The 118,466-nt window shown below is 58.1% G+C and overlaps 1 protein-coding gene across 2 annotated transcripts; it reads left to right on the top strand.

Annotated features, from left to right (window-relative positions):
- The first annotated feature begins 8,333 nt into the window (after positions 1 to 8,333).
- On the top strand, positions 8,334 to 111,236 carry GRM4 (glutamate metabotropic receptor 4). 2 transcript variants are annotated; one of them, XM_068960478.1, is made up of 10 exons: positions 8,334 to 8,852; positions 49,009 to 49,225; positions 73,788 to 73,923; positions 76,825 to 76,979; positions 79,116 to 79,256; positions 93,592 to 93,792; positions 93,999 to 94,135; positions 97,432 to 98,367; positions 105,102 to 105,348; positions 111,187 to 111,236. In XM_068960478.1, exons 1-10 carry the CDS (start codon positions 8,334 to 8,336, stop codon positions 111,234 to 111,236), a joined length of 2,739 nt encoding a protein of 912 aa, XP_068816579.1. The 2 variants fall into 2 exon arrangements, with proteins under 2 accessions (XP_068816579.1, XP_068816580.1); XM_068960479.1 differs by lacking the exon at positions 79,116 to 79,256.
- The last annotated feature ends 7,230 nt before the right edge of the window (positions 111,237 to 118,466 follow it).

The raw sequence follows: 118,466 nt of genomic DNA, 5'->3' as shown, positions 1-118,466 counted from the left end.
TCCTTCCACCTGCCTCCACCCCTCGCCTTCCTCTGTGTGGCTTCCTCCTCTCTGAGGCTGGGTGCCTCCAGGAGGGAGCGCCTGGCACAGTGGCAGGCAGGCGGCTGAGGTCGGTGAGGGAGCCTTGGCAAGCAAGCCTGTGAGAGAGCAGTGTTCTGGCCGGGAGGGTCAGGGGGCAGCCCCCACCTGCTTCCTGAGGGGTCCTCTGCCCAGCTTCCGGTGTGCTCGGACACACCCAAACCCGCCCCGGTGCAGGGGGACAGCTGGCATGAGATGGTGGGACCAGGACCAGCCTTTATAAAGGCTTCTGAGCTTTATAATTACAGCCCCTAGACATATCCTCTCCCCCAGATCAGCGTGGAGCCAGCAGCCCCTAATTACCACCTGCCCCAAGACATCTGCCCACCCCGGCTGTCCTCCTCTGCTCAGCCTAGTACCCCATTTTCCAGTGGGCAGGCCCCGCTGAGAGCCTGGGCAGCTGGGCCCGCCGGCCGCCGGCTGGAAGGTTATCTCACTCCTGCAGAGTGCGGCTGCCTGTGCCACCCAGAGGAGGCGTGGGGGTGCTGGCATCTGGGCACTGGCCCGGCTCGCTGGGGCTGGCGGAGCTGCCAACAGCCCAGGCTGACCTGAGGGAGGAGGCTGGGGGGGCTTCCCCTGGTGGGCAGCGGGCCCGAGCAGAGGGCACCAGCTTCCGGTGCCTCCTGCCACTGCTCCCACCCCAACCCCCAGCCTGGTGCTGGCTCCTGGAAAGAGCAGGGAGGGCTTGTGTCTTGGTCCACTCTGCCCTAGTTAGCAGGGGACTATCAAAAATTAATTTCGGGATCTCACTGCCTTTGGCCCTTGCGGGCGTGTAGCCTGCCTTGGCTCCTGGGCGCTCTGGTTCTTTCCTTGCTGTGCAGCTTCTGGCTTCCCTCCGTCCTCTGCCCAACCCCAGGCTGCAGCTCTGCCTTCCCAATGCACTTCCTTCTCCCCACCAGGCCTGGAGTCAGGCTCCGGGCTTCTGCCTCATGCTCACCCTTCTCTTTTCCTGCCCGAGCCTGGCTCCTGAAAGGGAGGCTTAGGAACTTAGGGACTTGCTCAGGGAAGGATGCAGCCCACCCCCCCCAGCCTCCAGCCCGCAGGCCTGTCCGAGTTTCTGTTGGCTCCTTGGGAAAAACCGAGCTCCACAAGGATAGTGAAAATAACCCCTTAAATTAAAGCTGATGACTCCCATCGAAATGTTTTATTATCAGCCTCACCATTGAGCAATCTCTGGCAGCAGCGAGGCATAAATATATGTGTACACAAGTATATTAAATAAATTGGGGAATGTGGTGCATAATGACATTATCTGGACCCCATTCAATTAAGGCAGATATTATCTGTGGTAATTGGGAAATGCCAGCCTATGATGACAGTTGGGCCATTCTGGGCCGAGCCTGGCTGATGGGCAGGCTGCGGTGTCCCCTGAGCCTCCCTCTTCTCCTGGAGAAAGCCCCAGCCACGTGGGGGCTCTGACGACACCCCCAGAGAACTCAGCTGGCTGCTTGTCTGAGGCTGGGCCACCCCCGCGGGGATCAGGAGGTTTGGGTCCTGCCCCGCCCCCCACCCTCAACCCACCCAGCCACCACCCTGTCCTTCTGGGGGACAGAAACTAGCCCGTGGACCCGCGTCCTGGCTGGGCCGTGACTTCTAGTAAACACACCACATCACTACAGGGTTATTTTTAGATTTGGATATAGAAGTAAAGGCTGGGGACTTGACCTGGATTTTGAAGTTTCTGGTGGGTGATCACTGCTCAGATGTCACGTCCTCTTCTTCATGCTCGACCTCAGGGTGGCTTAGGGAGGGGAGTCTCCCCCACAACCGTGGTTCTGCTTGTGGCTATGCGAGGCGGGAGGAGTTGGACATGGACTCGCCAGCTCGTGGGCGCCGGCTTCCCAGCCCAGTGCCCCGGGGTTCGGGAGCGGGGACCGGAAGGAGGAGGAGAGAGGAAGAAACAGCATTAGCAGGAAGCCCTCAATAGCAACAGCTGCAAACAAAGATACTTGCCCCTTTGGGCACTGGGCTAGAAAGCTGAGTGGTCCTGGCAAGAGGAGGTGGGGTGGGTTAAGGTGGGAAGGAGAGGTCTGAGGGTTTGCTTGGAAGTGGGGGCTGCTGCAGTAGGAGACACCAAGCAAGCAGGAGCTGGTGGCTAGCCCCTCTGCCCTGGGAGAGGGGGACGGTCAAGGCTGGCCATTTTGTGGGGCTTCCCCTGGTGGTCCAGTGGTTAAGGCTCTGCATTTTTAAAGCAGGAGGTGCAGGTTTGATTCCTGGTCAGGAAACTAAGATCCCACATGCTGTGCAGCATGGCCAAAAATATTTTTTAAAAAAGGCTGGGCATTTTCTGGGCTGAACTGGTGGGCCCCAATGCCAATGAGATATGCTTGCTTAGCCTTCCAACTGATGCGAACTGCTGAGGCCTGAGCAGGTGGCTGGCGTGGAGCCTCTGGTTTCTCTTGTCCTGAGTCCCTGCCTGCTGTGCTCAAAGTGGGCCCTGCTTTCTGCATCCATACCATGGCCCACCAGGCCTTGCTTGGTTTGGTGCTTGGAGCCCCCCCGACCTCCTTTCCTGCTTCTCCGCATTCCTACTGCCGTCCAGTCATCCTGACCTCCTTGCTGTTCCTTGAACAATGATTGCTAATTGTGTGCTCACCACAGGGCCTTTGTACTTGCTGTACTCTACCTGGGATGCTTTTCTCTCAGATACATGATTCATGCCCTTCCTGTTTTTAGTCTCTGCTCAAATGCCACCTCCTCTGAGAAGCCTTCCCTGACTGTCGTTTCCTTCACAAAGCCCCTGCCCCGCCATTTCCTTTCTTCTCGCCTGCCTCATGTCTCTTCATAAGCCCTTGATCCCCGTCTGTGTGTAGATGTATCTGTTGTCTCCCCTGCACCACCACTGGATGTGGGCTTCACAGGGCAGGTGTCTGTATCTGTTTTCACTCCCAGCATTTCCCTAGTGCCAAGAGCAGAGTCTGGCACACAGCGGGAGCTCAGTACACACTTGGTACACACTCGGATGGCACGTTGCATAACTGAAGGGTCAGGGATTATGTTTCACACCTGATCATATAAGCGAGTTGCAAGAATTCAGTGCAAGGTCTGAGTTCCACTCTGTGGACCTGGAATGCTGCTGCCGACCCCCACCCCCTGCCCTGGGTCCCCACTGGTGAGGGTGATGCTACGCTGGCTCGGGGCAGGGACCTGCCTTTGGTTGTTGATGGAGAATTGCCTGTGTTCTGAGCCTTGAGCCAGGTCCTGGGGATGCAGAGATGAAGGTGATGCTGTTCATGTGGCCCCAGACGTGCTCCCAGGCTCATCAGTGCCAGATAACCACGTTCCGAGAGAGGCTTTACAGCATTAACCGTGGAGGAAAAGGGCCCCCGCCCCCACTGTGGCCTCCTTCTTGCTCTTAGAACATGGCTCAGGCTGGGCGAGTGCCTGCGAGCAGGGCTGCCCTTTCTGTTCATCTAGAAATAGATTACCTGGGAGAGGAGGGTGGGAAGGGCCCAGGGATCATCCGTTCACGTCCCCACACCCGGCTGGGGGACGCCAAGCGTGGTGCAGGCTGGGGTGCAGAGACATCAAGGTGAGGATGACATGGTCCCCCCAGATGTGGTCCAGGTGGGGAGAGGGTTGCGCTGCTGGGGTTTGAGGAAGCTAGCAGAGCATCCCCTCTCCCAGGGACTCAAAAAGGTGGAGGTTTGTTGCTGCTGCTGCTGGGGTGGAACGGACTTCTGATGACCTGCTCTCAGGGTCTAGGCCTTGCCCATTTGAGAGGAGACTGTCTAGCAAACCTCACCTCTGCCCAGACATTGCAGCTCCCCATGGGGACAGGAGATAGGGGGGCCTCAGAAGTGGCCTGCAGTGATTTGGGCCACTCCCGTGGAGGTGCGGCGGCAGGCGGTGGAGGAAGGAGGGGGAGGCCTCAGGTTCTCTCTCATGGTTCCCTGTGAGGAGTGGAGCCCCAGCCCCTCCTTCCGTGGAAACATAAGATGTGGGCCACAAGGCATCTAAACAGCTCAGGGGGTTCAATCCCAATCTCATGTATCCATTCACAGTCCCCAAGTTCTCCAAGCACCTGGGTTGGGCCAGGCACTGCAGAGGTCAAAGTGAATCCAGCCCAGGCAGGTGCTGGAGGGAATGGGGGCAAGCGGAGAGGGAGGGGCCGCTGCAGGTCCGGAGGCTCAGGAAGGTGGGGTGGGGGCGCTGGGGGCCCAGGGGAGCCTGCGGGACCCTCTCTGGGCCTGGCTCTCTACCCGCTCAACAATAGGGGCTGGTCTGCTGGCCTGCAGAGGAGCCGGAAGCCTGAGCACGTCGTCCGGGGGGAGGAGCGGGGAGGGAAGAAGATGCTCCCCACCCCTGGGAGCTAAGTGCAGGGTCCTTTCCTGTGCCGCTGTCCTTTATTTCATGTTTGAAAGAAGTCTGTTTCTTCTTTTGCTTCCGGAGAAGCAAAAGCAGCTCGGTGAAAACTAAATTGGAGTTTAGTAAATTGCAGCAGCTTTTCTGGTTGTTGGTTTGTGGTTTGTGGTTCTTTCTGGCCCAGGCCCTGGCTGGAGACGAAAGACTGAGGTTAGGCAGGAGAAAAGCCTGGAGTCCCTCTTGCTGAGGCCTGGAAGAGGTGGGGGTGGCCAGTTCCTCAGACGTCAGAGAGACCCTCGGGTTGTGGGGTGGCTGGGCTGGAGTGGGGTAGACTGCAACCATCTGCTGAGCACCCCACCTCCCACCCTTTTCGCTGAAGAGAATGTTCTGGAAAATGCCCACCGGCCAGTGAACTATTGCTTTACCCTGTGGCCCTCCTCCCTCCCTGAAGAATCTGGCAGGTGCCACAGAAGGAGGTGCCCCAGAGTCTGGGGAGTGGGGAGGGGGAGCGAGACTGAGCACCCAGAGGAGCCTCACCTGGGGGCGGGCGGGCGTACCTGCCGCCATCCTGGGGATTTCACCTGGGCACCTAAGGAGGGACCCTTCCAGCTGCCCCAGAGTTGAGCTTTCCTGGCTGTTTTGGACCTGGTGGTGGGGTGGTCTGAGGGCTGCCCTCTCCCCTGCAGAGGGAAGCGCCTAGCCCTGGCGGGGAGGGCGGATCAGCCTGGCTCCTCACCCCTCCCTGCCCTCCCCCAGCTTCTGTTCTGCTGGCTCCTTTCACTCACAGGTATTTTTACTTTTCCCTGGTGCCTGTTATGCAGGATCAAAGGAAGGAGGGGAGGCTGACAGAGGCGGTGGTTTGCCCGGGTTTTGGAGGAGCTCAGAAAAGGCAGGCCTGGTGGGACCGAGGGCTGCAGAGGGCCTGCTGCAGGCGGCCGGGGACCCAGTCGGTGGAGGGCGGCCTGGGGCTTCTGACTGGCCTGGGGCCTCAATTCTCATCCTGCAAGTACTTGCCTTTCTCCTCAGTGAGGCCTCCTTTCCACATATGCCTCCTTTCTCCTGCCTCTGTGTGTGTGTGTGTGTATCTGTGTGTGTGTGTGTGTCTGTGTGTGTGTCTGTGTGTGTGTCTATTTGCTTATGTTTGGGCTCCGCTCAGCCCGGAGGTGCTTGGGTTTCAAGAAGAAGCCAGTGCTGATCCCTCATGAAGGGTCTGGAAGCCTGAGAAGGCCCAGCCAGCAGGAGCTGTTGTGCACTGGGTCTTGCAGCCTGAACCTGCCCTGCTGCAGCCTCGCTCGCTGCCTGTCCCTATGCCCCAAATCCCCCTATTGAAATAAAAAAAAACCACCCCTGACCTCCCAGGATGCCAGAGCTGGGCACGGCCTGAGAGGCCCTCTGGCAGGCCAGCATGGTGGGGCGGTCAGGGGTGGGGTGCTATGCCAGCTCTGTGTTCCTGGGCTGTCTCACCATGTGAGGCTTGGTACCTCAGCTTCATCATCTGTGCAATGGGGCTAAAAATCCCACCTGGCTCATAGGGATGTGTTGCCTGCGACAGTGCAGGCAGAGTGCTTGTCCGGTGCCTGGTGCTCCGTGCTGTGTCGTCTTTTGCTGTTATTTCTCTATGGGGTACTGTTGACACTCGGACAAGGCCGTGTTTCATCGTGGACTGTCCTGCCCACATTCTTGACTGGATGCAGGCTAGTAGGTGACTCCCTCCCTTCATGGTGGTGACTGAAATGCCCCCACAGGGCCAGGATGGCCTCCGGACTGCATCTTACTCCAGCCCATCCATTTTACAGATGTTGAAACTGAGGACTCCCTGGGGGACAAGTGTGGCCTCCAGCAGGGCAGCAGTGGAACTGCAGGGTGGTCCGGGACTCCTGCTCTTTCTTGTCGGAATTGCCTAGAACCGGCCTTGGCAGCCAGCACCCCACAGCACCCCTCACTCCCCAGTGCCACTTGGGAGAGGCCTCAGATAACTCTCACGGAGGTGTGAGTGCTGTTGAGGGGTCCGCACAGGTGTAGCTGCCCCTCGCCTGTATTTTGACAGATCTTCAGCCCTCCCCAGAGCGCTGACCCCCAGCCCTAGGTCACTGGGTCCTGGCTTCCTGCCGGCCTCCCCAGGCGCTCTCGGCGTGACCGGTGCTGGATCTGAGCCCTCACCCGCCTTGAGTGGGGAGTCACCTGGTCCCTCTGGGAGACTGCTTCACCTGCAGAAGGCTGCTGAGGAGAATTACCAGCCCTCCTCTTGGCCTCTGAGGAGTTAATGGAGGGGGCAGCATTTGGATGAGGGGCGAGATGTGAGGTGAGCTTCCAGAAGGCGCTTGCTGGAGAAGCCCAGGAGCCAAGGCCACCTGGGGGGTGGTCTCCCATGCTTCCCTGCCCTTTCCAGAGCCCTGGAAGCCTCTGGTGGGGATGGTGGCTCTGAGCCCCAACTTGGTCTTCATGGAGGGACCAGGTCTCCAGAGAAGCCTCCCAACCCAAACACAGGCTCTTTCACATGGTTGGGGAGACCGAGGTACAGATCAGGTGAGCGGCTGCTGGTCTTCATTTGACGGATGCACAGGGAAGGGGGCCTTGAGGTCGCCCCCCACCCCGGACCCCGCCCTGACTCAGCTTTCAGCCTTTCTCCCCGAGGCCTCCCAAGTCGAGGGGAGGGAAGTTACTGGCACCGAGGGAAGGCTGGGCCCCGGGAAGGAAGCCCTGGGGAAATTAGCCCAGATTAGCAATGAGAATGAGGAAGAGCTGGTGTTCTCTCCTCTCCCCTCGCAGATAAATATTTAATCACAACAACAATAATAATGACGGTCATCATAGTAATGCGCAGAACCTGAGCCTGCTCTTAGAGAGAGGAAGTGGCAAAGAGAAATGGAGAGATATAAAGACCCCTGGGGTGGGCAGGGGGCCCAGCAAGAGAAAAAGAGCCTCCGCTGGGTTGACCCTCTGGCAGGGTAGCAGGGCGCCTGGGGCGGAAATGGAGGGTCCACCCTCCCCAGCTCCACCAGCCCCAGCTTCTCTTGGCCTACAGACTGAGTGGCTCTCAGCCTGACTTCTTCTGAGGCCCTGCTTTCTTTCCTCATCTCCGAGTCCTCAAGGAGCCTGTGTGTCTGGTTCCAGAACTGGGGGCCGGGCATTGGGTTTCAGGCGGTGTTCTGCTGTTCGCCCCCTGTGTAACTTGGGCCAAGTGCTCTCCTGCTTCGGGCCTCAGTGTTCCCATCTCTGAAATGGGTTGTGTCCAGCGGGGCCGGTTTTTGTGTGCTTGCTCCTTCCTGTGGGTGCCTGTTGAGAGGAGATCCCTCTTCTTCCTAGGTCTCCGGGGATCCCCTGGGGGTATGTTCTCTGAGGCCTCTGGTCTGGTGGCAGTGGGCACCAGAAACCTTCAGACATGACCCAGTTTCTGCCTTAAGTTCTCTCATCTGCACCAAAGTCGAGCAGCGGTGGAGAGGAAGCCAAGTTCAGGAGGTCTGTGGTGTCTTTGACCACAACCTCCAGCATCTCCTGCTCCCAGGCTCCTGATGAAAGATGCGAATAGCTAATGTCTTCTCCGGGTTCTCTGATTCTCTCTCTCTCTTTCTCAGGTTGGTAAGAGGAGAGCTCTGGAGCTGTTTTCTCCCTGATGCCAAGATCTGCCCAGCTAGGAGCACTCTCCACCGTTCATGGTCATCCACTGAGAACAGGCCTGCAGGACGTGGGGACCAAGACCAGAGCTTTGCTGCACCCCAGCTACTCCCTGCTGTCCGAGTGCAGCCTGTCCCACAACTGAGTGTCGCCAGGGGCCGAGGTACACCAGCACGGCTCTGCCCGTTGGCCGCCCTCAGCCACCCTGCTGCTGAAGCTGCCCTGGAGAGACCGGTGGGGGCCGCTGTGCCCATGCTCGTCCAGGCCGTGGGGCCTGGGGCCCGCCAAGGCTAGGAGCGAGGCCTGCCATTCATGGGCCTCTAGGGATTTCCGAGATGCCTGGGAAGAGGGGCTGGGGCTGGTGGTGGGCCCAGCTGCCCCTTTGCCTGCTCCTCAGCTTTGCCGGGCCCTGGGTGCCCTCCTCCCTGGGGAAGCCCAAAGGCCACCCTCACATGAATTCCATCCGCATAGACGGGGACATCACTCTGGGAGGCCTGTTCCCAGTGCACGGCCGGGGCTCGGAGGGCAAGGCCTGTGGAGAACTCAAGAAGGAGAAGGGCATCCACCGGCTGGAGGCCATGCTGTTTGCTCTGGACCGCATCAACAATGACCCGGACCTGCTGCCCAACATCACGCTGGGCGCCCGCATTCTGGACACCTGCTCCAGGGACACCCATGCCCTGGAGCAGTCGCTGACCTTTGTGCAGGCGCTCATCGAGAAGGACGGCACGGAGGTCCGCTGTGGCAGTGGTGGCCCGCCCATCATCACCAAACCTGAGCGCGTGGTGGGTGTCATTGGTGCTTCCGGGAGTTCCGTCTCCATCATGGTGGCCAACATCCTTCGCCTCTTCAAGGTTAGTGCCTGCCCAGCTCCTTTCTCCTCTTCTCCTCCTGAATCCCAGGGAGAGAGTGTGTTGCTCCCCAGTACCCACATTGGTGTGTGAGAATCTGGGGCTGACTTACGTGTGGTCTGAGAGAAGGTCCCAGCTCAGTGGAGCTGACCGTGGTGCTGAAACAGCACCTGCTGCAGGCAGCCTTTTGATCAACTCTGCTCCTCTGCGGGGAATTCTGAACCAGGAGGGAAAGGAAGTGCTGCTGAACAACAGGAGGGAGGAGGAGACAGGCGGACAGAGATATAAAAAAAGCCCCAGACAGATGGATGGACAGAAATATAGGTAGATAGAAAGGTACACAGGTTAAAAGATAGACACAGACTGGAAGTGTGAATGTTGGAGATTGCCAGGGAGAAGAAGCAAGACTTTTGTTTTGACATTGTTTTCCAATAATTGCAATTCCCAAGAAAGATCTGTTTTTTTCCTCTGGGTAGTTGAGAAAGCCCCGTGTGGCCCTCCCGCTCCACCTCAGGATTATAGTTAGAAAATGTGTCCTGGTTTTTTGGAGGAGGCATTAGCTCTCAGCCCACAGTGACTGGAGCTGTGGATGAGAAAGGCCTGGAGGAACGGGTGGTCCCATCTCTGGTGCCCTGGGTCCCCAACGGAGCTTCCCCGGCTCATTCCTTTCCTTCTGCCCCTCTTCCTTGCACACCTTTCTCCATTCTGGAGTCCCTCCCTGCCCCCTCTCTGCCGCCCCCCTTCCTCTCTTCCAGGGGCAGGAGCTGCTGATTTGCAATTCAATTGGAGCCAAGTGCTTCGCTAAGCTGCTAAAACAACTGAAAGCTACCGGGTAGAGAGAAAAACATTACAAGCATTTTACCAATAATTATATGCCCGCTCCTCTCTGGGAGCCTCCTCATTTGCTCTGTGTGTGTGTGTGTGTGTGAGAGAGAGAGAGAGAGACAGAGAGAGACAGAGACAGAGAGAGACAGAGACAGAGAGAGAGGGAAAGAGAGGGAAAGAGAACAGGATGAGGGGGGAGGAAGGGAGGCGCAAAAGGAGCCTCTATGTCCCTCCTTCACCCTCATGTTAGATTCTTGGCCTCTGGAGTTGGCTCCTTGTCTCCTCAAAGTCTCCAGAGTTAGGGAGTGGACAGAGAGCCTTCTTGGCCTCATGCAGGGTGGGAAGTGCTGAGGCTGGAGCCCTCTCTCCTGGGCCTTTTCTGGAACCCATTTGCCCAGTCCCATGATGCAGTAGTACTTGGGGGCATTTCTGGGGAGGCTGGGGTAGAGGTGGGGTCAGTGGTGTGAGTGTCCCATGTTGGCTATCCTGTCTAGCGGAGCAGGGTTGGAACTTTGCCACAGGCTGGTCTGGGCCATGGGTGCTGTGCAGCCCTTGACTTGAGGCCTTCTTCCTGGAGTGCTGGTTTTGCTTAATGATCTGGATGAAAACGCTGTTTTAATTTTAAAAACAAATGCATCATGAAGGATGCAAAATCACGATGCAGAAGGAGACTTGAAGGAAACTTTTGCCTTGGCAGTGGACAGTTTGAACAACCCCTGGGGAGCAGTGTTGCCTTTGGTCATTCATTGGTAGGGTGGGAACTGGGAACCTGGTCCAGCCCCTCTGCCCGATTCTATAGTGAGAAGGACAGACCCAGAGGGGAGAGGGAGCAGGGCTCAGTGGTCCCAGCCCTGGGCCTACTGAGGTTTGGGCCAGCTGAGTCATCGTTTCAGCCTGCCTGCCCCGGGGCTGGGAGGGACGGTGACCTGGGCCAGCAGGTGTCATGGAGCAGAGGCCTGCCTATCTGAGTGGGCATAGCCCCCCCACCTATGAGAAGGCCAGACCACAGGTGGGGCTGCTGCGGTGACTCTGGGTGTTTTGGAATGTGTTTTATAAGGACTTCCCTGGTGGTTCAGTGGCTAAGACTCTGACCTCCCTATGCAGGAGGCCCCAGTTCCATCCCTGGCCAGGGAACTAGATCCCGTATGCTACAACTAAGAGTTTGCAAGTTAAAACTAAAGATTTTGCATGCTGCAAAGACGATGGAAGGTTCCATGTGCCACAATCCAAACCTGGCACAACCAAATGAAATAAAACAGATACAAATAAATGTTAAAAAGCGTTTTGTAAAAATGTTAAAACAACGCGATCAGGCCCTTGGGGCTAGGACATTGGTGAGGGTCCCTCCCCACTGTCTCCCAGAGGAGAGCCAGTACCCACTTTATAGGGAGGTGGGAGAGATCAAAGGAGCTGAGGGGCGTCACTGGAGAAATGGTCTAAGAAGGGCTACCGTCAGCATCAGGCCTTGAAGCGGGTTCTGGGAGGTCCCGTGCGGGAGTGGACTGCGACTTCTGAGCTGATCCCCCCTAGGATGGAAAGGTCTCTGGTGAGGACACCTGGGGCCAAAGGGCCTCACCTGCTGGGGGACCCTGGGTGTTCCTTTTCCCCAGACCATCCGGTCACACGTGAGTGTGGCCGTGGCCTCTGTTTTGTCTGCACCTCCTGAGATCACAGGGAGATAAGCGGGTGGGAGTGGGAGTCAGGAGACCCCCCAGGCTCAGAGACTGAGACGGGACTGGGAGGGAGAGGCTTGGGGGAAGGAAGGGGGGAACAGAGGGGCTCTTGGGAAAGGAAAGTGGGGGAGAGGTGGAGGGGATGGGGAGAGAGCCAGAAAGAGACAGCTGGCTGTGGTCCGAAGTCCCTGGGTCCCTTTTAACAGTGTTAATGTTCCAGGCTGGCGACAAGAGGGCTCCTCAATAATTAAACTGATAGAAATGAGAGGCTGGGCGAGAAACTGAAAAGCCATTTACAGAGGCAAAAAGATTGAACTTTGGGGAGGGAGGTCAGGAGCAGAGCCTCGAGCAGGAGAGGGTGAGGGGGGGGCCTCTTGGGCCTGGGGAAGCTGCCGGGCCAGGGGTCTCTTTCAGAGGGCACCGCCATGCCCAGCCCACTCCACCAAGGCCATTAGTGGGGCCTGCTGGGAACTCCCCCAGAGGCTGTGCTTACAGCTCTCTCCTTCCTCCACAAGGTAGATTTCTGGTGCACAGCTCAGAGAGGGTGATTTCCGGCTGGGAGAATGCTCATAGGGTTCCATCAGGGCCAGGGTATGAACAAAACTCACGCCTGCCAGAGCTTGAAGGGGCAGCTTGCATCCGACAGCAGTGGACACTGAGCCCTGATTGAATGACAGGCCAGGGCTGGGGGCCGGGTCCCAGACTGCCTCTGCAGAGCCACAGGGCTGGACGTGGGCCTCGAACCCAGGCCTTCATTCGGGATCAGGAGCTCTGACTTTGGGGAGCTGTAGGTCTGACAGCTTGTATCCTTTGCCCTTCTATTCCCAACCCCACTTTCATCTTCATTTTGGCTCCATTCTCCTAGGACAGGAAATATTGATGGAGGTAAGGAGTACATTTTGGAGGAGAGCCTAACCCAGAGGAAGTGGCTTGTGTGGCATGTTGTGGGGACAGGTTCTGAAAGCAGTCAGGTCTGGGTTTGAACCTCTGTGCCACCAGAGTCACCTCACCATGTCCACCACATCCAATCTCTGTATCAGTCATTTACAGCATAGTATGAATGAGCCAATCCGATCTCTTCCTGAAAGCAATATTTCTGGGAGGAGAAAGAACATAGAAAGTGCCCTGGAAGAAAGCAGTTTTCGAATCCTTGACCCTATAAGAGCTCAGAAGGATCCAGAAATAATTGCATTGAGTTCCTCATTTTTGAAATGGAGGAAAAAACAACTGAGGCTTGAAGATGGGAATATGAGCTAGCATGGTGATTAAGAAATTGGACCCTGGAGGGACTTCCCCAGTGGTCCAGTGGCTAAGACTCTGCACCCCTCACGTGGGAGCCCAGGTTTGACCCCTGGCTGTGGCACTAGATCCCCAGCGCTGCAGCTAAGACCCAGCATAGCCGAATAAGTAAATAAATGAAAAAAAAAAGAATTTGGACACTGGGGCCAGACAACTTTTGCCATCTTGGCAAATCGTTTAGCCTATTTGTGCTTCAGTTTCCTCCTTTGTAAAATGAGGGTGATAGTGGTCTCCTCAGCCAGGTGTAGGAGTTAAGGGTTAATGTCCAGAAAAGACTTGCCTGGTTGGTGCCTGGCACACAGTCAGCCCGCAGGAAATGTCACTGCACAGCTTGTAGCCGGACTTTAAGTCAGCATGAGGAACTCCGTCGACGTGGAAGAGGCTGGACTGGGTGGGCAGGGACAGACGGTGACCTTTGAGGCTGATCCTGGAGGGGCCCCACCATCTGCCAGGCCCTGTGCAGTGTGGAGCCTGAGCGGCCAGCATAACTCGCCCATAATGAGGGTTTTCTGCTGTTGCCACAGCGGGGCCTGAGCACTAGGGAAGGGCTGGCGTCGAGGGAGGGCAGGAAGGGGCCGGCAGGAGAGAGGGTGGAGGGGATGCCTGCCAGCAGGCGGGGGCAAGTGCCCCGCTTCCTAGGAGAGGCCGGGCCAGGATCACGGATGCAAGACGTTGGTCCTCTGTGTGCCATGCCAGCCTGGACTGCGAGGGCTTGTCCTTCCTGGGGATGGAAGCTCTGTGAGGGTTTGGGGTGCTTGGGCGTCCCAGGTGGTGCAGTGGTAAAAAATCCGCTCACTGACGCAGAAGACATGGGTTCAACCCCTGAGTTGGGAAGATCCCTTGGAGGAGGAAATGGCAACCCACTCCAGTATTCTTGCCTGGAAAATCCCACGGACTGAGGAGCCTGGTGGGCTACGTGCATGGGGTCGCGAGAGAGTCAGACACGACTGAGACACACTAGGACAGTGTGTTAGGGAAAGCTGCCTGCCGGGTGCTTGGCTGACCCGGCCAGCCAAGGGGAGACATGGCTCAGCTGATACCGATGCTCTGTTGAGGACATGGCTTTTGTGTCTTCAAAATGTTGCGTTGCACAAGCAGGAGTAACTTTGGAGAGAGTCCGCCCTGTCTCCCGCGGCCTGCTTGTCTGCCGTGAAGACAGCTTCATCTTTCTAGGGCCCAGGCAGAAACCTTGATGGCGTTTTGACCTCCCTCTGTTTGCTGTCACACAGCCTGTGGGCTCTCCTTTTGAACGTGTCCTGGGGACTCCCCGCCACGGATGCTCTCTCACCTGGGCCCCGCTGAAACCTCTCTCTCCTCTCCCTGCTTCCAAACAGGTCTTTCCACAGCCAAATCTTTGCTCAGTGGCTAGAATGATCTTCCTCAAGGTCAAATCCAACAAGCTCACCCCCACTTAAACTTTTCCTTGGCTTTGTGTTGCTCTTTGATTAAAATGCAAGCCTCCACACTGCTGGCCAGTCTGAGAGACCCTGAGATACCTGGTGCCCTGACCGCATCTTTCAGCCTCTCCTGGGTGCACTCTGCACCCGTCCCACTGCTTTATGTTGCTTGAAAACACTGGCTGTTTTCCCATCACAGGGCCTTTGCACCTGCTTTCCCCTCTACAGCGGGACATTGTAATGGCCTCCTCCTACTCTGATGCTGATCCTTCTTATTCAACCTAAAGCTTAAATGGACTGTCTTCAGAGGAACACCCTCCACCCCCCAGTTATTCAATCTCATTTTCACATCTTCCCCTTCACGACCCTCACCACAGTTTATAGTCACGCCCGTGTTTCTTTGTTTCCCTGTTTCTCTTGGCTTCTCCTCTGGCCTGCTGCCTGTTTCTGTACGACCCATGAGCTGAGAATGGTTTCCGTGTTTCAGATGGTTGGAAAAAAAACAAAAGCAACAAGTCATGACACAGGAAAATTATGTGAAATTCAAATTTCAGCGTCCTTAAAGTTTTATGGACGCACAGCCCTGCCTGTTCACGTACACACTGTCTAGGACTGCTCTTGAGCTACGCCCTCGGAACTGAGGAGATGAGACAGACGCCATCAGCGGAGCCCTGCTGGCCTGTAAGCAGCACCTACAGGACCCCAGTGGAGGCCAGGCCCATGGGGGCCCTCGGGAAATCTTAGCTGGATGGACTCATGGAGAGCAGGGCACGTCCAGGTCTCCCCAGACTCTGCAATGACAGCAGGGTGGCCTGGTCTGCAGAGCCTGCGTGAGCCTCTGGCTGTGAGGGTGAGTGTGGCTGAGCTCGCCTTGCTGTGGGGTCCAGTCACTGCCCACCGTTGCCTCCCAGAGCCCAGCACTGTGGTGAGCCCTGGGCCACCTAGATGTGTTTGTTGTTGTTTAGGCACTAAGTCATGTTAGACTCCTCGCGACCCTATGGACTGTAGCGCACCAGGCTCCTCTGTCCATGGGATTCTGCAAGCAAGAATACTGGAGTGGGTTGCCATTTCCTTCTCCAGGGGATCTTTTTGACCTAGGAATCGAACCCGCGTCTCCTGCGCTGCAGGCAGATTCTTTAACCTGAGCAGCCGGGGACACTGCACAGGACACCTGGTTGGGTTTCGTTGTTACTGTTCAGTCACTAGGTCACGTCCAGCTCTGCAACCCCATGGACTGCAGCGCGCCAGGCCTCCCTGTCCTTCACCGTCTCCCGGAGCCTGCTCAAACTCATGTCCATTGAGTTGGTGATGCCATCCAACCATCCCATCCTCTGTCGTCCCTTTCTCCTCCTGCCTTCAGTCTTTTCCAGCATCAGGGGCTTCTCCACCCTCCAAATACCTCCAGCTCTTCTATGGAATCCCTTTCACTTAAGGTTTTGTTCCCTGTTAAAACGTACCTCCGTGTCCTGCTGTTGGCTGTTATTAGAGATTTGTCCTAAGAAATCTTGCTTCGCAAATGTGTGAGGAGTGAATGAGGGGTTCTCCTGAAGAGGTTGTTGGGGTACAGTAATCCCAGCATTCACACAGCACACTTCCTGCGTCAGGGTCTGCCCCAGTCCTCACAGCACCTACCCAGGGTAGGCGTGTGGTGTTTATCCTCGTTTTACAGATGCAGGACTGAGGCGCAGAGAAGCTAAGTGGCTTCCCCGAGGTCGCCGGCTAGTCAGTGGGGTGCTCGGGGAGGAGCCCCGGCGGCTGCATCTTTGTGCCGCTTGTCACCACTTCTACCTTCCTGCTACTCTGCTCCCCTTCCTCTTGGCCATCAGGTAGGCTTGGTGAGACCTGGCCCCACGCTCCCTGTGCAGCCCTTGCTGAGCCTCAGTTTCTGCATCTGTAAAGGAGTGTGCAGGTCCTCATCTGGCAGCAGGGATAATGTAGGCAGAGCCTTTAGCAGGTGCTTAGGCCGTGCTGGTGTTACCAGAGCAGGCTGGATGACACTGAGGGGTGAAGGGGGAGGAGGCGTGGGAAGTGGCCTGAGGGTCACTTGCTGAGGGTGACGTCAGGGGCTGTTCCCTGGGGGGAGGACCAGCCCTCCTTCTGCTGCTACAGAATCTCCTTCCCCCAAATCCTAGGTGTCCCTTTGTGGTGGGAGTCTGGAGAGGGGGCCTCAAGAGCCAGGGTCAGACCCAGGCCTGAAGTGAGCGGGGAGCTAGGTGAGGAGAGGGAACACAGCCCCGGCGGGGGAGGGCGGGAGGCGGCGCTGACGCCGGGCTGCCAGTTCTGTCTGCGCTGCCACTCCCTGTGGGTGGGGCGCTGCGGTATAGGGTGCATTGCCCCGTAGCTCTCAAGCCTGGCGGCTCATCATAGTCCCCTGGGAGCACTGGACTCCCGGGCCTCCAGCTGCTGAGGAGCCCTGGGGCCCGGTCTGCAGCTGCAAACCTGTAGGGAGGCTTGGCAGGCCGCTGGACAGACCTCTGAGCCCGCCTCCGTGTCTGGTGTTCCTGTGCCGTCTGGCTTCTCCAGGGAGCGCTCCTGCTCACCCTGCAGCCCTCTAGAGCCCACTTCCTCCCCGGTGCACCCTCAGGTTGCAAGACCTGTCTGAATATGGGAAGTTTGGGGGTAGAAGCAGGACGGTTTCAGCCCTGACCGCTGGACTGGCAAACAGGCTCATGAGGGATAGAAAGGAGTGAGCGGAGGCTTTTCAGGGCATCTGGGTCGACTTGCTGGAGATGTGCTGCAGGAGGTGAGTGACACTGTGGAGGGGCTGAACCTGGGGAAACTCAAGCTTGACTACTGGTTTCTGGCTCCCTGTCCCTGATCTGGACCTTGGTTGACCCATGTGGGAGAATCCATTCACTGCGGACTTCCCTCGTGGTCCAGTGTCTAAGACTCCTTGCTCCCAAGGCAGGGGGCCCGGGTCTGATCCCTGGGCAGGGAACTAGATCCCATCTATATGCCACAACTAAAGATTCCTCATGCCACAGCTGAAAAAAAAAAGATCCTGCCTGCTACAACGAAGAGTGAAGATCATGAGTGCTGCAGCTAGGACCTGGCGTGGCTAAATAAATAATAATATGTATTTAAAAAAAGAATCCATTCACTCACTCATTCGTTCATTGATGCACTCGCTGAATCTGTACTGAGCGTCTCCTCCGGGCCTCGCTCCGCTGGCACGGTGGTCTCCATCTGACTGCACATTGGCATCAGCTGGGGAGTGTAAAATACCCGGGGTATCCAAGCCTCATCGCAGGAATTCAGGTTTAAATGCTATGAGATGGGGCCTGGGCTGATACTCAGGTGCAACCCAGGTGGAGAACCGCCACGCTTAGCAACTTTATCCACCAGGAAACAAAGCAGATGGGGGCCTGGCCCTTGAGGGTTTCCGTGTTTGAAGGGAAGGCAGGCAGGGAACAGGTGAAACGCCTCGGTGTGTAATTGTCAGGGGAGCAGTTCCCTGCAGGACAAAGCCAGGAAGTGGCTGGAGAGCCGTGGTGGGCGGAGTGCCCATTGAGAAAGGGTGGCTGGAGGTGAACTTTTTTTTTTCTTTAAACTTTTTATTTTGTATTGGGGTATAGCTGGTTAACAATGTTGTGATAGTTTCAGATGAACAGCAAAGGGATTCAGCCATTCTCCCCAAACCCTCCCTCCCATCCAAGCGGCCATATATCATTAAGCAGAGTTCCATGTGCGATACAGTAGGCCCTTGGTGGTTATCCGTTTTAAATATAGCAGTGTGGACCTGAGGAGGTGGCCTTTTTGAAGAGGGGACATTTGTGCGTAAACTTGAGTGAAGAGGGTTGTCCTATGGCTATCTGGAGAGAGAGTGGTACAGAGAACAGCAAGTGCAAAGGCCCTGGGGCAAGACTGTGCTTTGTTGACCCAGGAGCTCAAGCAGGAGGATGCAGCGAGCTGGGGGGCAGGGAGGGGAGGACCAAGGGGGCTCTAAAACCCATGTCCTGTTCCTTCTGTCTATGAAGGGTATTGTGGGAGGGGGGGCACCAGGACTTTGGTGGTCTTGGCGAGTCACTGGTTCTCTCAGGAGTCCAGTTCCCTCACCTGTAAGACAGGAAGGTGCTTCCTGACCAGTCCCTGTGAAGCCGCAGAGGCGATGGGGAGCAGAGGTAAGGACAGAGCCCTCCCTGTGGGAGGCGTGTGCTTCCCCTCGGCTCTCCCTTGGGCTCTCCCTTGCTGCCATTCGCTGCCAAGCCCCCGGTACCTCTTCCAACTCCTCCCCCTGCATTTCCCTGCTCCCCTCACCCACCCCTTGCTGGCTTGAGGACTAACAGAGCTGGAGACTAGAGGGAGGCAGGTGGGGACCCTCAGGGGAAGTAGCAGTCAGTGGTTAAAGCCTGTACCTTGGGCCAGATGGCCGGGTTCACACTCCTGCCCTGCCATTCATTATGTGAGAGGCGCCTCTTTGTGCGTCAGTTTCCTCGTCTATAAGGCGGAGCCCCTTGTTGCCCCCACCTCATAGGGCCTCATGAGGGTTACGCGAGGAGTACACAGAAAGTGCCCAGGGCGGGACCTGGCATGGAGACTCTGGATACTAGCTGAGTCCCTGGTCATGAGGGTCAGCCCACAGCAATGGCCTTAGAGGCAGCCACACAGTGGGCCCCTCAGATCCTGGCCCCCGGATCACTCAGCCTCTCTGGACCTCACCGTCCATCTGTAAACTGGGCAGAGTCACTACCTTTCAGGGTGCAGATGTTGAGTGATAAGAACGGGCAGAGGAAAGCATGGTGGGCGCACAGTAGGGCCAATAGTTTTGTTCTCTTCTGCTGTCAGCATCCAAGGGGCCTCTGGGGGATGTGTGGGCTGAGCCATGGCAGGGTCAGGGCTCTGTGGGGTGGAGGGGCAGGTCACTGGCTTTTGTCTGAGAAATGACTGGTGAGTGCACCCAGCTCTCCCTGTGAGACGGCCCTGGGGTCCTCCCGACTCTCACACTGTTAGGTGAGGGGGATGGTAGGGTGTCATCAGCTCCCTCGGGGGAGGGCTGAGGGTCCCCTTACCAGAAGCCTTCCACACCTCAGGGGCCTGTGTCCTGGGCCTGGCTCTGCTGCTGACTCACTGTGTGACCTTAGGTGGTTGGCTGCCCTCTCTGTGAGCGAAGGGCCTGTGATTAAGTGGGCTCCGACCTGGTCCTTTACCTGGAGCCTTCTGTGCAGGAGCACTCAGCTCACTCCCCAGGGTCCAGGCTGCCACCCTGGGCCTTCCTGGATCCTGGGCCAGGCTTTCCAAAGCCTACTTCCGTGACTATGCCTTGACCAGGCCCTCCTCCTCGAATGCCCTTCTTGAGGTCTGATGGGCAAAGTCGGACTCCTCCAAGTCCTGACTCAATATCCAAAGGCTTTCCTGGCCCCCAAGGGCTGAAATCCTGGGGTACACTGGGGGTCTCCCCGAAGTTCACCAGCATGGCGAGGGCAGGATTAGGGTGGTTTTCTCCCGGTCATCCCCTCATCCCCAGTGCCTGGCCTGAAGACAGACAGACAAATCAGGGAGCCTGCCAGCCTTGGGACCAGGTGTTGGGGAACTGGCCCTGCCCGGGGCAGGGGCGGGGCTCTTGGGGCTGAGGGGTTGAATCCACCACACAGCCCCCTGCCCATCCTGGAATGAGCTGTGTGCTTTTCAGTTCCCCCCCAATTTATTAAACTAGCATTTTTATGACTGAGAAAATGAAAAGAAGGCACATTCTACTCTATATTCCCATTGACCTTTGCGCTCGCCCCTGGCTCGGAGGCCCTGGGCTGGGCGGATGAGATGCAGGCGCGGCCTTGGTTGCTGGGGGAGGGAGCAGGGACGCCCTTGGTCTGAGCCCTCTTTCTGTCCCTGTGTGCGGCTCTCTGCCTCACTGTGTCTGTTCTGCTTTCGTCCATGTCCTCCTCCTCTCCCTCCGGGTCCCCTCTGGACTCTCTCTGGCTCTCTCATCAGGTGACCTGGGGTGGTCTCCTTCCGGGCATGTGGTTCAGGCAGGAGCTGGAAGCGGCTGCCAAGCCCACCTGCTCCTGGCCACGCGCCCCCCAGCCTTGCGCCCACCCTGGACGCCCACCCACCTCATGCCCGACCCACGCAGGCTCCCCTCCCCTGACGCAGGGCGCCCCTGACAGAGCTGCAGAAATTTCCTTGGAAGTAGGCCTGGCCACGGTCAGGGCTCCACTTTGCCGGCCTGCGGGTGACTAGGGCTGCCTCTTCGTCCTTCCCAGGGGAGACCAGGCCAGGCATACGCGTGTGGGCCTGCTTCTGGAGGGGAATATCCCGGTTTGGCCACAGACTGCTTGGTGACCTTTGGCAGGGCACATAACCTCTCCGAGCCTAGTTTCTGGTCTCTGCGATGAGTTGGAAGGCTGTAGAGTGGCCAGCAGGAGAAGGCAATGGCAACCCACTCCAGTACTCTTGCCTGGAAAATCCCACTGATGGAGGAGCCTGGTAGGCTGCGGTCAGAGTCGGACACGACTGAGCGACTTCACTTTCACTTCTCACTTTCCTGCATTGGAGAAGGAAATGGCAACCCACTCCAGTGTTCTTGCCTGGAGAATCCCAGGGATGGGGGAGCCTGGTGGGCTGCAGTCCATGGGGTCGCTGAGGGTTGGACACGACTGAAGCGACTTCACTTTCACTTTTCACTTTCATGCCTTGGAGAAGGAAATGGCAACCCACTCCAGTGTTCTTGCCTGGAGAATCCCAGGGACGGGGGAGCCTGGAGGGCTGCCGTCTATGGGGTTGCACAGAGTCGGACACGACTGAAGTGACTTAGCAGCAGCAGAGCGGCCAGCACCGGGCCTTGTACCCAGAGGTGCTGGAGGGACTGTAGCCATGGTGGGGGGTGCCCTGTGCACATGCGTGAGGTGAGGCTGGTGGCTCTCCCTGCCCCTCCCCCTCCTTCCCTTCCCCCTTCCCCTCCTCTCCTCTCCCCCTCCCCCCTTCCTCCTCTCCCCTCCCACCTCCCTCCTCCCTGGGTCTCGCCTTCTCCCTGCAGTGCCAAGAAGGGCCCCAGGCTGCTCTGCTCAGCGCCAGGACAGTGATGGGGCCGCAGGGCCAGGACCCAGGGAGATGTAAGCCATCATAGCTGAGCTGTCTGGAGGGCCGGAGCCCTGTGAGCCCCACCCCTGCCCGGGGCAGAGCGGGGAGGGCCTGACGGCCCTCCATGCCCCCGTCAGGTCTGCACAGTCAAGAGAGGCAGCCTCGTCCTCGGTCCCCCTGGCCTGTGCCAGGACTGCTGGGCAGTAGGGGTGCCTGCGGTACCCCCCCCAACCCCCCGGGCTGAGCAGCGTCCCCCCACCAGGGTCAGGTCCTGGAAGCTGCCAGAGTATCCAGGGTGGCCCCCCTCAGAGGGGCAGGAAGACGGCGATGCTTAACCCTTAGGAGTGAATTCAAGGTGGGAGATTTGAGGTTTAGGCCTGGGTGGTGGGGCTCTGAGGGATGTGGCTTTCGGGGTTAGCTCAGTTCAGAGAGGAGACCAGTGGAAAGTGGGGTGCAGGGAAGTGGGATGCCCCCAGCTCGTACAAAGAGCCCTGTTTATTTCATTAAAGATGAATGGCACCCTTCATGTGGGTCTGACAAGAAGGGATTTCCCTCTCTCACCAGGCATCATATATTTTAATAATGTGCTCTTTCAAGCATACGGGAAATTATAGAGAATAAGATAATGAACTGCCCCTGGCTTGGTCAAATATTGATATTTTACTCTAATTGTGTCAAAACTTTTCCTTTTAAGAAAGAAAGAATTGCAAATATAATGCGAGGTCCCCGCTTACGCCTCCTCCCACTCCTCTTCCCTCCCCTCAGAGGCAGCCCCAGCCTTCTCCCGGCTGAGCTGCTTGCAATTCCTTTAGTTTCTGCGCACTTGAAAAAATATATATATGCATGCATGTGTGCTGAGTTGCTCAGCCGTGTCCGGCTCTTTGCGACCCGTGGACTGTAGCCCACCAGGCTCCTTTGTCCGTGGGGATTCTGCAGGCAAGAACACTGGAGTGGGTAGCCTTTCCCTTCCCCAGGGGATCTTCCCAACCCAGGGATTGAACCCAGGTCTTCCACATTGTGGGCAGATTCCTTACCATCTGAGCCACCAGGGCAGCCTAAGAATGCTGGAGTGGGTAGCCTAACCCTTCTCCAGCAGATCTTCCCACCCCAGAAACTGACCGTGGTCTCCTGCATTGCAGGCGGATTCTTGCCCAGTTGAGCTACCAGGGAAGCCCGCATATATGTATGTATCTCTCCATAAACGGTGCTTGGCTCTGTTTTGCATGCGGTAGGATGATGGATACAGGATCATACTGTGTGTGTTCTAGGGGCGAGTAATGTCACACTGCTCCACAGTTTTCCTGTTTTTAAAAATGTTTATTTATTTGGCCGTGTCGGGTCTCAGTTGTTACGCAGGGTCTTTTGTTGAGGCACACGGACTCTCTAGCTGTGGTTCAAGGGCTCTAGGGCACGCAGGCCCAGTTGCCCCATGACATTTAGGATCTTAGTTCTCTGACCAGGGATCGAACCTGCATCCCCTGCGTTGGAAGACAGATTCTTAACCACCGGGCCACCAGGGAGGTCCCTCTAAGGTTTGCTTTGTTCTTCGCCGCATAGCTCTCTGCTCTGACAGTGCCCGCTGTCTGTTCCGTGTGGCCACCTAGGCAAGTTCCTGATGGCCTCTCTGTGTGACTCTCTTTGCCAGTGTCTCCTTGTGCTCTCGGAGTTTCTCATGGGTCTCACCCAGAAGCGGAATTACAGACTCATGGGCAATATGCCGCTTTTACTCTTCCCAAGGCTGCCACATTGCTCCCACATTCTGTGCCAGGACACTGGTTTCCAAGCCTGCCTCACCTCTGGGATCCCCAGGGCCTTGTTAACACAGGTGTTGCCGGGGTGCCTGGGCCTGAGCCAGCCCTGTAAGAAGACACTCAGGGTGTGGAGTCTTATTTTATCAGTCCTTGGGGGCTTCCTGGACCTGCATTTAGAGCTGCCCCTCCTGGGTCTGCCGTGTTCTCACTGTGCGACTTTGGGCCAGGTGCTGGGTCTCTCTGAGCTGGGGTACCCTCGTGTATAAAACGGGGATGGCGGTGATGGTGAGGAATCAGTCAGGCTGGCCCTTCCCCCTAGGGTGTAGCCTGTGGTGTGTCCAGGGTGGCCGCAGCCTGGCTGGGCTCTGGCTTCTCCAGAGAAGTGTCCCCTCTGACGCCCCCTGTGACGTCATGCTTGGATTCCTTGTTTTGCCCAACAAACATCCGGGCCCCCTGCTTTGTGCAGACTGTGCCATGCTCTAGAAACACGAAGTCTGGGCAGAGAACCCTGAGCTTGGGCATTAAATGGGCAGTGATTCAATGACAGACATGAGCGCTCTAATGGGGGCAGGCTAGGTGCCCTGAAGGTGGGTGAGAGGGGCCCCTTGACCTGCCTGGGGGTGGATCAGGGAAGGCTTCCTATAGGAGGACAACTAGCTGAGGCGCACCAGCCAGGAGACAGTTAGCTAGGTTGGGGGCGTGCTGGTGGGCAGGGGAGGGCATTCCAGGCAGTGGGATCTGTGTCCAGAGACCTGGTGGTGAGAGCGAGGGGTGGGCGGGGGAGCCCGGCGTGCCTGTGGGGGGTGGCTGTGCTGCCCACCTGGGTGCGGGGCTGGGGCAGACCAGGCACCTGCCTTCCCTGCAGGGGCTGCTCTTGACTGCGGGGGCGGAGGGCGGGGGGAAGGCCCTTGGTCGCAGCTGGAAGGGGTTTATGGGAAGCCTGAAGTGTGAGGAAATGTTAAGTGCCTTCTGAGTACTTTGATTATTTTAAATTGCTTAAGTGGTTTCTAAGATGGTCCTAAGTACCCTAGTGACACAGACCCAAAATCAATTAGGAGAGCACACCACACTCAAGGGGAGAGAGCCCCTCCCCCGCCTCCCCTCTCCCCTCCCCTGGGCCTGGACCCAGACCCCCTCCTCTCTCCTCCCAGCACCAGACCGCGGGTCCCCCGCCCCCCGTGCTGGGCTCCCCTGACTTTGAGTCCTGGCCTCTTTCCCCAGCATCTCAGGTGGGGTGAGAGGGGTGGATGAGGGGAGAGGGGGTGCGGGGGGAGAGGCTCCTGAGAGAGTCTCCTGTGATGATGCTTCTCTCTCCTGAATGAGCCTCTGTTTGGCTGCGGGGCACCTGGAGCACCCTCGGGGTGGCCTCCTGGTCAGCGAGGGCATCACTGTGTGAGCGCGGCCAGTCTCCCCTGGGGGCCCAAGCTGGACCCCAGCCCCAGCCTCCCCTGGGGCCCCACCCCTTCCTGTGTGCCTTCCAGAGAGCTCTCAGCCTGGCCGTGGCTGCTGTGTCAGCCTGTTCTGGGCACCGTTCACCAGCATGTGGGGTGTGTGTGCACACGCGTGTTCCCCACCTCCATTTTCACGCACTCGCAGCCCCCACTGGGTGAGCTCATGGCGTGTGGCTCCCAGGACTGCCTGCCTGCTTCCTGTCTCCTCAGGCCTGACCCTTGCTAGTTTCTGATCTTGCACTTTTATAAAACAGCCTCGATGGGGGACTTCATGATCGGCCGCTTCACACATCTCTGTAGGGGGATTCCTACTAACGATTGCTGGGCCAGAGGGCAAGTGTGTGTGTAACTTCTTGCGCTCTTGTCAGCGAGGGGTGAAGGCTGGACTCAGCGGTGCCCGGTGGCCAGGAGCGTGGCCCCAGAGGCGGCCCTGTGCCTGGTTCTGACTTGGCGTCCATGCAGCCTCGGGTAGCAGGTTGTGGGAGGCAGGGCCGAGCTGGGCCCTGGCCCCCAGCTCAGGAGCTGCCTAGAGGAGCCAGTGGGCTTGCGTCACGTGGGCTTGTGTGGCTGGGGTGGGTGGGGCGTGAGGTTTCTGAGCCTCCTCCTCCTCTGAGCCTCCTGTGCACGTCCAGTGGACCCTCTTTACCAGGAGATGTGGTGGGGAAGGCTGGGTGCTGGGTGGTGGGAAGCAGGAGGTGGGAGGGCCCTACTTAATTGGAGCGGTTATCCTGGGAGTGACAGGTGCGCAGGTGCTCTCTGGGGGGGCGGGTGGAAAGGTGGGTGTGGCAGGTGGAGCGTAGGAGGCAGAACCAGGTGTCCATGGGATACTGTGGGCGCAGGACTCAGGGTGGGGAGAGGTGCCCAGCTGACTGCAGGCCTGAGGCTGGGGGACTGTGGCTTTGCTTGATTCCTGCTCAGGATGAAAACCCCCAAAGCCCAGGAAATTCAGCTCTGGGGTTGCAGTCCAGTGTGGTGGCTGAGAGAGGGGGTGGGCAGGGGGCCAGGCCAGCAGGGAGGGGAGAGGACCTCACTGGCACCATTTGCTGTGGGCACGAGGGCTGCATGGGGAAGAAGGCAGGAGCCCTGGCCTCCCAGGGTGGCATTGCTTTGGCAGCCTGCCTTGCCCACCTTGACTCCAGCGCCTGCCCCTGCCAGTCTGCTTCTCCTGGGTCCCTCCCCAATTCCCCCACCAGGTACAATCTGCTAGCCTCTGCTTCGGATGTCCCCTCAGCCCCTGAAGAATGCGCTGTCCATCTTTTCTTTACATTAAAAAAAAATCGGGTATAATTTATACACAGGAAAGTACAAACTTCAAGACACTACTTGATGAGCTTCTATAAATGTATTAATGCATACCTGTATGGCATCAAGATACAGAAAGATTGAGAACATTTTCAGTTCTCTAGAACATTCCTCTGAGCCCCTCCCAGTCCATATCCCTCTCTCCCCAAGGCTAATCGATAAGCCTGATTTCTAACAGCATGGATTGGTTTTGCTTGGTTTTGGGCTTCACGGAGCCAGAATCATACAGTCAGTCTTTTGTTTGTGGCTTCTTCTTTCACTCACATTATCTGTGAGATTCCCCCACATAGTTGGACGTTTTGGTGATTTTCTCTTCTTCATTACTCGGTACTAGTCCACTGTGTTGGGACTATTGTAAACAATAGTTCGTTGTACAATAGTTCAGCATCCATTTACCCATTCTGCTCCTGCTGGGTGTCTGGGCTGAAGCCAGTGTTTGGCTATTAGGAATAAAACTCTCCTGAACATTTGTGTATATGTCTTTTAGTGGACACAAGTGTTCATTTATATCATATTTATAAATGTTGGTATATATGATTGCTGACTCTTTGGCTTCATGAAGGATTAGATTTAGGAGGAACTGCCAAACATTTCCCCAAAGAAATGATACCTTCTGGCTACATTTTATTTTGCTTTGGAAGTTCCACCTTTGCTTCGAAGGCCCGTCTCAAATGCCAGCTCTCCTGACATCCTGGTGGATGACAGCACTGGTCACTTGGGTGTCAGCTCCAGAGACGCAGTTGTGTCCCTCTTCTCCTCTGTTCTATCTGTAGGGCCTGGAGCCTCGTGGGTGCTTCGTAAAACAAATAGATGAATTTACATCCCTGGCCCTGTGTCTGGAGTTTCATGTAGGTTATCTGATGTAAGTCACTGGCTGGGAAGTTGGTAGTCCTGGCCCTGTTCTACAGGTGAGGAAACAGGCTTGTCCGGAAAGCAGGGGAAACCCACAGCACTGTCTCTCCCCGAAGCCTCTGCTCATTCCACAGCTCTTGGCGGCATGTGTTTGGAATTTCTTGCTCTTTTTCAGCTCGCCCACTTTGATTTCACTCGGCCTCATATTCTAGTCCGGGGGTTGTTGAATTAAATCTCGTGGGTGACCTAGTTAGCTTGTGACCCAGCCAGCTCCTGAAGGATCTGTCAGCTTTTCCTCCATCCTGAGTCTGTGCCCTAGAATCGGGGCTTTCCAGGTTGGGATGGGGTGGGAAGGCCGAAGAAACCCACCCATATGAAATTAAAGCCCTTTTCTGGCATGGCCAAGGTTTGTACCTTGTCAAAACCCCTTTCCATTGGGTGTGACAATCCCAGAGACCACAGGCTAGTCACCATCACTCTCATTTTCCAAGTGAAAACACTGGAGCCCAGGCAGGTGATGTGGCCTGCCTAGAGTTGTCACGGAGCCTGGGCTGAGGGCCTTGGCCTTGAACTCCAGCCTTCCGGGCATGTGCTGTAGTGTTGTAGGGGTGGTCTGAGAGCTGATGGAGAATGGGAGTTAGGCTGAGAATCCAGCGAGGGTTGTCGCAGGGCCGCTTTGGGGAGCTGGAAAGGCTCTTTCAGGTCATTGATTTACTAAGTGCTCTCTTAGAGCCCTGAAAGCTCAGCTGGGTGTTTCAAGGGCAGATCCCCAGAGCAGCCTGGAGGCCACTGTCCGTGGTCCTGAAATTGGACTTGGCTGTTGGGGAGCCACAGGAGGGCGGTCGAGCTGGCCTTAGGGGCGCTGTGGTGTCCCAGGAGGTGTTATCCTGCCAGTTTTGGTGGGAGCTGGGCATGTGGCTGGGCAGACTGTGCGGGCGCCTTGATATTTTAATTGAAGCCTGGAGACACAGTTGCTCTCTCTGCTGTGCTAACAATGTACAGAATAAATAATTCAGTGGTGGCTGTGTTGTGCCTGCTGTTCCCACCCATGGGGGTGGCCACACATGTGCCCAACATGCAAGCTGCCGGGTGAGCCAGGAGCTGCTATTATGGGCTGGTGGCTGGGCCAGAGGTGGCATGTTGCCATTCCAACAGGGCCCTGGTCACCTCTCAACCCCTGAGAATCGGTTTCCTCCCAGGCAACTCCTGAGGAGAGGTGAGTGGAACGTGGGGCCAGCCGCTCCCATGTGCTGCAGTTAAGTGGCACTTAAAGGTCCGTTTGTCCTCAGAGCAGCCTGAAATGGCAGCAACCTGGAGGAAAAGCCCCTCTTAATGGGCATTCTCCCTGGGCTGTGTTTGAACGGGTTCCATTGGATTCAGCAAATATTTATGGAGCTCTAAGTTTATGCAAGATACCGGAGCAGGTGGTGGGGATGGGAGAGAGTGCCAGTGAATAAATCTGGGTCCTTCCTTCCTGGATGGGGTGGTAGGACATGCATCTGATTTGTCACAGCTCAAGTTGGAGGTGTGGGAGGGCTGTGGTGGAGGCGCAGGTGAGGGTGTGAGGGGGCTCAGAGGAGGGAGAGGTCAGTTCTGACAGGGCATGCATAGGTGGCTGCCTGGAGGAGGTGTCCTGCAGGCAGAGAGGGGGCCATCATGGTGCTCCAGTGGAAAGGACAGGTATGACTGGAACTTCAGGTGCGTCTGGTATGGAGGCAGCAGGGCTTGTGACCTGGGAGAGGGTCACTGGAGAGGGAGTTGGGAAGGATTAGGAGCCAAGGCCAAGAGTGTGGATTTGATCCAGTAGGATGGTGCCTTGGTCCGGGTTGGGGTTAAAATATTCCTTTGGGTGTGGAGTGGAGGGTTGGTTGCAAGTTAAGACCTGAGGTGGAGAGGGTGGTTAGGAGACCAGTGGAACATTTCGGATCGGAGGTTATGGCGGCCGTAAATGTGATGTTATTCGTGCACTCATTCCTTCCTTCATTTGCCAATCCGTGAGTCACATGTTAGACTAGGCTAGGAATAGAGCAGGGAGCCATCACATGCCACCCTTGCCCACATGGAGCTGACCTTCTAGCAAGGGAGAAAGACAGTGAACACACCGTAACTCATGTGGCGACAGGCGCCGTGGAGGGAAACTGCAGAGGGCCAGAGGTTTCGAGAGTGACGGAGGAGGCGAAGGGCTAGTCTACGGTGGTCGGGGAAGGGGCCTGTGACTATAGACCGAGGCAAGTGAGGAAAGGAGCCAGGTGCCTGGCTGGTGTGGGGGTGAAGGGCACGGCCGGGGTCAGGGCCCCAAAGCTGGAGCAGCACTGGTCCATCTGAGGAATGAGGAGACTGCTCGGAGAGGAGGAGAGTGCTGCTGAGCTGGGTCCGCAGGAGGTCTGGGTCCCGGGACAGAGAGTGACTGTCCACTCCAGGGGCATGAGTGGCCTTTGGAGGGTCTTAAGCAGAAAGTGACGAGATCAGATTTATGGTCTCAGAGGCTGGCGTGTGTGGACTGAATGTGTCGCCGTGTCCAAGGCAGGCATGGAGGAGTCTGTGTGTAACGGCCCTCCCTCCCTTGCTCCCCTCCTGCCAGGGACAATCAGCCCCTGGCCCCCCTCCCCAGAAGGCCCCCGAGGGGGCTTCCCGGAGGCCTGGAAATTCTGCAGAGCCCTGTTCTTCCTGCCCCCTGCCCCACACCCAGGGTCCCCAAACCTGAGCCACCACAGCTGGGACCCCCAGCCTGCCTGGATGGGCCTGGTCCAGGGCCCTCTCTGAGCCCCGGGCACCATGCGTTGAGCATCATGGCAAATGTCTCCCTCACAGAGCTGGTGTGAGGTTTAAGTGGGAGAATGTCTGTGGAAGCTGTGGAGGGAAGGCCATGATAATTACAGATTTCAGAGCTGGGGGGCAGGGCAAATGAGAATGGTCCAGGGGGGGCCCAAGAGTAGTTATTTAGGAAGCTGTGACTCCAGCCCTGGCTGCAACATACATGGGTTCAAAGCCTGCAGGGAAGAGGTGTTTAGGGAAGCGGATGCTGGACAGACGGCTGAGGAGGTGGACGGTGCGGGGCGCACTCTGGTCCTGAGGGTGAGGCAGCGACACCCGATGCCTGTGCCCTAAGCTGGGGACTGAGTCCCGTCCTCGCAGGAGGGACCGTCTCAGTTTCCCCTGTACCCTGAGTGCCCTCCAGCTCCTTCCCACCAAGAGGTGGGAGCCAGGAGGGTGCTTCCTCCTGCAGCCTGCTATGGGCATCAGGACGGGCGGAGTGGTCCCTGCAGCAGTCAGGCCTGAGCTGACTGGTGACTGGGGGCTCCGCAGTTTCTCTGTGGGGTGGAAGATGGGGAGCATGAGCAATGCCCCCCTCCTCCCAAATGAAGATACTCCGATGCACACAGCAGGCTCTGTCCCTCCCTGGGACGGTGGTTGAGTTAACTGTCGCTTGTATTTTTCACCCCTGGAGGAGGGCATGGCAACCCACTCCAGTATCTTTGCCTGGAGAATGCCCATGGACAGAGGAGCCTGGCAGGCTACAGTCCATGGGGTCGCAAAGAGTTGGACACAACTGAGCGACTGAGTACCCAGCATGTGTTTTGGTAGAGAGCTGGCAGTGAGGGCCAGACTAGGGGCGCATTCATCGTGGGGCAGCTTCTGGGGAAAGCCATCCGATTGCCGTGGGGAGCTGCGGGCCTGCTGAGGTCCTCCAGGCACTGCTGATAGAGCTGTGGGCAGGGAGACACTGCCTCCCTGGGGCAGGGGCGTGGGGGACTAAAAGAAAGGGCCCGTTTAATTTAATTCTGTGTTTTATTGCTTGTTGGATAAATAACCTTCATTAAGATGGAAGGTGGGGGATGGACCGGGAAGTTTGATTAATTTCGAGCTGGTTTCTCATTTGTTAATTTTCTCCCAGTTCAGCAGGATTATTAAAACAAATTATAGACACTGCTCTCTCCTCCCTGGGCTGGAGGGGAGCTTGGTTCACAGGGGGGACCCTCCCCCCTTTCTACTACAGTTATTTAGGTACAATTTGGGATGAGGGACAAGGCCTTCTCCATCTCAAGGTCTCTGGGCAAGGCCTGTTGGGGGTCTTCACATCCCCCAGCCTCATGGAAGAGCTGGATATGGAGGGAATGGCAGGGGGTGCTGGTTAGCCAGGGCACCCCCCCTCCAGCAGGGCCTCCTGGGGTGAGGGGCAGACTTGCCAAGTCCAGCTGCCACCCCCACCCACGGTATTCAGGGTAGGAGGGCAGATGGGGGAGCATGGCGGTTAGACATACAGCCTCTGGGCGCCCCCTGCGGTGCCCAGTCCCTTGGTCCTCCTCCACCCCCACTGACCCTGTCAAGGCCCATTAGCCCTTGCCCACCTTGAGCTCTGGCCCTGCCAGACTGGATCTCCCGTTGGCTGGATCGGCCCACAGAGAAACTACCCCTTGCTGGGTGGTGACAGGTGGCAGTGGTCAGCTCTTTCCTGCTCACTGTGGGCAGTTGTGAGTTCCAGCTGCCTGGTGGGCGGCTGGGCAGGTGGTGATGTATCGGGGGATGTTATGCACATTCTTTTGCGCTCCCCAAAATGTGCAGTGAATGCTGCCCCTGCCAGTACTGATTATACTGGAGTGTGCGTGTGTGTGCGTGCGCCTCTCCGGGACGCCCTTGGCGCGTGCACGTGAGCGGGCCCTTCGGTCTGGGTGGACTGACGGAGCCTCCCCGGCCTGGCAGGCCTGCAGGCGTGCTCGCGTCTGTGTGTGGTCCCTCCTTCCCCGCCCTGCTCCCATCGGCTGCTACTCTGCAGCGTGAGGCTGAATTATTTGGAGTGTTCACCTTGCCCCCGCCGCCCTGGGGATGACCGTGGGGAGACCTGTCTCCACCTCCCTTCTTGGGGCCTGGGGACCACAAGAGTCCCCTGGAGAGTGGCTGCTCCCAGTTGTTTCCTGACCCTCCACTCCCTGAGTGCGCCCTGGAGGACCACCCAGCAGTCTCATCTCCAGGCCTGAGCTGGAGGAAGGCGCGGGTGCAGGAGAGCTGCCAGGCAGGGCAGATGGCCCTCCAGCCGGGGCCAGGGCAGGGGGCCAGCCTGACCTCTGACTCCTGAGCTGAGGAGCGGGCGAGATGCCTCTGTCCCTGTGACTCACAGGTGGTTGGGCTGCCAGTCCTGTGAGGCGCAGCTCATTTCAGACGCCTCCTCCAAGAGAGAGGAGTTATATTAAGATGGTGAGAAGGGCCGAGGGTCAGGGGACACGAGAGGGTGGGGCTGCTTCAGGTGAGCTGTTCTGTGACAGCCTGTCTGAGAAGGTGATGTTTGATCAGAGACATGAATGAGTGAAGGGGTGCGCCCTGTGTGTGAGGGGGGTGGGAGCCAGCAGGACAGCGGGCACAGCAGGTGCAAAGGCCCTGAGGCCAGGCCACGCTGGGGCTCAGGGACTGTTCGGGGAGGTCTGTGTGGCTGGAGGGAAGCGAGTCAGGGGAGGGGGTTGGTAAGAGCTGACATCCGCAAGGCCGCAGATGTGGAGGAGGAGCGTGGGGGAGGGCCGCAGGGGTGGGGGAGGAGCGTGGGGGAGGGCCGCAGGGGTGGGGGAGGGGCCTGGGGGAGGGCGGCAGGGGTGGGGGAGGGGCCTGGGGGAGGGCGGCAGGGGTGGGGGAGGTGCGTGGGGGAGGGCCGCAGGGGTGGGGGAGGAGCGTGGGGGAGGGCCGCAGGGGTGGGGGAGGAGCGTGGGGGAGGGCCGCAGGGGTGGGGGAGGAGCGAGGGGGAGGGCCGCAGGGGTGGGGGAGGAGCCTGGGGGAGGGCCGCAGGGGTGGGGGAGGTGCGTGGGGGAGGGCCGCAGGGGTGGGGGAGGAGCGTGGGGGAGGGCCGCAGGGGTGGGGGAGGTGCGTGGGGGAGGGCCGCAGGGGTGGGGGAGGTGCGTGGGGGAGGGCCGCAGGGGTGGGGGAGGGCCGCAGGGGTGGGGGAGGAGCGTGGGGAACTCGGTGAATTAGGTGCCTGCGGCCGCTGGCCCCTAGGAAAGGCCTGGATGCACTGGAGGCAAGGTCCCTTGTCGGGATCTGCTCCTGGCGGGACCTGCGGGGGCCTGGCTTCCTGGGCAGTACTTTGGGGACTTCCCTGGTGGCCCAGTGGCTAACACTCCGCACCCCCAATGCAGGGGCCAGGATTCGATCCTTGGTCAGGGAACTAGATCCTGTGTGTGGTAGTTGCTCAATCTTGTCTGACTCTTTGTGGCACCATGAACTATAGCCCCACAGGCTCCTCTGTCCATGGAATTCTCCAGGTAAGAATTTTTGAGTGGGTTGCCATTTCTTGCACCAGGGGATCTTCCCAACCCAGGGATCGAACCCAGGTCTCCTACCCAGCAGGCGGATTCTTTACCATCTGAGCCCCCAGGAAAGCCCCAGATTCTGCTTGCCACAACTAAGAATTCACGTGCTGCAGTGACAGTCAAAGCTCCCACGCACCCCAGCTAAGGCCAGCGCAGCCAAATAAATAGATGAGTAAATCGATATTAACAAAAAGTAGGCAGACCTTTGCTGCCTCTCTGGCTTTTACGGAGATTCTGGGGCAGGGGCCCAGGTTGTGGACACGGTGGGAGGGACCAAGATCCACTCTGGGCTTCCCTCTGAGAGAAATGTCGGCTCAGATCACCAGCTGGTGGAGACTAGACACATGGGCTGGGACGGGGGAGCCTGTGGGCATGTCCGGCCTGTCTCCTCATGGTCTGGACAGGCCCCAGACATGCTGGTGGCTCTCGCCGTGGGCTCAGAGGGAGGCTGGGCAGCAGGGTGGAAGGAGTCCCGCCTCTGGCACCGGTGGACCTGGGTTTTCATCAGTAGCTGAGGAATTAAGGCCAACGATTTCTTTCCCATCTGCAGGTCATTGCCTCTAAAATGCAGAGAGTAATGTCCACTTGGAAGGGGTGTTGTCAGGAGTAAAGGAATGAACTTGAAAGGCACGGTCGCAGGTCAGAACCCAGAGCAGACCTGGGATGAGCACGGTGGGCTGTTCTCCTGAGAGGCGCCCTCGGGATGGAGGAGAGGTTGGGAGGGAAGTGCTGGGGCCAGTGCCTCCATGAGCTGGTCCCTTGCTGGCGGCCTGGGGCCTGCCCCCCGGGGCTGCTGGGGCATAGCCGAGAGCAGGTCCTCAGTGCTGGGCAGGGCCCTGCGGTCCCCACCCTATCCCAGTACCAGGCACTCTGGGAGCAGGAGGACTGTGATCACTGGGTGGAATCAGACGTTTGTAGGTTTCTGCAGTAGATGGAGGGTCTGGGGAGAGATCCCCCCACCAAATCACACCTGTTATCCTTGGGCCCTTCCAGGATGAGGCCGGATTTCTGGACGGAGCATCACAAAGGCAGCACCGCAGAGCTGAGGGTGTCAGAGGTGAACCGGTCCCTCCTTGTCTCCCCGGCGAGGTGTCAGAGTGCGGTGGCTGGGGGAGCCTGGCAGCGAGGGTTCAGAGGCAGGTCTTTGGGCAAGTGATTCAACTCCTCTGGGCCTCAGTTCCCTCACCTGTACAGCAGGCTGAATGCTAGTACCCCGGTGACAGGTGTCTGGTGAGGAACATGAGAGCTGAGAGCAGAGCCTGGCACACAGGAGGCACTCACTCAATGTTAGGTATTATTGTGCTTGTTATTTCACGGTTATTAGGTGAGGAAACAGGGGCACAGGATGGAAGAGGGGCTGGTTTGAGAATACGTGGTGACTTAGTGACAGGTAGAACTCAGGCTTTTTCATCGGGCAGCTTCCAGAGCTGCAGAGGGTGCTGGCAATAGGGCTGAGAGCGGGGTGGCCTCCCCTCTGCCCTGGGCTGAGTCCCTGGCCCCTCCCCACCCTGCTGTGCCACTGGGGCAGCTGCAGAACCCCCAGCACCCCCAGAGCACAGGCACCTTGAAGGAACGGGCTTGGCCCAGAGGACAAGCAGGCAGCTGGCCCTGGACAACTTGGGTGCCTGGGTCCCAGCTCTGGACTCTTCCTCTGGTCTTGGCTGGACTCAGAGTTTAGGGGAGGGCTCACTGAGAGTTTGTCACAGGAGGGAAATGCTTGGAGCTGGAGGGCTTTCGGGGGAAGTTTTTTTTTTGGGGGGGGAGTTTTATACGTCTCTCCGTCTCCATGCACCCCGGTAGGCCAGGCCACCCTCACCTTTTAACTGGACGAGGGCAGGAACCGTCCCTCTGTGCTTGGTGGTTCGCTCTTAGCCTTGGATCTGCTTTGGGGCAGCTGTGTCTCGTGCTGCGTTCCTGCATCCTCTGTGTGCTTGCCTTTCCTTGAACCAACCTTGGGCTCCTGGCCACAGGGCCTTTGCACCTGCCTCATCTTCCATCTGGGCTATTTTTCCTTCTTCATCTGGGTATTGCCTACCTGTTCTTCAGGTCTCAGCTCGCGCCTCCTCAGGAGGGGTGCCCTAAGTGGATTCAGGGCCTTATTCCAGGTTCTCACGGGACCCAGATCTCTTGCCAGCACATCTCAGACGCTGGATGTGTTGCTATGTGTATCCAGTTAGAGACCATCTCTCCCACAGGACTCTGTTCCATGAGGACAGGGGCTGGTCTGTGTTTGCTCACTGTGGTCTCCCCGGTGTCTACTGTGGCACGGGGCAGAGTGAGTGCTCAGAAAGTATACTCTGAATGAGTGCACGAAGGGATGAGAGGCCTGTATCACCTCCGTCTTTGCCGGGGCCCAGGAGAGGTAGAGTGGAGCTGGAGATGGGACTTCCACAGCAAATGTCCCCCTAGAGGGGCCCCTGGGGTGGCATGGCCTCCTTCCTGAGGGTGCTGGTGAGAGATGGGTCAGCGCCAGGTGCCCCCAGAGCCTGAGGACAGCGGGGCGGTGGGGAGCGGTGGGCAGCTGAAATGGGGGAGGTCCTTGGAGGTAGGTGGTGCCCTGCAGGCTGGGTTCTCAGCAGCTGGCTCTGCCCCAGGGCCGGTGGGAGGCTGCGCTGGGTCTGGGCTGCGGACAGACAGCAGGGAGCAGGGAGAGGTGATGCTCTGTGAGTGGCTGCCGCTAGCCTGCCTGTGGTCTTGGCTGAATGGCCGCACTTGGCCGCCCCTTCCCTGCTCTGCCTGTCACTCAGGCCCCCTTACTCCAGTGGGACCTCCTCCCTGCCAGCCTGGCAGTGGCCGGGCTATGACATAAATTACCTGGAGTGATGGCGCTGTGTGACTTTTATCGGCTCATGTGCTCAATAATGTTCACATGTCCCATTATATCATATTATATTAATACAGAGCCCTATATTCCACGCAGCGCAGCACATTAACCTGACTTGGTAGGACACTGGGCAGATGCCATGGTTGATCTCACCCCCTCAGCCACGCCCCCATCACTGCCCACCAGATGGGTCCTTCCAGATGCTCCGGAGGCACCCTGTTCACAAGGTTGTCCCGGCCCTGCCCCCGACTCCCGCAGCTTGGGGGGTGGCTCAGCGGGTGCTGTGGACCCGGCTTCTGGATGTCACCCCCACATTATGGAGGCCCCGGCCTCTGCCCTTACCTTGCAAGCCCAGAGGGTCATTAAACCTCCATGGAACAGATGTGGAAGCTGAGACTCAGAGATGGGAGGTGCTGGCATCTAGAGATGTGATGAGGAAAGGCCCAGAGCGAGGACTCTTGGCTCCCTGTCCTGGCTGCTTCTCAGGGGGGTGGATGGTGTGGGCAGAGGGCAGGAGGTTGGCAACAAAAGCGGAGTGCATGCCAGGGGCAGGAGAACCCACATGCTAGAGTCAGACTCGAGTTCAGACCGCGCTTTGCCGCTTGCTGTGTGATTTTCTTCCATTTCTGGCTGCTCTGGGTCTTCATTGCAGCATGCGATTTCCTTGCTGCAGCACGTGGGCTTTCTCTCGTTGCAGAGCACGGGCTTAGTTGCCCCCTGGCACGTGGGATCTTAGTTCCCTGACCAGGGATTGGACTCCGTGTCCTCTGCATCAGAAGGCAGATTCTTAGCCACTGGACCCCAGGGAAGTCCTCTTGCTGTGTGATTTTGTTTCCGTATTTTCTTGGGCCCCAGTGGTCTCATCTGGAAAATGGAGGTAATAATAGCCTGTGCTTTGTGGGGTTGTGGTGTGCACATTAAATGAGAGAGTCCCCGTGGGGTGCTTGGAACGGGTGGAATGGGTGCTCCTGAGACGGCAGCCCCCAGGCCCATTCGGATTCCAGTCACACCTATGCAGCCTCTGCCCGCCGCCGCCCCTCCCGGCTTGCAGGACACCCGGTCCTGGCCCAACTGTCCAGGTGTCGGGTACCTGCTGAGCCTCACCCTCAGTTTGGTTGCCCGGGGTTCCCTTGGGCTGGTCCTGAGCCCCTGGCCCTTGGACATGTGGGCATGGCCTGGTGCCCAGTGCTGCCCAGCTCCCTGGCTCACAGGCAGCCTCATGGCACAGAGAGAGGTCTGCTTGGCCGTCAGGTGGGCTGGGGTGGGATGTGACCCTGGGCACAGGCCTCAGCTCTGAGCCACGGCCTCTCATGCCAATCAGGGTGAACGTTTCCTCTCTCCGGGGGCGGGGAGAGCCAACAGGAATGTCTGTGTCAGTAGCTGCTGTGCCGTCTGACTCAGATGCGTAACAACGGCTCCCGGCAGCTTGGATATTTGTGTCTCTTTCCAGGCTTTCGTATCTGTTCACTCATGTGAGCCCCACAGTGAGGTTGACAGAGGCCGAGTTCTCGCCATTGTGCCCACTTGACAGATGAGGAGACTGAGGCTCACAGGGGCGGTGACTGGCCTGTGGTCATGCAGTGAGGTAGCGGGTAGAGGGTGAGGCGGCTTGCTTCTCGCCTCTGGAAACCTGGGCCTTGGACTCTTTGAGGCGAAGACGGTGCAGGTGCTGTGACCCCACAGGGCTCCCCGCTCAGTCCCCACCGCTCCTCCCCGGCCTCTGGGCTCCTCCGTCCCTCTGCCTCCCCCCACGTATGGCTCTTGACAAGGTTACGGAGTCAGCATGTAAGACCTGCAGAAGTGAGTGTAATTTATTGATCTACATTTCGCTTATGAAATAGGACGAGTGCTGATTTGAGGACCTTGTTTGCTCTCGCCCTTGTGCTGCCCGCTCCCCCGCCCGCCCCCTGGGCGCTCTTATCTGCGGTAATTCCTCCGAGCCTGCATCAGAACCCGCTTCTTTGTCAGCCCTGCGAGGCTCTCCATTCCACGCCCTCTATTCTTCTCCAGCCCCCATGCCTTATGGTGGGGGGGCCCTTTCCTGGGCTCCTAAGAAAACATATAACGTTTAAAAGGGTGAGACAAGGGACTGGATAAAGCGGTTTCTGGGGAAATATTTGTTCAAAGGCCTGTTGCCTGCATCTGTCTGGTTCTCTCCTGGAAAACATAATTCAGAGCAGGCCTGGAAATTAATCCAAGTGTCTGCTTGCTTTCCTGATAAGAGGCTGGGTGGGTCTTGGGGAGGGGAGGCAGGCGGGTGGGGGATGGCCCCCGCGTGATTGCCTTCTCAGATATCAGTGTGAAGTTAGGGGGACAGGGCACAGCAGGCCCCGGGAGAGGCCGGAGCTGAGCCCTGGGGTGGGAAGAGGGAGCCCTCAGCATCTGTGAGCAGGGTGCTGCCGTGGAGCGGCCCCTTTCTGCAGAGCAGTGCCCTGCAGTTGCCCAGATGAGGCACCAGACCACGTGAGAGTCAGAACTTGGCTGTATCTCTGTGACCTTGACAAGGCCCCGAGGCTCTGAGCCTCGGTTTCCTCACTCATCTGGGGTGCTCAGGGGTCTGCTGGGCTTGTCCTCAGCTTGGGGTGGAGGGAGTGAAGTGTTCCCTGCGTTCACTGGGCCCGATGCTGTGCCAGGAGTCCGAGGACACAGTAGGGAATAAAGAGAGGCCCCTGGGTTCATGGAGCTGACTTTTTAGGGGGAGGTGGATAATAACTGAAATAAGGGACTTCCCTGGTGGCCCAGTGGCTAAGACTCCGTGCTCCCAATGCAGGGGACCTAGGTTCAATCCCTGGTCAGGGAACTAGCTCCCACATGCCACAATGAAGATCAAAGATCCCCATGCTGCGACTAAGACCCGCGTGGCCAAATACATAAATAAAACACTTAAAAATAAATGAAGTAAGCAAGTAAGTATAGAGCGTGTTAGAGATCATTGTCTTGGGGGAATCCAAGCCAGGCTTCCCTAGTGGCTCAGATGGTAAAGAATCCGCCCGCAATGCAGGAGACCTGGGTTCACATCCCTGGCTTGGGAAGATCCCCTGGAGAAGGAAATGACAACCCACTCCAGTTTTCTTGCCTGGAGAAGTCCTTGGACAGCGGAGCCTGGCAGGGTAGCTGTAGTTCATGGGGTCACAAAGAGTCGAAAGTGACTTTCACTTTCTCAAGCAGGGGAGGTGGAGATAGGGCGCAGGAGAGGGGAAAGCCAGATTGGTGTTAAATAGGGGGTGTGTGAGAAGGTGAGGTCTGAGTAGTCTTGAAGGGAAGGATGTGAGCGAGTGGGCCACATGCCTATCTGGGGGGATTGCGGTCAGGCGGTGGGAACGGCCAGTGCAAAGGCTCTGAGGCAGAGTGTGCCTGGCGTGTTCAAGGGAACAGCAAGGAGGCCGGTGTGACTGCGGCTGTGTGAGCTGAGGCCGAGGTGGGAGGCCAGGATGGGGGCTGGAGATGAAGTCAGAGGTAATGTGTTGAAAATGCTTTGTTCAAATGCCAAGTGTTGTTGATCATTTTGACTGCTGGCCCTAGGCTGAGCTGTAAAGGGCATTTTATTAGCACCCGGCAGGGGCTCCCCCAAGAAGGCTGCTGTGTGAATTTCGCAGGAAGAAGGGAGGGCTGTGATGTCTTCTGTCTTCCAGCACCTTAAACATTTCAGTCCTTCCGGCTGCAAGATGATACGAGCTCTTTCCAAGCTATTTCCCTATTATGGCGCCTGCAGGAAAAAGAGACCCGTTGTGACTGTGGTGCCGTGCTGCAGGGGTGGGAGGTGGCTGAGGGGTCTGGTGAGGGGCCCTGACCTGGCTGGTGGGGTCCTGGTGACAGTAGAGGGACCTGCACATGCTGACTGTGTCTGGGGTCTCAGGGAGGGGAGAGTCAGAGGCCATGAACCCACTCTTTGGCAGCCACGGGTGGGGTTGGTGATCCTAATTAAAAGCTTGGATCCAAAAGGCTTGATGAGGGAATTTCTAATTAAATAAATTTCATCTCATCTGGGAAACAGAGGTTTGCATATGATAAGCATGAAATTAATAATTACGTTTAGAAATTAGCTGTTGCGTGAAGTCAAGCCATTTATACAACCCTCAGGGGCTGGCCCTGACCCCTGCCCGATCCTTTGTAATGGAGACGGATGGACCGCTTCAGCCCGTGGCATGCAGCGCCGGTCAGGAGTGGAGGCGGTGGCTGAGCAGAGGGGAAGCGGGGCTGGCTCTCCCCTCTGTGGCCGCTGGCCACGCGGGGAGCCCTCCGAGTCCCTGGAGGCTGCCAGTGTCTCTTTCAGATCCTGTGTGTGAGCACATGTGTGTGTAGGCTCACTTGTGCCGCGGGGAGGCTGAGGTTTCACCTGAGAGTAAAATGGGCTCTGGAGCTCGTCCCTCTGGCTTTAAATCACGGCTGTGTGTCCTGGGCAAGTTCCTGGACCTTTCCGTACCCAAGTTTAGGGGAACTGAGGAGAAGAGCTCAGTTGTCGTAAGGTTAAAGGTGTTAGTCCTATAAAACCACTGGGCACGGTTCTTGGCACACAGTAAACAATCAATGCTCATCCTCAGGAAGGTGATTATTACGTGTGTGCGTGTGTGTGTGTGAATTTAATTCAGCTCAGCCCAAGCCAGCCTCTGATGGGTGTGAACGTGACATATCCAGGCTTTTGAGGTGGAGAGAAATAGAGGTCCCCCTTGCTCTCGGGGAGCGAGAGCTTGCACCCCTGTGTCCATCAGCATCAGGAGGAGACGCTGCAAGAGCAAACAGCTCCCGCTCTCTGCGGCTTTAAACACGTAAACTGAATATACTTGCCGTGTTGTGTGTCCACGTGGCTTGGCTGGGTGCTCTGCCCACCTCCTCAGGGACCAGGCTGGCTGGGAACGCTACCAGTCACGGTGGCAGAGGGCACACATACCCTGTAGGGTCTCACACTGGTGATGAGACGCCCTGACCCTGAATTGATGGCACTTCCTGCTCGTAGCTCAGGGGCCAGAACATGTCAGGTGGGGCATGAGGGGAGCGTTGTTGGGTTTGCCAGGCGCCGGGGGGTGAGGGAGTGGACGTGTCTCTAAGGATCGGCACTCGCGTTAGCCACGTGTGGGCTCACTGAGTATCGTCTCTCCCACTGGAATGTCAGCTCCGTGAAGGCAGGGGTTGGGCCCTGTGGGTTTGCCCCAGTGTCAAACGTTTTGCAAACCACTTAGTAGGTGCTCAGGGAAGCACTGAGTCAGTTCCATTGCTCAGTCGTGTCCGACTCTTTGCGACCCCATGGACTGCAGCATACCAGGTCTCCCTGTCCATCACCAACTCCCTGATTTTACTCAAACTCATGTCCATTGAGTCAGTGATGCCATCCAACCATCTCATCCTCTGTCGTCCCCTTCTCCTCCTGCCTTCAATCTCTTCCAGCATCAGGGTCTTTTCCACAGCCTTGTCTAACTCAATGAAACTACGAGCCATGCCGAGTAGGGCCACCCAAGATGGGCAGGTCATGGTGGAGAGTTCTGACAAATCGTGGTCCCCTGGAGAAGGGAATGGCAAACCACCTCAGTGTTCTTGCCTTGAGAGCCCCACGAACAGTATGAAAAAGCACTGAGTAAGTGAATTCACAGTGGAGTCAACAGAGTCCCTGGGGCTGGGCTGGGGTCCTCTGTGGGAGGGGAGGCTGGTGCTCACAGACGAGCCCAGGCGAGGGGCCACGTGGTGCTGTGGGCAGCTCTTACTGTCTTTTTGGTTTTTGGCCGTGCCGTGTGGCCTAGCTCTCTGACCAGGGACTGAACCCTCGTCCCCTGCATTGGAAGCCTGGAATCTTGACCACTGGACTGGCAGGGAAGTCCCGGATTTTACTGTCTTTTAGCATAGCACTTGCTGCCTTGGAGACTGATGTCTACTTCTGAGTCCAGGAGGGGAAAGGCTGCCAGCATGAGGGGCCTGTGTGACCCCGGCAGTGGTCTGTGTCCAGGCCTGGGGCGGGGGCAGAGAAGGGGCAGAAGGCCGAGTCCAGGAGCACCGGGGTGGTGAGCAGGTTGATGGATCACCTTGGGGCACAGGGCGGCGGGCCCCCAGTGACCCGATGCTCGGGGGTCCGGAGCCAGTGGCCGGGCTGTGTCCACAGGGGAGTGAGATCTGGTTAATGAGGGCGCCCTGAGTGAGTGCCCAGGCTGGCCTGGCCTGGATTCCCTCAGGGTCTGTGGAGCAGTGGCTGGTGGCCCCCAGCTGGCCCAGTGGCTGGGGGTGGGGGTGGCAGAAGGTGGTCTTTTACTGGGAAGGCCTGGGACAAGGCCCAGTGCAGGGGGCAGACCGTCCTTCCATCGGGGCCCACCCCAGCCCAGACGCCAGCCCAGCCTCCCCCCAGAGGTTCCCCTACTTCCCAGGCTCTGGAAGCCTGCTTTCTCTGCTCCTGAACCCTGGGGACCCTCTCGGAGATGCTGGTCAGGACTGAAGGCAGGTGCTCGTCGGTGTGCCCCATGCACCCCTCTGCCATACCCCAGTTCCTCCCCCAACCGCCCTCCTCAGGCTCCTTGAACGCCCCCTGCCTCCCCTCTCTGTGTGCCCCGTTTCTCCTCCCCATTCTGTCTGTACCTTTTGCCCACCGTGCCAGCCTCCACTCTCTCCTCGAGGTTCACAGTCCCACTTTCCCCCCCATGAATCCCTGTGGCCTCCAACCCAGCCAGGAGCTTCAGCCTGGAGGCATCGGCGGCTGGTGCTCTGAAGGTGGGTTATGTAAATCCATGTCGTCTGCGCCTGGCCAAGAGGAGATGGTGGCTGATCCGCAAGGGTGAGGGGGGTGCCCGCTGTGTGCCCAGCTCTCAGTGAGACGCCCTCTGCCCCCCAGGCTCCGGGAAGTGGGGGAGGCAGACAAGGGCATCTCTGCTCCTCCCGGTGCCGGCTCTGCAGCAAAGGCCTCGGGGAGGGTGTGCGGCTCAGCTGGCGAGGGAGGTCGGAGTGGAAGCCGGGCCCTGAGCCTTTGGAAGCTGGCCTTCCCTCTCGCCGCTCTCTGAACCACACTTTCCTGCCTGAGCAGCTTTCATGTACCCAGAAGCCTGGCTGCCTTTTTATCTGTGAAGGAAACAGCTGATGCTGAGAGCCGGGCAGTGGAGGCACCATGCAGCCAAGATCAGAAGGGCAGGGAGCAGGCGGCCACCCTGGGCTCTGACCGGCCTCATGCAGGGTCTCCCACATCCCAAGTGAGAGGCGCTGTGGCCAGGCAGGTGGGGGTCTCGAGGTCGACCTGGGTCCTGGCCTGGACTGTGCTGGCTGCCAGAGGGGACTGCAGCCCCCAGCGGTGGCTGCCCAGCCTGGCTGTGGGTGGAATGGAAAGAGGAGAGTCAGCTGGGAGGGTGGGCAGGGCCCCAGGCCAGGAGCTGGGTATGGGGACTTCCTTGGTGGTCCAGTAGCTAAGACCTCAGAGGAGTGTTAGCGGTTGATGAGAGAGGCCTGGGTTCAGTCCTTGAGGAACTCGATGCCGCACGCCGCATGGAGATCCCATGCACAGCATGGAGATCCCACACGCTGTGACGAACGCCCAGCGCAATCAAAAAAAAAAGAGCAGCTGGGTCTGCATCTTGTTTCTGACTCCTGATGGCTTTGCTGCTCATTGGGCACTGTTTCCTCTCTGAGCCTCAGTTTCCTCACCTGAAAAATGGGCACAATGGTCCAAGTCTTGCTTCCCTGTCTAATAATATCTAGCATTTGCCAAGGACCCCACGCGCCAGGCAGTTTTCAGCCCTGTGTGTGTTCTCTCTAGCGCCATCCTCTCTGTTGTTATTTGGGCCACTTTTTAGGGATGGGGAGGCTGCTTGCTTGTCTAAGGTGGCACAGCTGGGTGGCAAAGCCCTGGGCAGGTTGGCTCCAGAGAGAGAGGTCTGAGGCCAGGGTTAGGGAGGCGGTGGGGGGAAGGGTGCTGATGCACACGCACTCGGGAAGAGGGCTGGGGCTCCTGGCAGGTGGCCCTAGGTTCCCTGGTGACGGCCCCAGACGTCCCACTGCGCGACTCAGGCTTCCCCAGGCCAGGGTGGGGCACTGACTGCTCTGAACAAAACGCTGGCCTTGACAGGGCCCTGGCCTTCAGAGGCCATGGGGTCTGGGTCCCTGCTGGGCTCTGAGATGCTGGGCAGCCTGTTCACCTCCTCGTCCTCCTCGGGATGGGAGGGGGCTATGGCGGGGACCTGCCACTCTCAGGGGGTCCTCAGGCTGTGCTGGTGTGGGAGCCAGTGGCCACGTCTGAGCTGTTGGCACCTGGGCACCACTCACATCCCGGCTGGAGTTGCCATGCCCGGGTGGGTGTGTGGGGCTGCTGGCTGGGCCTGGGGCGAGTTCCAAAGAGACTCAGGTTCCAGCACACAGACACGCGTGCCTGTACCTGGCCCCTCACACATGCACACAAATGCACGCATGTCCCCTCTGCCTGAAAAGCCCCCTTGACTTGCGTGGTCCCTCCTTCACCACCTTGGGGTCCTGACTCAGTGTCGCCCTCCAGAGGCGCCCCCCGGGCCTTCTCCCTCACACCCCCTGCGTGCCCTGCTTTCCTCTCCCCCCTGGCCCCCTGGCCCCGTCTGCCTGCTCTGCCTTGTCTGACCCCGTCCACACGGGGGGCCCCACGGGGCAGTGTTCATCACCCGCCCCTGCTCTCTGAGCTGGGCCCCGCAGGCTGTTGGTGTTCAGCGACTCAGCAGGAGGGCTAAACCAGTGAGTGTGCGGCGTGCTCAGGGCATATGCTCCAGCACAGGCTCACACGCGCACACGTCACACACACACACACACGTGCTTGACATCCGTCTCTATTGTTGCCCAAGCCCGGAAGCCGCTCCTGTCTCCCCTCGTGGCAGGGCCTGCTCCTCACTCCCAGAAGCCAGAGAGGGGTGGCGAGGGGGCACTTATTCAAGTGCTGCCCCTGCACCCCTTCAGCCCTTCTGTACTTCCATACAGGTGAGACTTGGCTGGGTGCCAGCTGCAGACACACTGTGTGCCACTCCTGGTTGTCCCACCTGCCTCCTCCCCTTGCAGGGTGACCCCCAGATGCAGTGAGTGTTGGGTTTGAGGGTGCGCTGAGCCCAGTTCCCTGGGCATCTCCCCAGTGACCTTGCCCAGCACAATGGGGGGAGCCTCAGAATACTTGCTGAATTGTCGGTCAGGCATCCTAACACCCGGGAGGTTGTGCCCGGTGCCCCAGAGTAGCCCGAGTGGCCACAGGGCTCGGTGCTGTGGGAGGTCTGAGCGGGCTGTCTGGTGGTTGAGGGCTCCTGGGGTGCTGCCTGGAGGAGGTGACACAAGCTGGGCCTTGACGCTCTAGGGAGATTTGGATGTGGGGAGATGAGGTCACGGGGTTTGTGGGCAGAGGAAGACAGGCAGAGAGGAGGGAGAAACAGGTGGACAAATGGCCCCAGGGTAGGACGGCTGTAGTTGTCAGCTGCTGCCGAAATGTGGCTTCTTGCTGACTCTTGTCCCAGGAGGGTGAGACAGGAGGGTGTGGTGTCCCCAGTGCCTAGGACAGTGCTCAACACACAGTAGGTGCGCAGGGTGTTAGGTGAGAGGAGGAGGGGGCCAGGGAGAGGGAAGCCTGGTGGTTGGGTGGGCGTGGCCATTGTGAAGGAGAGGAATGTGCTCAGCGGGGCTGCAGGGCAGGGCGCCCCAGGTGGTGCTGGAGGTAACAGAACCCAACCCCAGGTGCAGGAGACTTGAGAAGCTGTGATCCCTGCATGAGGAAGATCCCCTGGAGAAGGGTGTGGAAATCCACTCCAGCATGCCTGCCTGGGGAATCCCATGGATAGAGGAGCCTGGTGGGCTACAGTCCACGGGGTCGCAAAGAGTTGGATGCAACCGAAGCGACTTTGCACGCACTGGCTACAGGGCAATGAGAGCTGAGGAGACGCCAGAAGCCCACTGGGCCAAGCTGTCACAGGCCCCTGCCCATGGGGTGCTTCTTGCCTTTGCCACCCAACTCCAGGCTGGGGTGGGGGCGAGAGGGAGAGGGCTTGGAGGGCCAGCCAGTCCCAGGAGGTCTCCCTACTAAGCACAGCCGTAACTCTGTGACCGAGAGAGAGAGAGAGAGAGAGAGAGAGAGAGAGAGAGAGAGAGAGAGAGAGAGAGAGAGAGAGAGAGATAGGGGTGGGGGGAGGCCCCGGGGACAGTCCGGGGATGAGAAACAGTCCGAGAGGGTGCTGTCCCGAAGAAGGTGTTCAGCACTGCCCTCATCAGCACTGACCCTCGAGTGCTGACTGCCCGCCAGGCGCTGCCTGAGTTTCTCCCGTGAATTCCCACGTGTCCCTCACAACCTCAGGAGAAAGGGATTGGAATTATTTCCATTTTGCAGCTGAGGAACCTGAGGCCCAGAGAGGTGACGTTACCTGCACCCAGGTTTCCCACACCTGGGATTTGAACCTGAGCACTTTAGCTCCCAAATTGCTGCTTGAACCCGTCCTCCTGGGAACTTCAGGAGGGTCTGCAGGGGCGGCAGGAGGAGCTGGCAGAGGGGATCACCTGTAAGAGGATGTTTATCCCCTGGACCCTGGTTTGGATGCTGTCTCTACCCCATCTTCTCAGTGCTGGATCCCTATTCCAGGCTCTCAGGAGGCTCACAGGCAGATCAGGGGCCCTGAGCCCTCCTGCAGGCTGGCACACACACCCTGCGGGGACCCCACCCTTGGTCCTCTGCCCTTTATGGGAGGCGGTGTGTGTGCAGGGACAGGGCTGGGGCTGCCTGGGGGAGGCTCCGAGTCCTGGCACCTGGATAGCCGCCTGCCCACCCGCCCGCTGTGCTGGCCCAGGCCGAGTGCCCAGCCCAGGGGAGAGGGGAGGGGGTTGGAAGCGGGGCTGAGCCTCCTGCGAGCCTCTCTGGCCCTCCTCTGGGCAGGCGCTATGACTCCAGCCCGGCCCGGCCCCGTGTTAGGAGAAAACATCAAAAGCAGGAGACAAGCTGCTTCTAATTAGGAGGCAAGTGCGTTTCTGGGTGTGTGATCAGGGCTGGCAGAGGTGAGCTGGCGAACAAACAAAGCTCCGTCCTCTCTCGGAGACCTGCTGTGCTGGGCCCGCGTCTCTGCTGTCAGCGCCAGATTCAGGGCGCATCTCTCCAGAGCGATGACCCTGGGGGTGACGTTTATTTTGTTCTGTTTTATTGTCCAAAAATTTTAAATGTGGCCATTTCAGACGCACACAAAAGTACAGCGAACAGGGCAGTGCACCCCTGTCACACCCGCGTCGCCGGCCAGCTCCCGGCGCCAGCTCCCGGCCAGCGCCATTTTTCCTTCCACGCGTTCCTGCCTCGGTTCTTTTGAAGGAAATCCCAGGCTTCATCACATCACGTCATCCCTAAGTGTTTTAGTACATGCCCCTGAAACAGTGGGTCCCAACTGGGGACAGTTCTGCCCCCAGGGGACATCTGGCAAAGTTGCAAGACATTTCTGGTCGTTACTGGGGGAGGGCGAGCTACTGGCATCAATGGGTAGGGGACAGAGGTGCTGCTCGACACCCTACGGTGCATGGGGCAGCCCCCCAACACAGCATCGCGGCCCACTTCCCCCCACGAGCATTAACAGTGCTGAGGCCGGGAAACCGCGCTAAGAGCTAGGGACTCTTAAAAACCAACCGAGCAACCACAGCCCTAACGCCATCGTCAGACCTTAAAACTGACGATGCTTTCTGAATTCATCATCAAGTGTCCAGCCAGAGTCCGCCTTGTAGGGGCTGCTGCGTTCATGCTAAGTGTTCTCTAGGGCCGCGAGGACTGGGCCAGTTTTCAGACTCTGCTGACTCAGGCAGGCAGCGGGACCCGTGTGCTCTGGACCGTTCCAGTGGGGTTTGCTTTCTAAACACGTGCTGTATTTGCATGGTTCCACACGGAAAATCGGGGTAGGAGATGGCAACCCATTTCAGTATTCTTGCCTGGAAAATCCTGTGGACAGAGGAGCCTGGTGGGCTGTGGTGCACGGGGGTCACAAAGAGTTGGATACAACTGAGCGACCGACCAACAACATGGGAAAAAGGCAGAGCGTGTAGGGTGGCTTGTCTCCTCCAACCCTGCCCCCGGCCCCTGTGCTCTCCAGGGAGGCAGCGCTGCCCTGCGGAGTTTCAGGGCAGCCTGAGGATGTTCCGCCGTGGAAGCTGGACCCCCACTGTCCCTGGGGGTGGGCCCCCCTAGGCAGAGGCCAGGTGGGCAAACCCATGTGCAGGGGGCTCCCCGAGTCCTCCTGTTCTGGAATATTTTCCCATCCCCAGTTGCCATGCGGACTACAGTTCTGGCGGTGAGGTTTTTCCAGTCAGGACTGAGTCTTAATGATTCCCTCGGGGATCAGTCTTGGACGTGACATCCGCCCAGATCAGTATGCCCACGCTTTCACCCTGTCACTGTGGCCAGTTGAGAGCAGGGCAGAAGGGACACAGGAAGGGTGCGCGCTGGTGTGGACCAAGCCGGGGGTGGCAGCGGGGGCCACTGGCAGGCCCTGGGAGCTGGGGGCAGGCGAGGACCCTGTGAGGAGGGCACAGGGCAGTGAGCAGAGGTGGAGGGGGGCTCGAGAGAGTGCACGCAGCCCCTTCCAGTCCCTGTGGATGCTGGATGTCCGCCTCGGAGGAAGGGCGGCTTCGGGCCTCCGGGTCCGTCTTTGCCTGTGGGGCCAGGTGGGAAGCCTGGGGGCAGGAAGGCGCCCTGTGACTGGGGGGAGCTGGGCAAGGACCATGAGGTCCGGAGTCTGCAGGAGTGGCTGTGGCCCCGGGCAGGCCTTGCCCCCAGGGGCTCTGGGTCCCAGGCTGTGGAGAGAGGCCCCACTCCCTCTGACCTTCTGGGCTCTGTGCCCTCTGAGCTGGGCAGGAGGAAGGGGCCAGGGCCCAGAGGGAGCTGCGAGGATGTGGAAGGCTCCTGGGGGGCAGGGGCTGGACCGAAGGAGCCCTCGGGTCCCTCATCCCCGCTGCATCCCGGGCCAACGCTCACCCAGCCGGGACTGCTCCCCAGCCGGGATCTCCAGCTCTTTGTCAGCTGAGGCCCCCAGAGGCGCCCGCAGGATATGTGTGTGTGTGTGTGTGTGTGTGTGCTGTCCACGATGGCTCTGGGGTGTGTATGTGTGGGTGATGGAGGGCCCACCAGCCCCAGGACTTGGTTGAGGCAAATCGGGAGACTTTCTGGAGGAGGAGGGCTGGATGCTTATCAGCCACTCCCTTCTCACCCTGGTGCCATCCTCACTCCTGCTGGGAGTTGGGGAGTATCTGGGGAGATGCAGGATCAGGGAGCTGAGCGGGAGGTGGGGGGCAGGCATTGGGACCCTGAGCAGAGCTGGGGCAGGGCTGACCAACAGCTGGCTCAGTTCTCAGCCTCGGCTTCCTCCTCTGTTGAGGGGGGCTGGGACCTGCCCATCCCACGTCAAGAGGCCTCCCCTAGGTCGAGAGGAGGCCGTGCCTGCGGGAAGGGCCAGGACGGTGCCCAGGTGGGAGGCTGGTTGGGGTGTAGGGGCTGACACTGGCTGGGCAGGGTGGGGTGCCAGCCGCCCCCATCAGCGGCCCCTCTCGCCCCCCAGATACCCCAGATCAGCTACGCCTCCACAGCTCCCGACCTGAGTGACAACAGCCGCTATGACTTCTTCTCCCGCGTGGTCCCCTCGGACACGTACCAGGCCCAGGCCATGGTGGACATCGTGCGCGCCCTCAAGTGGAACTACGTGTCCACGCTGGCCTCGGAGGGCAGCTACGGCGAGAGCGGCGTGGAGGCCTTCATGCAGAAGTCCCGAGAGGACGGTGAGTCTGCCCCGGGCTCCCGCTCAGGGCCGGGGCGGGGCTGTCCCCGCAGGGGCTGCTCCCGGGACCTGCCGTGGGCTCTCCTCCTGCCCCGGGGCCCCCCTCATGGGCCTGAGCCTGTGGCCTCGTGGGTGGGCAGCTGGGTGGCTCCTGGAGGTGGGGGGTGGGCACGAATGGCTCCTCTGGACACGGCCAGGCAGATGGAGGAACCGTCCATATTCCGGGCACAGGAACCTGTTCTTGGGCAGAGAGGAGGGGAAGGAGATGGGCATGGAGGGGGCCTTGTTCACGGGGGTCTCAGGGACTCAGGAGCCAGGGCCATCCTGGGAGCAAGGGTTTGTTGGCAGGACTGAGAATTCAGACTCCTTACAACTGAGCCATCTGCTCGGGTGAGGGGCAGGGGCTGCGGGTGGGGCTGTGTGGCCTCAATGGGTGGCATCTGGGGGAGGATGGGACAGTGGCTTGTGTCCTCGGATCCTCCCCACTTACCGCCTGCCCCCCTTCCCCCACAGAGCTCCCTGCGCTCCCAAATTGCTGTCCTCAAAGTGATAAAGGTTTTAGTTATCAGCGAGTAATGAGAGGCTAAGACAGGGTCAGCTCCGGCAGGCCCACACTCGGGCCTCTGAGCCGGCCTTTCCGATGGCCCTCCCGGGGAGGGCAGTTGTGTGGGATAGCGGTGAGGGGTGCGTCCAGGGCAGCAGATGGGCCCCTGGGTTGGGGGCTCCCGCTGGGTTGGCTGACTCAGGGCAGTGGGCTAGAGGGACGGCTCCCCTAGTGCGTGGGGCATGGAGGAAAGCAGGAGAGGTCCCCTCCCCTCCTGGTAGACACCCTCCCCGCAGAGGGAGCCCCTCCGCCACCTCTCCCAAGGCCTGTCACTAAATAGCTCGCTGTGGAGCCCTCGACCTTGGGGATGGCGTCTATATATTTATACCCGGATAACCCCAGGACTCTAATTGCTTCTCCTAAGGACCGCAGAGTGTCCAGAGGCGGGCGTCGGTAACACCCTGCGGGTATAATCCTGCTATAAATCTCAGATAAGCCCCTTTAATTGTACAGCTGAAGCCTGCGGGTAGTTGTAACCTGGCGGAGGGCGGCAGGGTGGTAGAAGTGGGGCACGGCTGATGGATGGCTGTGGCTCCGGGCCCCCTGCCCCCTGCCCTCTGCTCCAGCAGCTGGGCCCCCGTGGAAGGAAGCCAGGGTAGACAGAGCCCACTCCCACCTGCAGACAGGCTGGGCAGCATCAGAGCCCAGTCCCCAGCCCCTCCCTCTGAGGGCCCACCAGTCCTTGGTTCCTTTGCTCAGACTTGGGCTCCTCTCCGCACTATCTCCATCCATCCTCCCCGGCAGGCTCCTCTCCTCCTTGATGGCTTAAATCCTTTCCCAAACAAGCCCAGGGGCTGTTTCAGCTGCAGCCTTGGTCAGATTTGGAGACAGAGGTGCTGGTCGAGGGCGGGACAGAGGTCCAGAATCTTAGTGTCCAGAGGGACCGGGAAGACAACCCCAGACTCACATGGCCCTCTCCATGCCCCTGCATGTGCTGAGCCCCCATTTATATCCAGTGTCCTGAGTCATCCGCCCTACCTGGTGAAGTAGGTACCCCCATTGCACAGGGGAGGAAGCTGAGGCACAGAGAGACAGAGACCACAGGTCACAGAGCAAGTTAGAGGTGGAGGAAGGATGTGAACCCAGGACAGCGGCTCAGGACTTACAGGTTTTAACTGTGTCGTATTTTTGTCACTCTGCCTTCTGCCCACTTCCCAGCCACATAAACTGAGACCTGTGTGGACCAGCCCTGTGCAGGGGATGGGGGTGTGACAGTCACACACATACACACGCACACACACACACACCTTCGGCCTGGAGGGACACATGCTGTTGTAGGTGAGGCTTGGGATTGGGGTGAGGTCTGGGCATTGGGTTTTGGCTGAAGCTAAGGCTATTGTCTGAAGTTTCTGTGAGCATCTAATCAAGCATTGAGTATTTTCTAGAAAATAGAAAGTCTGCTTAAGATTTTGTAAAGGACTTCTGGAAAGATAAGAGCTCAGGGCCACAGCTGCACCTTCACAGTGCCCCCTGCCCCCTGCACTCCATCCCGTCACTAGAGGTCTGGCTTCCCACCAGGCTGGACCTCCTGTGTCCACAGACCCCCGCAGCCCCAGTGGGTCTCCCTGCCCTGCCTGCCAAATGAAATTTGATTTGGAGAGCTGTCTTTAGAGAGTGAAAAGAAAAGGGGAGAAAAAGCCGCGCTTCAGCAGCCCAAATTGAAATCAGAATTGAGCGGCCAGCAGAAAGGGGCCGCTGTACCTTGTAGCCTAATCCCTGTGAGAGATTAGAGATATCTCTGTCCATATATTGTATTGATTTGTCCTCTGAAGTATAAATCATCTTTGAGTTGCTCAGAGGTGCGCCAGAGAGTAGGGTGGTGGGGCGGGCTGAGGGTGCTGGTCTGGTGACAGCTGGGCCAGCAATCTCTGGGCGCCGACCGTGTGCTGGGCTCTGTTCCTGCAGGGAGCATACTTATGCCCATTTCATAGGTGAAGAAACTGAGGCCAGAGACGGTAGGTGGCTTTGCCAAGACCACATAACCAGAATGTGGAGGAGCTGGGTTTGGAGCCAGCTCTGCCCTCTGGGTGGGGTGCTCCTGAGCACGCAGCCCTGATGGGGCCTTTGGCAGAGGCCTTGGAGAAAGCCCTGATGCCATACTTCCTGGTCTCCATCAAAGTGCCCTCCTGCCCCCGCCACTGTGTCGTGTGGACTCTGCCCTGAGCCAGCCAGGGCCCTAGACTGAAGCCTGCCCTTTGGCAGGCACGCTCATTGCACGAATCCTGGTGACAACCTCGCGGGCCTGGTGTTTTGTCCTCTTTCACAGGTGAGGACGCCAAGGCTCAGAGGGGTGAGGTGCTTGCCTAGGCTCATACAGCGAGGGGCTGGAGCAACTGGAAGCCAGACTGTCAGAGCTGGTGTTCCCACCCCAGGCTATCTGCCTCTCCAACACGGCGGTAGCAGCGTGTGGATAGGAGAGCGGCCGTAACAGGCAGACCTGGGCTCCGACGAGGCCACTCACTGGCCACGCGATCCTCGGAAAGGTGCTCAGCAGCTCTTGGTTTTGATTTCCTCATCTGCAAAATGGGATAAAACTGGTTGTTATCAGAATTAAATGTGCTCCTGGCCCATGGAGGTGGGCACTCGGGAGCTCACATCAGAGAGTTATCATTAGGGGTCCTCCCAGGTGCTGGGCATTCCGGGGGAGGCCTGGGAGTGCTGGAAGGCCTGAGGGGGCCGCGCTGGGCCCTGTGCGGGGCTGCAGGCCATGTCCAGGGACAGGACGAGGGACAAGATCACGGGAGCCCAGGCCAGCCTGGTTCTTGAAGGAGAGCTGGTCTGGTGGCGAGAGGACCGCGGAGCGAGCCCCAGAGGCAGCCAGGGCAGGACGTGTGTGTGTGTGTGTGTGTGTGTGTGTGTGTGTGGTACACTGGGTGATCTCTGGGCTTGTGCCCGGAGGGCCTGCCCTGATAGCAGGGCTGGTGTGAGGTGTGGGTGAGTGCCCCCTCTGTGTGCGGGGCGCTGCCTTCTGGCTGCAGGGCTCCCCCCTCTCTGCCATGTGGAGGCTGCCCAAGGGTGAGTTGAGTGGCAACAACCAGTCCTGGGATGAGGTATGCAGAGACCGTGTGAATCACCCTGGAGGGGGATGCAGGCTAGAGAGGGTGGTGTGGGGCCCCGCCCTCAATGCCTCCCACCTTGTCCCTGGTGCTCCCAGGGGCAGGGCTCTGGAGTGTGAACCTCTGTGCCCCCACAGCTTTTCTGTATCTGCAGGGGCCTGTGTGAGCCTGTTTACTTGTACTGGTGCTCCATTTCACAGATGAGGACAACTGAGGCTCAGGAAAGTCGAGGAGCCTGTCTAAGGTCACAGGGAAGTTGAGTGTCAGAGCCCAGGGCTTCTGTGTGGGTGACAGGTGAAGGGGTCGTTAGTAGGTAACATGTACAAAGCACCCCCGTGAACCAGACCCTGTTTTATGGGCTTCATAACTCATTTATCTTTCAGAACAACTCCATTATATGGAGGGCCATGCTGAGGCTCAGAGAGGTTAAGTAACTCTCTTACTTAGGAGGGGAATGAATCCAGCTTGGCCTCCCCGTCTCTGGTGCGTGGGACTGAGAGGACACAGGTCAGCTCTCGGCAGGGACCTCTCTGTGGGGTCCCCTGGGGGGTCTGGTACTCCGGTGAGTGATTCCAGCTCCCTGGGCACATCTAGGCCTGTGCTCCTACGGTGGGAAGGAGATGGCCTTCCTGAGTGTGGCAGGAGGAGGCGTGGGGGCCTTAGGAGGATGCCTTGTCCCTCGCACGGTGGAAAATTCTAAAGCCTCGGCTCCCTGCCGTGTCCCCGAGTCCCCCATTGGTATTCCAGAGACGCGGGTGCGTCAAGCTGTTGCTGCTCTGACCTCCAGTTCCAGCTCCCCGGGCGGAGCGTCGGACCTGCATTTAGATGGCCCCTGTCCACGCGGCTGGCTGGCAGGGCTGGCAGCTGGAGTCCCAAGGCTGGGGCACCTCTTCCCTCTGGCTCTGCGACATCTCTAGACTCAGCTTCTCGGGCTGTAAACGGAGGCTCTGAGGGGCTAAGGGAAGAGCTCGGCTACCTGGAAAGAGCTGTGCTGCCTGGGGGTGGGGGACCTGGTGCTGCTCATTTTTCTGGGAGAGCAGAGAGGAGGTTTGCCCCAGGGCACCCCCAGGACCCATAACCCCCAAAGGGGAGGCCACTGGACGTGCCTGCTCCCCTTTCTGCTGCCCCCCACGCCTCCCCCCACCCCAGAGCTTGTCTCCTTCCGTTCTGCTTCCAGTCTCTGCTGCAGCCACAGCAGCCTCCTTGCGGCCGCTCTGACACTCCAGGCACAAGCTGACCTCAGGGCCTTTGCACTGGCTGCTCCCTCGGCCCGGAAAGCTCTGTCCCCGGCGGTCTAGGTGGCCTCCTCCTCAGGGCATTTGGCTGCCTTCTCAGCTGTGCGCGCTTCAGAGGCACCTCTCTGTGTCCCAGCGTGTCCCCAGCTCAAAACTCTCTATTCCCTCTTTCCTGCCCTGCTTTTGTTTTGTGCTTAAAGACTCGTTCTTTGTCTTCTTTCTTTCTTTCTTTGCCTGTGTTGGGTCTTAGTCCCGGCACACAGGATCTTCACCGTGTCATGGGAGATCTTTAGTTGCCCTGCAGCATGTGGGATCCTGGTTCCCTGACCAGGGATTGAACCCACGTCCCCTGCGTTGCAAGCCAGACTCGCCACCACTGGACCACCAGTGAAGTCCTCTGTTTTTCTTTATAGCACTTAACAAGTACACTTTTGCTTGTTTATGGTCCGTGACAGCAGAGCTTTTTTTTTGCCTGTTTTGCTCTCTGGTGCCTCCCCAGCCTCTAGCACAGTCCGTGGCACAGCATTCAGTCAGTAAATGTTGGTGGGATGGGTGATTGATCACGAAATTCAGCCAGCTACTCCCTTCATAAGCCCTTCTTCCTATCCAGGCCTGAAAGGTTGCTCTCGCAGTCCACAGAAAGGCAGATTGAGGCTGACAGAACACGGGCTTCTGGGGTTAGGCTGCCCTGGGGACCCTCTCCTCCCCTCTGCGCTCCAGCTACCTCCAACCCTATCCTGACCCACCGAGGACAGAAATCCTCCCCACTGCAGTGCCTGCCTTGGGATGCTTCATCGTGGCGTGGTGCCTGCCCCAGAGGACAGGAATAGGAAGACTCAGCCTTCCAGACCCTGCTCGAGTCTCCCCGCTGGCCTGGACTTCACAGATCTATTTCACATCCGCTGGGTACTCAGCCCCCGTGTGAGGAGAGGAGCGAGGCTGTGGGCCCTGCCGGCTCCCAGCGGGCGTGGGAAGAGCCGTGCCCAGTCAGACCTGGCACCCTGCCCTCCTGCAGGAGGGGCCAGGGAGACTCTGGTTGAATAAGTGAATGAAGGGATGTGATGATGCGTGTGTGGTGAAGAGATAAATTCCAGGGCTGCAGGGGGCCCCGCCCAGCAGGGCCTGCAGGAGCGGCACGCTTGGATAAGTGGGGAGGAAGGAGGGGGCGTGCCAGGTGGGGGACAGCATGAGCAGGGGCCTGGAGGAGGAGGGACAGGCAGATGGGACCCCAGTGAGGGGCCTGGCCTGGTCCTAGTGGCTGTGGAATGGGGGCCCACGCTAGGCGGAGCTGAGCGGTTTCTTTCAGGCCAACCTTACCTTTAACAATTTTTTTGGCTCTTGGAGTTGGTGTGTCTACTTGCCATGTCCAAATTCCTTAGGGCCCTGGGGAGTCTTCTCTGCTCATCGCGGCGGCTCTGAGCCAAGGCTCCCTGCAGACTTGCTGACCTGCGCAGGCCTGTGATCTTCCCCTGGGGTTGGCCTCCTGGGAACCCCAGTCACCCCTGCCCCAGTGCCTGCTGAATTTCGCCTCTTCCTCTCCTACTTGGCTGGGCCCCTTGAGGCCGGGGAAGGGTAGGACCCCTCCCTCCTTGCTCCTTGCCCTCCCTCGCACACGGCGGGGCCTCCGCAGATGTGTGTAGGATGAAGAGATGAGCAGCCCTGTGCTCTCAGGAGGGTCACTGCCCTTCTGCGCTTCCGTCTCTCGTCTGTAACAGGAGCGGCGTGTCAGCTCACCTGCAGGGTTGGCTCTGACAGCCGGCAGGCTGGGTGCCCCTAGTCCGAGGCCTCTGTCTCCAGGCACCCTTCTTGTAAGTGAAGGCTCATCATGGGGGTACTTCGGGCTTGGTCTTTTGGTTCAGGGATGATTGGGGCCAATTGCACGGAGACAGAGCCTGGAGCATGTGACCTTCTCACACTCAGTCAGGTGAAACGTGGTTGAGATTAGCCGAGGTTGTGGGGAGCCAGAGGCAGGGAGGGGTCCTGCCACTGGCTTTTTGGGTTGGTGTATATGATGGCTGGTAGCATCTTCCTGGGGGTAGAACTCACCTCGCCGCCCAGGGACCTGCAGCTGGGGCCCAGCGTCCCCTGCCCGCTGATCGTGCATTTTCCAAGGATGTGGGAGGGGGGCGGGCCCTTCTTCGGAGCCAGTTCCCACCATTCTAGCTTATCAACCAGGAGGTTGCCCCAAACCTGAGACCAATTGTGTCTTCTGCCTGTCACCATACTGTGGGTGGAAATTAAGTGGACTTGGCTTGGGCACCCTGCTCTGAGCCACGTGGCCTCCCATGGGCCAGCTGTGTCTCCTGGCCTCCTGGGAGATTGGCAAGGTGCTGGCGCCAGCGTGATTGCTCTGTGATGGCCATGCCCATATCTGTCCTGCTATGAGGATGAACCCTGAGCTGCCTGGCCCGCCGTGGGGACTTCACCTGTCTGCTTCAATTTCTCTGCCCTCTGGCCTTTGGTGCGAGGCTGGCACCTCTTGATTTTGTGATTCCTGTGGGTTGGGTGTCACCAAAGCACCTCTCCTCTCTCTCTGACTCATCTCTGATGTGTTTACCCTGACGTTATCATGACGGGGACATGCTCCCTTCCGAGTTCGCCTCTAACCTTGATGGGACTGGCAGGAGGAAGGAGATGGTAGACACCAAGCCCTTTTCGCTCAGACTTTGCACCCCTTCCCTCTTGGACAGTTCAGTTCAGTCGCTCAGTCGTGTCTGACTCTTTGTGACCCCATGGACTGCAGCATGCCAGGCCTCCTTGTCCCTTGACAGGAAGCAACTTTTTCTTTCACTGGCCTTTTCTGTGGAACGTTTGAAGATTTCTTCTGGGTCTAACGTTTCCCTTTGCTAGTTGCAGCCCCTTCGTGGCTTTGGCCTTCTTCATGCCGTCTTCCCCAGATGGTGCGGTAGGGTGGGGGGCCACCTTGAACAGTCACTTAAGGGCTCTGGGCCTGTGTCCACCTCATTCAATGGGAAAGTTGACAGCACTTCCCTTCTGGCTCTCCGGCGGGGCGCACTGAGCACGGAGGGGATTATTCAGCAGAGTGGGATGCGGAGCATCCGGTTCCAGTCCTGGCCCTGCCTTTGGGTGGCTGTGTGCGACTCTGAGCCTCAGCTCCATCCCCGTGTGCAGGTGGTGCAGCAGAGGAGACCCCCGGGATTTGGGTCTCTGTGTGCCTCATCCACCTCTCTCTTCTCTGTCCTCACCACGCGGGGGTCCGGGTATCACCGGCTGGGCCTCTGGCTTCCGCTCTGCTTGTGTCCTTGGGCCCAGACCTGAGCCTACAGCGTAGCCTCACACGCAGCACCTGTTTCCTCAGCTCGTTTGGCCTCTTTGGTTGTGTTACCTCTGAGCCTTTTGATGAATGAACCTCTCAGCCTGGTCTGAACCCCACTGTCTTTGAGTTCATTTCCTGCCCTTGTTTCTTCCTCCTCCCTTTCTCTGAGCCTCCGCACTGGGAGCACGCTGGGTTCCGTCCTCCCGGGCTCCCATGTTTAGGGGTCCTTTCTGACTTTTCCCCTTTGTTAACGAGCAGGCGGCAGAGGCGTTGACTCTTCCCTACCCCCACCCAGTTTGGGCCTTGACTTCCAGAAAGCCCTCTTGACCTCCTTGCTGACTACTGAGGTTGAGCCTGTTTTCCTATCTGAGGTCCCAGTACTCCCAGCCCCCTACTCTGGGCTTCTCAGGGGTGTCATCAAAGCAAGCCCCAGCCCCCATTTCCCTGCAGCCCCGGGACACTGTGAGCTCGTGGCTTCCTTCCCTTCTGTCCCGAGGCTCCTTCTTCAGGAGCTGCTGAGTGTCCCAGGAGGGCTCTGGTCTCAGGGTCACCCCCTACTCCTGTGTGACCTTAGACAAGTCACTGCCCCTCCCTGAGCTTTCCAGTTCTTCGTGAGACCAGGCAGGGGCTGTGCACCGTCTTCAGTGGGCGCGTGCACATTGTGGGCACACGGAGGGATGTCTGCAGCCGTTTCTTCCCCTCGTTACCCTGTGTCGTCTGCCTAGCCCTCTTCCCAGAGCCTCTGAGCCCCAGGCTCTGCCTCCTGCGCTGGCCCCTCAGCCAGCACAGCCCAGACTGTGTGAAGCCTGAAGGACCTCCTTGTGTTTTAATGTGCAGTTTTCCAGGGAGCATTTCATTAACCACACCCACTGCAGCCGCCGGGCCCTGGCCCCAGCCCCTACACAGGTGCCCTGAAAATTGTCCCCCTTTTATCGAGGAAGTGGCCGTGGTCCAGGCTGCCTGCGGGCTGGCCTTCACAGCGTGTCAGAGGCAGAGCTTTGCATTCAGGTCTATGTGACTCCAGAGCCCGAGGGAAAGAAGGAGGGAGGGGCCTCCTTTCAATGATGTATGGGATGTCTCATCCAGCTTCTCCCGGGAAGCGCTGCAGGGTCAGTCAGATGGACGGACCTCGGAGGACGACCCCGCCCCCTCAACACGCACAGGCCAGAGGTTCTCACAGGACCAGGGAAGTGGGGGAGGCAGCTTCTGTGACGTGGAGTGTGAGTGTGATGGGAGTTACTGAGTCACGTGTGGCTGTGGATGAGCCTGCGAGGGGCTCTGTCTAAAAGTGGGCGTCACAGGGCATGGAGGTCGGGAGGAACGCATTGTCTTTTTAGTGATGGCTTCCCTCGGGCTCCTGGGGTTTTTGAGGACTCAGAAGAAGGGAGTCCGGGCCTCCAGATCATAGAGCCTGCTCTGCGGGGATGTGGCTGGCAAGGAGGGCAGTGGGGGCACTTCTTCAGCCCTTTCACCCCTCACTTCTATGCAGTCAGTTATTCATTTGCTGGAAAGATATTTATTGAGACCCTACTGTGTGCTAGGCATTTAGCCAGGACATGGGGGAGGCAGCAGTGGACCAAAGAAATGAAGATCCCTGATCTTGTGAGCTCACGTTTGGGGAGAGGGATAGAAGCAACTTACTGTAAACCAGCAAAGGCTTCACCATATAATAGACTTTCAGGTAAGAACTGATGGACATTGCTATAAAGAAGAAAAAAGCCGGATAAGTAGACAGAGGGGCACGAAGGGGAGGGTGTCATACGGGTGGTCAAGGAAGGCTTTTCTGCAGAGGTGAACTTTGGGCAGAGCCCTAAATACAGGGAGGGAGTGAGCCACGCAGAGATGTGTGGGAAGAATGCCCCAGGGAGGGCTACTGACAGGCGCAAAGGCCCTGAGAGCCTTCCTGGTGCTTGGGGGATAGCCAAGCGGCAAGAGCACAGTGAGTGAGGGGCAGAGAAGTGGAAGAGGAGGGGAAGGTCACGGGGGGCCTCCTGGCCTCTCTGAGGACTTTGGCTTTTGATTTGAGTGAGATGGGAGCCGTGGGAGGGTTGTGAACAGAGGAGAGATGTGGATGGCCTTGAGGCAAGGCCAGTGAGGAGGATACTGCTGTCCTCCAGGCGAGACGTGATGACCAAGAAGTGAGTGGCAGTGGTGAGAAGGGACAGGTCTGGGGATGTTGTGAAGCACTAGCTTGCACGTCTTGCTCCCAGGTTGTGTGTGGGCAGAGGGGAGGAGAATGGCCCAGGTGCCCCTGGATTCAGCACCACGGACAGCGCCAGCACCAGACCCAGGGGAAGCCCTGGTTGGCTCGGGTCCCCAAGAATGGCCAATCCCTGGATGCTGCTCGGAGCCTCATCTGTAAAGTACTGGTCCCTTCCCCTCAGTTTTGTTATAAATTCCTCTTTTAGCCAAATATGTTTATTTCTGGGCATCGCTGTGAATCCTTTTTGTGATGAGGCTGGTCTGAATGCAGCTATATAGCTGGGATGAGGTCTGGAAGCAATTGTTTTCGAAAATCTTTGCATCTGGCCAAATTGTTCTTGTACGGGGGTGGGAGGTGCAGAAAGGTAACTGTGGGAAGGGGAAGGGGAGCTTCCTTGAAGAGCGAATGGTAAGAGGAGAGCCTTGAAGAACCATGGGCCTGTCCCAGAGGAGCAGCAGGGTGCTCTGGGTAGGGGAGCTGAGTGACTAAACTTGGTTTTTCATGATGCCTTCCTTCTGAGAATGAGGAGGGGGGCTGCATTCCTGACAATAAGGGGGGTGGGCCGCCTCACGGCAGACAATGCTAACCCTCAGGCCTACCATGGACTTGCCGTGTGTCTGAAGAAGCCACCATTCTTTGACTCTCAGTTTCTCCATCTGTAAAATGGGGGCAATTGCATTCTTTACTGTGCTGGTTATTGTCTGACAAAAATGGGTGGATTAGCCATCAGAAAGGCCAAGAAAGGGCTGGAGGGGTGAGGAGCTGCCTCCGCGGCCTCAGACCCCACGGGTGAGCACTTGGCCTTTTCCTTGTTGGCTGCTTCCCCGCCCCTTGTGACCATCCTCCTCGTTCTCCCTGACTCACATGGTGTGTTACATCTGTGCCCCATTTTGCTGTAGACAGAGTGATCATATGGATATTCTATGCAAATTCTCATTTTTAATGAGCCAGAAGGAAAGCTAACGACCATCTTGCAGACGCCTTGGGGCTCAAGGGAGGCCTTGGGACGGGGGAAGCAGGACAAAGTGGCAAGCGAGAGGAGAGAGGAGGGAGGGAAGGGAAGGGGCTAGAGCGGGTGGGGGTGCAGTAGGGGCTGTGGGTGGGGTGAGGGGAGGGGAACAGGCTCTGTCTCCCATCTCTCAAAACTACTCTTCCTGCCCTGTTTTAAGATGGGGAAACAGGCTCGGAGAGAGGTGCCAACTCGCCAGACACCCCAGAAACTGGGAGAGAGAGACACAAAGGCAGGGGAGAGGGAGCGGACGGGTTGGAGAAAGGGAAGGTGGTGGCATCCGGGACGAGGCTCTGGCTTATGGGGCTTGGTTTCCTCATCTGTATGATGGTCAGTGCCTAAGTCGTGGGCTGATTGGGAGGAGCTGATGAGAGACAGGTGCAGACATGCATGACTGAGGAGCGCTGCCAGCATGCGCGGGCCGTGGAGTCGCGTGTGTGTGTGGGGGGGGGCAGGGGATGGGTGGGGAGACGGAAAGGAGGGCAGAGGGGCGGGAGCTGGAGATGGGGTGCGAGGCCTTCTGCACAATCGGCCAGCTCCTAGTTAGTCCGTTTGCCCATTTGTACATTCATTCTCTCATTCTTCAGCAGCTGTGGTCTAATTCATAGACGGAAGTCAGCTTCCCAAGGGCAGGATTCTCGTCTGTCCTATTCATGGCTGTCCCCACAGCATCCAGGGCAGCACCTGGCCCTGGGAGGACCTTAGTAGGTCATTGCCGGATCAGTGGATGCTCTGTGCTCAGCAGTGGGCCCAGCAGTGGGCCAGGAAGTGTGCCCGGCAGTGGCCGCTCCCTGGAGGCATCTAGTCCAAAAATTTCCCTTCCCTGTGGTACATGCAGTACCTGAGTTATTGGGATGGTTACAGGCACCCAGCAGAGAAGGAGCCTGGGGACACCTACGAAGACTTCCTGGAGGAGGAGACCTGAGCTGAGTCTTCATGAGCTGACAGGAGCTGGCTTGAAGGAGCCTGGGAAGGGGAACTGGGCGTAAAGCAAAGGGGACAGTCTGGTGTTGGGAACTGCAGGTCCTGTTGGAGGCGGGGGGTGTGGAAGGTGAGGCCGCAGGGCTCTGGGACCCGAGGGAGGTGAGGTGAGGGCCAGTGAAGGTGGGAGGGAAGGGCGTGCTGGGGTGGGATGGGCTCTGGTGGGGCAGTGGGTGATTGGGCTGGGTAGGCGGAGGTTGTCATGCTGGCGTGGGGCTCTGGTCGGGTCAGGTTGTGTCCACAGGAGTCAGGGATGGAGCACGGGGGATTAGAGCCTGAGAGGTCAGCTGGCTGCTGCCTCAGGTGAGGCTGGACCTGTCTCCGGGGCATGGAGCCAGCCTGGAGAGGGGCCAGGATGGCATCTCTGTGACTGCCTTGAGCAGGTCACGAGCCTCTCTGGGCTCTGGTTTAGATTTTAGAAAGGACCTCTCAACTGTAGGCAGTCCCACCCGGGCCAGAGTGCCTGGGGTGCGTTTAAATGTCAGTGTAAATATCACAGTGACTCAAGTCCCCTCTCATACTTAGTGCCCAGAGTCCCAGGATGTCCTTTTGTATTGCAACATGGGACCATCTCTTACTCTGAAAAACGTCTAGCCCCAAAGGCCTATTGCGAAAAATCAGTAGACTGTCGGGTCCTCTGCCCCAGCTCTGGTGTTCCACAGAGAGGGCAAGATCAGCCGAGCACCCATCCCCACGTCCCCTCCCCAGGTGCCCTCCTAAGACCCCCTTAGGGCTGCTGTCGGGATCCAGGCTTCGAGTCCCCTTTCCATCCCTCCCTGGTCCCTGTCTCTCCACTCCCATATCTGGCCAAGCAGGCTCTCCGGCTACGGGGCTCCAAGCTTTCCCCCAACATCATCAGGAGAGCCTGGGACAGGTTTTGGGGGGTGGGGTGAGCATTTCTCCAGCTCAGGGCCACATCTGGGCCTCTGGCCCTGGCCTTTGTCCATCAGCTCTTGCTAACCCGAGTCACAGGCAGCCCAGAGCCTAAGGAGAGCCTCCGATGGGCCACAGGGCCGGCTGGGGTCTGCTCTGTCTTCGCCACACCCCTCCACCACAGCCAGTCTCGGGGGCACACTCACACCCACTGTCTGTCCTTCTTCCCAGTCGAGGGGTCAGCAGCCCCGTTTTTTGGCTGAGGAAGCTGGAGCCTCACCCCGGGTATGTCCAGAGCTGAGGCTGGGCTCAGCCCCCCGTCCCTTCCACGTCCTGCTGTTCTGCCATCAGAAGGGTCAGCTTGAAGAGCCCGAGTCAGGCTCCTGTTGGGGAGGGGGCGAGGGCTGGTGTGGGAAGGTCCGGGAGGACTTCATTACCCAGTGCCTGCTTGGGGCACCTTGGGAGGGCCCGCCGCTGGCAGGGAGACATGCTTGGCCTGCCTGGGTAATTACATCTCAACATTTCATTTTGCTTGTCAGTTTCCACTTCCCGGGGATGTGGGCTCCTAAATATTTCATCCCAGTCTGCAGCCTCCTGTTCCTCTCCCGCCAAACCGCGGGCCCGGCTACCGGGCTGGAGCTGGCCAGAGGTCATCTTCTGCGTGCCCCTGCCTCTCAACAGGTGTCCCCACCACCAGCCCAGAGCCGGCTCCTCTTCCCAAGGGGCCTGGGGTAAAGAGGCCAGGCAGACAACATTTTCAGAAACTAGAGTCAGTTCAACCAACACTGAACACCTGCTGTGCTGGAAACCAGGGAGTGAGGAAAGAGAAAAACACCGTCTGCCCTTGAACGGGTTTATGGGCTGATGGAGAAAACGATCAAGTGTTACACAAGCAAACGTTGAGTAGCTGTGTGCCGGGCACCGTTGCACATATTAATTCAGTTGTTCTTCATGCCTTACTAGGAGGAGACGAAGCTGAGAGAGGTGAGTAACTTGTCCAGGGTCACAGCTAAGAAGTAGCAGAGCAGGATCTGAACTCGGGCAGCCTGGCTCCAGCCCTCATGCCTTTAAGAGCAGGGGTTCCTAAACCAGCAGCCTAGGCAGGGGATGGTAGGTCCCAGGGGAGAGGGGTGTGGTGAGAGCCTGGGTGGGCGGCGGCACATCCCCACCGCGGGAGCATCTCGGGTGTTTCGTGGGGAGAGGTGGAGAAGCAGAGCCCGGAGGCAGGGCTGGGCAGGCAGGAAAGCAGAGGGGGGCTTTTCCTGCAGGGGGACCAGCCAAGGCTCCAGGGCAGGGATGTTCGAGTTGCCTTGGAGAAAGTGGTCTCGCTGTGGAGCGTGGAGTTGTGAGGCCGGGGAAGGGGCTGAAAAGCTGCTCTGTGACCTCACCCTCCAGGTATGTCACTGGAGCTGAGGGTCTTGTTCTGAAAGGGGTTTTTTAGCAGATGACTCTTAACTAGTGCTCAGCAGTGCTGGGTCTGACTACTGACCAGCCCAACTTGCTGTGTGAAGCTTGGGCAGACTCCTTTCCCTCTCTGAACCAACTCTGAGAAGTCGGTGGGATTCCCTCAGCTGAGGAATACTGGGGAATTCCTCAGTATTAGGAACTCAGAATAGCTGGGGATTTCCCTGGTGGTCCAGTGGCTACGACTCCATGCTCCCAAAGTGGGGGGCCCCGGGTTTGATCTCTGGTCAGGGAATTAGATCCTGTGTGCCGCAACTGAGACTTATCACCGCCAAATACATAAATATTAAAAAATTGATTATTATTGTATATAAAACAAGAAGAATGCCCAGGATGGCTACTGAGAGTAGAGGAAGGTGGGCCCTAGAGGGCTGGGTTGGGGCGGGGTCTCCTGGCGGGTGGCCAGGAGCGGGTCGGCCGGAACCAGACACCTGCCCGTGCCTTCCACCACAGCCCCCTCCCTCCATCTCCTGCCTCCAAACACCTTTGCTTCCTTCTCTCTCTCTCTCTCTCTTTTTTCTCCCAGCTTTTCTCGCTTCAAAGGTGTTTTGCCTAAATGGGTTTGTGTTAAGATATTAGGTCGATCACTCAGCAAATTTCCCTCTGCTCAGAGCTGCGCACCATGAATAATGCAGCTCTGAGCAGCCCTCGCTGCCCAGCAGCCTCCCAGGGAGGGGGCGGCAGCGCTCAGCTCGAGGGGCTGAGCCCCACAGCGGCCCTGGCTGGTTCCCCCTGCAGCCTGCCTCTTCTGGTCCCCAAAATATGCCCCCAGGGGCCGGGCTGTCCATGGGTGACCCCTTTAATCCTCACAACACCCCTGATGTGTCTGGAGGGTGGTGAGCATGCCGTCCCATTTTACAGATTCAGAGGTTCAGAGAGGTGCGAAGAGGCTGGGCGGTTTGGCTCTCATCATCACGTAGGGGCCAGACGTGGGACGAGGGCCTGTCTGTGCCCGGCCGCGGCCCTGTCTGTGCCCGGCCTCGGCCCCCGTGTCACAGCAGGCTGGCTCTCTGGTGGCGGTGTCCCTGCATCCGCAGGTCCAGCCCAGGTCTCCCCGGGGGCAGGTGGGCGTGAGTGGACGGCCTGGTTGCAGAGGGGAGATGCAGGTTTCTCCCAGAGCCAGGCACTGAGGTGGCCGGGTGGGTAGTTGCTGGGTGACAGAGGTGCTGTTCCCCTCCCCCAGGGGCCACCCCAGCCCCTGCCAGCACCCCCAGCCAGGCCCCCATGCTCCGGTAGCAAAGGTGAGGTGTTGATGCTGCTAAGGGTTGGCTGGTGGTTCCAGGGAGGTGTGGGCAGCTGACCTGTGTGTCTGGGTCTGCGGCTGTGTGTAGGGTGTGACTTGCGGGGGCTGGGTGTGGTGAGTGGTTGTGTGAGGCAGAGTGGTTACTGTGTGAGCTTGTGTTGCTGTGATCTTGTGTGGGGTGGCAGTGATGTGTGGTTTGTGACTTTGTGAGGGTGTGTGTTACCACGTGTATGGGCGGGGTGGGGAGATGAACTGAGAGTGTTTGGGAAAGGAGGGATGTGTGTCCTGCCTTGGACAGTCCCTGGGCCTCTAGGTTCGGGCCGTGGGTTCTGCCCAGCAGGTTCTGTCCCTGGAGATGGTGCTCAGTGTCGCCTGTCTCTCTGGCCCCCAGAGCATCCTCACAGCCCTGGGTCCTGAAGTGACGTCCTGACGCGGCCCCTGCCCCTCCGCCTTTGCAGCCCCACCCCCACTAGGACTCGCTCACTCCCCAGAGGCTTTGGCTCCCGGAGGCTGACCCAGGCTTTCACAGATACCATTTGACCCTCACTCTAGCCCCACCAGGTGGAGTTTTTTTTTTTTTTTAAGTCCTGCCCTATTTTACTGATGGTAAGCCTGATGCTCAGAGATGCTAAGTAACTTCTCCAAAGTCACACAGCCAAGGTCCTCCCTGGTGGTCCAGTGGCTAAGAATCTGCCCTCCAGTGCAGGGGACACAGGTTCGATTCCTGACTGGGAAACCAAGATCCCACATGCCTTGGGGTGACTATGCCCACACACCGCAACTACTGAGCCTGTGCACCGCAATAAAGACCCAGCACAGCTGAAAAACGAGCAAACCCCAAAAAGAACAGTCGCACAGCCAGGAAGCAGCGGAGTGGGCATTTCCCTTTTGTCTCACGATGGCGGCGAAGAGGAAGCTGAGAGCAGGTGTGAGCGCCACACTTTGTACAGACCTTTGGTGGGGTGCATCAGGGGGACGCTGCAGGTGGGAAAGTGGGGTGACTGTGTCCCCTTCATGGTCCCTTGGTACCTGGGTCTTCCTGGCTCCAGCCAAATCTCTCCTAGTGAGCCCACTGTGTCCCTTCGGGCTGGAGTCGCCCTGCCCCCGCTGGCCCTCGCTACTGGCCCAGCTGTCTTTGGTCCTGGGCCTTTGGAGCCCTGCCAGTTTGCACAGCTGTCTGACACTTTCCCACTTGTCCTTCTGCACGTGCATTTCTTGAGCACTCATAACAAGGAATTTGCACAAGGTGGAAAGGTAAATTCCCGGCAGAAGGCAGGACTGAGAGAGAGGTCCCAGTGTGCATGACGCCCGTGTGGGCTTGGAACTTGCCAGTGCGTACTACAGGGCAGGCCCTGTGCCTGGATGACCTTTGCAGCCCAGAGCCTGGCACAAAGTGGCTGCCCAGTGCCGGTAGACACGTAGACATCCGGGCACTCCGTGTGACCAGTGGTGCTCAGAGGGGAGGTCACAGTGGGCTGCAGGGGTCAGGGAGGTTCCTAGAGGAAGTGGGCAGGTTTGAGCAGGTGGCCACTTCAGATTCCTGCAGCGCCTCCACCCCCATGCCGGTGCCAGCAGCTCCTGCCCTGCTGGCCCTCCCATCCCTGTAGTCGGGTGCTCGGTGGCCCATTCATCTGGCAAGCGTGGGTCACGGCCTGTCGCGAGCAAGCACAGCGTGTGTGCTGGGCACCATGAGGGCCGGAGCAGAGACAGACCGGGAGGAGATAAGGTAAGCAAGGGAGGCAGACTGAGGGGCGGCCTCTGCAGAGGAAGGCCTGATGTGGTCAGACAGCGGGTTTTGTGGGGACCAGACCTGAGGGGGAGATGTGAGCAGTGCATGCCACTTGTACACACACACACACACACTGTGTGAGAGGAAGGACGCTGGAGTGGACCCCGGATGGTGGGGAGAAGGGCTGGGAGTGGGAGCAGAAGGGGGTGTGGCCATGAGCCAGGCTCACCCCCCACCCCCCGCCCCAGAGAGCCCTTGAGCCCTTGCTGGAGCCAGAGCCGCCCCTCGCTGCCCGCCCCCAGCCCCAGCCCCCCTGGACAGCCACAGGTTAGGGGGCTTCTCCAGGGCCTGGACGTCTCCCCGACCTCAGATGCCCTTTCAGCCACAGCTCCGCTTCCTGGAATCTGCTGCACGGCTCCGTTTCCTTAGACCAGGGCTTCGTTCCTGGTTGGAAGCAAAAGTAACACCGTGTTGGTCACTGATGCCTCTGAATAGCTCCCTCTCCTGAGAGCAGGTGTGGGGAGAGGGCCTGACTTTGGAGAGGGCGGGGGAGAAGAGAGAAGGGGGGGTCGGGGGGAAGAACTCCGTGTGTGTGCCTGTGTGTGTGTGACTGTGTGACCCCATATCGTCCAGGGCCTCCCCCAGCCTCCCTCCTGCCTTTCCGCTTACCTCCCTTTCTGCCAGGAACCCAGGGAAGCTGAGGAGGCCCCTCCTTGAGCAACCCCCGCTTTCTCTGTGTTGTAATTTGCTGCCTTCACACTTTGCCTTGATGTAGATTTTTTCCACTTGATTTCCTAGCGTTGGTCTCTCATTGTTTTTCTCCATTTTTAAATTTGAAAGGCCAGAAAAAGAAAAGGAGAGACAGAGAGAGGAGAGGAGCCCAGTGTCCCTGGGCTCCTGTGCTGTTGGGCTGCAGGGAAGCTTCTCAACTCCCTGGAGGGGGTTTTTGCCCAGCCTAGTCTGGAGCCCAGAGCCCGGGGTGCTGTTTGGGATGAGGGAGCAGCCTGGCTTGTGGAATGGCACCCACGGGCTCTGGGTGCCAGAGCAGGAGGGCGCGGGTGCTGAGTGCCCCAGGATCTGTGGGCACGGTACATGTCTCGGTCACCTCGCTGCCCACTGCCTATGGGCTGGCTGTTTAGCTGCTTCCTGGCAGGGGCGGGCCTCCTGGTGAGTGAGATAAGGAAGGAAGAGGGGGCGGTGAGAGGATTCCCAAGCCTGGAGGATGTGACGGACTGTGCTGCAGAGGCACAGGGGAGCCCAAGTCCTCAGCTGCCCCGTACCTGGGTGAGCCTGGGCAGAAGCAGGCCACTCTGCGGGGAAGCCCCTTCTTTCTGCTTTCTCTGGGCCACCAGGGTAGTCCACAAGTTGGCAGGCCCTGAAGGCAGGGGGTCTGGGGGCTGCTTGGAGCAAGTGGGGAGGACTTATTCAGGTAGGTGGAGTAGAGAGAGTCCCATCCCGTGGGGGGCAGGGAAGTGCCCAGAAAAGAAGGGAGCTGAGCCCGGTGAGTCAGACAGAGATCAGACTGTGTAACCCACATCCACTGGGGTATTAGGAGTGCAGTGGGAGGCAGACACTAACACAGATATATCAGCTGGACCCAAAGAATACCACAAATAGAAAGGGCACAGAGACCACAAAATACAACAAGAAACCCGCATCAAGTTTCACTAGTGGAACTTCCATGTCACATTCGAGTCAGGGCAGGCATGTGGAGCATGGCGGAGGTGCAGGTTCCAGCGCCAGGGGAGGGCTGGCCAGGAGAGAGCTTGTCCTCAGGGGGAGGCGGGATTTCAGAACCAGGAGGCTGGCCGTGGGAGGGCGGCCCCATGCGCCTGACCCCCAGCGTCTCGTGGAGGCCTCCAGCCCAGGAGTGGCCAGGTGGCCTGTGTCGTGGATGAACAGAGAGGCTCGGGGCGGCACGTGTTGGGATTAGGATGCCTTCTCTGTCACTGTGTCTGCACGTTTGGTCTGGCCTGGGTCCCGAGGTGCACATTTACCAAGCATTTACATGTTGCCATATTTGCCTCTGATTATTTCCAAGAAATAAAACAGGGATGATGCCTGGGAGCCCTCCTATGGAGCCCTCAGTCTTGTCCCATCCCTGCCTCCCTTGAGGTGCCCACACCCTGCAGTGGCTGGGGTCCTTTCTTATCTTAGTCACTCAGCAAGCGTTTATGGAGAACTAGTGTGTGCCAGGCACTGGGGAGATCGTAGTGCATACAACGGAAAATCTCCTGCCTTCTTGGAGCTTTTGCTCATATCTATGTGTGTGTCCGTATATAAGATATTGTACTATATGTGGCCTTTAATTTCCACATGAAAGGGACAGAGAGTGGTGCACCTTGCTTTATCAGTTAACTTTGCATTTTCAGGGTTTTGTCATGAGGGCTGATTTATGTATCTTCAGTTCAGTTCAGTTCAGTTCAGTCGCTCAGTCATGTCCGACTCTTATAATATTCCATTCTTCCTTTGAAAAGTATTCAGGTAGTTTCCACGTTTCCATTTCAGCACATGTTTCAAGCAGTGCTGCCGTGACCATCTTTGGGCATATCTCCTTGCGCCCGTGTGTGAGTTTCTCTGGGAAGAATGTGGAAGGGACATGCTGGCTGGTAGGGTTCTAGACTCCCTGGTTCAGACTGCCTTCAGTCTCCTTGCTCCCTGAGTGCTTGGCCCGGGAGCTCTCCAAGGTCCTGACTGCTACCTTGTGCTCAGAAGCTCCTGGCATGAGCTTGTGGCTTCCTGCCCCTGGCACTGCGCAGAGGCATTTGCTGGGTGGACGGATGGTGGAGCTTGCAGCTGGCACAAGGCAACCGGTGCCTGCTATGGGGCTGGGGCTGTGTGTGGGGTGAGGGGCTTGTCAAGGGTGACCCAGAAGGGCCTAAGTGGGCCATGGGGAGCACCAGCCTCCTCCATACCCCTCTTTTTATAATCCTGTTCCTGGAGCCTGGGAGAGGTGAAGTGTTGCAGCCTCTGTGCAGAGACAGGACTTGGGCGCGTTCCTTGCTGCTTGGGTTTAATTTTATTACATTTGCTTTCAGTACGGACTCATGGGTTCTTATTTTATCCAAGGAGAGAGACCATGGGACAAAGGAGTGGGGGTGCAAAAAATTGCCCCCACCGTGGTAGAAGGGTTTGAAGAAGACTTCCCAGGGGTGTGCTAGCCATGGTCCCCACAGTGATGGGGCTTCAGAAGCAAGGGCTGGACACAGGAGGACTGATGTGGTTGGTGTAGGACTTGGGGTCTTCCCAGAAGTGGGGACGGGCTGCAGGGGATGGGGCTAACCGAGACCCAGCGACTGGAGCCTTTCCTTCCTCTGCCCAAGGGAGGCTCTTGACACAGACCTGGATTACAGACCCACCAGCTGGCTGTGTGACCTCCACTAGGCTACTTAGCACCTCTGAGCCTCAGTTTCTGCATCTGTAAGATGGGGCCATTAGCACCTGCCTCAGACACTCAATGAGTGCCAGGCATGCAGTGGGTGCTCAGTAAATGTGGGTCCCTCTTGGGCCACCGCAGTCCTCTCTGGCTGGGGCAGGGGACAGGAGTGCTGTGGAGCCAGATACTGTGCCACTTACTCCTGGAAGCTTGTGTCACCCTGGGAGAGCCTTGGTCCTGTGCTGCGGTCCCCTGAGCAGCCAAACTGACAATCAGGCAGTGCCACCAAGGGGCCCAGAGGGTGCTTGGTTCCTCCTTGTGAGGCCAGTGACACCACTGGGTACTTACCCCAGGGCAGGCCCTGCCCCCAGACATGTGCATGGGCCCTAGGTGCCCCCTGGCCTGGGTGTGGCCGGTCATGGCACACTGGACTGGGTGAAAGAGTGACCTCTGGAGCCAGCTGGCCACACCGAAACCCTGGTCTGTGCCTGACTGTGTGACCAGGGAGCCACTCAGCCGCTCTGTGCCTCAGCGTCCTCAGCTCTAAACTGGAACTGTGCCGGCCTTCCCTCGCAGCCCAGTGGCCAAGACTCTGCGTTTCCAATACAGGGGGTGCAGATTTGCTCCCTAGTGGGGAAAATAAGATCTCATAGACCACATGGTGTGGCCAAAAATAAATAAGCTGGAGTTTTGCTGATGATATTGACTTCAGATGGGTGGATCTATGCAAAATGTGCCGCGTAATATTCAAAGGCACTAGACACTATCAACATTCACTGTTACTGAGCTCTGTTTGAAACCTCCCAGACTCCCCTCAAGTCCCCCCACTCTTGCGGTTGTAAGAACATTGCTTCCTGCTTAGACCCTCTCTCATCTTGAGTACCTTGTGACTTGCTGACTGGGCTGTGGTCACCTGAATCTTCTTTCGAAGAAGAAGCTAAATGAAGCCTGCAACATGTACCACGGGGTGGAACCTCTTAGGGGAGCATCACCCAGAAATATGACTGAACCTGAGAGTCTCTGCCTCTTTGAGAACAATTAACTCCCATTCTCTGCCTCCCTCCCCTCTGCCCTCTGGACCCCCTCCCTCCTGGAGCCAGGTGGCTCGTCCTAACCCCCTGTCCAGCCTCCTCCTCTTGTCCATCTGTCTCCCCAGATGGGGGAAGAAGTGTAGCGATTGGCCCACTTTCTAACTGGAAAGGAACCATATGGAGGGTTTAGCTGGAAGCTGAGTGTCTGCCCAGCCGCTGTTAGGGCAGGGCCAGCGCTGGGGGCAGGAGACTGGCTCCCGTCGGTTCTCTTTGTGAGCTGGGACTGGGGGGTCCTGGTCCTGCCCCCAGACCCCCTCCCTCCCTCCCCCAAGAGCCCCTCTAGCCGTGCTCCTCTTCTGTGCTCGGCGCCTCTGTGGGCATCCTAGGAGGACCTGAGGTTCTTGTTCTACCTGGAAGGGGCAGAAAGTAAAGGAGGTGGGCGCTGGTCAGGGTGGGGCACAGAGGCCGTGGCTGCCTCACCTGCTCCACAGAACTGGGGGCCTATTTCCTGGCGATGCGAGAGTGAGCCTGTGTCATGTGGCTCCGGGCCTTGCGGGTGCCTGGCACAGAGCAGCCCCCTGCTCGATCGAGCGCCTTGTTTCCTCAGCATGCCCCCTCCCCGCCCCCAGCTGCTCAGGCCTCCTGCCACTAAAACTCAGCCACTCAGCTCAGGGCCACCACCCTTGGGCAGCCTTCCCTGGTTGCCACCTACCCCCCTGAGTAGAGGGCCCTCCCTGGGTGGAGCTGGGTGCTGGCCCCTCTTCCTCTGGGTAAAACAGGTGGCTGGTGTCTCCCTACCCTGGGGACCCTTGCAGCCCATCCTCCTCACAGAGGTGCGTGGAGTCTGCTCAGAAGGCTCAGGTGACCCCGGCCTGGACTGAGGATGTACGGAGGCTCGGGGGTGCCCAAGTGTGGCAGCCAGGTGCCCGGCCAAGGTGGGTAGTTGCGCTGTGACCCAATAGGATCCCGTGTGAGATGGAGCTGGGCTGAGGCCCTTGAGTGGGACCCGGAGGAAGGCAATGTTCTCAGATAAAGGATCCGCCTTCATCAAGAATACTCCTTCAACCTTTCCCATCAACAGGGCCCTGACGCTGCCACCAGAGGTGCTGGACGTCTTATTCCCTGGGGGCCCCACTCTGTATCCCAGTGGGGCAAGGGACTGTGTGGCTTTGGGCAAATCACTTCTCTTTTCCAAGCCTCAGTTTCCTCATCTGTCAAACACGGTTGATACCAGAAACGGGTCCACAAGTGCTTTTGAAGCAGGAGATGAGGGGAGGCCGAGGTAACACAAATGATGCCGGCCCCCCACCAGCACTGGAGAGACACAGCTGAGGCCGGGGACTGCCCGGGTGAGGTGGAGAGTGCTCGCAGGGTTTCTGTGAGCCACGTGGCCTGGCTGTGAATCCCGGGGTGTGTTGACTGCTTCCTGGTGGTGCCTGCAGGCTGGGGGGCTTCTTGTAGGGGAATGAGCTTGAGAGGTAGGCAGGCCTTGGGTCCCCTTCCCCAGGATCCAGCCAGGTAGGCGGTGGCCAGAGAGAAAGGAATGACAGGAGACCCCCAAAGACCTTCTGATCCCAGTCAGAGCTCCTCCAGCCCCTCCACCAAAGCACTCCCTTAAGAATGGCCTTCCTGGGCTCTTCTAAGCTCCCTGCTGGGAATTTGGTTCTAAATAAGATGGAGGGAGGCTGGGTGTCATCGCACCCTGTTGGGTCAGGGAGGAAGCTGGAGAGCCTGCATACTGAGTGGCCTGTGAGTGCCCAGAGGGGGACTCAGGAACGCTCGCATATGGGCAGTAGCTGGGTTTACAGCATCACTGCCTGGGATGTGCAGGCACAAGGCAGCAACCCTGCACGCTGCCCTTACGAAGGAGCCTGATGGTGAACGTGGGGCCCGGCGTCAAGAGCCCTGGTAGGTGTGTGTGGATGTGGGTACCAGAGGCACTAATGGCCCAAGGGGGGCAATTTGTTCTCATTCTCAGATTTGCGCCTCCAAAAAGTCTTATGAAGTAGTTACATCAAAAAAGAACCAATGTTTACTAAGCACTTACTGTGTGGCAGATGTTGCTATAAATGCATGAACTCCCTTAGCTTTATAACAACCTTATGAAATAGGTGGTATTATTATCTTTACAGATGATGCATTTGAGACAACAGAGAAGTTCAGTAACTAACCTGAGATCACACAGCAGTAAGCAGCAGAACTGAGATTTGAACCCAGGCAGTCTAGCTTTAAGCCCAACACTATACTGCTTCTTGCTAGCAACCTATTTTATAAAGGGAGGCACGGAGAGCTTAAATGGCATGCCCATGGTCACTCAGCTTGGTGGAGCCAAAATTTGCACTGTGGCTGTTCTGACTGCACAGCCCATGCCGGATCGGGACCTGGGAGACAGTCAGGCCAGGGGACCACGAGGAGCCCCCAGGAGTGTGGGTCGCAGGGGAAGACCCTGTCTGCCCCAGGCCGACCGCTGCCCTTCCTGCAGGGGGCGTGTGCATCGCCCAGTCCGTCAAGATACCTCGGGAGCCCAAGCCTGGGGAGTTCGACAAGATCATCCGGCGGCTCCTGGAGACATCAAACGCCAGGGCGGTCATCATCTTCGCCAACGAGGATGACATCAGGTGAGGACAGGCAGCAGTGGGGCGGGGCTGGGGAGCCAGGGACCCCTGCTGGAGACCTTCCTGGGCAAGCCTGACGCACCCTGGGGTCCAGAGAGGGGGGGTGAGCCAACGGGGCGGTGGGGGGAGACCCCTCTGGCTGGGGCGCAGGCTATGGCTCACGGACGCCCCTTCCTTCCCCCCTGCCCATTCCCTGCATCCATTCTACCAACTCAGGATGGTTAGCGGGTCTTTTTACAGAGGGGCTAAGGCCATGCGCTTGGGGTGAGAGCCCCTGGGTGGGAATCCTGCTCTCCCTCCAACTAGCTATGTGACCTCAGGCAAGTTTCTCAACCTCTCGGGGCTTCTTTTCTGCTTAAAAAAAGTGGAGCTAATGGAGCCTGCTTGATAGTGTTGCTGGAGCACTGGAGGCAGGAATGTGCACAAAGGAGGGAGCAGAGGCTGGCAGGAGGCAGGGGTGGCTGTCTCTCAGCCCCTCCGTCCGCCCTTCGGCGAGCTCAGGGGAGTGGGGAGAGGCCTGGGCTGTGGTTCTAGTCCTGATCTGGGCACACACTCATGGGGGCAGTATCCTCCCCTCCCTGGACCTCAGTGTCCGCATTGGCAGAGCCGGGGCAGGTGGACTCCAGGTGCCAGAACCATGCGGTACAGACACCCTGGAGCAGTCCACCTCCCGGCCTGCCTGCCCCCGGGTCGTGAGTCACAGGTCAGAGTCTCAGGTGCCCTTAAAAGATGACCCCTGAGCACCCTTCCTAATGCACTTCCCTTCTTCCTGCTCTTTCTCTCCCTTCCACCTCTTTAAGACTGGATGTCAGGCCAAGAAGGGCCGGCCTCCTTGATGCCCTAGACTGAGGGGGAGACACAGCTCCTGCTGAGAATCCGGTCAGGGAGTCACGCGCCATGTTTGCAGAGGAGATCTGGTCTCCCCAGACCACTCCCTCAGACAGCTGGCCCACCTGCCCACCTGCCCAGCTCAGCTGGCCTGGTCTACCCTGGCTTCATGCGGCCCCCTCCCGATTGCTAGCCAGCATCCACTCTGGGTCCACTCTTCTTTCCAACACTCTTTCCCACTTGGAAAGACCTTATCCTGGACTCCTGAGTTGCAGCAAAACAGATTCTCTCCCAGGAGATATTGCTGGGTGCCAGTGGGGATGGAGGGAAATGTTCTGGAAGGTCATTAAGGCCTCCAAAGCCACAAGCACCAGCTCTAATGGGTGTTTCTCAGGCAGCAAAGGCCCAGGGTGTGGGAGTCCTCAGGGTCCACCTGGCACCCCTGAGCTGCTCCCGGTCCCCACAAAGCTTTCAGGGACCCTAAACTCTGGCCCTGGGTGTCCCCGTTGCCGCAGGTCAGCTGGTACCTGGAGCAGGAGGAGATCCTTCAGAGCTCTTCGCCTCCCTTCAGTCAGTCCCCGCCCCCGCCCCCACTCCCATGTCAAAGCCCAGCACTACTCGGGGCCCCCACCCCATCCAGGGACACACCCAACTTGTGGCCTCCTGAGCGACTCTGACGGACCCACACGTGGGGATGGGAGACGAGGGTGCTTGGCCAAGGGTCCCAGATAAGGGTCACCTGGGGGGGAAGGGGAAGGGCCTTAGACTGACCCCCTGGGCAGCTGGGCAGGGTATGTGGGAAGAGGGGCGCCTTGCTGGAAATCCACATGCATTTTCAGAAGCAAACAGAGGTAAAAATAAACCCGGGTGACTTTGCAGAGATGGAGCCTTGGGAGCTCTGGTCATCTCTGGCTGGCCGGATGCAGGCGGTATTAATAGGGCTGGGTGTGGGTTCTGAGAGCAGCCTCGCCTACAATTAGGGGGCTCTGTGGGGGCTGCAGGAGCCTTGGGGGCCTAGGAGAGTCAGGAGACGGTGAAGAGGGCAGGTGTGGGCCCTGGGGTGAGGAAACACGTTTCTGCCTGGTAGCCCGAGGTTTCCTGCCCCAGCTGGCTGCCTCCTGCCCAGGTCCGGCAGTCACCCCAAGCCCCGCCATCTGTCCTGGCCTTGTCTGTGGGACGGGCTGGCCAGTTTCTAGTATCCTGGCCTCTCACTTGCTGTGTGATCTTGGGCAAGCTGCTTGCCTCCTCTCTGCTCCCGTCTGTCCCCATGGGATGAGATACATGGGGGGGGACTTCTGCCCAGTCCTTCCTGTTTTTCTCCTTTTAGAAGATGTCTCCGAGGGGCCACTTAGTTCAAGCATCCATTAGCACTGACTGAGCGCCGTGTGGGCTGGACCCTGCGCGGGGCTTCAGGGCCCCTGACTTGACTAGAACCACTGTCACTGTGGCCTGGGTGGCGGTGGGGGCCCCTGGCTGCCCGCACCCTTTCCTCCATCTGTGAGGGCAGTGGGGAGCATCTTTGAAGCACCTGGACTTTTGGCACAGAAGGAGGTGGGGTGCAGAGGGGGACAGGTATTGGGGGGTGTGTGTGACAGTGGACATAAATGTGACAAAGGGCCGGGGGTGTGGGCCTGGGAGCCTCAGAGGACAGAGCTTGGGCAGATGTGTTTCTGGGGACCCAAGTCAGACACGAGGCAGGTCTAACCAGAGGGAAACAGGCATGGTCTTGGCGGGGACAGAGGTAGCCCCAGGGGTAGGAATGGGTCTGGGAGACCACACTGGGCCAGAAGGCAGCTGTGGGCCCAGGGCACAGGCAGGTATAGGGGTGCAGTGTGGGTGAAGGGCAACCGTGGGCCTGTAGGCAGGGGTGGGTCAGGGCAGCAGGGAACTGGGGGCCTGGGAGTCCAGGTGTGGGTGCTGGGGTGGCTGTGGGCCCAGGCTCCTGTGGGTCAGGACGGGGGCTCCAGGCACAGGCTGTGAGGGGACAGGAATGAGCCTGGGGGAAGGGCGGGTGTGGCCAGGGCGGGGAGTCCGTGGGCAGACACGGCTGGGCTGGGCTGGTGCGTGTCCCCACAGGCGTGTGCTGGAGGCGGCACGGAAGGCCAACCAGACTGGCCACTTCTTCTGGATGGGCTCAGACAGCTGGGGCTCCAAGATCGCCCCTGTGCTGCACCTGGAGGAGGTGGCCGAGGGCGCCATCACCATCCTCCCCAAGAGGATGTCCGTGCGAGGTAGGCCCGGCAGCCGCAACGGCGCGCCCACCACCCACCCCCGCTCCGTGCGCCCCGCTGTCAGCGTCACCCTGATGGGTCCTTCTTATCGTCCCCCCCACACACTGTCCCTCTCCAGCTCCTCATCTTCCTGCACCCTGTCTCTCTTCTTCCTTGGCTCCCAGCTTCTTTGTGCTCAGATTCTGGGCTGGGAGGCCTTCCTGGCCACAGTCGTCCTAGTGGGGTTAGAAACCATGCTCAGGGTCCTTCTTTCTCCTGTTTCAGATATTCATGGGTGTTGGGGGTGGTGGCAAGTACAGGAGGCTCATTTATCAAGACTTCTCCTTCACCCCCATATACTCTCATCCCTTCTCCCATCTGGGACAGAAGAAGTGAGACCCCTGCGCCACTGGGAGTATGTCCTCTGCTAGAAGGGCCCTGGGAGTTGCCAGCAGGCTCCCAGGATGGGGCAGGGGCCTCCCTGCAGAGTCCTGCTGGGCCCTGGGTGGGCTGGGGGTGGGGGTGGGCCTGACAGCCCTTACTCCTGAGACAGAACTCAGTCGCCCTGGGCAGGAACAGATTGCTCTGGTTGGAGCCTCGCTGTGAGTGAGGCACGAAGTTCCTATTAAAGGCCCAGTTTGGCAGGGACCTCACTGTCCTCCCCATGGTGGCAGCAGGCTCCCAGGGGCTCTTCCCGTGCTCTCGCTGAGGTCAACAGACATCAGGATTGATGGAGCTGGGAAGTCTGCAGACATCTACCTCCACCAAACTTTCCAAGAGACCGAGGTCTGAGTAGGGGAGGGACATGGCTATGTCTTCTATTCAGCCCGAGGCAGAAGGAACACAGAGGTGCCAGAAGTTTCCACATCGCCCCTCTCAGCTTCAAGCCATAATAAACACACAAAAAACAAAAACTATGGTTCTTGGTACCCACAAATGCCAGGCCCCATACAGACATTTCATTTAGTCTTTCCAGCAACCTCACATTTAGTAAGTGAATACATTAAGGCTCAGAGAGGTTAAGTGACATTTGGTGGCAGTAAGTCACACATACTTGCTATTAAGTGGCAGAACTAGAATCTGAACCCAGGACTTGCCATACAAAGCCCTTTTCTCTCTGGGGCACCAGGGAAACCAGGAAAGCAGTGGTTCTCAGCAGGGGGTGATTTTGATCCCCAGGGACATTTGGCACTGTTTGGAGACATTTTTAGTTGTCATGATCAGGGAGTGGTGCTTCTAGTGGGTGGAGGCCAGGGATGCCGCTCAACATCCTACAATGCCCAGGACAGCCTCCCCCCACCACCGGCCCCCCACCACCAGCAGAGTGAACTGGCCCAGTATCAACAGTGTAAAGGTTGAGGAAGTCAGCGTTCGACCAGTCCAGCACCTCGCTGACAGCTCCAACAGACAGCCACTGAGCCTCCACTGGGCCTTGCCACAGCAGAACTCGTTGCTGGGTGAACTTTTAGCATTTCGGGTCTGTTCCCAGCAGCTTGGTCAGCTGTGAATATGACACGGAATGATCATGGGGCAGAAGGCAGGGGGAGGAGAGAAGGCCTTACTGACCCACCAGCCTGCCACCCTGGGTCCGGGTTTTCTGGGCTTAGAGCAGAGTTGGTAAGTCCTCTGGAGCATTCGGAGGAGGCTGCCTCAGTGAGCCATGGGGAAGTTCTGGACTGGAAGGAGAACGATTCAGGCCCCTGTCTTGCTGTGTGACCTGGGCCAGTCCCTACACTCTCTGGTTCCCTCTCCTCTTCAGAACCAGAGAGCTCAGTACTCCCAGGGCTGGGCGCCGCCCCCCGCCCCCACCAGCCTCTCTGCTCCCATCTCAGGACTTCCATCCAGGTGGTTCCTCCTCCAGGAAGCCCCATATCAGCATTTCGGTAGTTAAGAACCAGCGCAAACCCCCTCATCCTGTACTTCTTCCGTAAAGGCACCGTTGTTCGATGACACAGGCTCCCCCTGGAACTTAACCCAGCTCTTTTCACCAGGAAGGAAATGAAACGTCTCACGTTTCCCCCTGGCTGCTGGATCAGAGGATGCGCTCTTCCTCCCCTCCTCACCCGCCCGCGCCTCGTCTAAGCGGCGGGAAGAGCGAAGGGCTGGGGGCGGGTGGAAAGAGGGGCGCCGGGTCCTGACATCCTGGTTCCCCGCCAGGCTTCGACCGCTACTTCTCCAGCCGCACGCTGGACAACAACCGGCGCAACATATGGTTTGCCGAGTTCTGGGAGGACAACTTCCACTGCAAGCTCAGCCGCCATGCGCTCAAGAAGGGTAGCCACGTCAAGAAGTGCACCAGTGAGCACGCGCGGGGGCGGGGCAAGGGGCGGGGCTGGGAGGTGCAGGGTTAGGAGGCGGGCCCGGGGCGGGGCCGGGAGGTGCAGGGTTAGGAGGGCGGGGTCAGGGGCGGGGCAATGAGGGGGCGGGGTTGGGAGGAGCCGGGAGGGGCGGGGCCTGGGGCGGGGCCAGGACTGATTCCAGGTCCAGTGGGTGGGCTCTCTCAGGCCACCAGCCGTCGGGTGAAGCTGCTTATAAGGGAAGGGGCTCCTGGATCTGGGCAGAACCGCCCTCTGGCTGACCACCTTGGGCTTCATCCGGACGTCCCTATGGCGAGCCCACAGAACTGACTGACCCCAGCTACCCCGTGCACCCTGCCGCTCACTGGTCTGAGCGTCTCTAACTCCTTGAGGGTCCCGCAGTCACTCTACAGACATCAGTTTGACTCCCAGAGCTTGGCCCTTTTCTAAGCATCGTGGATGTAGCAGGGAATGAAAGCCAAAAAGCTCTTGGCGTTTTTATTCTAATGGGGAGACAGACAATAAACAAGATTAAAAAAAGTAAACTATAGACTATATCAGAAGGAAAATGTGCAGTAGAAACAAAATAGATAAGAGTCTGGCTTCCCTGCAAGGCACTGTTTCAGCAGAGCCCTGAACGGGCAGGGAATGAGCCGCGGGAGGATGGGACGGCAGGCCTCTCACAGATTGGAAACAGAGGCTCGGAGAAGGTAAGCAAAGGGACCTGAGTTCCCACAGATGGAAGGCAGTAGAGCAAGATGTGGACCCAGAACTGAGCTCTCAATCCTCGGCCCCCTACTGTGGCTGCCTTGGCGTGTCCACATTAGATATGGTTGGATGTGGGTCCTTGTGAGTTCTTGGTCTGCGTCACTCTGCAGCAGGACCTGGTGTCAGGGACCTTGGGAGGGCTCTGGGTGCCCCTCAACCTGAGCCAGCTGTGCCCTCTCGGGGCCTTGGCTTTCTCATCTGAAGGCCAGCCCAGCGGGTGGCTGGGGATGCAGGCGAGAAGGCTGATGGGAGGCACTTTGTAAGATGGTGGCTCTCAAGCCTGGCTGTGCAGCGGCATCACCTGGGGCTTTTAGAACTCTCCTAGGTCAGAATGGCCATCACCAAAGGTCTACAGACAGTAAATGCTGGAGAGGGTATGGAGAAAAGCGAACCCTCTTGCACCATTGGTGGCAATATAAATTGATACAGCCACTATGGAGAACAGTATAGAGATTCCTTTAAAAAAAAAAAAAAAGGAAAAAAACTACTGTATGACCCAGCAATCCCCCTACTGGGCATATACCCTGAGAAAACCACAATTCAAAAAGACGCAGATAACCCAGTGTTCACTGCGGCGCTATTTACAATAGTCAGAACATAGAAGCAACCTAGATGTCCATCAACAGATGAGTGGATAAAGAAGTTATGGTACATACACACAGTGGAATATTACTCAGCCATAAAAAGAACAAATTTGAGTCAGTTCTAGTGAGGTGGATGAATCTAGAGCATGTTATACGGAGTAAAGTAAGTCAGAAAAACAAATATTGTGCATTAACACATATATATGGGATATAAAAGAATGGTACTGATGAACCTATTTGTAGGGCAGAATAGAGATGCAGACAAGGAGAAAGGACTTGTGGGCACAGCAGGGGAAGGAGAGGGTGGGGCAAATTGAGAGAGAAGCCTGGAAACATGCACATTATCGTCTGTGAAACAGACAGAGTTGTGTATGACACAGAGAGCTCAGCCCAGTGCTCTGGGACAACCTAGAGGGGTGGGTGCAGGGCTGGGGGGAGGTTCAAGAGGCAGGGGATATATGTATACTTACGGTGGAGAAGGCGATGGCACCCCACTCCAGTACTCTTGCCTGGAAAATCCCATGGGTGGAGGAGCCTGGTAGGCTGCAGTCCATGAGGTTGCTGCTAGTCAGACATGACTGAGCGACTTCACTTTCACTTTTCACTTTCCTGCACTGGAGAAGGAAATGGCAACCCACTCCAGTGTTCTTGCCTGGAGAATCCCAGGGACGGGGGAGCCTGGTGGGCTGCCCTCTATGGGGTCGCACAGAGTGGGACATGACTGAAGCGACTTAGCAGCAGCAGCAGCAGCATGGCTGATTCACGTTGTGTGACAGAAACCAACACCGACATTGTAAAGCAATTATCTGCCAATTAAAAAAAACAACAGGCCTCTAACAGGGCCTCACCCCCAGACCCACAAAGCAGAACTTTGGGAGTGGATTGTTTTTCAAGCTCTCCCAGTGTGTATTTAGGGCTGGGAATATAGGGAAGAGCAGCTTTATTCACATCCAGTCACTTGGGGTTCTTTTCAAATGCTGATGCTTGGTTCCTAGCCCCAGACATTCTGATGGAATTGGTCCTGTGTGCCACCAGGGCATTAGGATTTTTTAAAAGGTGCCCCAGGTGGTTTCCTGTGCAGCCAAGTATGGGAACCACTGGCTTGGAAGGAGAGGTGGCTATAGGAAGGGGAATGTGGTGCACCCCAGGTGAGGGGAACGCTTGAGCAAAGCAGGAGAGCCTGGAGTGAACTTGGGGTGGCCAGGAAGGACTGAAGGACAGTGTGTTCCAGCTGACCTGGACCCTTCCGCTGCCTCAGAAGCCCCAGCAGGGGCTGGTGAGGGTCCTTGTGTGGCCCCAGGCCAGGCACAGTGAACTCACCCATGTCTGGGTGACATGAGGGGTGGGGGAGCTCTGGGGGAATGTTTGTGGAAGCTGAGAGCATCCTGGATGAGGGAAGGCAGCCCTGTCTTCCCGTGGCCCCGCCCAGGTTGGAGCTGAGCTGGTCCCTTGGAAGAACATCTTAGGCCAGGAGGGCCGGGCCGACACCCACGGTCTGTGGGCTTGGGACTCGGCACCTGTCAGTGTGCCAGGCACTGGGTCTGACTCTGCTTCCTTCTGGCTCTGTGACCTGGGACAAGTAACCTGTCTGAGTCCCAGAGAGGGCAGGGAAGCCACCACCCCTCTCAACAGGTTGTTGGGAGGATAGGTGATGTGTTTGAAGGGTATGAAGAAGCTGGCTGAAAAATAATGCATATGGTAAGTGCTCATAAAATGGTGATTGCTGGCGACTTCCCTGGTGGTCCAGTGGTTGGGACTCTGCATTACCAATGCAGGGGGCGAGGATTTGGTCCCTGGTGTGGGAACTAAGACCCTCTATGCCTCAGGTGGAGCCAAAAAAATAAATTAAATAGCCTACTTCAAAACTCTCTTAAAAAAATTGGTGATAGTTGATAGAGAGGAAAGGGGAAAGGTGGGATTTAGATGCAATTGGGTAATTTAACAGTTCAAGTCTGTTGTAAGGATTCCGTTAGCTGTAGGATCCCCAATGACGGAGGACAGCATCATAATTGTTGCACCCATTTTACAGAAGAGGACACTGAGGTGACTGGTGAACATTGCAGAGCTAGAAATGGGCAGGACTGGGTTGGTACCCAGGCGGTTTGGCTCTCCCGCCTGCCTCTCCTGCCGCCTTCCCTTCCATGGCCTGAGCCGCTCTTCTCGCTGGTCCTCAGCCAGCCCTGTGTTCTCCACCTGCCTCACTCTCTCCCAAGCCTAGCTTCCCACTCAGCTCTGCCAGGATGCTGGCTGTCCACGCTGGTAGTGTTGGGTGGGTCCCCTCTGGTCCCCTCGATGCTAGCAGTTTGGATAGTTGGCCTCTGCCTGTCTCAGTCCCATGGGCCCTGCTGCCCTGCCCACGATCTCACTGGGAGCTCCTGTGCTCCGCCAAGCCCACGCCTTCCCGGCCCAGGACGAGAACAGGCCTGGTGACCTTCCAAGAGGGCGGGAAGGACTGTCTCATGCTGGGGTCTTACACTTGGGAAGACCTGATTCATCCTTCAGAATCTGAAGGTGTTAAATTGAATTCCCCTCCAGACTAGGATTTGACAGCCAGTTGTTCTTTGGGAGGGGATCCCAGGAAACTTTGGTTGCGGAGGTAAGGCAGCCATCAAGGGTGTGATACCAAGCAGGTCACCCCCGCCAACAGCTGGAGCTTTACTCCCCTGGGGTCTCTGGGGACAGAATGAAGCATGCCTGCCAGTCATCCCACTGGAGGTGTGAGGGAGCCGGGGTGTGTGTACACCAACTCTCGTCAATCGTTTTTTTTAAAGTTGATCAATTTTAAATTGTTTTTTGGCTGCACCATGTGACTTGTGGGCTCTTAGTTCCCCAACCAGGGATTGAACCTGGGCCCTGGCAGTGAAAGTGCCAAGTCCTAACCACTGGACCTGCCAGGGCATTCCCTCCTGCAATCATTTTTAAAAATTTATTATTTCATATTTTTTTGGCTCCACTGTGTGGCTTGTGGGATCTTAATACTCTAACCAGGGATTGAACCTGGGCCCCAGCAAAGACAGTGCTGAGTCCTAACCTGGCAGGGGAGCGCCTCCTGTCAGTCATCGCTGGCTCTCCCTGGAGGATGTTAATTCTTCAATGCCTCGTCCAAATGGCAAAGAGGGCTTTTGTGGCCAGAGAGCCTCAGAAGAGCAGCAGATACTGGCAGTTGGAGATTGGGCTGTGTGTGTGTTAGACGCTTAGTTGTGTCCGACTCTTTGCGACCCCGTGGACTGTACCCTGCCAGGCTCCTCTAGACTGTGAGGATTCTCCAGGCAAGAATACTGGAGAGGGTTGCTATTTTCTTCTCCAGGAGATTGGGCTGGTGTGTCTCAAAATGGCAAGGGGCCGTGGGCACCCGTTTTCTCAAATGCACAGCTGTGAGAGTCCCCCTTAGGGGGGGTGTGAATCCTGGTGCTGCCGCTTACCTAGCCGTGTGACCTTGGGCAGGTCATCTCTTAAAGCCTCAGTTTCCTCATCTGTAAAATGGAAATCGTACTACCCACTCCCATCCCTTGGTCCCCATCCTGAGCACAGCTGCCTTGCTCACAGGTTCCTGGGGAAGGCAGGGGAAGTGGTCTGCAGGAAGCACAGGAAGGTGGCCTGCGGCCTGCCCCCTACCTGAGCGAGACAGGGGTCACTGAGCGGGCGTCTCTGCAGCTGTCAAGGCCTGTGGGAGGGCAGCGCCTGCCTCCCTCCTCTTCTCCTGGCCCCTCCCTGGGAGCCTGAAGAACAGGGTTTGGGGATTAAAGCTGTAAACAAGGCAGATGTGGCATCTGTCTTCTTGACAGCTCTGCCAGCCAGGTGATGGCTGAGCGGAGGAAGGTCTGGTTTATGAGGAGATAGGATTTGCTGCCTGCTGCTCCTAGGGGCTGGAGCTGTGAGAGGGAGGGGGCCGTGTGGCCCCTGGGGATGTGTGGGGAGAGGCCAGTCACCCAGCCTGTGTTAGCAGCAGTAACAGTAGTAACAGCTGATGTTTATATAGCTTGTATTACATGTCAATTTCCGCTCTGATATTTTGCATTTACTCTTCACAGCAACCCATTTTACAGATGAGGAAAGTGAAAGTGTAGCCGCTCAGTCGTGTCTGCCTCTGTGACCCCATGGACTATAGCCCGCCAGGGTTCTCTTCTATGGAATTCTCTAGGCAAGAATACTGGAGTAGATTGCCATTCCCTTCTCCGGGGGATCTTTCCAACCCAGCTGTCGAACCTGGCTCCCACATCGCAGACAGATTTTTCACCATTTGAGCCACAGTGGAAGCAAAGGAAAACTGAGGTGCAGAGAGGCTAAAGATTTTCCCAAGATCATTCAGGAGTAAATAGCAGAGCTGGGATTTGAACCCTGGCCATCTGGCTCCAGGGATGTCCTGCCTCAGGCCAGCTGATGTCCCATCCCCAGGGCCCTCCTGGCCATTCCAGCCTGGCTTTGACAGTTTGTTTTCACCTCTACACTCCTAAGGGAACTGGGGAGAGGAAGGAAGACCCACATTTGGGATTACCTACTATGCGCCAGGCTGTGCCACGCATTAGGGGAGCTCACATTTGCTCAAGCCATCAGCCATGTGGTGGCCAGAGGGGTCCTGAGCCCTTCCCCTCTGTGCTGTTGCTCACTTGTTCAACTGGCATTTTCTCAGGCTGGCTGTGTCCCCAGCCCTGTGCTGGGCTCTGGGAGGGGAACAGACCTGCCCCGTGGAGCTCCCCCTGCAGGTGGGAGACTGTATGGCCTTGTGGATAATGTACACGATGGTTTGGTCCCAGTAGTCAGAGCCAAGGGCCTTCGGAGGGCTTAATCCTGAGACAGGAGAAGACAGATCCAGGAGGCCTCCTCCTGGAGAGAGACTGAGAGTGCTGGGAGACCAGGGATGTGGCATTTTTAAATCAGGAGGTCCGAAGTCCTCACTGAGAAAGTGACCGGGAAAGAACCTGCCAGGCAGAAAGTACAGCGTGTGCAAAGGCCTTGAGCTAGGCTCAGGCCTGGCAGATTGAGGGAGCAGTGAGGAGGCCCACGTGGCTAACACAGAGGGCAACAGGTAGCAGCCGAGGTCCGACGGTAGGGTGGGGTGTGGGGCCTGGTTGGCCATTAGTAAGGTTCTAGTCATTATTAACACAGAATGAGACAAAGCCACGGCAGGGTTTGGAAAAGGATTAGCGTGATAAGACTTGTGTAATAATGGGCTCATCATGGCTGCCTTCCGGAGCAGAGCCAGAGATGAGTTCGGGGCTGTAGGCTGGGGTGGGAGCTGGAAGGAACCCGGAGCAGGTGGTGGCATGCGGATGGTGAGGAGTCTGATTCTTTATCAGTTTTGCAGTGTGGCTGCAGAGTTTGCTAAAGGATTTGCGGTGAGAGAAAGATGACAGAAAATCAAGGAGGACGCTGAGGTTCTTGGCTGTACTTTGAGTTGCGGGGGGAGCGTGGAGAGTCAGGCTGAGTCATGGGGAGATTCCTTGGAGAGGTGGGTGCAAAACCCAGGCTGAAGTTGGTCAGGAGGAAAACGGAGAAATTGATGACGAGTAAGTGAGTAAGGACCGCTCTTCTGGGAAGTTTTGTTGTAAACAGAGAGAGAGAGAGATGCTAGCTGGGGAAAAAGTGGGGTCAGGAGAGGGTTTTGTTTGTTTAAATGGGAGAAATTAGAGCATATTTGTATGTTTCCAGCGAAGATCCAGCAGAGGAAAATCTAGAAGCTGCTGGCGGGAGAGGGAGCATGGCTGGGTGATGGGGGAGAAGGGACATGCACGCAAGGGGCTGGCTGTGACTGCGGCCCCCTAGCTCTGGGGTGGGCTGGGGGTGGATGTTGGGGTCTCAGAACCAGTAAGGGGCAGAGAAGGGCCTTCCCTGGGAGCTGGCCTGTCCAGGTGCCAAGTGTGGACTCTGCTACACATGTCACTCTATTCTAAGGGTCCCTGGAGCTACCCTCATTTCAGACAAGCCAACTAAAGCCCAGAGATACTATGCAACTCAGCCCATAAGAGGCTGTATTGGGGTGGGGAGGGGGACAGTGTTTCAAGCTGCTCCCATCTGGCTGGACATCCACGTCCTGTTTCTTGAACTTGGGTCTGTGGACATCTGGGGATACATTCTTTGTCTTGTTTGTTTGCTTTTAAAAAGTCATTTCTTTGGTGGTGCTGGGTCTTAGATGTGGTAGGTGAGGTCCCTTAGTTGCAGCATGTGGGATCCAGTTCCCTGACCCGGAATCGAACCTGGGTCCCCTTCACTGGAAGCTTGAAGTCTTAACCACTGGACCACCAGGGAAGACCCTGGGGATACATTCTTTGTTCTGTTTGCTTTTTGAAAATCATTTATTTGGCGACACCAGGTCTTAGCTGTGACACGTGGGGTCCTTTAATTGCAGCATGTGGGTCTAGTTCCCTGACCTGGGATCAAACCTCCCTCCACTGGGAGCTCGGAGTCTTAGCCACTGGACCACCAGGGAAGACCCTGGGGATACATTCTTGAGGTCAGACTCTCAGGGACCCAGGAGTTCCTTGACGATTCCTGAACTTTGCATTTTCATTCAGTGGCCATCCAGAAGTGGTCTTTACTGATTGTGAAGACAGCTTCTCTGCTCCTGTGATTATTTGCAGTTGGAAGCCAGTGTCACCGCCAGGATTTCAGCTTCTGATGTGTTTTCACCCTGGGATCTTCCTGGGACAGAGCCATCTTACCTCAGAAGGGGACTGGGGCTGGCTCAAGGTTGGGGAGCCCTGGGCTGTACCACCCATGAGAGCCCAAAGGGGAGCACCTGGGAGGAAGTCAGGAGCTCCCCCCTGCCTTCACCTCCCTGCCCCGAAGGTGCTGATCGTTAAGGGCCCATGAGGCACTAGGGCTAGCTCAGGGTTCCCTGGGATGAGGGCTGACACAGAGCTGAGGCCAAGTTTGGGAGAACAGACCTGGGGTAGAGGGAACCACGCTAAGTTGTTTAGAGGTCCCCTAACCAGAAAGTCCCTTTGACAGCAAGGAGATCAAACCAGTCAATCTTAAGGGAGACCAGCCTTGAATATTCATTGGAAGGACTGATGCTAGAACTGAAATTCCAGTATTTTGGTCATCTGATCCCAATAGACAGCTCATTGGTAAAACCCCTGATGCTGGGAAAGATTGAGGACAGAAGGAGAGGAGGTTGTTGGGATGAGATGGCTGGACAGCATCACTGATGCACTGAACATGACCTTGGGCCTGGGAGACGGTGAGGGACAGGGAGGCCTTGCGTGCTGCAGTCCATGGGGTTGCAAAGAGCTGGACACGATTGGGCAACTGAACCACAGCAACAACCAGGAAAGCAGGTGGCTTGATGGAGGTTGAAAATTCAAGGGGAGGGGCTGGCAGACACGGTGGGGTGGGTGGGGCTGAAGAACAAGGGTGCTACCGCAGACGAGGACGGTGAGCCTGCTATGTGACTTGGGGGTGCCGAGCAGGCCCAGGTGATAGAGCAGGACATGGGGGTAGGGCTTGGGGACCCTAAGAAAAACCTGTGTGTTCCTGGGAGGTAGAGTCAGGAAAGAGGGGGAGTGGCCAGAAAGGACGGGTGTCAGCTTCCTCCCCTACCCCTGTATCAGTGGACAAGCTGACCTGGGCCCTCTCCGTGGGGTGGGCACCCTAGGCTCGTCTCGTGACGGGGGTGGGGAGAATCAGCATATGCCAGGCTGCATGCAGAGGGGCAGCCGGGCTGGGTGGAGGCCTCGGGCAGTGGGGAGTTATCCCTTGGGGGAGTGTTAGTTAGGAGAGGGAAAGGGAAGCTTAGAGAACAATACATACATGATATGAGGTTGTGTGTCTTATTGATAGATCTGTGCCTCCTTGAATCCTATCAGTGGCCCCACAAAGTAAGCATGATTACCCTGGATTCTCATCTAGGGGTGTAAGTGTTGCTTAACCCGGTCATAGGGCTGGTCCAGGGCAGAGCCATGCACCAGCTCTCCCTGGGGGATCCTGGGACCCTCCTATCCTGCTCCCTGGAAGTTTGCCTGATGGATAAAAACCGGTGTGGATGTTGGCCTGTCTGTACGTAGATGCCAGTGTACAAATCTGTAGATATGTGCGGTATGTCCACATTCCTATGTCAGTTACCCATGTGGACTTGAATCTGGGGGTGTGGACCCTGAGGTGTCCCCCTGGCGGCCCCCTAGCACCACTTTGCCAGTGGGATGAGTGCCCTGGGAGCAGCCCTTGGCCTTGCCAGTGGGATGAGCACCCCAGGAGCAGCCCTTGGCCTTGCCAGTGGGATGAGCGCCCCGGGAGCAGCCCTTGGCCTTGCCAGTGGGATGAGCGCCCCGGGAGCAGCCCTTGGCCTTGCCAGTGGGATGAGCGCCCCGGGAGCAGCCCTTGGCCTTGCCAGTGGGATGAGCACCCCAGGAGCTGCCCTTGGCCTTGCCAGTGGGATGAACGCCCCGGGAGCAGCCCTTGGCCTTCAGCTGGCAGGGGTAGGGCTGTGTGTTCCCTCAGATGGGCTGCCCTGAGGCCTAGGCCCCGCCGTTCTCTGGAGCCTCCGTGGGCAAGCCTCACACCTGGCATTGGTGCCCTCCCTTCATGCCCTCGTCTCACTTCCTTACCGCTGACTTGTGCTTTCAGCATCACCTCCAGATAAAATGCTTGTGCTCACATCCTTGTCAGGACCTGTTTGTGGGGCTTCTCTGCCGGCAGTGAAGCTGAATAACTACATACCTGCGGAGGTGCTATGCTAATCATGTAGCTGTGTCTATAGAGCATGTGTTTATGTGGCCGGTTCTGTTTTCCATACGTTTGGATGTGGATGTGCGTATAGAGATGTGTATAAATGCAGGCACGTTTGTGTTGTGACTCTACATGTGCAGATGTGAAAATGTGTGAGTGTATATGTGGTTGATTTGCCACACCTTTCTGTGAGGAAGTGTGTGTGTGTGTGTGTGTGTGTGTGTGTGTGTGTGTGTACACGTGAGCCTAGACCTCAGGAGGAATGTGGCTGGGTGGGGTGAGTTTTGAGGAGGTGAGAGGGGAGACCGGGAGGAGCTATGGTTATTTCAACCTTGAAAACTCATTTCAATTACAATTTACAACCTGCAGACAAAGGCTGCAGTCGCCCTAGTAACCGCAGCTGCGGGGGTTTTGACGCGGGGAAAATCCTTTCGCTGACGGTTCTGGGGCTGGCTGTCACCCGTGGCCGAGCCAAACGCCTCTCTGGCTCACTGTGCCTCGGGACACAATTAGGACATCTTCAAACTGTCGCTGCTGCTATTGCTGCCGTGTGTCCGGAATTGATCTCCAGGAGCTCTCGGAAATCTGTCTTGCTTCCTCCCAGAGCTGCGATTCCCCAGCCTTGGCCTGGGGGTCCCTCCCTCCCCACCGACCAGAGGGGGCTCTCTGACCCCGGCTTCCCTCCACAGCCCCCTGGCTCCTCTAGCCCTGCAGACAGGGATGCTTGGCTCCTGCTTAGGCCTGGTCAGACGCCCCAGAGAAGGGGAAGGAGGCCAGTCAGGATGGATGGAGGGAGAAGAAGGAGGGGACAGTTCAGGGTGGCAGACACTCTTTGGAAGCCAGAGAGATCTAGGTTCCAGTCCCAGTCACTCACCGGCCAGGCCAGTCCCCAGGTGTGTAGGAACACCTGCTGGTGGTCAGGATTCTCACAAGCCTCGGTATTGCCCTCGACTACCTGCAAACCTCCTCCTCTGTGAGGACGGCCGGTCTGGCCTGCCTCTCAGAGGTTCAGGGCAAAGGAAGCATCGGGCACGCTACAGGGTTATTTGCTGGAGTCAAGGGTGTACAGAGAGCCTCACTGGTTACGGGTGCAGCTTCCAACATTCAGGACAGCGCGTCTTGACCTGGTTTAACTTGTGTTTGTGACCCCTGCCCCCTCCCCCAAAGGGAGCACACTTAGGGTCTGTCATTGTTGCTTCTTGTGGGGCTTCGGGGAGGAGCCTTGTGTGTGTGAGACGGAGTGTGTGTAGGGGGCAGACTCAGGGCCTGCCACTCCCGCACAAATAAAGACCCTTTGCAGGGCGCCTCACTGCCCTGTTATCTCCTTTGTCACTGGGGGCAGACTTGAGACAAAAGTCAGCCATGTGAAAGTGTGTTGGGGAATCTCCAGAAATTGATGGCTGGCCCTGTGGTAACTCTGGGGGTGGGTGGGGTAGATCCCGAGGGGCTGTGCTCCAGGGCCACTGACAGCCCACAGGACCCCGGAGCCAGGCCGAGGTGGGCCCCCCTGGGGAGGGGCTCCTGTGAGGTCATCTGCACTCCATGTGTGACCCCAGTGAGATCGTGTGGTCCCGGACCTGCATGGCGCAGGGATGCATGCTTCAGCTGGACCGCTAAGGGGGACCCTTGGGAAGCCGGAAGTGGAGAGGCAGAGGGCAGCTCTGCCAGAGGGCAGCTCCACCAGGGTGCCTTACCCGGCGTGTCCTTGGCCTGGGGAGAGCCCTGCCCCCTCTCTGCGGCGGCCACAGCCGCCCCCTCCATCCCGGTTAATAATTCAGTCTCTCATCCGTATGAAATGAGGGCTTGATGGGAGCTCTGGGGGCGTGGAACGGCGGGATGCAGACAGAGGACGGGACCCGGGGGCCGGGGGTGAAGGAAGGGCCCGCAGCTGGGGCTTTCCGCACAACCCTATCCCAGCCTCTTCTGTCACCCTCTGGGAGCAAGACTGTCCCTTGAGCTTCTCTCTTGGCTACTGGAACCTGTGATCAGAAGCCTTGAACAAGAGGGCAGGCTGCTGAGGCCGGAGAACCTGCCTCTCCCATCCATTCACCTGTTGCTCCATGGCCGAGAGACAGCTTTGCCTGTTGGCACAGCTCTGCCTTCCCCGGAGCTCTGAGGCGGGCGGGGCTTAGACCCCTCTGTGCCCACGTGTTTAACGCCCTTCTGCAGCGCTTGGCAAGCACCATCAGCATCCTCATCTTGCAGTCTAGGAATCTGAAGCCCACCAGGTGAGGTGGCAGGTCCAAGGTCATAGCTAGACGATGTGTTCAAGCTGGGGTTCCTGCCCAGACAGTCTGGTGCGAATGCAGTGCAGCGGGTAGCCAAGGGCTCAGCCTTGAAGACCGCCCTGTCTCCAGCCCACGCTGGAGGCCACGCTGCAGAAGCTGTGGTATGTCTGGAGCCAGCAGTTCCCCCAGAGCCAGCTGGGAATCTTCCCCTGAATTGTCCGGTCTGGGTGCTGGGGCCCTCTGGTCTGTGACCCCGAGGTTAGGGCACTGGAGTCGGGCTCTGACCTTGGTCACAGTCTCTTGGTGGCCAACATAGGAACAGGAGACGTGCCACCAGCTCCACGGCAGCCCTGGGCAGCAGGGCTTAGTGAGCATGAATTAGCTAAAAGTAGAGGAACTTAGGGGTGACCTGTGGATCCCTGAGGCCTCAACCTGGCTCCCACATGACACCCATTGAAGTCCCAGGCCCGTGTCCCTTGGGGTGCCACTCACCCTGCTGGCTGCTGGGGAATTACCTCTGTAAGATGTGGTCCTGGCCCTCTAGCAGGGAGGCATGGGTGTGTGTCTGTGTGTGTTTAAGGGTTAATTTCATCGTCCTGGCGGTGAGGGAGGAGGCTGCCAGGCAGGCTGTGTGTGGGGCTGTGGGCTTGGGAGGGGAAGCTGGGGTCCCTAGCAGCCTGCCCATGCTCCTCCTTCCTCTCCTCTGCTGTCCCCCATCCTCAACTCAGAGCTCCTGCCCCTCCACCACTTTCCTGCCCTCCCCGCTGCGATCCGCCTCTTACAGTCACCCAGGTGTACAGGCTGGGGGCCGGAGCACCTGGTCAAACCCACTCTGTGTGGTCCTGGGAACCGGGGAGCTTTTCTGTGCCGCAGTGTTTTCATCTCCGTAGAAATGAATGGGGATCATTACCTCATAGCATTGCTGTGATTATCTGACGACTTCCATACATAAAGAGCTTGAAACAGCGCCTGACGCAGAGTAGATGCTCCTTAGAAGGGAGCAGCCCGTATTCTCCATCCTCATTACGGCCCAGGCCTGGGGCTCCTCCTCCTCCAGAAAGTCTTGCTGGCCTGCTCTAGCCCCGCAGCCTCTGTAGCCCAGCTTAGAAGCCCTCTCTTCTGAGCACTTAAGCACCATAATAATGTGGCTTGGTCAGCTCCTCTGTGCCACGGGTTTCTGTAACTCATCTCGTATACAGCACTTCTGTGGGGCAAGATGATGATCTTTTCACTGACAAGACATCGAGGCCTCAGGTAGCCAGAGAGTTTGTACAGGAGCTGGAGCAGAGTGCTTGGGTGTGTCTAGCGCCCAGGGGGTGAGGACGGGAGGCCTGGTGCCCTAGGGAGCCACTGCTGTTTGCAGTGAGAAGGTGGTGCAGTGGGTTCCCCATTTTGCAAAGCTCACTCACCCTGGCTAAGGAGAGGGGGGGGGGTCACTGACAGGGGGGAGGGGAGGGGGGTCACTGACAGGGGGAGGGGTGGGTAGGGTATCACTGACAAAGGGGAGGAGTGGGTGGGTGGGTCACTGACAGGGGGAGGGGTGGGTGGGGGGGTCACTGACAGGGGGAGGGGTGGGTGGGGGGTCACTGACAGGGGGAGGGGTGGGTGGGGGGTCACTGACAGGGGGAGGGGTGGGTGGCAATGATGGTGATTTCTGACGTCTGGGGCATCTGGAAGCCACTGAGGGCATCAGGTGTCCTGAAGCCTGAGGGACCTGCGGCCAGCCCCTCACCCTCTCTGGGCCTCAATTTCCCACCCCCTGTACCCCATGGTGGGGCAGCAGCCCCTGGCTGGTGGCCGCCCATGGCTGAGCTGCTGTAGGGCATCACTGCCCTCATCCACAGACGCAGTTTCTGCCCTGGTGACTTCCCAGCTCACACAGGGTCCAGCTGTACAGTCACGAGGGCAGTGGGCTCTCAGGACCATCCCCCAGGCGCCCCCAGGAGACCATCCCCTGGGGTGATGAAGCTAGCTCTGGGCCTAGGGCCAGAGACCTGGCTGTATCCTGGGGGGGCCGCTGTGGTTCCCGCCGTGCATCTGTGAGCACTCATGGGCCTCGTGGGCACTCCTGCCCTGAACATTTTCGTTGCAGACCGGGAGCGCATCGGGCAGGACTCTGCGTATGAGCAGGAGGGGAAGGTGCAGTTTGTGATCGACGCTGTGTACGCCATGGGCCATGCGCTTCATGCCATGCACCGGGACCTGTGTCCTGGCCGCGTGGGGCTCTGCCCGCGCATGGACCCTGTGGACGGCACCCAGCTGCTCAAGTACATCCGCAATGTCAATTTCTCAGGTGGGGGCACCACTCAACCCTGGGGAAGGGGTCCCGGGGCCGCATGGGGTGGGAGTGGGGGAACCTCTTCAGATGCTTCCAGGGAGTAAACACCCCCCGAGATGTTCCATGCAGAGGTGTTGCTGCCCAGGGCTCATGCTCCTCCCTGTCTCTGGGCAAAGGCTCAGCAAAGAAACGGAGTGTGTGACCCCCATGCCCCCCCCCAGGCATTGCGGGGAACCCTGTGACTTTCAATGAGAACGGAGATGCACCTGGGCGCTACGACATCTACCAGTACCAGCTGCGTAACGGCTCTGCCGAGTACAAGGTCATTGGCTCCTGGACGGACCACCTGCACCTCCGGGTAAGTGCCCAGAGGGAGGGCAGGGTGTGTGGCAGGGGAGAGGGCACCCGGCCCCTGGAGGGGAGCCCTGATGCCTGGGTTTGGTGCTGCCGAGTTGGGGCTTCCTTCCGTCAGAGGGCCCTGAGGCCCCAAACTCCAGAACAGAAGAGCAGGGCAGCTGGGCTCCCGCCCTCCCTGCCCCTGTCCTTCCTCATTGCCTGGGCCCTCCTGCCTGCTCCCCTCACAGGGCAAACCCTGCAGACAGATGAATTCACACTGGGGTGCCGGGGCTCAGAGTCTTGGGGGTGGGGGGTGGGGATGGGTTGAAAGGTGAGGAGGGAGAGGGCTGTGTCTGGACAGAGGAGGATGAGAAGAGCAGTCATGCAGTGGGGTTCTGCTGGAGGGTAGCTGTTTGAGAATAACTCCATCAAACCACACGGGAAGGTCATCATCTTTCTCAGTGGCATGAAGGGGCTTCTCCTGGGTCCCCAGCCATGCTGTTCCAGGTCATGGCTGTCCCAGGGACTCGGGATCTCCCTCCTGCCCTCGATGTCCCCGGCTACGAATAATGCCATGTTTTGGGGATGAAAGGAACCTGTGATTGGTGCCCCAAGGTGGTGCCTGTGGACTGACTGGTCCCCTCGCTGGGTGGAGGGTGAGCTGCATGCAGGGTGGGCGCAGCGTGACATCCAGGTGGACCGGACAGGCTCGGGAGGCCCAGATTTGGGAGAGTCATGTCACGTCCCTGCCTTCCGTTCCTGTACGCATCTCTTTTGGCTGCAAGTCCTGGAGCTCTTCAGGGCACTCTCTGCCCATGATCTCATTTATCCCCAACAATCTTCCAAATCAGAAGGAATATCTGTGGAAACCCAGCCCTAGGGAGGTTCCAAAGGCCACACAGCGTGTTGGGGATAGAGCTCGTTCCTACAGTGATGCTTCTTGGGCTGCTGAGCGGAAACAGATGGACAGAACAGAGCGAGTGGGAGCAGTGTGGGCAGGGTGGGACCCCAGCCCAGATGGAGGCCTGTCTCGTTCAGATCCAACGTAGCGGGGAGGGGCAGGACCTCCATTCACTGGCAGTGGCAGGCAGCTCATCCTATGGAGCACCCGCTGTGACGGCTCTTGTTCTTATCAAGTTACCTTACTGTAGAGATGCCAGCCCTGCGGGGCGGGCACTATTTTCACCCCATTCTGCAGGCAAGGTAAGTGAAGGCAGGCCTGAGGGGTGGGAGTGATTCTTGGGTCCTCTCCCCAGGAATCCAAGCCCCTCCATCAGCCTGGAGCTGGCGGGAGGGAGGCGGTGATGCAGGACCGGTCCTCAACTGCCACACCTTCCCCGTCCCTCCTGAGGGCTCTCGCTCGGGTGTCCAGACCTCACTGCTTCATGGAGACTCCACCACGATTCACTGGCCCCACCTTGGGCCAGCCCTGGGCTGGGGGCTGCAGACAGCAGGGAAGTAACTCAAAGGCCCTGTCCTCCTGGGGCTGATGCTCTGGAGAAGCAGACAGAAATTCCAAGTGGAAGCCGCCGTAAGTCACAGAGGACTCTGGTGGCCTTGCATCTGCTGTCTTTGGATCAGGTGGGACAACAAAGGCTCAGAGAGGCTGAGGTGTTTGCTCAAGGGCACACAGCCAGCTAGTGACAGAACTGTGATCCCAACATTTGATCTCACTCACTGCTCTTTCCACTGGAGCCACAGTTTTCCTGAATACCCCCCATCCCCCTGGATCCCTGGGTCCCCCTGCAGCACCACAGGTCTGGTGCCCAGAGATTGTCCTGCCCCCTTGTTCCTGCAGGATGGTAGTTGGCCCTGGTCACTGCTGTGCTCATTGGCTTTTAGGGGATGGTCATGCCCAGAGCCACAAGGCGAATTTCCTCCTTGAGATTTTTGTCCCCATCTACCATGAAGCCATCTTTGGATTCTGCACCCTGCCTACTCCAACCCACCTCACTCACCCTTTTTCTCAGCTCTAAAATCCTCCCTTCAGCCCCAAACCAACTGGCTATTCCTTCTCCTGGAGTGAGCTCCCAGAGCAAAGGGCCTGCTGTTCTCCAAGCGTGAAAGTGATAGTCGTTCAGTCGTGTCTGACTCTGGGACCCTCTGGACTGTAGCCTACCAGGCTCCTCTGTCCATGGGGATTCTCTAGGCAAGAACACTGGAGTGGGTTGCCGTGCCCTCCTCCAGGGGGTCTTCCCAACCCAGGGATTGAACCCAGGTCTCCTGCATTGCAGACATTTTACCTTCTGAGCCACAGGGGAAGTCCCAAAGCCATTCTCTAAGCATGACCCTTCCTAAGAGCTGATGCTTGGGATATGGCTCCCAAGTGTGGCCACGCTCCCTCTGCCCAGAGCCTGGAGCTCCTGGGGGCTCTCGCTTACTTTCCAGAACTTTGTAACACGCTCAGTAGGGCATGCCAGCTTCTGTGGCTCCTTTGCCCGCAGCAGTTGTGTCTTCAGAGGCATGTAACAGAATGCACTCATTCAAAGTAAGGGGCAAAGAAACACCCCTGGGCACAGAATGCAGGTTCTCTGATTTAACCTTTGTTCATTGTTCTCTGCTGAACCTGACTGCCTGTGCCACCCGGAGGCCCTGGGGGCCGAGCCACAGGGCAGTGCGTCTCCCCTTTGTGTGCGCACACCAGTCACCTGTGGGGTTTGGTTAAAACTCAGATTCTGGGACTTCCCTGGCGGTCCGGTGGTTAAGATTTCACTTTCCAATGCAGCGGATGAGGGTGCAGTCCCTGGTCAGGGAGCTAAAATCCTTCATGTCTCATGGCCAAAAAATCCAGGACATGAAACAACAGAAGCAATTGTAACAAATTCAATAAAGACTTTACAAATGGCCCACATTTAAAAAATATATATTAAAAGAAAAAAAAAAAAACTTGGATTCTGAATCAGTAGGTCTGGGGTGGCCAAACATTTACATTTCCAACCCGCTCCTGGGTGACGCTGATGCCGCCAGTCGGGGACCACCGTGAGTAGCGAGGCCTCACAGGGCTGGACGTCTGGGCTGCTGGCTCTCCACTCTCTGTCCTGTGACTCTAGGCTGTCACTGCTGGTCTCTGTACGACCCTTGGGGGTTTTGTGTTGGAGCAGGATCCCCTGCAGGTCATCTAGGTCTAAATCGTGCCCGGGAGCTTATTTAAATGCAGCTGTTGGATTCGGTTGATCCTGGCAGGGCCAGCTGGGCAGCTGGATTTTAGCCATCTGACTGAGCGATTCAGACACGAGGTTCCAGAGTGCCAGCTAGGGGGGCCGTCCAGGGCCCTGGGCAGCGTGTCCTGAGGCCGGCTCCCCGCGCTGTCGTTGACAGATAGAGCGGATGCTCTGGCCGGGGAGCGGCCAGCAGCTGCCCCGCTCCGTCTGCAGCCTGCCCTGCCAGCCAGGCGAGCGGAAGAAGACGGTGAAGGGCATGCCCTGCTGCTGGCACTGCGAGCCCTGCACGGGGTACCAGTACCAGGTGGACCGCTACACCTGCAAGACCTGTCCCTATGACATGCGGCCCACGGAGAACCGCACGGGCTGCCGGCCCATCCCCATCATCAAGCTCGAGTGGGGCTCGCCCTGGGCCGTGCTGCCCCTCTTCCTGGCCGTGGCAGGCATCGCAGCCACGCTGTTCGTGGTGGTCACCTTCGTGCGCTACAACGACACGCCCATCGTCAAGGCCTCGGGCCGCGAGCTGAGCTACGTGCTGCTGGCCGGCATCTTCCTGTGCTACGCCACCACCTTCCTCATGATCGCCGAGCCCGACCTGGGCACCTGCTCTCTGCGCCGGATCTTCCTGGGGCTCGGCATGAGCATCAGCTACGCGGCCCTGCTCACCAAGACCAACCGCATCTACCGCATCTTCGAGCAGGGCAAGCGGTCGGTCAGCGCCCCGCGCTTCATCAGCCCCGCCTCGCAGCTGGCCATCACCTTCAGCCTCATCTCCCTGCAGCTGCTGGGCATCTGCGTGTGGTTCGTGGTGGACCCGTCCCACTCGGTGGTGGACTTCCAGGACCAGCGGACACTGGACCCCCGCTTTGCCCGGGGGGTGCTCAAGTGCGACATCTCGGACCTGTCGCTCATCTGCCTGCTGGGCTACAGCATGCTGCTGATGGTCACGTGCACCGTGTACGCCATCAAGACGCGCGGCGTGCCCGAGACCTTCAACGAGGCCAAGCCCATCGGCTTCACCATGTACACCACCTGCATCGTCTGGCTCGCCTTCATCCCCATCTTCTTTGGCACCTCGCAGTCGGCCGACAAGGTGAGTCACGGGGGTAGGCGGGGGGGCAGGCGGGGGGCGAGCGGGGGGCAGCCTCCCAGGGCTGGCCAGCCCCTCTGGACGTGCCTGCCTTCTCCGGCTCAGGTTTCTCTCCAGTGTTTGCGTCTCTCCTGCCTCCTTCCCTTATCTTCTCCTGTCCTCTTCCTTTCCTCTCTGCGCCCCCCACCCCACCTCCTCTCTGTCCTTCCTGCTCCTTCCCACCCTCTCTCCACCCTCCACCTTCCCCGAGTCTTCATCCTTGCCTCTCCCACCCCCCACCTTCCCCGACTCTTCATCCTTGCCTCTCCTGCCCCCCACCTTCCCCGACTCTTCATCCTTGCCTCTCCCTCCCCCGTCCTTTCCTCCTCCCCGTCTCATTCCTGTCTCCCTCTCTCCTGTCTGCTCCTCTGGGATGCTGTGCGCCCTTTCATTCCTCATCTTTTCTTTTCTGGCCGTGCCATGTGACTTACAGGATTTTAGCTCCCTGACCAGGGATTGAACCCAGGCCTTTGGCAGTGAGAGTGTGCAGTTCTGACCGTTGGACGCTCAGGGAGTTCACACTCTGTTTTAGACTCTCCCTTTTTTCTTTCCCTGCTCAGCCCAGCTTCCTTTCTGCCCACTCCTATCTTCTTCCCCCTCTCTCCACCTTCCTTACTGCCCTTGAGGAGCCCCAGGGGTCCCCGGCGTGGGTGACATGTCAGGCGCTGGCTCCCTCCCTTTCCAGCCCCAAAGCTGCCCCAACGTCCAGGATCGGATCGGGAGCTCTGGCAGTGTCAGCTCAGGGCCCTTGCTCCGCCTGCTGGAGCTGCCGAAGGGCCGGCATCTGCTGGCTCCGCCAGGCTTTTGGGTCAGACACACACACCCCAAGGGCCCTGTGGACTCTGCCCACATCACAGCCCCAGTGCTGCCTGGGTTCTGGGGTTTTATCTTGGAGGACTGGGAGTCCCTGAAGTCAGAGGCCAGAAATGGGGCGGATCAGGGGGACCGAGGACCCTACCTCCGGGTCTGACTGTGGGATCCTGGGCAAGCCAACTGGCCTCCACCTCAGCATCTTCACTGTAGAGTGGGCCATGACCCCCCATCTGCAGTCCTCACAGGTGCTGTAATAATCAGTCGGCACGAGGGGTGTAGAAGCCACTTGCCCACTGTAAGGACGCTGGGGCTGGGAAGTCGGGGGTAGGGTGGGGATAGGGTTCAGGGTGTGGGGGGTAGACGGCACAGCTGGCCTAAGAAACAGAGGCCCAAGGATGCTGGCTTTTCCTGGGAGTGAGAAGGGAGCCGCTGTGGGCTCTGAGCGGGAGGGCCGCGGTGGGGTGTAGGACCCCTCTGGGGTGAGCCCTGCGGAGGGTGAGTGGGGAGCAGGGCAGCAGGGCAGAGGCGGTGTGATGGTGCCCGCAGGAGGTGAGGAGTGGGGGGCTCCGGCCAGGTCCAGGGGTGCGGGGGCTGGGATTCTGGTGGAGTGCATGTGAGTGAGAAGCACAGAGGGGGTCCTCGGTTGACACCCCCATCCCCAGTTGTTGGTGTGAGCAGTGGGAAGGGAGGAGCCTCCACACGTGGGGGCAGGGTTGGGGAGGCAGCGGAGGAGCCTGTGGGGCAGAGATGGGGAACTCCTGCGGACAGGCTGAGTTTAGGAGGCTGCTGAGACGGCCCGGCGCAGCGTACTGGACCGCAGTTGACTCAGTGGTTGACTGTGTGAGTCTGGGGTTCAGGGGCGAGGGCCAGGTTCGACCTGCACCCAGGGGAGTCACCATCCTGAGGACGGCGTTTAAAGGGCGAGCCTGTGTTTGAGCTCCAAGGGATACTGGGCCCCAGTGAGGCTGCGGTCAGAGCCCCACGGGGCTGCTTGTCACGTGCCAGGCACTTGGCCTGGTGGTCGGCAGGTGCCACATGACGGGTCAGGGTACATTCACCATCCGTGTTTACAGATGAGGCAGAGGGAGCTGGAGCGACTTGTCTAAGGTCACCCAGCCAGATGACGGTGCTCTAGCTCAGTAGCCTCTCCCCTCCACCCCTGCAGCTCCAGGGCAGCTCAAGCCTGGCCCTCCCTGGGGATGTGCGCTCCTCTTTTCCAGCAGCTCCTCGAGGGCAGGAGCCTCTGCCCTGTGTCCCTTGGGCCTGGTGCAGGGACGCCTGTGGCCCTTATTCTAATGGTGGCCCTGGGGGTTCTGAGGGGCTGGGGGTTCTGAGACGCAGACCCTGAGGCTGGCAGTGAGCACCCTGAGGCCCGAGAGCAGGCCTGGCTCCTGGCCACCTGCACACTTGAGCCAAAGCCGCTGCCACTGGGGAGCAGCTCACATTGCAGGTCGGGTCTGGATCTCCCCTCCTGGGGGCCTGCAGGAGGCCCCCCACTGTGGGCAGGTGCAGGCAGAGGCCCCCAGGCTTCACAGCGCCCAGTGAGCCCATGGAGCCAGCAGGGGAGGCCGCCCACACCCCAGGAAGCTGGCAGCTTGAGAAATTACTCTCAACAATCCCAGGAGGCCCCTTCCCTCACCTCCCTGGGGAGTAAGGCATGCAGCTGGGAGGCTGCCGGCAGGGTGGTCTGCGCCCTGACTCTGCCTTCCTGTAACTCCCCGGCTGGCACCCGGCGCTGCCCGGCTGGCACCTGGTGCACGGCTCCCCGCGTGTTCCTATCTTCCTGGCCCCAGCCACTCCACCACGCAGCCCTCTCCCAGCACCCCAGGCCACCCTACCTGCCTCTGATTTCTCCCTTTGTAGGAGGCGCCCCTCAGTACTGATTGTGAAGAGGAGCCTCTGAAATGATCTCCTCTGAGGCCCAGAGAGGGACAGGGACCTGCCCCGGGTCACAGAGCAGGCTGGCCCACACCAATGTGTGGCTGTGACACCCAGGTCTGCCCCTGATGGCATCGACGTGGGATTCGCCCCTCCTCCTCTGGGCTTCTGCGTGAGGCGAGAGTGGGAACATGAGTGCTGAAGTCCCTCCAGCTCAGAACACCAGGCTTCTTAGAGGCTCAGGCAGCCTGGGTTTGGATCTGTGCTGTGTCACACCTGAGTTACAAATGGTCCCAGTGAAAGCTGCAGGCCTGGCTGCTGGATGCCGGGTGTGTGCGTGTGTGTGTATGTTTGTGTGTGTGCACGCACACATGTGTAGATGGGGTGGAGTGGAGTGAGGCTACTGTGGGGAGTTGTGTTATGCGTATACGGGTATAGAAGTGTGTGTGTACAGTGTGTGTGTGTATGCACTTCTGTACCCGTAACATAGCTCCCCACAGTAGCCCCACCCCACTGCTCACCCTGCCTTTTTGTGCACACTGAGCAGTGGATGGCAGTGTGTGCATGTGTGTGTGTGTGTGTATACGTTCACAGGCTGAGTGGGGATGGGCAGGTGTATGTACTGAGGGTTCGTGGCTGTACGAGTGTGTCTGAGTGTGCAGATAGTGTGCGTGGTCAACAGTATGTGTGCAGGTGTGTGTTTAGGTGTGTGTACAGATTATGTGAGTGCATTGTATGTGTACACAGGTGTGTACCCAGATACATGAAGGAGTGTGTGTGTATGAGAGCCCAGGTGTATCTGAGTCAGGAATGTGTGGCTGTGCGTTCAGGTGTGTGAATGAATGCGGCATCGTTTGGGGACATGGGTGTGGATCTGTGAGCATGTGTGTGTATCTAGTAGTGTGCACACTCACAGATGCTTGGCCACACCCATCCCCCAGGCTACTGGTGTCACTGGTGAGCAGGCGGCCGGATTTCCAGGGCTCACCTCCACAACCACGTGCCATCACCCTGAGCAGACTGGGGTGCGGTCTCTCCACCCAGTGGGATTACTGCTCCAGCAGGTCGAGGTGGGCCTCAGAGGCCAGCCAGGTTGTGGGGTTTGTCTGGTTCGTAGATTCTGACGATCTCAGGACCCACCAGGGTCCAAAGTGGGAGGAACTACTCAGAGCCTCCCACCAGGCTGAGGGCAAAACCGGGAAATTTGCCGTCCACCTCCACAGCAGCTCCTGTCCATACCCTTTGCCCCAGGTGACCCCAGGTGACCTCTGTCCTCCCCCATCAAACCCGGCTCTGACAGCCTCGTTCACTCGGGGAGGGGGACCTGGGAGGCTGGTGCAGGGTTCCTTGCAGAGGATTGAGAGAAGCAAGGGCCTGACCAAAGTCAAAGAGGGGAGCAGGAAGGGGGGCAGCTCGGGCTGGGGGATGGGCGGAGGGGAGGGCAGGTGCCAGCGCATCCTGGAAGCCTGCCTTGGAGACTTGCACCGGTGCCGGGCCCAGCCCTGCCGGCTAGAGGGTCAGAGGACTGCTGTTTCTCTGATAGGGTTAACACGCTACCGCCTCCTGGTGACCATGTGTACCTTCACCTGGGGGCTCCCGACCGGTGCTGGAGCCAGTGGTGGGGTGCCAGCCCCACTTTTGTGCACAGGGCCGGCCACCCCTAGCCCGGGGACGGCTAGAGGAGCCCCCAGGAGAGGGACTCCAACAGATCGGGGGCAGTTTTGTTCAGGTTTGGTCTTTTTCTGCCCCTCCTTGTATTTTGTGTGCTGAAAGGCTCCTAGGCTGAAAACACTGAGGCTTGTGTGCAGGGCTGGCTCCGTAGTTCTCAGGGCCTGGTGCCAAGTGAGAATGAACACCTCTTATTCAAAAATTACTCAGAACTCAAGGCGTTAAACCGAGTGCGCATGCCCATGGAGCAAGCTCCGCCTGTGTTGGTGGAGGGGGCCCGGCGGCCCTCAGTGGGTCAGGGTGGAGTGGAGTCTGAAACCCAGTCCCTGGACCCCGACACAGGACTGTGTCAACTGCAGGCCTCACTCTGCCCAGAGAAGGGTCCTTGAGCCCTGTCCCACCAACCTCATTTTGGCCCAACCGTACCTCCCCCCATCACCAAGGTGGGGGCAAATGACCTAAGATGAATCTATTCTGGAAATACACCCGAGAATCCCCAGTGTGAAAGAAGAGACACCCCTGCCCTCAGGGACCCCCAAATCTAATGGCAGAGGCATGCCTTGTCCCCAGGGAACCCCCAGTCAATGGTGGAGACCGAGATAGCATGCCTGTTCTTGCTGAATTCAGACCTCCACTGTCTTCTCCAAGGGTCTGTTATGATACTCTGGAGCCTGGACCCCTCCACCCCTTCCACCCTGGGGCCCCAATGCCATCTCAGGGGTGGGCGAGGTGGCTGGCACCCTCCACTGGGTTGCCATGACCTTTCCCGTCCGCATGCTGGGGGTAGTGCTGTGCCTCTGGGTGAGAGTGTGGGTTATGTATGAGGACGGAAGCGTGTGTGCTCACTGGGGAACAGGCTCTTATTTTCCTGGGTCTGTGACATTTTCTGAATGGTGGCCTCTCCGCACTCCTAGCCGCCTCCTCCGCACCCCCTTTCAGTGCCCTTAAGTTTCATGTGACCTCATAGTCTGTGCTTGGGTATCCTTGTGGTTTGGGTGAGGTAGCTGCTATCATCCCATTGTGCTGATGAGAAAATTGAGGGCTGGAGAGGGGATGAGACTTCCCCAGTGTCACACAGCTCTCTCCTCTCAGACCCTCCAGCTTCTCCAGCCCCCTTCCAAAGGCAAGGACCCCCAGGGAAGGGTGGCTGAGATGAAGGCCTTCAGATTCAGGTCATGAGGTATTTATGGAGAAGGGCAGGGGATGGGGAGAATATGAGAACAGGAGGACCTGGCCCCTCCCTTCAGGAGACTTTCCAAGGAGGCCAGGGCCCCTGTGACCTCAGGACTCAAGTCTAGACCCGGGTCCCCCACTGCTGGGCTGGGTGCAAGGAGTGAAGCCTGTCTTGGGGGGTTGGCTAGGATCTGGGAGTCAGGGAGAGCTTCCTGGAGGAGGTGGTACATTAACCAGGCCCCAGGGGAGGGATCCCAGGCTCAGAAATGGCAGATCTAGGAGGCAGAGAGCATTTTCTGCTTTCCCATACCCAGACCTGGGGGCCACAGCCTGGGCTTCCCCTGGCCCCACCCTGGCTGAGGATGCCGGAGAGGCAGCTGAGACCTGGAGGCCCAGGAGGGAAGGAGGAAGTAGAGAGGGGATCCCAGGCTGGGGCAGTGGGAATTGTCGGGCCCTGCCTGGAAGGCCCCACTATTGAAGAATGGATTACCCGACACCCAGATTAATGGGCTTTCATTTTGCTAAACATCTGTCACTGTTAGTGCTGGCGAGTGAGCGTGAAATGAGCTTTGACTGGGCTGCCATCAGTGGGTCACGACGGGTGCCATGGCTCTTGTGCCAGCTGCCTGCTCTGTACAGAGTGGCATGGGGGTGCAGTCACTGAATGGGGGTCCTGGCCACAGCGCGGTGCCATGGCCACTGGGAGCTACTACAAGGCACCTCCCGATGTTCACCTCACTCCCAGCCCTGTGCAGGGGGCTGCTTCAGGGGAGGGTCAGCTGTCCCCCGAGAGCCCTGCCCCTGGGCCTGTCCCAAATAGCACATAACAGTAGTGAACCCTTGTGTACACCGACCCCATACCAGATATTTTACATGCCTTTGCCATTTATTAAGTCATTTCAAACTCACACACCCCTGTGAGGTAAGGACTATAACTCTCATGCCCGAGGAAACAGGCCCAAAGGATGTGGCTTGTCCAAGATCACGTAGTGACTGGTGGAGCCAGGCTGAATCTAGGCTCAATACCATGGCTCCCTTCCGCCCGAAACCAGCAAGACACAGGGCGGGGTCCCCAGCGGTGTCTGTCTGAGGGGTGGGCTTCGGACAGGGCCCCCGCGAGCCCGGGGCAGAGCGTGCTCTGACGCCGCCCCCGGCCCGCCCCCCAGCTGTACATCCAGACGACGACGCTGACGGTCTCGGTGAGTCTGAGCGCCTCGGTGTCCCTGGGGATGCTCTACATGCCCAAGGTCTACATCATCCTCTTCCACCCGGAGCAGAACGTGCCCAAGCGCAAGCGCAGTCTCAAAGCCGTCGTCACCGCCGCCACCATGTCTAACAAGTTCACGCAGAAAGGCAGCTTCCGGCCCAACGGCGAGGCCAAGTCGGAGCTCTGCGAGAACCTGGAAGCCCCCGGTGAGTGCCCAGCCCCGCCCCTCTCCTCTGGACCAGCCCAGGCTCCGCCCCTCTCCCTCTGGACCAGCCCAGGCCCCGCCCCTCTCCCTCTGGACCAGCCCAGGCCCCGCCCCTCTCCCTTTGGACCAGCCCAGGCCCCGCCCCTCTCCCTCTGGACCACCCCAGGCCCCGCCCTCTTCCTGGAGCCGGTCCCCGCTTCCCCGCTCCCAGCCAAGTCTGGTCCAGTGGGGTCACAGGGAGAGCTCTGAGGCCAACGTGCGGGGTTCCCATCCAGAGGAGAGGCTTGAGGCACCAGCTTAGCCCACTCTGCCCCGCCCCGTCCTGGGAAGGGGACTCTTGCCTGTCCCTTCCAGGGAACTATGCCCACCTAGGAAGAGTGCGTAGGGGGCCGGGTTAGGCACGGTGACCTGAGACGCTGGGATTTCTCCACCTTGGCCTCAACATCTGGGCCTGTGCCCTTTCAGTCTCCCTGGGGAGGGGGCACTGTCTGGAAGCAGTTGAAATCTCTCAGCTTGGCTTTGTCCAGCTGCCCCAAGGCAGGGTCCTGAGAGAGAGGGACTCAGGACACCAGTCCTGGGATGGGTAAGTGGGGCCTGGGGTGGGGAGCAGGGCCTGCAGAGTGGTTGGTAGGGGGATGTCCAAGGAGAGAGAGGTAGGGCCTGGGAGGGACAGGTTGGGTGACTGTTTCTTGAACCCCGACTGTGGGCCACACCTGCCAGGAACCAGTTTTCATCTTCACAGCAACCTTGAAAACAGTGGTTTTTAATTATTTGAGGCTACAGATGAGGAAGGGCTTCCCTGGGGGCTCAGATGGTAAAGAATTCGCCTACAATGCAGGAGACCTGGGTTTGATCCCTGAGTGGGGAAGATCCCCCGGAGAAGGAAATGGCAACCCACTCCAGTATTCTGGCCTGGGAAATCCCATGGAGAGAGGAGCCTGGAGGGCTACAGCCCATGAGATCACAAAAGAGCTAGATACAACTGAATGATTAAACAACAGATGAGAAAAGGAAGGCTCAGATAGGCGAGGGACTCCCCGGGGCCACATGGCAGCAGGTGATGTCTTGCTGCCTCTAAGCAGAGACCGAGGTCTCTGACCTGTGGGCTGCAACTGTACGGGCCTCGCTTCCGACTGCTCCCTGGTAGACAGGGTGAAGGGGAACTTGTGTTTCCACCGCAGACCTGGACTCCCTCCCTGGAACCCCTGTAAATGTCTGAATGGTTAAAATAGCAGCCCCTCCTGCCTCCCCGCTTTCTGGGAGTGTTGGGGGCCTTCTGTTGGTGGTGGCAGAGATAAAGAGCCGCTTTCCCAGGAGAGTTTCAGATCTGGTGGCCCCTCGGGTCAACGCTCTGCTTCCTCCCGCTAGTCCTGGGGGAAAGGCCACAAGTGGACTCTGTTGGGAACAGCAGAAGGGAGATTGGCGAGCACAGCCTCCAGAGAGGGGCCCCTTGGTCACCCACCAAGAGATCAGGAGAAACAGGAGACCTCCCTAGCAGGTATTTGGGCTGGGATAGCCCCTCCTACAGCCTCCCTGCCTTGGGGCTCTGGCTGAAGCATCTTCCGTTATCAGTCATTCCCACCTGTAGAAAAAGTTAGCCATAGAAAGGAGGAAAGTCCCTCCCCACATCCAAACAGGACTTTTCACTTCCCAGAGATCTCTCCCATCTGAGTGGTCTTCACAGCAGTCCTGTGAGGCCTGGATTGGGCTGGGTCCCCAGCTGAGGCCCAGGGAGGGTGAGTGATTCTCCTGAGGTCACAGAGCAAGGTCATGACTAGCTGGCCACACTGTGTCTTTCTCTTGACTCTGACTCCGTCCGTTCTCCCTGTCTCTCTGTGCAGAGCTGAGTACCTGGCTTCCAGCACGCCCCTCCACCCCTGATAACACACCCTCCACCAAATGACATTTTATTCTCTACGGTCGTACTCCAGGGCACCAACTTGCCTGTACCTACACACAGCCTGGGGCTCCCTTCAGATGCCATGTGGACCTTCCGCCTGTGATGGGAAGGGGCGGTGTCCTCATGGGCCTTCCCACCTCTGGTCTTTCGTGTCCACTCAGATGTGCAGAAACACCCGGGGCAGCCCCTAACTAGGTTCTTCTGTCCTGAGCAGGGACCCCTCGCTGCTTCCCACCCCACACTCCTGGCTTCCTTTTCTTCCTTCCCAGGGAGACTCACCCTTCTTGGGGCCCATCCCCGCAGGCCCTGCTTTGCTCCAGGGCTCATGAGAGCAAGTGGGTCTCAGCCCGCTCAGACCCCGGAGTCTAACAGGAGAGAGCACCCTGACCCCGGAGGGTGGCGTGCATGTGCTGTGATGGGCCAGAGGGAACCCCAGGGGTGGGACTGATGGCACCTCGTTGACACTGTCGCCTCTGCCTCTGCTCAGACTGGCACCTGGGGACTGGGGACAAGGAGGGGTCCCCGTGCGGGCCTAGCAAGGGAGACTCAGCTTTCCCAGCCTCCTGCTTCCCTAGAGGGCAGGGTGAGAGCTGGTCCTCCCCACTGCCCACCGCACTGAGGACTGGAGGCCGGCTCCCTCGTCCCCACCTTCTCAGCTCGGGGACAACGGCAGCCATGGAGGCGCTGGGCAGGAGCCGGGTGATTAATTCTGGGAACAGCCAGATCGTGGGGGTGTGAGCCAGAGGAGTGGGGAGGTGTCATTCCGTGGAGCAGGGACATTTTTCACTCTGTCACTGGCAGGCCACATATCTTTAAACAAACAACAGAATAAATAATTCAGGGGCCCGATTGCAGGCAGATTAGGCGAGAAAACATGGGGACGACAAATGGGGGCTGACAGCTCGTGCCGCCACTGCCCAGCTAATTGTTAGCTGAGGCAGCGGCACTGAAAGCCAGCAGCCAGCCATCATCAGTTGAGGGATGGGCTGGGGCCCTTGGGCCACACCTCCACCCCCTCCACGCTGCTGCTGGCCCTGGAGTGTCGCTGGCCCCATCCTGTCCTCATTGATACCTTAGTCTGGCCCCTTCACCTACCATTTTTCAGGGTTTAGGGAGTATTTCTATCTACCCGGTTTCTGAGAGCAGGTAAGGGCTTATGATCACCCCATTTTACAGATAAGGGAGTTGAGGTTCTGAGAGGTTCAATTTGTTAGAAAGTCCAAATGGCAGGGGCTGAGATCCCCTACACCAGTGAGGGCAGGGCTGGACCTCAAGTGGCCAGAGCTCTTCCTTTTGAGCCTCAGCTCCTGGGGGCCGTGGGCGGAATCATTGCTCCCATTGACTAGACGGTCAGACTGAGGCTCCGTTGAAGGACTCTGGGGCTGCTGGCTTATAGTGGAGGGCTGAAGGTGCTTCCAGGTCCTGAAACCCACGGATTGGGTTTTCTAGAGGAGGCAGCTGTGGTCTTGGAGGGAGAGGAGGGGTCCAGCTGTCCCACCCCTCCCCACCACTTTCTCTGTCCCTGCCGCTCTCCTGCGCCCCCACCGCCCCAGTTCAGGCTCCCAGGCCCCTGCAGTCAGCGGCGATCTTGCTGCTGAGGTTTTCCTTCCCCTCTGAGCCAGGAGCTGCCGATGGGTTTACAGGTTTGGAAATTCAGTTTTATCAGTTCACCCAAGGGGTGATGGAGCCCTGGGGAATTGATGCTCAGTAGCCTGGCCCGCGGACGTGAGACTCACAGTCAGTGGCCGGATCTTTTTCTGAGGTTGGGGGAGAGAGTGGGTGGGGAGGTGGGAGCAGCTGAAGGGAAGGAAGTCTCAGCAAAAAGGGCTGCTCCCCTCCTGCTTTAGGCCGGGAGACCTCGCAGGGCCGGGGAGGAACTGCCTGAGGTCACAGCCGTGCTCCTTGTCCACCCTTGGTCCTCCAGCCTCCCGGAGGGACGTAGGCTGTTTTAGAAATGACGGTGGGTGTCCTTTACACACTGTGCAGTGATGTGCTGGGTTCTTAATGCTGTCCTGGGTGTCGTGGACACCGTTGCCTTCCAGTAGCACCTGTCCAGGTAGCACCTAAACCCTGAAATTCCATGCCCCTGCCCAGTGATGGTTAATCTTCTGCTTGGATATTTCCGCTGACAGGGACTAGTTCAGCTCACCTGCCTCACAAAGCCACTCTCAGGTCGGGCCAGGAGAGAGTTCTTCCTTTAGCCTCCCCACTGGTCCCCTGGTGTCCCCCTGCTCACCCCATCCTGGCAACCTTGCTTCTTTCCACACCCGGGGGACCCTCTGAGAGAGCGTCGCTGCAGTCCCGCCTGTATGAGTGAGCTTCTGGTCACGCTGCTGTGACAGAGAGGCCCCAGGACAGAGCGGCTCCAATCAGATTCGTTTCTCTCTGGCCTCTGAGTGCATGGTGGGTGGCAGCAGGGACCTGGGCTCCTTCTGCTTATCTTTCCGCCGGGTCCTAGAGGGCTGTCCTCATCCTCATGCCTGGGGCCACTCGACCTAGATGTCCCTTCTGGGCACAGAACGGAAAAGAGAGGAAGTAGGGAGGAAACTATTTTTTTTTTTCCCAAAGAATGAGCTTGATCATTTTATGGTAACAAATAATTCTGCCAAATCTCAGTGATTTAAAACAATAAAGGTCCATTTCCCACTCCTTGCACATGGGGACAGTCTATTTTCATCAAATGGTATGGACAGCCCTTGACACTTGTCATTAGCAGGAATGTGGTCACATGAGGCCACTCTGGGCTGCAAGGGAGTCTGGGAAATATGGTCCTTTATTTGGCAGTGAAAATTGATAGACGGCTGGGGGAGGTCAGGGTGCCGCCCACCATCTTGCCATCTTCCACGTCGCCTTCTCCAGGCAGACGCCTCTGGCTGTGCCTGGTAGATGCTCCCCTCTGTTCTGAGCTGTTAGGGTCCTGACAGAGTCAAGGCAGTTTTATGACCGAGGGTGCCGCGATGTGCCCCGTCCAGTCTGCTGTCTCAGTAGAGAGAGCACAGGTCAGCCTCCCTGACTCCCCCCGAGCTGTCTGCAGGTCCTGGAGGGAGACCCTGAACCTTGGCAGGACAGGGAAAACCCCAGGAGTCAGGCTGGGCTCCTCACCCATCTGGCCTCAGCTCCTCACCCATCTGGCCTCAGCTCCTCAGTATTCCAAGCCGATGCTTACCTGGCCTCTTTCTGAGGCTGCTGTGAGGTGTGAACTCCAGCAGTGGAGGCACTCGGGATCTGGGGGTGGGGTTGGGGGCTGACCGTGGCTGGGGGGAGACACCCAGAGAGGCAGCCCTGGCCCCCGTGGTGGGTGAGTGGAAGCCGGAGTGATGCATGCAGATAAGAGGGTCTCAGGGCTGGGGTGAGACCTCCGGCCGGGGAGGGAGATGAGGCTGCGGGGCTCCAAGGACTTCCATCTCCCACCATCTCCCCGGGCATGGAAGTAGGGCCGAGTCAGGCACACACCCCAGTGCCCAGCCCCCTGAGGCCCCTCTGTGGTTCCCTTATCTCTCCTGTCCGCATTTCTGCTCATTCCCCCAAGGCGGTGTGTCTGTATATTGTTTACATGTGCGTTTCTAAAGTGTGTGTTGCATGTCTGAAAAACTCTCCCCTGGACACACTTGAAGACTGTATCATATCAGAAATAAACATGATCCTCTTAAAGCCTGGTGGGATCAGGAGGACGCAGGGACTGGGCATGGCGGGGCGACACTCACAGAGGCATGGCGTCAGCAGGGAGAGCTCTAAGGAGGGTCCGCCTAGGGGGACAAGGTGAAGACGGATGGGCCCGCCAGGCCGGCAGCCCAGGTGTGGGGGTGGGCGGGATGGGTCTGGGGGAAGTGCTCAGTGGGCGGGGTGGGTGCTGATGCTCCGGGCAGGGCCATGCCTGTGGAAGGGGTGTTGGATGAAGACAGCCCCTGACTCCTCGCTCCCCGGTCTCTCTCCTTCCAGCGCTGGCCACCAAACAGACCTACGTCACCTACACCAACCATGCCATCTAGCTCGGCCCCTGGAGCCGCCCAGGAGGAGGAGGAGGACGGAGACCCTTGTGGATGGTGCGTCGGGCCAGGGCCAGGGCCACGCCCAGGGGCCCAGCCGATGTCCTCCCCGCCTGTGGGCACCCGCGGACGTGGCTTGGTGCTGCTGACAGTGGGAGCCCCGGCGGTCACTGCTGGGTGGCCTGGACAAGTCAGGCAGGGGCCAGGAGGAGGCTGGGGGGCTGGGAAGCCTCAGGCCACCTCGATTGCCTGCATCCTGCACCACGGCCCCTCTGCAAACCACCGAGGCTCAGGTTGGGAGGCCCCTGCGGCACTGGCTTTCCCCCTCGTCTCTGCCTGTCCTATTGGCGACTCTCTCAGTCTCCATCTCTCACCTTTTCTCGCCATGTGTCTCTGTCTGTGTGCTCTCTGTTTTTTCTGTATCTCCTCTCTGCCTTTTCTCTGCCTCTCCAGCTCTCTCCCGTCTTTTCTCCTGTGCTCCGCCCATCTTTCCCCTCGTGCATTTTTGTTTCTGGTCCGCAGCCCCCTCCTCGCCATCTCTTCGTTTCCCTCTCCCTGCCATCTCTTGCTGATTTGCCAAATCCTACATGTTGCTAAAGAGAAAAAAAGGAGAAAAAAAAATCAAAACACGAAAAAGCCGAAACAAAAGCAAATCTCAAGTGTGTTGCCAAGTGCTGCGTCCTCCTGGTGGCCTCTGTGTGCGTGCCTGTGGCCCGCAGCCTGCCCGCCTGCCCCCCTCCCGTCTGCCGTGTGTCCTGCCCGCCTGCCCGCCTGCCCTTCCAGCCGATGACACGGAGTTCAGTGCCTGGGTGTCTGGTGATGGTTATTGACGACAATGTGTAGCGCATGATTGTTTTTATACCAAGAACATTTCTAATAAAAATAAACACATGGTTTTGCACCCCGGCTCCACATCCACTGAGGGGCCTGCAGTCGGACCCCCGGCTGAGCCCGAAGCTGGAGGGCCTGCGGTTACGGGGAAGGGGGAACTGGGTGACAGGGACACAGGGCTGGAGGGCAGTGGAGGCTGCTTCCTGGGTTGGCCTCAGGTGGGGTCTTGGAGAGTCCCGGGGTAGGGAGGGGCCAACCACAACCTTAACCCCTCCTTCCCTCCCGGCCAGGAAATGCTCCTCTTGAGACGCTGGGTCCAGGGTTCCCAGCACCCAGAGCCCTCCCCTCCTGCCCATCCTGTCTCCTGGCCACAGGTGCTGGGATGATGTGTGGCTGTCTTGGAGATGAGTGTGTGGCACGTGGCCAGGTAGGCCAGGTGCGTGGCACAGGTGTATATGTGTGTCTCCCCCCCAGCCCTATGCGTCTGTCTGTTTTGTGTGTGTGTGTGTGTGTGTGTGTGTGTGCACTCCTGTACCTCCATAGGCAAGCTTATTTGTCTTGTGGGAGTGTCTGTCTGCTTAGGCTCCAGTGGGTGTGAGTCCACATCACACCCATGTCACAAGGATGCTGTCCCCGGCAAGTGGGAGCGTGTGTTCACAGCAGCTGGCGCCCGTGGCAGGTTGGGAGGTGGGGAGCGAGCTGCTGGGGGCTGGGCCCTGCCAGGGGTAAATTACAGAGCCAGCAACACAGCGAGGCCCCAGGCGGCAGCTGCCTGAGCCACCCCTTCCTGCCCGCCCCCCACCCCGCCCTGCTTCCTCTGATACCTGGCGGCCGCTGGAGGGGCCCAGGTGGGGGTTGGCAGGGCCCAGGTGTGGAGCGGGTGTGGGCATGTGTGAGAGGTGAGGTGGGGCATTCAGTCACGTGTCAGGCCCCTCTGTCCATCTGGGGGGCTACTCCTGGGGGCCAGGCTCGGGAGTCTGTTCTCCTGCGGGTCCGGTGAGACTGTGTATGTGTGTGCAGCACCTACTATGTGCTCAGTAAATATGTGTGTAAGGGAGGGAGTGGGGAAGGAGGTCTCACACCCATCATCTTGCTTTCGCAGGGTGGTCCCTGAGGCTGCCACCCAGAATAGAGTCTACTCAGTGCCCAGTGTAGTGTAGGCAGGGGTGGAGTGAGAGAGCTGGATGTGGGGGGGTGGGCAGCTCTCTGACAGCACCCCCTGCCTGGGCACCTTGTCCCCTCAGTGGTCCGGGGCTCTCTACGGTGATTGCCAGGCTGGGTCTGGACAGAGGGCCTGGCCTGGAACCCAAGGGTGTGACACTCAGCCCAGGACTTCCCCAGGTGCCCCCCATACCTGTGGAGCCCCCTTCTAGGTTCCAGGGAGAGTCATGTTCCTTCCAAGGCGGGTGCTGCCCTCTCTGTCTCCCTAGTACTCAGGAGAGGGCAGTTCAAGGCCTCCTAGAGGGAGGAGGAGACTGAGGGTCAGAGCCACGTGGGCTCTGCGTGGGCCTTAGGCCGGCCTGCCTGGGGCCCTGGAAATGCTGACGACCCAAGGAAACAGGACAATGGGGGTGAGTGGGTAAGTGGGGAAGCCTTGGGTGGGGTGTGCATTCCCAGCAGGGGTCTCGTGTACAGAGGAGAGGTGAGTAGGCTCTGTGGTGCAGAGATGAGGAGGAAGGACCCGCTCCCAGCAGGACTTTTGGAAGGCAGGCCTGCTGCAGCTCTGTGGGATGGTGGGCACGATGGAGGCCTAGGCCTGTGAGGCTGGGGCTGGGGTCCCCCAGGTGCTGCAGATGGGGCGGGCCCTGACACACACAGTGGGGAGAACTTCCAGGGCCTGCTGGCTGCTCATCTTTGCTCTCCATCCCACATTATTAATTCCAGGCTCAAGGGACACCCATGGAATGTGGACAGATATTTGTATCTTCAGAATTTTCTATTTCAATAAGACGGGGGGGATTTGCAGTGTCCTTGATCTCCTGGAGACCTTTTCTCTGCTCTGTGCTCAGCCCTCCCCTAGGGCCTCAGGGCAAGATAACAGGATTACCTAGTGGAGGTTCCACCCCCACCAGAACTTTAGACCATGGAGATGGTGGATGGTCATTTGGAAGGACTCAATCTGAGGTCCCGTGGGTGGGGCTGGCACAGGTCTGTTTTACAAGCTCCCCAGGGGATCAGGGACAGCTCAGTGGGCCAGGTAAATCAGTGTTCTGGCAGAAGAATCTTAAATCAACATCAGCATCTCTGAGAACTTGTTAGAAAATCAAATTATGGGGGACTTCCCTGGTGGGCCAGTGGCTAAGACTCTGTGCTCCCAAGGCAGGGGGCATGGGCTTGATCCCTGGTCGGGGAACTAAGACCCTGCCTGCTGCATGGCATGGCCATGGGCAAAGAAAAGGAGGAAATCGAATTGTGGGTTTCTTCCCACCCCAGGCTGGCTGGACCAGAAGTCCTGGGAGTAGGGTCCTTAAGTCCATTTACAGGCCTTGTAGTTCAGTCCAGTGCAAGACCAAGCTACCTAACACTAGCTGTGTGTTAAAAGGCCAACATGTGGGATTGAAATGTGTTTATGTGGGGCAGATGGAGGGTGGACTTCAGACCTAGGGTTTCTGGGGTCTCAGGGAGTTCCTGGGCTGCTGGACTTTCAGTCCTAAAACCAAGAAAGTCTGGGAAAAACTAGACAAATCTGGTAAGAACACTTTCCTTATTCATTCAACAGATATTAAAGACCTACTATGTACTGTGTGGGCTGCCCTGGTGGCTCAGCAGTAAAGAATCTGCCTGCGATGGGAGAGACCAGGGTTCGATCCCTGGGTTGGGAAGATTCCCTGGAGGAGAGCATGGCAACCTACTCCAGTACTCTTGCTTGGAGAATCCCATGAACAGAGGATCCTGGTAGGCTACAGTCCATAGGCAGTAATAAAGAGTCAGGAATGAGTGAAGTAACTGGGCATACACGCACTTATGCAGTAGTGAGCAAGCCAGGGGTGGTACCAGCACCTTGGGGTTTCTATAGCCAGGGTGGGGGCAATGCCACTAAAAAGCTTTTTGAGGCTCAAAATAAAGACTAAGCTGCTAACTGTCCAGAACAGGAGTCCACTGGGCTCCCAGGCTAGCTGGGCACACGGGCCACCTCTGTAGAATTCCCAGGACCCTGGGGGCTAAGCTTCAGGAGCAGTATCCAAGTTTGGATCGCTTCCAGCTCAGATGGGCTGGTTCTGGGTTCCAATGTGCTGGGGTCTGTTTCTCCCATCCTGCCTTCTTGGTCCCTGGAAGCAGAGGTAGGGGGCCCAGAGAGTTTTCTCTTAGCCCCACTCCAGGAGCACTGCCCCACTTCAGCCTCCAGGCCCAGGGAAGGGTCCTTGGAAGCCCACAGGAGGATGCTTATCTTCTAGGGGGCTGTGGGACCCCTCCCCAGTCAGAGGTCAGACTATGGGCCCTTTTTTAAAAAAAAAAAAAAAAAGATTTTTTTTCTTTTTTTTGATGTGGACCATTTGAGGGGTTCCTGGGTGGCTCAGCAGTAAAGAATCCACCTGCAGGATCCACAGGAGATGTGGGTTCAGTCCCTGGGTTAGGAAGATCCCTTGAAGGAGGACATGGGAACCCACTCCAGTATTCTTGCCTGGAGAATCTCATGGACAGAGGAGCCTGGAGGACTACATGGGGTCGTAAAGAGTCGGACACAACTGAAGTGACTTAGCAGGCATGGACCAATAAAGACCAAAAAGTCTTTGGTCTTTGACCAACCTAGACAGCATATTAAAAAGCAGACATGTCTTTGTGGACAAAGGTCCATCTAGTCAAAGCTATGGTTTTTCCAGTAGTCATGTATGGATGTGAGAGTTAGACTATAAAGAAAGCTGAGCGCCAAAGAATTGATGCTTTTGAACTGTGGTGTTGGAGAAGACTCTTGAGAGTCCCCTGGACTTCAGGGAGATCCAATCAGTCCATCCTAAAGGAAATCAGTCCTGAATATTCATTGGAAGGACTGATGCTGAAGCTGAAATTCCAATACTTTGGCCACCTGATGCGAAGAGCTGACTCATTTGAAAAGATCCCGATGCTGGGAAAGATGGAAGGCAGGAGAAGGGGATGACAGAGGATGAGATGGTTGGATGGCATCACCAACTCAATGGACATGAGTTTGAACAAGCTCTGGAAGTTGGTGATGGACAGGGAAGCCTGGTTTGCTGCAGTCCATGGGGTTGCAGAGTCAGACATGACTGAGTGACTGAAGTGAACTGAATTTGTTACAATATTGTTTGTGTTTTTTGGGGCCATGAGGCATGTGAGATCTTAGTTCCCTGACCAGGGATCAAACCTGCACCCCCTGCATCAGAAAGCAAAATCTTAACCACTGACCACCAGGGAAGTCCTGTAGGGCCTTTTCTTTTTTGGGTGCCCTTCCCCCAGCCTGGAGTTTCCATCCAGCCACTGAGCACTGAGGGGAGACTGAGGCGCTGTCCCTGGCATGAGAGCCCCACCCCTGTCCCCTGTGCCTGCCCTGCCCTGCCCTGATGCCCCACAGGCCTTGGCCCTGGCACTCTGAGCTTCCCAGGGCTTAGACTTCTCTACAGAAACCCCAGGGCTGAATGGTGCACGGTGCCAAAATCTCACTTCAGTTGGCAAAAGCAGCAATTAGCATCTAATGAGGCTCCTTGCTTTATTTTTAGGTAACCTCCAGGGCCCTGCCTGTGTAATTCAGCCCGCCATTGCTTGGCAGATAATTAAAGCATGTCACCATAATTTGCCTTTTTTTTTATATAAAGCCCATAATTATGTTTTTATTGTGAGTGAGGGGGGAAAAGAGGAGGGAAAGAAAACAAAGAGATGAGGTTGGGGCAGGAAATGGGACTTGGCTCCCTCGGCCAGGACCCTCTGCTCCATCAGCTGGACTAGGAGCCCTATCCTCAGGACAAGTACCCCAGGGGCCCCCCAACTTCATGGTCTGCCCTGACTACTCTGCCCAAGACCCCCCCTGTTGGCTGCCCCGCACCTCCGCTTCTGGAGTCCTCCTCTTTGAGGTTAGGTTTGGGGAAGGGGTGCTTCTTTTCTTCCAGTTCTTTCCTTATAAAACCAGTCCCAGTATTCCAGAAAAACCAGAGGTTTCCAGTGGGCAGAAAGGGCATGGAGCTGAAACCAGAGTGACCCTGAGTTGATAATTTTGGGGGGGCTGCTCTGGGTCTTCATTGCTGCACATATGGGCTCTTTCTGTGATCAGTCGTGTCTGACTCTTTGCGACCCCATGGACTGTAGCCCACCAGGCTCCTCTGTCCATGGAGTTTTCCAGGCAAGAATACTGGAGTGGGCTGCCATTTCCTACTCCAGGGGATCTTCCCAATCCAGGGATTGAACCTACGTCTCTTGTGTCTCCTGCATTGGCAGGCAGATTCTTTACTACAGCACCACCTGAGAAGCCCCTTAATTCCCTAGCCAGGTGTCAAACCTGTGTGTCCCTTGCATTGGAAAGCAGATTCTTGACCACTGGACCACCAGAGAAATCCCGAGTTGGTGATTCTTGAGCTGTGTTCGGGCATCTGAGAGTTCATGATACTATTCTCCTGCTACATATGTTTGAAAATGTCTTTAATAAATCAACAAAACTCCTTCCCCAGAAAGGGGTCTGCCAGCCAAGCTGGGCACCTGGTTCTCGCTCAGGAACTTGTGACTTGGTGTTCTCTCTAGCTTTGAGCTCTTTATCTCCCATTTACTGGAGTTTAGTCATTATTTTGGTGCCCGTGAGTGGTGGTGGGGTGATCCTTTCCAGGACTCTGAAATCAGACTCTGGAGCCTGCAGGCCGTGCTGGCAACAGGCTGCTCAGGTTGTTTCAGGGAGGCCCCTGCCCCCAAACGTCTTCCAGCCTGTCATCTGTGCTATCCCAAAGTCTACCACTAAAGCCTCAGACTCCTGGGTCAAAGCAGGTTCTCCCAAAACACGCCAATGTTTGGTCATCATATAGGAGTCATGTTTCAAGACATCAGCTGCTCTGAAGGTGTGGAATGGGGACAGGTAGGTTTTGAAAGGACTTTCCAGATTACCCTCAGTCAAGTAGCAAGCATTCCCCCCACTGCTTTATCTCGGACATCATCCTAACGTGCCTGTGGCCCGTTCCTTGTCTTCATCCTCCCGCCAGAAGGTCAGCCCCACCAGGGCAGGGATTTTTTGTTAGCTTGATCACAAATCACAAATGTCAGTTTAAGCTGAATCTAGAACAGTCCCCAGCACGCAGCATACAATGAATATTGTTGAATGACTGGATTGGAGGGAGGGGGTTGGACTGGAGACCCAGAGGGACCTGGATAAGCTGAATCGCCACCTCCACAGCCTCACCCCCACCCCCAGCGCTCAGTTCTAGCACTGAGTCTCTGCCCAAAGTCCAATGGCCCCTTTCTTCATTGCAG

Source organism: Capricornis sumatraensis, chromosome 22 (genome assembly GCF_032405125.1).
Source record: "Capricornis sumatraensis isolate serow.1 chromosome 22, serow.2, whole genome shotgun sequence".
Taxonomy (NCBI): Eukaryota; Metazoa; Chordata; class Mammalia; order Artiodactyla; family Bovidae; genus Capricornis; species Capricornis sumatraensis.
The sequence above is the reverse complement of the archived record's forward strand: the minus strand, read 5'-3'. Positions and strand labels throughout refer to the sequence as shown.

Excerpts from the sequence above, each read along its gene's own strand:
- GRM4 (XM_068960478.1), top strand. The coding sequence starts at position 8,334 with ATGCCTGGGAAGAGGGGCTGGGGCTGGTGGTGGGCCCAGCTGCCCCTT. Across the intron at positions 94,136-97,431 it reads CGGACCACCTGCACCTCCGG|ATAGAGCGGATGCTCTGGCC; the intron begins GTAAGTGCCCAG and ends TGTCGTTGACAG. Across the intron at positions 98,368-105,101 it reads CCTCGCAGTCGGCCGACAAG|CTGTACATCCAGACGACGAC; the intron begins GTGAGTCACGGG and ends CCCGCCCCCCAG.